This window comes from Nerophis ophidion, linkage group LG03, assembly GCF_033978795.1.
Source record: "Nerophis ophidion isolate RoL-2023_Sa linkage group LG03, RoL_Noph_v1.0, whole genome shotgun sequence".
In the NCBI taxonomy this organism is placed as follows: domain Eukaryota; kingdom Metazoa; phylum Chordata; class Actinopteri; order Syngnathiformes; family Syngnathidae; genus Nerophis; species Nerophis ophidion.
In genome coordinates this window covers 50802685-50946863 of record NC_084613.1, presented here as the reverse complement: position 1 = coordinate 50946863, position 144179 = coordinate 50802685, and the positions used below count along the sequence as shown (strand labels likewise).

The 144179-nt window shown below is 40.3% G+C and overlaps 2 protein-coding genes across 7 annotated transcripts in view; both read left to right on the top strand.

Moving 5' to 3' along the window:
- The window catches only part of LOC133549769 (cell cycle control protein 50A-like), an 18794-nt gene extending 9592 nt beyond the window's left edge, over window positions 1–9202 (top strand). Inside the window, exons 2-7 of the mRNA XM_061895530.1 lie at window positions 2812–2934; window positions 4393–4500; window positions 5084–5171; window positions 5305–5448; window positions 5738–5947; window positions 8655–9202. Of these exons, the coding sequence (XP_061751514.1) occupies window positions 2812–2934; window positions 4393–4500; window positions 5084–5171; window positions 5305–5448; window positions 5738–5947; window positions 8655–8848 (867 nt within the window). The 3' untranslated portion in view covers window positions 8849–9202. The remainder of the gene's footprint in view (window positions 1–2811; window positions 2935–4392; window positions 4501–5083; window positions 5172–5304; window positions 5449–5737; window positions 5948–8654) is intronic.
- Window positions 9203–39272: 30070 nt separating this feature from the next.
- On the top strand, window positions 39273–109927 carry LOC133549768 (collagen alpha-1(XII) chain-like). 6 transcript variants are annotated; one of them, XM_061895528.1, is made up of 67 exons: window positions 39273–39562; window positions 40489–40594; window positions 43311–43427; window positions 43512–43655; window positions 45196–45249; window positions 46874–47137; window positions 47223–47387; window positions 47523–47696; window positions 47807–48097; window positions 48194–48796; window positions 51407–51685; window positions 51822–52097; window positions 52183–52455; window positions 57635–57904; window positions 58592–58858; window positions 60156–60348; window positions 60438–60562; window positions 61549–61698; window positions 61778–61897; window positions 61982–62146; window positions 62224–62370; window positions 63192–63331; window positions 65152–65281; window positions 66219–66364; window positions 68942–69071; window positions 70492–70628; window positions 71240–71369; window positions 71464–71603; window positions 72210–72342; window positions 72502–72522; window positions 73197–73336; window positions 76178–76307; window positions 76441–76580; window positions 77867–77996; window positions 78162–78185; window positions 82147–82289; window positions 83330–83459; window positions 83600–83742; window positions 85168–85297; window positions 85778–85897; window positions 85960–86106; window positions 86206–86322; window positions 86396–86548; window positions 86646–86720; window positions 86810–86949; window positions 87042–87165; window positions 87247–87390; window positions 88213–88377; window positions 88589–88627; window positions 88733–88871; window positions 90694–90836; window positions 91185–91294; window positions 97582–97737; window positions 97965–98042; window positions 99333–99419; window positions 99865–99918; window positions 100274–100369; window positions 100535–100588; window positions 102056–102109; window positions 102358–102411; window positions 102774–102845; window positions 102920–102955; window positions 103035–103101; window positions 104748–104930; window positions 105092–105169; window positions 106161–106331; window positions 107723–108909. In XM_061895528.1, the coding sequence occupies exons 2-67, from the start codon at window positions 40525–40527 to the stop codon at window positions 107725–107727; spliced, it is 9225 nt and encodes a 3074-aa protein (XP_061751512.1). In that variant the 5' UTR covers window positions 39273–39562; window positions 40489–40524; the 3' UTR covers window positions 107728–108909. The 6 variants fall into 6 exon arrangements, with proteins under 6 accessions (XP_061751512.1, XP_061751508.1, XP_061751509.1 ...); XM_061895524.1 differs by lacking the exon at window positions 107723–108909 and adding an exon at window positions 109150–109927 and having other exon boundaries at window positions 39274–39562; XM_061895525.1 differs by lacking the exons at window positions 72502–72522; window positions 107723–108909 and adding an exon at window positions 109150–109927 and having other exon boundaries at window positions 39274–39562.
- Window positions 109928–144179: the final 34252 nt, after the last annotated feature.

Sequence of the window (144179 nt, the reverse complement as noted above, 5' to 3'; positions counted from 1 at the left end):
CGAATGAGTTTTAAGATGGGACTTAAATGCTCCTACTAAAATAAGCAAGCTTCTACGTCAGCACGTAACACATTTGAGTTTGTAATGCACAACACTGGGATAGAACACCAATTTGTACTGATTGAAAAACATGAACACATACTACAATACCTGTAAAGTATTATCCCACATTTCATGTTTTGTTTGTACACAGCTAGCTCGACAGAGTATTAGTGTAAGGTGATGCGCTGCATGTATCATGATCAATAATAGTATAGCGACTTACTCGATGGAAAGTTGTCTGTTTGGTCCAACTGGCTGGGGATGTTTCCAGTTGATTTGGGTAAGCAATCCAGTAATTTGGCATAGCTTGGCTCAACGTTCCAGATTTGCAGCCTGACAATGACGCTCTCTCTCGAGTTCTGTCTGCTCCAATGCTTCAGCCTCTTCTTCCTGCTGGCTTCTTTAAGCAGCGGTTCATCCTCCGTATATTTAGTTTCAAAAAGAGAAAGTTGTGAATCCTCATTTGTCCAAAAATAGTCTTCTTCGTTCTCTATTACCAAGTCTACAATGATTAGAAAACACATTTGTGTTTGATTCCGGGGGTAGAAACAAATTTGTTGCATAAAGTCGGAAGTGCCTTGCTATGGAAACGAGATAAATGTGCCAAATAATTAGTTCCGGCTGTGCATAAAATGACCAAAATACGGTAAATATGGTACATATTACATATTGTTATGTTCTTGTCTGTTTCTACATTATATTTAGATTTGCAGCATATAAATACTGTAAAACGTGGATGGAGAGTTTTTAAGTTGTTTTAGAGGGCTTTGGCCACTAGGCCACCTATTCAGTGGTTAGTGTCCGCCCTGAGATCGGTAGGTTGTGAGTTCAAACCCCGGCCGAGTCATAACAAAGACTATAAAAATGGGACCCGTTACCTCCCTGCTTGGCACTCAGCATCAAGGGTTGGAATTAAAGGCCTACTGAAACCCACTACTACCGACCACGCAGTCTGATAGTTCATATATCAATGATGTAATCTTAACATTGCAACACATTCCAATACGGCCGGTTTAGTTTACTAAATTGCAATTTTAAATTTTGTGCGGAAGTATCCTGCTAAAACTTCGCGGTATGATTGCGCGTGACGTCACACGTGGTAGAGGACATTTTGTTCCAGCACCGTTCACAGCTATAAGTCGTCTGTTTTTATCGCATAATTCCACAGTATTATGTACTTCTGTGTTGCTGAATCTTTTGCAATTTGTTCAATGAATTATGGAGATGTCAAAGAAGAAAGCTGTTGGTGGGAAGCGGTGTATTGCGGCCGCTTTTAGCAACACAAACACAGACAGTGTTTCATTGTTTACATTCCCGAAAGATGACGATGAAGCTTTACTATGGAACAAAGCGGTCAAGCAAACACGGTTCACTACCACATGTCAACCGGCAAGTTTCGGTGGGAAAATGGTGGTAATAAGTCGGCTATTACCGTAGACATGAGCGGAGAGCTTGCGTCATTCTTCCTGCACCTGTCAAAGAGGCAGAGGCGGACACTCTTGCCTCCTCCCACCGGCCGCCCCCGACCGTCAGATGATTCCACCGTGGAGGAGGGGGGCAAAAAATAAAATCTCAGCCCGGCCCCACCGGCAGCCTTCGCCTCGTCGAGAAACGTGGCTTTCCTCGGAGACACTGGCGGTCACCACACCCGTGGCCACACCCCTCCGGCTTTTTTTTCCCCAGCTGTGCCAAATTCCGTTGACTAAAGTGCCAGGTTTACGCCACTTTCTTGCCGCACACTATTGCTATTGGATTGGACCACACACACAAAGTACAGTGTATTATGCAGCGATCATTTCGAAAGATTGTGTTTTGAAGAGGGTCCCTTGCGAAGGGCAGAGATGGGCATCGCCAGCAGCCATCAACTGGTGCTGAAGAACGGTGCGGGGCCGACCTTCAGGTTGTACAGGTACGACCATATAATCTCACTAAAACAGTAGTAACACAATAAGCAGATAAGGGATTTTCCAGAATTATCCTAGTAAATTTGTCTAATAACATCTGAATCGCTCCCACTGTATAGTCTTTTTTTATTTTTCCCTAGTCCTTCACTCTCACTTTTCTCATCCACAAATCTTTCATCCTTGCTCAAAATAATGGGTAAATCGTCGCTTTCTTTTTCCGAATCACTCTCGTTGGTGGTGGCCATGATTGTAAACAATGTTCAGATGTGAGGAGCTCCTCAACCCGTGACGTCACGCGCACATCCTCTGCTACTTCCGGTACAGGCAAGGCTTTTTTATTAGCGACCAAAAGTTGCGAACTTTATCTTCGATGTTCTCTACTAAATCCTTTCGGCAAAAATATGGCAATATCGCAAAATGATCAAGTATGAAACATAGAATGGACCTGCTATCCCCGTTTAAATAAGAAAATCTCATTTCAGTAGGCCTTTAAATCACCAGAAATGATTCCCGGGCGCGGCACCTCGGCTGCCCACTGCTCCCCTCACCTCCCAGGGGGTGAACAAGAGGATGGGTCAAATGCAGAGGACAAATTTCACCACACCTAGTGTGTGTGACAATCATTGGTACTCTAACATTAACTTTTAACTTAGTGGTGACTCCCATTAGCTGAATCTTGCAAGCGTTTTTTTATCATCTTTAAAATTTAAAAAAAATAACGTGTTATAAATATTGTCTTTCATAACGATTGTGAACAATAGGCAAAATTCCCAAAAAAGTACCGTTCTCCTTTAAGTTGGGGGACTCTTAAGTTGAGGTACCACTTTATATACTTATTGTGATTTTTATTTTCTTCTGTTACCAGGTTGATTACACTGGTGTGGACATGTCAAGCCCATGCTACACCTGTGCCAAAAACTACAGCTGGAACAGTACTGCGGCACCCTGTGTCTGTTCTGTCAACTTTACTTTGGAGCAGCCCTTCGAGGTGAGTCCAATTCCTTTACCAGTCCTTCACTCTACATGCACCCTATGAATTATAAATGTCTCAGTTTTAGTATTGATAGCATTTTTTGTCCGGCAATCAAAGTGGAGTAAAAGCCGTGTGGACAGGAAATATCCATTAACCTGCAATTTTAGAGCGAAATAAAACGGGATACTCAAGGTTTACCATTGATTTTTCTACTTTTAAAAGATGTGTCCTTCCCTGAAGGTTATCTGTTGTTTACTTGAATAACCCTGATGTGGTGTTTATTCTTAACATTATTTGCCTTTCTAGCACAATATACTTACTGAATTGCTGTCACCTTAGAAACAAGCACATGGAGGTCAAACACAGCGTATTCATAGCAAGAAGTACGTAATAAACAGTGATGAGCAAGCTACTTGGAAAATGTAGTAAGCTAAGCTACACGTTACTCTCAATTAAATGTAGCTTAGCTACAGGGGAAGCTATCACCGGAAAATTGTAGCAGGTTACACTACAAGCTACGTGGCAAAAGTAGTTTGCTACATCAAAGCTACATTTAATGGCATTTATATTTGGGGAGGCGGGGTTTGGTGGTAGCGGGGGTGTATATTGTAGCCCGGAAGAGTTAGGGCTGCATGAGATTCTGGGTATTTGTTCTGTTGTGTTTATGTTACAATGCAGATGTTTTCCCGAAATGTGTTTGTCATTCTTGCATATTTGTAACAGTGTTAAAGTTCTTTAAACAGCCGTTGATCAAGTATGTCTTGCAGTCACTTACGTATGTGTTCAAAAGCCAGAAACAACTAATGACTGTGCCGGCACGCTCTTTGTACAGATTTTAGAGGTTGCTAAATGCAGTGCCATTATGGCACCCCCTGAACTTTGTTGATTGGGTGAAAATCAACAGAAATTCGAGAGAATGATTGCCCTGGACTTTAGGAGTCTCCCGGAAAAATCGGGAGGGTTGGCAAGTATGACGCTGTCAAGTGCCATTCATATAAATCTCATGGGTCGCACTTACATTAAATTTTCATATCAAGGTACGGGCCGCAAAATGACGTCTCGCGTGCTGCGTGTGTGACACCCCTGCTTTAGAGGCACATATCGTTCAGGTCTGGCGGCCCCTGTAGTTCAGTTAACGTCCATTTTGTTTTGTGAACTTGCGGCATATCTGTCATTCGCGAGTTTTTGGCGGAGTTGTGTGTGCTTTTGGCATTTGTTTGTAGAAATCTGCTTTAGCTTTTTTTATTTTAAGTGTGCATGTGATTGTGGTAATTGCTCTTGTCCGATTTAGTCTATTCATACTTTGGATGTGATGCTAATCTTATCCATGCAATAAGGTAGATTACGATTAGAAACGTTTTATAACACAGTAGTTTAAGTTTGGTTAAAGAATGTGCTGCTTTTCCAAAATCCTTTCAGAACTATAAATAACATAGCTTTTATTGTCAATAACATTGTGTTCTCCTAATCCAGAGCAATGTCTTCATGTACTACGGCTTATCCAACTTCTATCAGAACCACAGACGCTATGTGAAATCCAGGGATGACAGCCAGCTCAATGGCGACCGTGTGGCTTTAAAGGTATACATTAAATAATTTTTCTAAGAATCTGTGATATGACTAAAGGCGTTGTTGTTCTCAAACTGTAGTACATGTACCGCTAGTGGTACATGGGCTCTTATTTAGTGGTACGCCAAAAATGCACGTAATACAGTACAATGCTTTATTTTCCGAAATTCAAACTGTGTGTAATGTGGCTAAAATATAAAAAATATTTGTTTTAATGAATACTTGAGCCTACTACGCTATTGTATTTTGATATTCAGTTCAGTTTATTTCAAACATGCATACGATACAATGTAATGCATCAATTATCTTGAGTTGTTTCATTACAGTACACCCGGAAAGGAGTAGGAAGAAGCAAAGCTCATTTAATCCTACTCCTTTTCATAACATAGCAATTTTATCCAATATTCTTGTTCTCTGTTTGTAGCAGAACAGTGAATAAATAAATAATGTACCATCGTAAGTAAACAAATATTAAATACATAAATATAATGTGGGTCATCATGGGAGTACTCTGAAGAGCCAAGTTTTTTCTGAGGTAGTACATTGTGAAAAAAGAGAACCACTGCTTTAATGCAACTCTGTTTGACACTCACAGAGTCCCAGCAAGGAATGTGAGCCATACCATATCAGCGAGGGCCAGCCCATTGCTCCTTGCGGTGCCATTGCAAACAGCCTCTTTAATGGTGAGAAGTGTGGAACACATATTTACCTTCAATAAGTATGACTACTAATTTGCAACTCATGTCCATGTTATTAGTGCAGAGCAGCACTGATGATGCAAGACTTAAAAAAAATTTTTTTTTAAATCTTTTGCAGACTCTCTGGTTCTTTATCATATCGAGTCTAACGGTACTCGAATCCAAATCCCTTTGGTAAAGAAGGGCATCGCCTGGTGGACAGACAAGCACGTCAAGTTCAGGAATCCTGGTGGAAACAGCAACCTGACTATCGCTTTTCAAGGTGATTCTACCCAACTGTGTGTTTTTGTTGTTCAGGCATAATTTATTCACTGCTTATCCCGTGTGGAATTTGCATGTTATGTCTGTGCTTGTGTGGGTGTACTGCAGGTAATCCAGTTTCTTCCCACTTTCCAAAACATGCATTTCAGGTTAAGTGGAGACTATTGTCTATTGGACTGAATGTGCGCGTACTCCTTTGGTTTGTGTATCAGTAACCTGTGACCTGGGGAAGGCTTCCCCTGTTCACCTGTGACCTTGCTAAATACGTTTTACATGTTGTTCATTCTCAGGTACTTCCAAACCAATGAATTGGAGGAAGCCTGTGTTTGAGCTAGATACAGATGACGACGACAACAATGGGTTTATCAATGAGGACTTCATAGTGTGGATGCGCACAGCTGCTTTACCCACTTTCCGCAAGCTTTATAGGATCATCCAAAAAAAGCCAAACACAGCCCCAACCCTTGCTAGCGGCAGATACGTCTTGGACATCACCTACAGTATCCTTTTCAGTCACAGCCAGCACATTTGCAAACAGGCGCCAACTTGGGTTTAAGTATTGTATTTTTTGATTTATATGCGGTATTTTTTGGACTATAAAGCACACTTAAAATCCTGTAATATCTCAACACTCGACAATGCCCCTTAAAACCCAGTGCTCCTTGTGTATGTAATAATTCTGGTTGTGCTTACTGACTGATTTTATGTCATACAGGGAGTAATATTGAGTGTGACCAGTAGATGGCAGTCACACATACTTGTGATACTTATGGAGTGCAGGTCAATAAAGGACACTAGCAAGTACGGTATGCAAGCAACACCAAAACTTCGATGTTTCATTAAGAATATACAACATTACACGTGAAAATGTTTAGTACGTCTTTGGTAAGCTAAAAAGCCGCACTGCTTGATGGATTGTCTGCACATTAAGGCTACCGTAGTCAGACGTACTGTCCTTCAACATACGGGTATTATTATGGCTTCTGTATAAGGACCACAAAATGGTACTTATTGCTTGGGTTAAAAATTACGGCTCACGTCCCACCCTATAAATATTAGGGGTGTAACGGTACGCAAACATTTCGGTTCGGTACGTACCTCGGTTTAGAGGTCACGGTTCAGTTCATTTTCGGTACTGTAAGAAAACAACAAATTTACCAAATTTGTAAACAATGGCATAACATACATATACACACAGGGTCCATTGCCAAGGTTACTGTGGTCAACATATATAAAATAAAAACTAAATAGGATAAGGCTCAGAATGGTTTCGTAACAAAACCTTTCTACATATACAGTAAAGTGCTTTTTTTGATTGAGACTTGTATTAGTAGATCGCACAGTACAGTACATATTCCGTACAATTGACCACTGAATGCAAACACCCCAATAAGTTTTTCAACTTATTTAAGTCGGGGTCCACGTTCATCCCCCCCCTCCCCCAGCCTGGCTAACTTGGCTGCTATAAAAACATTTGTTATTGCTTCACCCTTGCCTGACTCGCCGAGCATGTTTGACGTGATTGCAGAAGCATACCCTACTGCTGCTGAACAATGTTGGCAAACCTCCGTCCTCCATTGTTGTATCGCGCAGCCAAAATGTTCCCAAACGGGAGATCTTATCGAGGCAGGAGGGTCTTCTAGCTCTGGCTTTTACATGTTGTCCTAGCCCGGTCGCTGCTAGCCTGCCTCGCTCTGCATTGTTTACACAACGTGCGGTGCGCTACCTAATATGTCCGTGTGGAAACTTGTTCGATACACCTCCGGACCGAACCGAAACCCCCGTACCGAAACGGTTCAATAGAAATACACGTACCGTTACACCCCTAAAAAATATGCGTGGTTGTCAAGCCAGCGTCTGTTCTTAATGGGTTCTGAGGCTCATTTAGCCTTATTCGAAGAAAAATGCTCTATGCTTGCGTTGTTTTCTGCTGTACAAACCGTTTGATTCACAAAAAGGACAAACCTTTCTTCAGAGTTGAAGTGTGAAGTGAATTATATTTTTATAGCGCTTTTCTGTAGTGACTCAAAACGCTTTACATTGTGAAACCCAATATCTAAGTTACATTTTTAAACCAGTGTGGGTGGCATTGGGAGTGGGTGGGTGAAGTCTTGCCCAAGGACACAATGTCAGTGACTAGGATTTGAGAAGCGGGGATCGAACCTGGAACCCTCAAGTTGCTGGCACGAGCAATACCGACCTAACGAGAGTTGCTGGTAAGGTCATCAAGAATGTCGAAAAAGTGCAAGATCATAATGAAAAAAGACAACAAAAGTACTGCACACTCCAATACAAGGGAGCAGAGCCGAAGAATGTATGAGTTTGTAGTGACCACGCCGTTAAAGCCAGTCACACATAAGAAAAAATTATGGACTGCAGGTCAGTAAAGGACACTAGCAAGTACTGTAGGCAAGCAACACCAAAACTTCGATGTTTTATTAAGAATATACAACATTACATGTCAAAATGTTTTAGTACCACTTTGGTAAGCTACATAGTCGCACTGCTTGATAGATTGTTGGCACATTACGGCTGACGTACTGTGCTTCAACATACGGGTATTATTATGGTGTCCGTATAAGGACCACAAAATGGTACTTATTGCTGGGATTAAAGATGACGTCACGTCCAGCTCACGTCCAACTCATTAAATATGCGTGGCAGTCAAGCCAACGTCTGTTCTCAATACTGTAGGTACTAAGGGTCATTTGGCCTTACTTAAAGAAAAAGGCCCTATGTTTGCATTGTTTTTGGCTGTACGAGCCGTTTAAATCGCGAAAAGGATAAACATCTCTTCAGAGTTGCTCGTGAGGTAATCAAGAATGGCGAAAGAGTGCAAGATTTTAATGAAAAAACACGTTTTTAAATGGCTCTATTACTATTTACATACCAAATAATATATAGGGATGTATTGCAGGAGGCTGCAATTAATATTGTTATGTAGCCCCTACCTTAAGCCTATTACTTTCCACAACACAAGGTACACTCTTAGCTTCACTCTTACTCTGTAGCTAAATGTACCCAAATATAAGTTCTTAGTATATCTCAGTGTAGATCTACAAATAATGTAATTTCTAATTATTACCATTACATTTGTAAAGGCAGACTTGTTCTCATATTAGGTATTTCTAAAATGTGCACAATATGAGTACATGATGGCTTTATTATCTAAGCTGTGGTCATATTCCTTCAACGTTTTGAAATCAGATTACCCTGTCCTCAGCTTTGATGGACGCAAGCGAATGATCTTGAGCACCATCTCCTGGATGGGCGGCAAGAACCCTTTCCTGGGGATCGCATACATCACTGTGGGCTCTATCTGCTTCTTCCTGGGTGTGGTTCTGCTCATCATTCACCATAAATATGACTCCCGCAACAACAGCGCTGACATTCCAAACTAACTCCTGCCTGCAGAGTGTCCCTTCTGGACTGCCTGACGGTTTTAGCTTGAATACACTGTAAATATATGTTGTATGTTTATGCAAGAAATGTCTTGTTTGCCATCTAAAGCTGTGTTTGAAGGTAAAAGTTAACGCCTGAGTCTTGACTGCTTCAAGTTGGCTGCTGCAAATGTTTTTATTTTTACAAGGGTCTATTTATCTAAAGTATACGTGTTCTATGTTAGCACAGGGCTTTGCAAATGGCTTGATTATCGAAGGATGTATGTATTATATCCCAGGTTTTGTCCCATGTTCCTGTACTGTAAGATGTACTCCTGATGAATGTACTAATATATTACATTGACTTACCTCTCACTTTCAGATTGTCTTTTTTTGTCAAGTTGTCTGTCTTTGTATGCATTAATGTAAGTAGGAAGTATGCCCTTATAATGACTAATTACAGGACCTTATAAGTGTGATTGCTGACCTTTTATATCATCCTGGTATTGTAGACAATCATATACTTGTGTTTATTCATATAAAAAACTGACAGTAAAATGCTCATGCAACTGGGATACCAGTCTGAATAAGAGTATTTTTTTTTTTAATTACAAGGTATTGCTTAAAAATAAATGAGCAAGAAGTTGCTGGTGAAGTAGTCCAACCTTCCCTGCCAGCAGGATATGTGTTTTTTAGTGAGGAATAAGAGCGGGAGCTGGAAGAATATATAATAATAGTCTTGAATATTTATTTTGGCCTTTCTCCCATCAAAATTCGCAAACCGGCATACAGTTTTGCAGTGCACAATAACTTTTCTTTCCGCACCAACTGGGCAGAGAAGAAAATGACAGGGGTGGACTGGTTTTCTGGGTTTTTGAAGAAACACCCATCTCTTTTCATCAGAATGCCGGAAGCTACGAGCATAGCACATGCTTTTAATAAGAACAGCGTGGACAGTTTCTTTACCAACTTGGAGGAGGTGATGGCTAAATACAAGCTGCAGTCCCATTCGATATGTAATATGGAAGAAACAGGTATCGCCACCTGCCCACAAGCCGAACAAGGTGGTAGGAGAGGCCACAAACGAGTTGGATCTTTGACCTATTCAGAGAGCTTGGAGACACTCCCGAGACATCTCTGCCTCTGGGAATACCATCCTCAGTTTTTCCATCTTCCCTCAGTTGTATTTCCGTAACCTCTTTTTACTTTCTACCCCCATGGGACGTTCCAGAGCGGCGAATCCAAATGGTTGGATGGAAAGGAGCATTTTGTAGCCCATACAAGATGCAGCAGAAAGATGCCACATCTTCTCATTGACGACCACAACTCATATGTATTTGTAGGTGGGCTGAAGTATGTCAAGGAGAGTGGTATTGTGCTGTTGTCCTTCCCTCCCCATTGCTTACACCGTTTAAGAGGCATGTCAACAATGCCTACTGCCTAGATCAGTGGTTCTTAACCTGGGTTCGATCGAACCCTAGGTGTTTGGTGAGTCGGCCTCAGGGGTTCGGCGGAGGTTAGGACACACCCGACTCATCATGTAAATACAAACGTCTCCTTATCGGCGTATTATGGATACCCCCAAACAACGGTCCCTCTAATTTTCCATCTGATTTGCAGGTAGGTGTGTAATTTGTTGTGAGTTCATGCACTGTGTTCGTTTTGTTTTTTTGCACAATGTGATGTTAATGCACGGTTCATTTTGTGCACCAGTAAAAACAACAGATAACTCGGTCTCGAATTTGAAAAAAAAAAAATAATAATAATTTCACTAAAGAAGGGTTCGGGGAATGCCCGTACGAAAGTGGTGGGGATTGGTACCTCCAAAAAGGTTAAGAACCACTGGCCTACAGTTGTGATCAAAATTATTCAACCCCCACACCATTTTGGTGTTTTAGCAAGTTGGACATTTATTCCGTATTTTGTTTATAGTCATATCAAATAAAGATGCATTAAATAGACAAATGCAACTTGAATTACAACATATTTTGTAACATACCAAACAATGTCATTTCTCTTAATATCTCATTGACAAAATTATTCACCCCCTTGAAAATCTTAACTCTTAAGAACAGAATTTGAATAAGGTCTTTTCAATCAGGTGTTGAAAACACCTGTAGATGTGATTAGAACCATAACGAGCAACAATTAAACTGATTGAAAAAGACTGTGATGCTCAGCTTCTTGTAGATGGTCAATGGTGTATTTGCAACATGGTGAAGTCCAGGGAGTTGTCAAAGAAGTCAAGAGAGGAGGTAATTTATCTTCATAAGAAAGGATATGGATATAGGAAAATAGCAAAGAGATTACATATTCCAAGAGACAGAGTTGGGAGCATAATTCGCAAGTTTAAAGCTAAAGGCACAGTGGAAACACTACCTGGGCGTGGAAGAAAGAGGATGCTGTCCGGTATTTGAAGCGTACAGTGGTGAAAAACCCCCGGGTAACAGCTGAGGAACTACAACAGGACATTGCAGAGGGGGGAATGCAGGTTTCGTTCCAGACAATAAGGCGCGCACTACGAGATGAAGGCCTCCATGCCAGAACTCCCAGGCGCCCCCCACTTCTGACTACCAGGCACAGGGAAAATAGACTCCAGTATGCCAGCAATCATCTGGACAAACCCCAAAGGTTTTGGGAAACTGTTCTATGGAGTGATGAGACAACACTAGAACTCTTTGGACCTATGAATCAACGTTATGTCTGGAGGAGAAAAAATGAAGCTTACAAAGAGAAGAGCACCTTGCCTACTGTTAAGCATGGTGGGGGGTCAACCATGGTCTGGGGCTGTTTCTCTGCCTCAGGTGCCGGGAATCTCCAGCGCGTTCAAGGCATTATGAATTCTATTTCCTACCAGGATATATTAGCTGCAAATGTCATGAAGTCAGTGACAAAGCTGAGGCTTGGGAGACGTTGGACCTTTCAACAGGACAACGATCCCAAGCATACCTCCAAATCAACATCAGAGTGGTTGCAGAAGAAGGGCTGGAAGACTCTGGAGTGGCCTTTACTGTCGCCAGAACTAAATCCTATAGAAAACCTGTGGTGGGACTTGAAGAAGGCAGTTGCAGCACGCAAGCCCAAGAATATAAATGAACTGGAGGCCTTTGCCCAAGAGGAATGGGCTAAAATACCTGTAGATCGTTGCAAGAAGCTTGTGTCCGGTTATTTATCACGTTTGTAGGATGTAATTACTGCCAAAGGGTGTTCTACTAAGTACTAAAGATGCATGTAACCAGGGGGTTGAATAATTTTGTCCATGAGATATTAAGAAAAATGTCCTTTTTTTGGTATTTTGTAAAATACAGTGTTACAATTTAAGTTGCATTTGTCTATTTGACAAATCTTTATTTGATATGACTATAAACAAAATACGGAATAAATGTCCAACTTGCTAAAACACCAAAATTGTGTGGGGGTTGAATAATTTTGATCAGAACTGGAGATGCTGAACAACCCTGGGAAAACCATGACAATATATGACATCCCCAAAGTAGTGGCTACGGCCTTCACTCTTGCATTTACCCCAGAAAACATTCAAGCAGGTGTCCGGGCGAGTGGAATATATCCCTTCAACAGTCAGGTAGCCATGGAAATGTTCTCCAACAGCTGTTCAGGGCGGGTAAGAAAAAGTGTTGGATGTGCATCAACTGGACACACACTTCGCATAGTTGGAGGGAACATACCCTACCTTTGCTATCACTAACTCAGACAGTGAATGTAGTCTAGTAAAGAATGCCTAAGCTATTTTTATGTTGTTATAGCCAGTAGCTTAGGTTAAAATACTGCAATAGTCTGTTGTGCAGTTAACATGCATTAGGTAATGTAGACTATTTGTCAAAATGTCAATCTAATTACAATAAAAAAATTGAGTTCTGTCTTTTTCCTTTTTTAAGAACATTTTTCTCATTTAAATAATATCGTGACAACCCCACAATCATGGGACAATCCCAGTAATAGGGTTGCATCATTTGGATGTGTGTTTACTGGTGGTGCAACAAAACTTTGTCATGGTTCAATATTTTTGTTGTAGTTTATTGAAATAACTAACAATTGTTTTACCTCAAAAGTGCAGTTTTTAGATTAAAATACATGAAATTAATTGATTCACATCTGAATCATGATTCTTAAATTATTGTAGTTCTTAAGAATACATTTTTAATAATACTTATTTTCGGCTGTCTCCGATTTACGAGCTGCATGTGTACGTCATGTCATCAGCCATGAGGAACTTTTGTAGCCAGCAGAGGTGGGTAGAGTAGCCAGAAATTGTACTCAAGTAAGAGTACTGTTACTTTAGAGATTTATTACTCAAGTAAAAGTAAGGAGTAGTCAGCCAAATATTTACTTGAGTAAAAGTAAAAAGTATGTTATGAAAAAACTACTCAAGTGCTGAGTAACTGATGAGTAACCTGTTTGTTAAATGATTACGGCAACAAATAATACACACAAATATAAAAATAGCAGAGCCAGGAATATCTCTTAAGCAACTAAAACAATAACATATACTAAATAATAGTACATTAAAATAAAGTAAAAATAAGGCACATTGATCCACAATAACTTAACAGCACCACAGGCTCAGTAGGCATTGATTGATTGATTGATTGATTGGTTGAAACTTGTATTAGTAGATCCCACAGTACAGTACATATTCCCTACAATTGACCACTAAATGGTAACACCCCATTAGGTTTTTCAACGTTAATCAATTACTTAATAAATGACCAAGTCGAGGTGATCTACCTCATATATACATTTATACACACACATATCACATATGTATATATGTGTGTATATATATATATATATATATATATATATATATGATTGTAGCTGAGATAGGCGCCAGCGCCCCCCGCAACCCCGAAAGGGAATAAGCGGTAGAAAATGGATGGATGGATGGATATATATATATATGTATATATATATATATATATATGTATGTATATATATATGTATCCATCCATCCATCCATCCATCCATTTTCTACCGCTTATTCCCTTTTGGGGTCGCGGGGGGCGCTGGCGCCTATCTCAGCTACAATCGGGCGGAAGGCGGGGTACACCCTGGACAAGTCGCCACTTCATCGCAGGGCCAACACAGATAGACAGACAACTTTCACACTCACATTCACACACTAGGGCCAATTTTTAATGTTGCCAATCAACCTATCCCCAGGTGCATGTCTTTGGAGGTGGGAGGAAGCCGGAGTACCCGGAGGGAACCCACGCATTCACGGGGAGAACATGCAAACTCCACACAGAAAGATCCCGAGCCTGGATTTGAACCCAGGACTGCAGGAACTTCGTATTGTGAGGCAGACGCACTAACCCCTCTGCCACATATATATGTATGTATATATATATATATATATGTATGTATATATATATATATATATATATACATTTATATTCACAGTATATAATTTATATTTATTTATAATGCTGTTTTTGTTCGCATGTTAAAGGTGTTTTAATGAATATACATGCATGTTTAACACATAGATTCCTATCTTTCATGAAGACAAGTGGGTGTATTACCTGATTTTGATGACTTGCATTGATTGGAATCAGACAGTAGTGTTGATAATGTCCACGTTTTCAAATGGAGGAGAAAAAAAAGTTCCTCCTTTCTGTCTAATACCACAAGAAAGTCGTTGGTTTTTGGCATTTATTTGTCCAGCTTCGATATTCGTTTTTATACACTTTACAAGAAATACATTGGCGGCTAAATTGGCCCTAGTGTGTGAATGTGAGTGTGAATGTTGTCTGTCTATCTGTGTTGGCCCTGCGATGAGGTGGCGACTTGTCCAGGGTGTACCCCGCCTTCCGCCCGATTGTAGCTGAGATAGGCGCCAGCGCCCCCCGCGACCCCGAAAGGGAATAAGCGGTAGAAAATGGATGGATGGATGGACATTGGCGGCAAACTCCGTAGTTTGCTAGCTTGTTTGCGCTGGCTTTCGGAGACTTTTATTTTGTTAGCGCAGGCGCGATGGAGCAGCACTCTTATTGTGAAGACAGGAACTGTGCGATCAGTCTTTAGGCTTTTGACGGGAAGTACGGTTGAAATAAAAAGTGTCTTTTTTCCTTTACACTGTTGATTGATTGATTGAAACTTTTATTAGTAGATTGCACAGTACAGTACATATTCCGTACAATTGACCACTAAATGGTAACACCCGAATAAGTTTTTCAACTTGTTTAAGTCGGGTATTACGTGTGACGGTCATGTGACCACCATGCTCTGTTTGATTGGTCTAACGTCATCAGTGACTGCATGTGATTGGTGAAACACGGGCATGCGTAGATCCTACATTGAAAAACCAAAACAAATATTAATAGATCGATTAAAAAAGTAGCGAGTAGCGAGCTGAATGGAGATAAATAGAGCGAAGTAAAAGTAGCGTCTCTATAAATATACCCAAGTAAAAGTAAAAGTATGTTGCATAAAAACTACTTTTAGAAGTACTATGTATCCCAAAAGTTACTCAAGTAGATGTAACGGAGTAAATGTAGCGCGTTACTACCCACCTCTGGTAACCAGTAACCTGTTTTGAAAAGGGTTCATCAAAACCTTTTTATCAAATATTTCGTATTGTGTTATTGATCAGCCACTGATCAGTGTCGGCCAAATTTTTTGAAAACATCGCCATTGCCCATTAATGCCTTCAATGCCGATCACAAACTCCGATCCCCTCTGGCTAACATTGTATTTATAGTCCCTGGCTGACAAGCTAATAGCTAATTGTGTATCTCTATACACTGTGTCGTTGCTCTTCTGAATTGACAGTATTCACCTCCATTACAGGAAATAAGCAGCATTTCTCAGCATCTTAAGTATCATTACCAAGTATTAGGACAGTGCTAAACATGTTACATACCAGGCTCATGTAGGAGCGAGCGTGCTAATAACTAAACCCGCCGCTTAGATAGCTAGAAACAACAGAAGAAATAAGTGTTAAGTAAAGTTGAAAAAGTGTAAATGGAACCAGGTTACAGCAGAAAGTGAACAGCTATTTACAGTTGTACATTAACAAGGAGATTAATAGGAGTGTAGAAAAAGATAATATAACAACTGTGTCAGCATTGTCAAGTCAGTACACAACATGTAAGGGAAGGCCAGATCGATATAAATTTTGGTGTATCACTATATATTCCATAATAGAGTGATTAAATTGATATTTTTATTTTCTCAAAATCATGTTTTAAAAAAAAAATGTTTGTTGATGTGTACAGTGGAGGAGTTCAAGGATCTTAGGAGCTGAGCCAGAATGTGAAACTCTCGATTTACCGTTCAGTCTACGTTCCTACCCTCACCTATGGTCACGAGCTTTGGGTAATACTGATACTTAAAATTTGCAAAATCATGGAACTTGTTTGCCTTTAAGTTCTTCTGTGTCCAGGAACTTATATCCTGAGTTTACAATACAAAAACGACAAACAATTTCTTAAAAAAAGTTTAACGGCATGATCATTACAAACTCATACGTTCTTCGGCTCTGCTCCCTTGTATTGGAGTGCGCAGTACTTTTGTTGTCTTTTTTCATTATGATCTTGCACTCTTTCGACAATCTTGATGACCTTACGTTACGTAATAGCAGCTCTCGTTAGGTCGGTGTAGCTCGGTTAGTAGGGTGGCCGTGCCAGCAACTTGAGGGTTCCAGGTTCGATTCCCGCCTCTGCCATCCTAGTCACTGCCATTGTGTCCTTGGGCAAGACACTTTACCCACCCGCTCCCAGTGCCACCCTCACTGGTTTAAAAATGTAACTTAGATATTGGGTTTCACAATGTAAAGCGCTGTGAGTCAAGACAGAAAAGCGCTATAAAAATATAATTCACTTCACACTTCAACTCTTAAGAAATGTTTATCCTTTTCGCGATTTAAACGGTTCGTACAGCCGAAAACAGCACAAGCATAGAGCATTTTTCTTCAAAGAAGGCTAAATGAGCCGATCAGTACTAATTAAGAACAGACGCTGGCTTGACAACCATGCATATTTAATGGTTGGGACGTGAGCCGGACGTGACATAATTTTTGATCCAAGCAATAAGCACCATTTTGTGGTCCTTATACAGGCGCCATAATAATACCCGTATGTTGAAGCACAGTACGTCTGACTACGGTAGCCGTAATGTGCCGACAATCCATCAAGCAATGCGGCTATATAGCTTACCAAAGTCATACTAAACATTTTGAAGCTGGATTTAAATGGAAGACGCGAGCCTGCTAGTCTGGGTGAGGAGTCAGTTAAGTTAGAACAAGTTTTTTCTGCTATGACTGCGTCAGAGTTGGACATGCGTTCTACTGAGGTGGCGAATTATGATGCGTTCAGTTTATCGCTGCACCAAGCAAACAATCGGAAAATTCCCGTCATATCAATTCCTAGATATGGTCGTAATTATTTTAAGTGCACTACGCATAATAAACGCAACATTATTAATATTGCTTCAACGGATAATTTGATCAAAAATCCTTAAAACAGCCCACTACCTATATGGGCTTTTTAAACATAAGGTCATTGTCTCCCAAAACGTTATTAGTTAATGAGGTCATTAGAGACAACAATCTTAACGTCATCGGTCTCAGCGAAACCTGGCTTAAACCAGACAACTTTTTTGCACTAAATGAGGCTTCTGCTCCTAACTATACGAATGCGCATATTGCCCGTCCCCTTAAAAGGGGGGGGGGGGGGGGGGGGTGTCGCACTAATATACAACGAAAACTTGAACCTTAGTCCTAACCTAAATAATAAACATAAATCGTTTGAGGTGCTTACTATGAGGTCTGTCACACCGCTGCCGCTATACCTAGCTGTTATCTACCGCCCCAAGGACCCTATTCGGACTTTATCAATGATATCTCAGAGTTCGTTGCTGATCTAGTGACGCACGCCGATAGTATAATTATAGTGTGGGACTTTAATATCCATATGAATACCCCATCGGACCCACCATGCGTGGCGCTCCAGACTATAATTGATATCTGTGGTCTTACACAAATAATAAATGAACCCACGCATCGCAACGGTAATACGATATACCTAGTGCTTGTCAGGGGTATCACCGTTTCCAAAGTTATGATACTCCCATGTACTAAAGTAATGTCCGATCATTACCTTATAAAATTTGAGGTTCAGACTCATGTTCGGCACGCTAATAATAATAATAACTGCTATAGCAGCCGCAACATTAATGCTGCCACAACAACAACTCTTGCTGACCTCCTGCCCTCGGTAATGGCACCATTCCCAAATGAATGTGGGCTCCATTGATAACCTCACTAACAACTTTAACTACACCCTGCGCGAAACCATTGATGGTATAGCACCGCTGAAGTTAAAAAAGGCACCAAAATGGCATACCCCATGGTTTACAGAAGAAACTAGTGCTCAGAAATTATGTAGAAAGCTGGAACGCAAAAGGCGCGCGACTAAACTTGAGGTTTACCATCAAGCATGGAATGATGGTTTAATACCTTATAAACGCATGCTTACCTTAGCTAAAGCTAAATATTAGTCAAATCTCATCCGCCTTAATAAAAACGATCCTAAATTTTTGTTTAGTACGGTAGCATCGCTAACCCAACAAGGGACTCCTTCCAGTAGCTCCACCCACTCGGCAGATGACTTTATGAAATTCTTTAATAAGAAAATTTAACTCATTTGAAGGGACATTAAAAACAATGCGTCCCAGCTACAACTGGGTTCTATTAACATAGATACGACTGTATATATGGCGGATACTGCCCTCCAAAATATTTTCTCTCGTTTTGATGAAATAACATTAGAAGAATTGTTACAACGTGTAAATGGAATAAAACAAACAACATGTTTACTTATCAAGGAGCTCTTTGTAGTATTAAGTCCATCAGTGCTGAATATTATGAACTTATCACTTTCCTCTGGCACTGTTCCCCTAGCATTCAAAAAAGCAAGCGGTTATTCATCCTCTCCTGAAAAGACCTAACCTTGATCCTGACCTCATGGTAAACTACCGGCCGGTGTCTCACCTTCCCTTTATTTCAAAAATCCTCGAAAAAATTGTTGCGGAGCAGCTAAATGAACACTTAGCGTCCAAACAATCTATGTGAAACCTTTCAATCCGGTATTATCTTCGACCCAACTCTCTCGTTTGAATCACACATTAAGAATGTTACTAAAACGGCCTTCTTTCATCTCCGTAATACCGCAAAAATTCGCTCCATTTTGTTCAATAGTGACGCCGAGATCATTATCCATGCGTTTGTTACGTCTCGTCTCGATTACTGTAACGTATTATTTTCGGGTCTTCCCATGTCTAGCATTAAAAGATTACAGTTGGTACAAAATGCGGCTGCTAGACTTTTGACAAGAACAAGAAAGTTTGATCAAATCACGCCTATACTGGCTCACCTGCACTGCCTTCTTGTGCACTTAATATTTGACTTTAAGGTTTTACTTCTTACGTATAAAATACTACACGGTCTAGCTCCAGCCTATCTTACCGATTGTATTGTACCATATGTCCCGGCAAGAAATCTGCGTTCAAAGGACTCCGGCTAATTAGTGATTCCCAGAGCCCAGAAAAAGTCTGCGGGCTATAGAGCGTTTTCCGTTTGGGCTCCAGTACTCTGGAATGCCCTCCTGGTAACAGTTCGAGATGCTACCTCAGTAGAAGCATTTATGTTTCACCTTAAAACTAATTTGTATACTCTAGCCTTTAAATAGACCCCCTTTTTAGACCAGTTGATTTGCCGTTTCGTTTCTTTTTCTCCTCTTTCCCAGTCTCCCTTGTAGAGGGGGTCCGGTCCGGTGGCCATGGATGAAGTACTGGCTGTCCAGAGTCGGGACCCAGGATGGACCGTTCGTCCAGAGTCGGGACCCAGGATGGACCGCTCGCCTGTGTTTTGGCTGGGCACCTCTCTGCGCTGCTGATCCGCCTCCGCTTGGGATGGTTTCCTGTTGGCTCCACTACAGACGGGACTCTTGCTACTGTGTTGGATCCACTTTGGACTGGACTCTCACGGTTGTGTTGGATCCACTATGGATTGAACTTTCACAGCATCATGTTAGACCCGCTCGACATCCATTGCTTTCGGTCCCCTGGGGGGAGGGGGGTTGCCCACATATGCGGTCCTCTCCAAGGTTTTTCATAGTCATCATTGTCACTGTCACCGACATCCCACTGGGGTGAGTTTTCCTTGCCATTAGGTGAGCTCTACCGAGGATGTCGTTGTGGTTTGTGTTGTGGTTTGTGCAGCCCTTTGGGACACTGGTAATTTAGGGCTATATATATAAACATTGATTGATTGATATTCTTAATGAAACATAAAAGTTTTGGTGTTTTTTGCCTACCGTACTTGCTAGCGTCCTCTTTTAACCAGCAGTCCACAAGTATCTCTTATGTGTGACTACCATCTACTGGTCACACTTACTATTACTCCTTGTATCACATAAAATTAGTCAGTAAGCACAACCAGAATTATTACATACACAAGGAGCACCGGGTTATGAGGCGCACTGTCGAGTTTTGAGAAATGAAAGGATTTGGTCGCAAATACAAGCGGCAAAAATTAGTTTCCACCGCAGGATGTCTGGGATCACCCTCAGAGATAGGACGAGGAGCTCAGTCATCTTGGAGAGACTCAGAGTAGAGCTGCTGCTCCTTCACTTCGAGAGGAACCAGTTGAGATGGCTTGGATGTCGACTACGGATGCCTCTTGGCGCCTCCCTGGTGAGGAGTTTCGGGCATGTCCAGCCGGAAGAAGGCCTCGGGGCAGACATAGGACACGTAGAAGGGACTTAATGTCTCACAACTGGCATAAGAACTTCTCGGTTTTCCTACTGTGGAACTATAGGAGGTAGACAGGGAAGTCTGGGCATCTCTGCTTAGACTGCTGCCCCCGCGACCCGGGCTTGGATATGCGGCGGTAAATGGATGGATGGATGGGTGTTGACAAATTCAGAGAATAAGTCCCTGGACACAAGAAGACTTGGAGGATTTCTATGAGTAATATAATAATTTCTGATTTTGTTTAGTTATTGACTACTATTGACTTTGTTTTGCTCAAACAATTGTACGTAATGAAAATGAAAGGGGAACTAGTTAGAAATATTGCTTTTATATTGTTTTATGGTCAATAGCACTCACCATAAAAACATTTAATAATGTACAGTGATCGGTATTGGTATCGACTGATATCACTCATAGATGATCAACATTGGCAGGACATAACCGTGATTGCAACATCCCTACAAATAATATATAAAGAGAATCGGTTTGGTTTGAGAATCGTGTTATACAGTATCATCAACCCAAAAATCTGTATCGTTTCGAATCGTGAGTTGTTGTAAGATTTATCTCCCTAAATGAAATGTATGGAGTTTTATCTATACCTGGGTCATTTTCTTCCGTGCATATTAAGATGTTAGAACCATCTAAAACAAACCCAGCACCTGCTAAAAATAAGAACACAATAAATGTATGATTAAATCACCCATCTTCTGTGGTGCAATCTTAGCAGCAATGTGTTGACCTATTTGTTGTCATTCCACCGATGTAATTTAGCATTGTGTGACACTTGCGACATAGTTTTGTACTTTTGTTCAAAACGCACTTGCCGTTGGGGTCATACTGAATACAAGAACTAGAGTAGTTTCACTAGCCGGATCTTGATGATGCACAGTGTTTTTAAAGCATTATTAATGTTGCAACAGCACGGTAGGAGAGGGGTTAGTGCATCTGCCTCACAATATGAAGGTCCTGAGCAGTCTTGGGTTCAATCCCAGGCTCTGGATCTTTCTGTGTAGAGTTTGCTTGTTCTCCCCGTGACTGCGTGGGTTCCCTCCGGGTACTCCGGCTTCCTCCCACTTCCCAAGACATGCACCTGGGGATAGGTTGATTGGCAACACTAAATTGGCCCCTGTGTGTGAATGTGAGTGTGGGTGTTGTCTGTCTATCTGTGTTGGCTCTGGCGACTTGTCCAGGGTGTACCCCGCCTTCCGCCCAAATGCAGCTGAGATAGGCTCCAGCAACCCCCTGCGATCCCAAAAGGGACAAGCGGTAGGAAATGGATGGGTGGATAATGTTGCAACAAGCTCGCTATGTAGTGTCTGTGTTAGCATCTTGTGGATGGCACAGCTTAGTGCAGTGGTTCTCAAACGGGGGGTACGCGTACCCCTGGGGGTACTTGAAGGTATGCCAAGGGGAACGTGAGATTTTTAAAAATTATTCTAAAAATAGCAATAATTCAAAAATCCTTTATAAATATATTTATTGAATAATACTTCAACAAAATATGAATTTAAGTTAATAAACTGTGAAAAAAATACAACAATGCAATATTCAGTGTTGACAGCTAGATTTTTTATGGACAAGTTCCATAAATATTGATGTTAAAGATTTCTTTTTTTGTGAAGAAATGTTTAGAATTAAGTTCATGAATCCAGATGGATCTCTATTACAATCCCCAAAGAGGGCACTTTAAGTTGATGATTACTTCTATGTGTAGAAATCTTTATTTATAATTGAATCACCTGTTTATTTTTCAACAAGTTTTTAGTTATTTCGATATCTTTTTTCCCAAATAGTTCAAGAAAGACCACTACAAAGGAGCAATATTTTGCACTGTTATACAATTTAATGAATGAATGAATGAATGAATGAATGGTTTATTTTGAGCCATGCAAACAAAACAAGATCCATCCATCCATCCATTTTCTACCGCTTATTCCCTTTTGGGGTCGCGGGGGGCGCTGGCGCCTATCTCAGCTAGTCGGGCGGAAGGCGGGGTACACCCTGGACAAGTCGCCACCTCATCGCAGGGCCAACACAGATAAACAGACAACATTCACACTCACATTCACACACTAGGGCCAATTTAGTGTTGCCAATCAACTTATCCCCAGGTGCATGTCTTTGGAGGTGGGAAGAAGCCGGAGTACCCGGAGGGAACCCACGCATTCACAGGGAGAACATGCAAACTCCACACAGAAAGATCCCGAGCCTGGATTTGAACCCAGGACTGCAGGACCTTCGTATTGTGAGGCAGACGCACTAACCCCTCTGCCACCGTGAAGCCACAAAACAAGAGAATGACATAAAATACAAAAGAAATATATAGATACATTATTTTTACACCTACATTGAAAACATTGCATGTGTCTAATCTTTTGTAGATGTCAAGATTGGCTCAAAAGGGAGTGGCAAGAAGTAAACGTATTAGGTCCAACTCCTATACATATACAATATACATATACACAATATATAATACAATAATATAAAATAATTCAGTTCAGTGGTTGCTGCTATATATTGTCTATATAGAATACATTTAAATTCACACACACTTACATATATACATATGTACACACACATATGTACACAACACACACATATATACACACACACACATATATACAACTTATATATATATATACATATATATAAAAAAAAATAATAATATATATATATATATATATGTATGTGTATATATATATATATATATATATATATATATATATATATATATATATATATATATATATACACACATACATACATATACACACATAATCACATACATACACACATGCATATACCCAAAATACACACATATCCATCTCACACACACACACACACGCACACACACACACACACACACACACACACACACACACACACACACACACACACACACACACACACACACACACACACACACACACACACACACACACACACACACACACACACACCTATATAAATACTATAAATATGATAGTATATATAATATACACTTTTGTCAAAACATTATTAACAGTTTATGGTGCCTATGGGAACAAGCTTTCATTTTGACTGTGATATTAGTGGTTAATAGTGGATCTGTGGCTGTGGAGCTACTGCCCCTGATCAACAGGACCTAAGGACCACTCTTGCTATGTGTCCTATGCTGTGCATTGAAAGAGATGAGGGGAGCCCCCTGCCAGAGGAGTTATCCACGAACATAAGATCCCCCACTCGCCTGCCCTGTACTCCAGCTAGTGTACCCAAATCCCTTTTCTTAGTTTCCATCGGCACCAATTCTTTAGTCAGAATTCATATTTGTTTTTACATTTGCAGAAAATTAGTATCACTCAAATTGCATATAGGATTGTTTGTGTGCACACACACGCACATAAAAACACACACACACACACACACACACACACACACACACACACACACACACACACACGCACACACACACAATTCAATGTGTTACTCTTATTGATACTAATTCATATGGTTTAAATAGTTGGGTGATGTCATAGAAGTAATAATAATAATGATAATATCAACAATGACTAAACAATAATAATATCGATAATGATAACAATAATTAATTACAATATGAACAATAGCAATAGCAATGACAATAAATGATGACAATAATACATATAAAATAATGAAGATGATGATGACGATGATAATAACAACAACAATAATAATAATAATAATAATCATTATTAGCCAGTGATGGAGTTTAACACTTAGGCATCCATGTTCACATTCATATACATTGCCCATACCATTTTTTTGTATCTTGTTTTGAACTGATGGACATTTGGACATTGCATAAATCAGAAACTGATGACATAGTGCTGAATTTTACTTCTTTCTCTTTTTTTCAACCAAAAATGCTTTGCTCTGATTAGGGGTACTTGAATTAAAAACATTTTCACAGGGGGTACATCACTGAAAAAAGGTTGAGAACCACTGGCTTAGTGTATCTGCCTCAACAATGGCAGAGTATTGGAGCGCACATCCTCACTGTAAGAAGTTGATCAAATACATTAAAAATTGTGTGTTGTTTGATTCAAAGTTGTATGGTACCGAGACAACGTATTGTTGCACCCCTATTATTTACGTATTTGTTATTATGAGTTGAAAAATGAGAAATATACACATTTAAAGCCAACATTCAGTTTTAATGTCATGTAGGAATGACAACCCTATGTCCTATCTGCAATACTATGTATTGACCAGAAGATGTCGCTGTTCTACTTGTAATAGATACCTTGAAAACACTTCTGTTCTAAAGATACTTGCGTCATCAACTCCTTATACTTAGTAATTCATAACATGTTGGTTCCCATGATGACACTGCACTTACCGATTTAATTAAATGACAACACCCAAGATATAAATAAATCTTCACTACGAAGGTCAAGACCATTCAAATAAACCTTTCACGTCTCTGTTTGTAGTGTTATTGGTGGTTACAGTTGCAGGGTAGATAGGACAAGATCGAACAGTTAGGAAAATTAGTCATTCAAGCGTTTTGTCTTTGGCTATCTTTTATACACACATAGAAAACAAGCTGTTTCTGTCTGGAGGCTGCAAAGAGTGAAGACATGAGCCAACTGCTTTTTTTTTTTGTGTGTCTGCGGGCACATTTTTGGATGATGATGCTTATTCGTACCCATCAGCTCTGGTTTGTAAACATAGATTCACACATTCACTTGTTCCTAGGAGCATGTCAAACGTAATTGGTGTATTATTCGTAGATTGTGAAACACAAACCTTTTTAAAGTATATTGTAAGATGCATTTATACTTCCCGCTATAATATGCAGGACCAGAAGGTGTAATCAGATTACTTTTAGAACAGCTGGTGTAAATGGCTGAATTTATATCTGACTCATTCTCAGAATGGAACAACAAACAAATAGGTGCACAGAACAAATCCATGTCTCAAACTCAATCTATCTTTGGGCTGCAGGAGGTATTGTCTAGGTCAGTGTTTTTCAACCACTGTGCCGCGGCACACTAGTGTGACGTGAGATCCAGTCTGGCTTGCCGTGGGAGACTATGTTATTTCACCTATTTGGGGTAAAAATATTTTTTGCAAACCAGTAATTATTGTTTGCAAATGATGTGTTGTTGAGTGTCAGTGCTGTCTAAAGATCGGCAGAGTAACAATGTATACTCTTCAATCAATCAATCAATCAATCAATCAATCAATCAATGTTTACTTATATAGCCCTAGATCACGAGTGTCTCAAAGGGCTGCAAAAGCCACAACAACATCCCGACTCAGATCCCACACCAGGGCTCAAGAAAAAAACTCATCAATACTCTTCAATATCAGTAGGTGGCAGCAGGTAGATAATTGTTTTGTAGATGTCGGAACATGGTTTGTCGTGATCCCAATCTGCAGATGACAGTGGGAGGCAGGTTGCAGGTAAAAAGCTATCTAATGCTAAAACCAAAAATAAACAAAAGGTTAGTGCCCCTAAGAAAAGGCATTGAAGCTTAGGGAACAAAACAAAAACTGAACTGGCTACAAAGTAAACAAAAACAGAATGCCGGACGACAGCAAAGACTTACAGCGTGTTGAGCAAAGATGGTGTCCACAAAGTACATCTGAACATGACATGACCACCAACAATGTCCCCACAAAGAAGGATAGTAACATCTTGAATATTTTTGATTGCTAAATCCAAGTAGATGAGGGGAATAGCGCTCAAGGAAGACATGAAAATGCTACAGGAAAATACCAACGAAACAGAAGAAGTCCCCAAAATAGAAGCGCAAGACAACAACTAAAACACTACACACAGGAAATCAGCAAAATAATGTCCAAATAAGTCAGGGTGTGATGTGACAGGTGGTGACAGTACACCTACTTTGAGACAAGAGCTATAATGATGCATGCTTGGTTATGCTTTAAAGTCATATCCAACAATTGTGACAACGACTTTTTGCTGTCAACTGAGTTTCATTTTTTAATGGTTTCTGGAGGTGGTGTGCCTCCGGATTATTTCAATGAAAAAAATGTGCTTTGGCTCAAAAAAGGGTGAAAAACACTGGTCTAGGTGAGGTTGGGCTGCGAGATGTATTCATTTCAGAATTACATTTTATCCACGCGACTAGATTTGGAAACAGGTTCTAACAGTAGCCTTCAACTATGGTAGATCTTGCAGTACAGTAATTATACAGTAAATGTAAAATTGAAGGTTAAAATTATATATTTTTACACTGTTGAGTTCCCCAGGAGATGATCAGTGACAATTCGGCTTGTTTAACGGGAGTTGCTCTTTATGTTGCCCAATAGATATTGGGCAACATATTGGCTTGTTGTGCTGCTATTATTGTGTTTGCAACCTTGTTTGAGGGACCCCGAGAAACCTAGACAACGAAGTAACCATTTTTCTTACTTTCCTTCAGGGTCCAATCACTCAGTACAACTTGTGCAAGTCAAGTGTCAAGGGTACAAAAGCAGAACCTTTGAGTATACCACCCCAGTGACACACCCAACTGTACTTTCTGGTGTACTTTTTACTCCCTAAATTTAAGTAACTCTACAGTCTATGCAATGGAAACTGCAATGGGGAAAAACAGTTAATAGGAATATTGGCAAGGTTAAAGCATTCAACTCTTTCATCCTGTTTGAACAGGACTGGGATAGTTAGTCATTTGAAGTGTGGATCGCATGTCTGATACACACAATCACTGAGACTTGGTGGGCCAAACCTAGTCCCAAAATACCTTCAGAATAAAACACGTTCTTACCTGGACAAATGCTGTAGTAAAATTTGTTATAATTTTTAATGTCTCAAACATTGTGCTTACACATTGATCACTTCATATTTATTGTCCCAAAAAGGTAAAAGACTTTACGGTGTACAGAAAATCCACTACAGTATGACATTTGTTCTCCTTTTTTTCAAATTCACACATTCAACTGTTTAAAGTACCAGTAGAGTGGAAAAACAAGTTGCCTCTATATTGAAGCTATTAGCATATATATCTGATGTATGACACCGAACGACTTACAAAGTTTCGCAAGTAAATAGATATGATCAACCCTAACCCAAGTCATTTTGAGACATAATGAGCTCGCCAGTCTCGTGATTGCGTGACGTAGAGGTACGGACCACAGATCCCTTACCTATCAACAACAATGAAAATCATGCAGACTTTGTGAGAACCAACAACGATTACTTTGGGAAAATTATGATACAGAACCTTATATTGTTGATCCTGAATATAAGGAGGATGAGCTACAAGTTTTAGAAGCTCAACTAAACAGATCCAGCTTTAGCGAAACACTAAGCATCATGTAGCAGTATTGCTAAGTGCTAAACAAGAATAACAAATCATAAACATAATAAAACAATATCTTACTGTACAATGTTTGCTCGTACTTTGATGACGACTGATAGGATGTTCATTTCTTTCCGTTATTAATCATTATGCACACAAAGGGTTAGCAAGGGAAAGCTTCTCTGCAGACTCTGTCTTCTGTTGTGTGTTTGTCTCCATCTTTGGGTATGAATTGAATGTCACAGATGAACAACTTCTTGATTTATGGCCAAATCCTCCTAATATCCATATGAGAGGCATGATTTATAATCTCAAATAATTTCGACAAGCCGATACGCGATGATGCGGAAGCAGCAGGACATCGCTGCCGGCTCACAGTAAAGCGGCAGAGGTTACTTAGCTGTGTGTTAGCAATCCGCCACGGAAAAAATTGTTTGTCTGTGTTAGCGTTTGTAATAACAACATCGCTAATATTTGGGTAATATCCAGGTCACAATATGTATTGCTGAGTATTGTTGGCGGGTTTTGTGGGCGGAATAGAGAGCCCCCATTAAGTATTTGTGTATTTATTTATTTACAACTTGGAATACATACAAAAAAGAAAAGTTAATGTCTTATATAGGGAATAATAGACAGCACGTCTCTCTCTAATACTTGCATATTTTCAGTATGACTGTTCTAATAATATGGTCGGAGTGCAAAAGTCTTACTCGAGTGATGTTAATCCACGGAAATTACCGAAGTGACTGAATTTGTGGCATTTTGTGATGTTTAGCCAATATTTTCACATACTTTGCGGATTGTAAATATAAATGGATATGGTTAAATGGATACAATGAAACTAAGCATATTCAGTCAACCTGTTTTTACACTCTACTGGTACTTTAAAATGTTTCACTACCCTTTGCGCAACTTGGTCCTAATGGGAAACTTTACAACAGGTGTGTTATTCATGAATGGTTCAAAGTGTTGGGAAATTGTGTTAGATGTAAATATAAACGGAAATCAATGATTTGCAAATCGTTTTCAACCCATATTCAGTTGAATGCACTACAAAGACAACATATTTGAGGTTCAAACTGATAAACCCTTTTTTTTTTTGCAAATAGTCATTAACTTTAGAATTTGATGCCAGCAACACGTGACAAAGAAGTTGGGAAAGGTGGCAATAAATACTGATAATTTGAAGATTTCACATCAAACACTTATTTGGAACATCCCACAGGTGTGCAGGCTAATTGGGAACACGTGGGTGCCATGACTGGGTATAAAAGCAGCTTCCGCGAAATGTTCAGTCATTCACAAACAAGGATTGGGAAACGGCCACCACTTTGTGAACAAATGCGTGAGCAAATCGTCAAACAGTTTAAGAACAACATTTCTCGACGGGCTATTGCAAGAAATATAGGAATTTCACCATCTACGATCCGTAATACCATCAAAAGGTTCAGATAATCTGGAGAAATCACTACACGTAAGCGATGATATAACGGACCTTCGTTCCCTCAGGCGGTACTGCATCAAAAAGCGACATCAGTGTGTAAAGGATATCACCACATGGGCTCAGGAATACTTCAGAAAATCACTGTCAGTAACTACAGTTTGTCGCTACATCTGTAAGTGCAAGTTAAAACTACTATGCAAAGCCAAAGCCATTTATCAACAACACCCAGAAACGCCGCCGGCTTCGCTGGGCCTGAGCTCATCTAAGATGGACTCATGCAAAGTGTAAAAGTGTTCTGTGGTCTGACAAGTCCACATTTCAAAGAGGAAAAGAACCATCAGGATTGTTCTAGGTGCAAAGTTGAAAAGCCAGCATCTGTGATGGTATGGGGGTGCATCAGTGCCCAAGGCATGGGTAACTTACACGTCTGTGAAGGCACCATTAATGCTGAAAGGTACATACAGGTTTTGGAGCAACATATGTTGCCATCCAAGCAACGTTACCATGGACGCCCTTGCTTATTTTAGCAAGACAATGCCAAGTCACTTATTACAACAGCGTGGCTTCATAGTAAAAGAGTGCGGGTACTAGACTGGCTTGCCTGTAGTCCAGACCTGTCTCCCATTGAAAATGTATGGCGCATTATGACGCCTAAAATACCACAACAGAGACCCCGGACTGTTGAACAACTTAGGCTGTACATAAAACAAGAATGGGAAATAATTACACCTGAAAAGCTTAAAAAATGTGTCTCCTTAGTTCCCAAAGGTTTATTTAGTGTGGTTAAAAGAAAAGGTGATGAAACACAGTGGTGAACATGCCTTTTCCCAACTACTTTGGCACGTGTTGCAGCCATGAAATTCTAAGTTAATTATTATTTGCAAAAAAAAAAAAGTTTATGAGTTTGAACATCAAATATCCTGTCTTTGTAGTGCATTCTATTGAATATGGGTTGAAAAGGATTTGCAAATCGTTTTATTCGGTTTATATTTACATCTAACACAATTTCCCAACTCATATGGAAACAGGGTTTGTACTTAAAACGTTACATTCAGACACATGGTTATATTTGTAAAATTCAACATGTCTGAAAAGTAAAAGGAAGACTCAGAACTTATTTAATCCTACCTGTTTTCTATTTTCATTACCGATAATTCATTTACACCATAATGTTTACATGTTGACAATTCTTAGATTTTGTCAATTCAATTTTGTTCACTTCCTGTGTGAAAAGAAAGGAAGGTGTTTAAATGGGATATCAATAAGCTATTTGGAGTAAAAAAAAATCTACAGATTATAAGTAGAAATACAAGTAAGAATAAAACAACTGATAACATATGTAATTAAAAAAAATATCCATCCATCCATTTTCTACTGCTTATTCCCTTTGGGGTCGCGGGGGGCGCTGCAGCCTATCTCAGCTACAATCGGGCGGAAGGCGGCGTACACCCTGGACAAGTATATAGATAATAAATACAATTAGTGGAAGCTTGAAATAGAAACAAGTTAATCCGAATAAAAAACTATAGAGATATACCATAAAATGCATTGTATTGTAAGCATATACTTGGCAAAAGATGTTGTTACTGCAGTGTTATGTAGATTTTTGATGACTTCAGATGTGCCACGTCTTTGTGAGTTGTCTCTTTTTTCCTGATGTTATCTTCAGTATTTGTCCAGTTCCTTCATGTCGATTATTTCCGTTACGTCATTCTCAATACTTGTCCAATTCCTGATGTCTTTGACAACAAGTTTGGCTTTCTCTAGTCCCCTATCTAATAAATTATATTTTTTTAAATGTAGCAGTTAGCGCTCCAAGGTCTACTAATCTTGAGAGAAACGTATTCCTGATATCATCTTCAGTATTTGTCCCATGTCTTTTCTTTCCATAATGTCATCGTCAGTGTTTGTCCCGTTCCTTGGTGTCTTTGACAACAAGTACTTTGGCTTTTTCTAATTCTCCATTTAATTAATAATAATTAATACATTTTGCAGTTAGAGCTCCAAGGTCTACTAAACTTGAGAATAGCGTAATCCTTCATGTGTGTCAACATATTTGGACTGTCATAAATAATAGTAGTATCTTCTATCCAGCAATATCATTTTATAGCTGCTGGATATCTTAAAGGGTGTTTTGGAGCCAGCAGGCTTGTTGTTTCACGTAGCGTTCACATGTACTTGCGTCTGGAACATTCCTGCGCACCATCGCATTATTGCCAGTAAGTGCCAAAAGTCGGTTCCGTTGCATTGATATCCAGTGTTGGGTTAAAGGGGAACATTATCACAATTTCAGAAGGGTTAAAACCAATAAAAATCAGTTCCCAGTGGTTTATTTTATTTTTCGAAGTTTTTTTCAAAATTTTACCCATACCGGAATATCCCGAAAAAAAGCTTTAAAGTGCCTGGTTTTCGCTATCTGCGAAGCCACCGTCCATTTTCCTGTGACGTCATCCAGTGATGCCAATACAAACAACATGGCAGATAGCACAGCAAGATATAGCGACATTAGCTCGGATTCAGACTCGGATTTTAGCGGCTTAAGCGATTCAACAGATTTAGCGTGTATTGAAACAGATGGTTGGAGTATGGAGGCAGATAGGGAAAACGGAATCTAAGAAGAAACTGAAGCTATTGAGCGAATAGCTATTGACGCTATTCGGCCATGTCTGCCTTAGCATCGCCGGTAAAATGTGCAGACCAAACGATCGGGACTTTCGCATTGACACTGGAGCAACTTAAATCCGTCGATTGGTAAGTGTTAGATTGGCATTAAATGTAGGTGGAGGGAAACTCTGGATGCAAATACAGCTACAAATGTACATACAGCTAGCCTAAATAGCATGTTAGCATCAGTTAGCTGGCAGTCATACCGCGACCAAACATGTTTGATTAGCACATAAGTCAGTAACATCAACAAAACTCACCTTTGTGATTTCGTTGGCTTTATCGTTGGAAATGCATCTGCTTTGAGTGTCGCAGGGTATCCATACATCTCTGTGCCATGTCTGTCGTAGCATCGCCAGTAAAATGTGCGGACCAAACAAGGGACTTTCACTTCTCTTGACACTGGAGCAACTTAAATCTGTCGATTGGTAAGTGTTTGTTTGGCATTAAATGTGGATGGTGGTAAAGGCTGGATGCAAATATAGCTACAAATGAGGCATAACGATGCAATATGTACATACAGGTAGGCCAAATAGCATGTTAGCATCTATTAGCATTCTGTGCTAATCGATGCACATTCTACGTAAATCAACTTGAATCCGTCCCTGATCGTGTTGTTACACCCTCCGACAACACACCGACGAGGCATGATGTCTCCAAGGTACCGGAAAACAGTCGAAAAAACGGAAAATAACAGAGCTGATTTGACTTGCTGCGTGTAATGTGTTTGAGAATATGGCCTTGACTACCTGTCATGCCCCTGTCCTCATGTCTCACACCTGTTTGCACTCATCATAGCTATTATTTAAACCAGAAGTTGCCAGGAAGTCAGTCTGGCGACTTTAAATGTACACATACCTCCTTCATGCCATGCCATGCTGTTTATTCCCTCCTGCTCATGCCAAGTAAGTTTTTTTAAGTTTTGTCATGTCACAGTTGTTGAGTTTTGTTTTAGTCTATAGTCATGCCATAGTGCTAGTTTTGTTTTCTAGTCAAGTTAGTTCTCCGCCCTCGTGCTCGCCTTTTGTTTGCTTCCTTAGTTTGTAGTTTGTTAGTATAAATAAATATGTACTTACATTCACGTCTCGCTCGTGCCAATTTTCCTTTGCATTGGAAAAACAATCCAAGTCATAGTCCAAGTCCTGACAAAAGTCGCCAGCATAACAGTTTCTCCACAAGTTTGGACGAGCCAGACGAGTTGGACGAAGGAAAGTGGGAGGTCCTGCGCGCCATGGAAGCGGAAACGCTGCGTTATTCCTCCGGGGAGCGCAGAGATATGATGTGGGGGCCAGATGGAAGACTGGTGCCGGTTAGCTCCATGTGCACCGGGGACGGCGCAGCGTCACAGCAGTCCCGGAAGCACAGCTCCCGACGAAGGACGTCAGGGAAGGCTTCCACGAGCGGACAGGAAGCGTCGCTCCCGCAAGCTCCTTCCCCTCTGGGCGGAAATAGGCTCCAGCCTGCCCGGCTTCTCCAGGACATCGTCACGCCACCGTCAGCAGACGACACCACAGACCTGGATTTTTTTTTTCAATAATTTTTCTTTTGATCACCCGCCTCCAGCAGAAGACTCTAGCCTAATAACCTTAATAAAACATTATCAAAACATGATTTTGAAAATCAGGTCAAATCAGTCACAGACATCCAATTTTCATGCCCTGCCCCCCAGGACTCAAGCCCCGCCCACATCACAATTTTTTTTTTCTTCTTCACCCACTCAATGCAAGGTAAAAGAAAAAATACTTTTTGGACAATTTAAAGGGGATGATTCTGCACCCCTCCTCACCTCCCTCCACCCCCCCCAAAAGACTGTTCCAGATCGCGGTGAGCGCGTCTGGTATCCGCTCCTTGAGGAAGGGGCTAAGGCTAGGAGCTGTTCAGATGGTATCGCCCAGCGTCTTGCTAAGCCACAGCCGCCAGCTCGGCCGCCGTCACCTGTGTTTCGGCCTGCCAAGCCACAGCCGCCAGCGCGCCCGCCGCCACCGGTCTTTCGGCCTGCCAAGCCGCAACCCCCAGCTAGGCCACCTCCACCTACTCCACAGCTAGCACCTGTCGCTACTCCAAGGCTAGCATCACGACCTGCACCACGGCTAGCACCGGGTCCACGGCTAGCACCAAGTTTAAGTCCACCGCTAGCACCTGGTCCAAGTCCACGGCCAGCACCAAGTCCGCGGCCAGCACCAAGTCCAAGTCCACGGCTAGCTCCAAGTCCACGGCTAGCACCAAGTCCAAGTCCACACCAAGCTCCAGTGCCTGTACCACGCCGGGCCCCAGTGCCTGCACCATAACAGGTACCATTGCCTGCACCACAACAGGTACCATTGTCTGCACCACGCCAGCCTCCGTGCCTGCACCACACTAAGCTCTAGTGCCTGCACCACGCCGGGCCCTAGTGCCTGCACCACACCGGGCCTCAGTGCCTTCACCACAACAGGTACCATTGCCTGCACCACGACAAGCTCCAGTGCCCGGTCCACGCCAAGCTCCAGTGCCTGCACCATGCCAAGCTCCAGTGCCTGCACCACGCTGGGCCCCAGTGCCTGAACCACAACAGGTACCATTTCCTGCACCACGACAAGCTCCAGCGCTGCTAGTAGCAGCACCACGCCGCCAAGCTCCAGCGCCGCCAGTAGCAGCTCCACGCCGCCAAGCTCCGGCGCCGCCAGTAGCAGCTCCATGCCAAGACCTGCCACCTGACGCTCCACGCCAAGCTTCTCCGCCTGCCACGATGACGACGCGTCCGCCTCCTCGCCGGCCACATATGTGGCCATTACGTGGTCGTCCGCCACGTCAAGGGCGCCGACCTCCTCGTCGGCCACGGTTGTGGCTGTTACCTGGTTGTCCACCACGCCAGGTGCGCCGACCTTCTCATCGGCCGCGGATGTGGCCCTTCCCGGGTCGCCCGCCTCGTCAGGTACAGCGGGCCTCTACGCGTCGCCGCCACCTCACTGTGCCCCGGTGGATTCAGAGTCCCCCTCCCGCCCTCCCATGACTCTTGATCATAGTTTTTTTTTGGACATCTGGGATCTGTTCTTGACGGGGGGGCTTTGTCATGTCTGTGTGTTCCTGTTTTGTTTTAGTCATGTTCGGTTGTGTTTTTTGGACATTCAGTTCTTGTTCCTGCACTTACTTGTTTGTCTTATTACCATAGCAACTCATTAGTTTTCACCTTGTCCTTTACATATACAGATACCTCCTTCATTCCATGCCATGCTGTTTATTCCCTCCTGCTCATGCCAAGTACATTTTTGGTTTTGTTATGTCACAGTTGTTGAGTTTTGTTTTTGTCTATAGTCATGACATTGTGCTAGTTTTGTTTTCTAGTCAAGTTTGTTCTCCGCCCTTTTGCGTGCCTTTTGTTTGCTTCCTTTGTTTGTAGTTTGTTAGTATAAATAAATATGTACTTACATTCACGTCTCGCTCGTGCCAATTTTCCTTTGCATCGGAAAAACAATCCAAGTCATAGTCCAAGTCCTGACAGGATTATACAAAATAAGACTGATTGTAAAGGCAAAATTCCGGACCCTCGATCCTTAGATTTCTGAAAATGTGGCCCCCAAAACCAATTTAGTCTCTGACATAAACCAAATCATCAATCTTACACATTTACACATAATGAAGAGTTTACTGTTAAAGTGGCAATTGTAATTTGAGCAGGGAATTTATTGGTTTTCACTAGGGCTGTCTTTGACTAAGAATTTTCCGTAGTAAAATCTGATTCGTTAGATTTTACCCATAGTCGACAATCACTCGAGTTTATGGCATTTCTTTTCAAGAAAAATAAACAGATGATATATATTTAGTAGTATATGCTGACTGGTCACTACGTGTCAGTACCGTCACATGGACGTAGTTAAACACTTACAGCAGGGTACTCGAACATGCGGCCCGCGGGCGTTGTTTTGCGGCCCGCACTTTGATATGACAATTTTATGTATGTGTGGCCCGCGAACTTGACAGCGTCATACTTCCCAATGTTTCCAATTTTCACGGGAGTCCCCTTAGTATCAGGTTATCCATTCTCTGGTAATCCCTGCCGATTTTTACCCAATCAACAATACTCATGGGGTGCCGCTATGGCACTGTTCTTAACATCCTCTGAATTCTGTACGGACAGCGTGCAAGCCTATTTGATTGTTACATTTGGCTGAGCAGTACACATGTGTGATGTTGCAGGACATATTTGGTCAACAAGTCACACTGAGGGTGGCCGTAAAAAAAACTTTAACACTGTTACAAATATGTGCCAGATTGTGAACCCACACTAAATAAGAATGAGAAACACATTTCAGGAGAACATCCGCACCGTAATACAACATGAACTCAACAGAACAAATACCCAGAATCCCATGCAGGCCTGACTCTTCCGGGCTACAATACACACACCCACGCCACCACCAACCCCCACGCCCTCACTCTCCCTACTTGCGTCGGTTGAGGTTGTGTATATTGTAGCCCAGGGGAGTTTGGGCTGCAAGGTGTTCTGGGTATTTGTTCTCTTGTGTTTAAATTGTGTTAGGGTGCGGATATTATCCCAAAATGTGTTTGTCATTTTTGTTTGGTGTGGGTTCAAAGTGTGGCGCATATTTGTAACAGTGTCAAAGTCGTTTATATGGCCACCCTCAGTGTGACCCATATGGCTGTTGAATAAGTACATCTTGCAGCCACTGACGTTGTTCTGCACAAGTCTCGCACAACATGATTAGAGTTGTCACTTTAGTTGTGTAATGTGTGCAATGTTGAGTTGTAGGGTACTAGTTCTCTTATAAATGGTTCTCTACGTGAAGGTATGCCAAGGGTTAAGTGAGATTTATCAAACACATTCTAAAAAATAGCAGTTAGCCATAAATACTTAATAAATATATTTATTGGATAACACTTCAACAAAATATGAACGTAAGTACACACACTGTGAAAATAAATGCAACAATGCGATTTTTGTGGACATGTTCCATAAATATTGATGTTAAAGATTTATTTTTTTGTGAAGAAATGTTTAGAATGAAGTTGATGAATCCAGATGGATCTCTACTACAATCCCCAAAGATGGCACTTTAAGTTGATGATTACTTCTATGTGTAGAAATCTTTATTTATAATTGAATTACTTGTTTATTTTTCAACAAGTTATTTAGTTATTTTTGTATATTTTTTTCCAAATAGTTCAAGAAAGACCACCACAAATGAGCAATATTTTTGCACTGTTATACAATTTAATAAATCAGAAACTGATGACATAGTGCTGTATTTTACTTCTTTATCTCTTTTTTTCCAACCAAAATGCTTTGCTCTGATTAGGGGGTACTTTAATTAAAAAAATGTTCACAGGGAGTACATCACTAAAAAAAGGTTGAGAACCACTGTTTTACAGGACGTTATAGGCAGTGCAGTCACGGCAGCCCTTAATAATGTCGGCTGGGTGAAAATTGGGACAAATTCGGGAAAAAGGTTGCAATGGTAGATTGTCGGGAGGTGCACTGAAATTCAGGAGTCTCCCGGAAAAATTGTGAGGGTTGGCTTTCCTGCCCTAGCAATGCTAGGGTGGGAAAGCCATTCATAGAAGGTGAATTCATTAAAAAGTGCATGTTAGATTTTTTAAGAAATTTTTTCTTGCGGCCCAGCCTCACCCAGTTTCTGCATCCAGCGGCCCCCAGGTAAATTGAGTTTGCGACCTCTGACTTACAGTATCCATCCATCCATCCATCCATCCATCCATCCATCCATCCATCCATCCATATCCGTATACACGTGAATATTTCAAAGTTAAATAAAGGTTATTTTTCAAAGAAATACAGTCTTACATTAAAGTGAAGAAAACAAAGGTCTTGCTACTTTTTCCACCAAAAAAATGGATGTACTACAGCTTGTAAAGTTCTCCGTTCTAGCGCAACACCAAGAAGAAATCAAACTTGACTAAACAGAGGAAGCAAAAGTAAGTAAGTGAAAATTCAGTTTTTGTATGGGAACCAGCGACAGGACCACTATTTTTTTTTCAAGAGAATGGTAAATGGGTTGTACTTGTACAGCGCTTTTCTACCCCTTTTTAAGGAGCCCAAAGCGCTTTGACAGGATTTCCAGATTCACCCATTCACACACACATTCACACACCGTCGGCGGGAGCTGCTATGCAAGGCGCTCACCAGGACCCATCAGGAGCGAGGGTGAAGTGTCTTGCCCAAGGACACAACGGACGTCTAATTCCTGGTGATCAGTCCTACCGGGGCTGACGGTGGGATTTCAGCTGGCCATAGGCTCACGATGGTACAGCGAGCTCTCTGTCTGGCTTACCAGCGTCCCAACGAGCCTCCATCACGTCCCCATTGTAAAAACATCCTCCCAATACTATTAGTAAGATATTCTTGTGTGCAGTTTTTATATTATAAGAGGTGTAGGAGGCTAAAACACACTGACTGATCTTTGAGACAAGACGTCACACCAGGTAGCAGCAACCCGCTTTAAGAGAGTCTGAAGTTACAGCCAAAACTAAGAATCAGTTTCACCCTCTAAAAACGATTTGTCTTCACACAGGGAATATTTGCTAAAATTCAAAGAAAACTTAAGGAATGCAATTAAGTTTACTCTCCTAATACACCTGCTGTACGCAAGGCCTCAGCAGGTATTAACGGAATATCAATATCAGACGATTTGACCGAGGTTGATAGTCGAATCAGAATCCATCGAATCGTCAATTCTCCAACAATTTGAAAAAATCCCTTGTTAACAACTTTGTTGTTCAGCTCGGTGTGAGAGAACAGCAAAAATTGTGGGACAATTTTTTTACACATTGAACAGTTTGTGTAAATGTGCATTTAAAAGTTTGGATGACCACCAAAAGATGTTCCTTCAACAGCTGCAACGGTAGCCATATTCAGATGCAGGAGTAGCTTTTGAACGCTAGAGGACGCCAAAGAACAACTAATCATTTCGGTTTAACTCAGCAGTGAGCTTAGAAAGTTCCTGAACTCTAAACTAAACTGACATTTCCTAAGAATGAATAAAGCAACCTGAGATAATAAACACTATTCATTTGATCACACCAGTGTTCATGCCTAAGAGCATTTTGTGCATTCGGTGTACCAAATGAATCAGAAAAAGTGAGTGGTTTTCATTTCCCACTGCAAACATTGGGACTCATCCCTTGACACATGTCCAAATAAATTGTATTTTGTTGCTTGAAACACCCCCACCGTGTAGTCTGGCCAACTGCTGTGAGGTCACACTGGCGCTGGAAACTCATTAAAGCGCCAGACCGATGGAATTTGAAGGGAAAATGTCATTTTCATGGAACTACTCGGTCCCAGCAGGGGGGCTATGCATCAAGTAACAGGCGGGGTTTTCGTCACAGAGCAAAATGGTGGTAAATTGAGAGTTGTGAACTGCCCCCCCTATTAAGAAGCTACTGGTGGAAAGATTCTTCCCACTTGGAAGGAAGCTTTTCCTCCTTGGACATCTGCTTGTGGAGTCTGTAGGAATCAGAGAGGAGAGAAGGTGCAGAGGGGGAGGCTTCACACAGGATCACCAGAATTCACCATCACCATCTTTTTGGCTCTGAAATTAGGTGAGTTGTCCACAACTTTACTTAGTTTATTCATGAACATTCTATTTATTATTGAACACTATTATTTGTTGTTGTTTTCTGTAGGTTTTTGCAGATACATGTTTTGTTGTTTACAGAGAATACAGTGATTTAGATTTTCTTGTTTAAACATACTTTAACCAAATTAAACTTTTTTTTTTTTAATCCTCATATCACACCGCCACAAGCGGTAAGCTACAGTCCTAAATATTTTAGAACTGGCTTAGTTTTTTTTTTTTTTTCCAAATTGTTCATTTCTAGGAGTAAAACTCCTTGTGTGGATGAAAAATGGCCACAATTTTGTATAAATTCATGAAAATAACTACACGTACTCAGTGCATCTATAGTAGGCTATTTGAGGTGTAATCTAACCTAGAAGTTGACATTATTATCCCTGGTTATTAAATATGATATTGTAAGCTATGGTAAAATAATCACAAGTACATTTGTTTTAATCATAAAAAGGGCTAAGTATTGAAACTCCCCTGTCCTTAGATAGCTGCAACTTGTGTGGCCGTTTAGCTTCTGCTGACTCTGCAGATCTCAGCGGTATCCAAACCTTTTCCACCAAGGGCTGCAAACAGAATAATCGAATGATGCAATGGCAATTTTCATATTTGTATATTTTTCTGAATTCTGTAAAAATGCTAAAACAGCTTATTTATACACACACTTGTTATTTCTACTTTCAGTATCAACATTTCAGCTTTTTCTCTTTACATTGTGCTCAGTTTTCCCCCATTTTTTTAGTTTTAAAATGTTTTTTTGTTTAGTTGTATTCCGACTGAGACCCTACCGGCAATAACTGAGCTACAGTTACAATCGTTGCCTGCAATATTCACTTCAGACACATGTGCGGTGGTTTGCTTGACATATCGTGACCTTTTATCTTTTTGTCTGTTTTTCAGACTGATTGCAGCCCTGCTGACCCTTTAGGGCCAAACATGAAGACAGGGCTCTCTTTAGTCACGGCTGCCTTGCTTGCAGCTTTGATATCCTCCATCGATGCTCAAGGTAAGCAAAGCACACCCGTCAATCATGATAACTACACACACTTTCCTCCCTATTTCTGTCTCTTCATCTCCTCCCTCTCTCTTTTTAAAAGTTATCTCCATTTTATTGTGTTCAAGGAATTAGTCCTTTATTGTAATATTGCCAGTAATGATTATGTTAATAAAGTTGTACTTATTTATGTGTATGTTACATACATACATGCATTTGTGGTGTACTTTGTCAGATTCATATGTCAAGACCTATTATAAATGAGCATTTATGTTGTATGTTTTTTCACTATTTGTAAAAAATTGTAATAACCAAATAACTTTGCATTAGTTTACACTTCCAATTTCAAATGAAATTTCTTAAAGAAGACTTCAACAAATGTAATTTATTTTTTATTGTTTTGCTATTAAAAACCTTTGTTATTTCCCATGGGGACAGTTGCTAAATCCCAATTACTTGCACAATGGAAAGAATGATTAGACTTTTGTAAGTTATTATTACAGTGTGGAATCAGTGGTTTTAAGTCCTCACATTACCTATAATGATGCTTTCAAAAGTGGGAACACATCAGTATGATTTATGAAACATTCAGAATGTCAGTAGTAAAAAAAAGGAAAACTAAATAAATCACGGTTACATAAATCAGATGTACTCTTTTTGCCGTATGTGTCACTGTTTTGTTATATACATGTTAAAATGCTTTTGAGGGTAAAACGAAAAGTGACTTTATATACAAGAATCTAACCCAAAATCATATGAAATATGGTATGGAAACTTTGTCATTTCCCCCCAAATAATAGCTCTCTGGCAGCATGAGTGGAGTCTAAACTCTCCTCTCACATATCGCCACCGGAGGAATGGAAAGATGAAATTGGAGAATAGCAAAAGCTTTCTCAAAGAGCACAAAGACACACAAAGAGCCCTTCTAGGGGCTCCTTTGCGGGCATTTGCGAAAATCGCTGACTTGCAACACGTATGGAAAGTTACAATGCAGTAATGTTTAATGTCAGCACATGCGGAATGACTTTGGCATTTTTCCTGCCTCTCTGGGAGGGTCCATGTTCATCCCCTAGCCCCCTCTCCGTGGTCTCCCCTTCTGGCAGGAGCACAAACCAGGGTGGCTGTCTGCCTGGAGACTGAGGTTACTCAGAGAACAGTAGCCAGACGTAGAGCGGGTGTCTTTTATTAAGAACTGATGGGACATAACACCAACAGCCACAAGAGCCTAACAATATCAGGCAAGACCACCTTTAGTGTATTTTAACTCCAAGGACATAAACATGAACCAAATGTGGGAGGCAAAGTCTTGCCCGAATCATTTTCTCCAGTTTTATTTAGCCATCTTTTGAATCCCCACACACATATTCACACCTTCATACCATGGTTGGAGCAGTGCACTCGTGGAGAAATGAACGGGGACACGTTCCGTCGAGTATATAAGCCAGGTTGGTGATCCTCCAATCCTAGTTTTTTACGTTATTAATGGGCTCCTGTTCGTCATCTGCCTCTGCATTGCCAAGCTATGGCTTCCTTCCATCAAAAAGTATATTTTTCAATGATATTCATGGCAAACCTCTTATTACTGGCCAGCACGCAGCCTCTTGTAGAACCTCTATCCTCACATCTAATTAGCTGCATGCTTCCTTCCTATGTCAGGTTTTAGCAAAATACTTAAAGACAGAAACACTAACTAATTTAATGATTTCGCTTCATCAGTCATTAGAGACTCACACAATAATTAGGTAAGTTCATAAAGATAATAACACACACACTTTTATACATTCACTTCCTTCCGTTGGCATGGAACTACATTGTGGGCTGTTAGGCTGGCGGCTATAAGAAGGAATATCATTCTAAAATATGTTTGTCACCTGTCTGTGTGGTCCCAACTGTACATGGAGAAGCAAGTCCAACAAAGTTGTTAAGCCGAACAACTTTCACATGTACATGATGCATGACCCGAAAAATGTCTGTTCTTGTTCCAATCTATATGTTCTTTTTTTTAAAAAGAACTAGTTTGCCGTTGATTGTACATGTTCAAATTGTTTTGATGCTGTCAGTGGAAAAAGTGCACAAGAGTCTCCTGTGACGCATTGTGTAATCTTTTTAAACGGTTTGCAATGGATGTGTGCCACTGGCTCATATCAGGCCACTTGAACCTCATTAACAACATAGAATATGTTTATATACCGCGTGTATATAAAACATATGGAGTTCAATTGTGTCAAGGCTAGAATATGGCATCTTGGAGTCCATTGTATAATCAGTAACTTTCAGTGAAGTTGTGTTTTTTGTCATGCTGAGATCAACTTTGTGGTTAACGTGGTCGGGGCATGCATTGTAATGACTGCACCCAGCATGTTATTTGGATAGTTCACTCAATGTTTGCACTGTGGTCATGTTTTCGGTCGTGCACATGTTCTGTATGCCAGTGCTTGAGTTGTTGGCCACCGTGGTCGGGCAACTCAAACAAACGCCATTTTTGCTCCAAAATGGCTTTTTTTCCACTTTGTGTATTGTTACATATTCTTTACTCGTCATATCACACATGAACATCAAAGCTTTGTGTCTGTCCCCCAACAACGAAACAAGCCCACTTCAGTCATGAAGTGTTTGTCGTTGGGATTGACGTGAATGCTGTCTTCTTGTTGATCAAAAATATAATTTCAAACATACAATACTTTCCATTTATGTGTGATTTAAACACTACTTTATCTCTTGTTTACAGTGGAACCCCCCTCGGATTTGAACTTTAAAATTTTAAATGAGAACACAGTGGAAATGTCATGGGCAAGGCCCTCGTCAAGGATAGACGGCTTTAGAATACAAATCGTTTCAGAGGCTGGTCAGTAAGAACACAAGCATGCACCATTTACAAACATCCACATACTGCAACCTAACATTCTATTTATTGCTTATTTTCATCCAGATGAACCGACCAGAGACTTTGCTCTTAATCCGTACACCACAAGCACTTCACTCACTAACCTAACCCCTGATCTGGACTACTCTGTGTCCATCAACGCCTATTATGGATCAGAGGAGAGCATTCCCATTTTTGGTCAACTCACAAGTAAGTTTGAACTTCTTTTTTTGAAAAGTAAAATATGTGTGCAAATGTGGGAGGCCACCACATTGTTTTGTTGTTGTTCCTTTATTTATCTTTTTTCACAGCCGTCAGGTTAACATGGTGAAACAGTAAACAGTAGAACATATAAAGTAACAAAACCAACTGTTGTGAATGGGTTGGGCCTTAGCCAAAGAAGAACCAATCAAAGAATGGTGAAGATCAAGATAGAAGTGCTTATAGATACGGCAACTGTCCACCCCCCAGGAATCTTCATATCACTGCCCATCTGTTTGTTGTTGAAGCAGGAAGTAGTCTAATAATAAACCCAAACATTTTTTTTCACTTTTATCAGCACTTTGGCCTTGGTGGAGCTTTGCACTGTGCTGAATAAAATTCAAAAGGAAGCAGATGCGGCGTTAAGAATTTTAAAACAACAAAACCAACAATGGCCAAATACTTTTTAGAGCTTTGACCCCAGGGAACATGCTTTATCAGTATAATGCTGTATCATGCTTTAAACTCTGATTGGATAAGCTGTGTGCAACAAAACGATCCTGACTTCCTCATTTTGATGAATAAAAAAAAAAAATCACAAGTAATTTTGTTCATTCTTGTCTTGTCAATTAAAATGTTTTATACACTGCGCTCCTAAGTTATTGTTGCTGATAAATTACAACCATTATTACTATTATTTATCTAATTTTATTTCTCAGTATCAAAAGGTTCAAGTCAATCAAAAAAGTTTTCCAGTTTAAATAAGGATACATTTTTTTTTCTGAATTTCTGGCAAATTGATGCACTTTAAATATTTTCAGTTACAGAGTAAAAGTAAATGTTAATTAAGTTATTCTTTCTTGTAAGTTCATTTATATGTGTTTCTTTTTCTGTTTTATTTAATGTCAATATGAATACAATGTTATGCAGAGGTGTATTTATAACAATTTTATAGACAAATGATACTATTGATGGCGGCGGAGAATTTGTTTTCTTTTTCCTCGGGTGTGGCACGGAAAAAAACATTTTTGAGAAGCACTGGGTTCAGGTGAAGAAGCGGGTCCGCTCAAAATAAACTGCGTGATTAATCTGCAATTATACATGATTAATGCGATGATTTTTTTTTGTGATTAATCACACGAGTTAATACACTCATTTTTTGAGTTCGAGTTTAACACCATAAGATTTTGATACATACTACCTAATCAAGCATCCCTTTAGTGAATATTGCAAGATCAACAACCAAAGACCTTCTATAAATTTTGATTATGTCTTGTCCCAGCCTCTTTAAAATAAAATGTATCAAATATTTTCACGGAATATGGGTTACAGTATATATTTTAGGATGTCAGTGATGCCTTTTCCAGAGTGTACTACTTTTTATGCCTTACAGTATGCGTCAAACATACACTATCCGTCTGTTTGTAGCTGTTGACTATTTTTTTTTGCAACACACTGATTTTCTCACCTTCTCCTGCTGCAAAAATAACGCAGTAGGATCGGGGCAACAATGTTCACTGCTAAACATAGAGGTGTTCCTGTCTTTCAGTTCAGTCTGGTAACGCCACTGGACGAGTCAGGAGGCCACAGTCCCAAGACATCAGTGAGTATTTTTCGTCTTGTGCCAAACAAAATATTTTTGAGGCTTCTTTGCCATCTTATTTTTTAAATATCTTGTCATGCTGGCCCTGACAGAATATTTTTCCCTTGGAATAATTTGGTCATATTATCTTATGCTAGGTTGTCAAAGGTGAGCACACAACGTTCCTTACAGTGACTGGGAAAGCTAGCATGATTCCGTTAATTAAAAGCAGTCTCTAAAAAAGTAAACGGAGGCTTCAAGTCAAAACACAATGTTTCTTTTGTGTGTCATGAAGAGGAATAGAGCAGAAAGGGATGGGTTAACCAGCAAAGACACGTCTACTGCACCACATAGAGACAAGCACCATCTGACAAAATACATCATAAGGATTTAAACCATACTTGTCAGCCCTCTTGATTTTCCCGGGAGACTCTCGAATTTCAGAGCCCCTCCTGAAAATCTCCCGGGGCAACCATTCTCCCGAATTATTCCCTAATTCCACCTGGACAACAATATTGGGGGCGCGCCATAAAGGCGGTGCCTTTGGCGTCCTTCACAACCTGTCGTCGCGTCAGCTTTTCCTCCATACAAACAGCGCTCAGAACCAGAAAAGTTTTTATTGCCATTGTTTGAGAACGGGTTCACAAACTAGGAATTTTACCTGGCGCAATCATGCATCATAAAAGTCATATGACACAGAATAGAATAACATGAGCTGTAATTGAGCTATCAGATCTTGGTATTGTTCAAGTGTCTGATGGCCGAGGGGAAAAAACTGTTCAGGTGGCGGGAGGTGTGGGTCTGGATGGAAAAGGGGAGAATATTTTGTGTCCAGGGTGAGAAGAATACTATATATGCGGCTTTTACACACACTCTTAAGTAAATGCAAACCATACTTGATCAACAATCATACAGGTCACTCTGAGGGTAGTCATATAAACAACTTTAACACTGTTACAAATATGCGCCACACTGTGAACCCACACCAAACAAGAGTGACAAACACATTTCCGGCGTACATCTGCACCGTAACACAACATAAACACAAAAGAACAAATACCCAGAACCCCTTGCAGCACTAACTCTTCTGGGACACTACAATATACAGCCACCGTTACCACCACACCCCACACCCCCTTACCTGTGCATCTGACCAATCTTAAGTCTAAGGCTACATCTGACCAATCTAAGTCAATGAGCATGAACTGATGAAGCCAACAGGGATGAGAGGCAAGACATCTCCTAAGACAAACCAAACAGTCCAGTTGCGATCAATTGAATGCCCTGAGATAATCCTGTGGCAGCAATGTACTGTACATCCTTTGCACATTTGAAGATGATGAGCCTCACCTGTGCATAATAGGTCCCCACATATATCTTGGGGCAGTACATAAAACGCGCGGTCTACATGTAGGTAGCGACGGCCCTGTATTTAGTTTACAGAGTTGCTTCAAGGGTAGAATGACTTTACCAAACCAAAACTTTGGCCGGTAACCCCATTCTTTTTTTGGTATTAAAGCACACATTGAAAGAAAAGGTCATCATACAAGTATTTTTACACCCATCAAGCTCTAAGTTTAGGTCAATCAAAATTCTGCAACATGACATTATAAAACAGACTGAATTTTGCTCTTTGTCTCTGCAGAGTGTTCCGTTAGTGCAATCGCAGATTTGGTGTTTCTGGTGGACGGTTCATGGAGCGTGGGTAGAGAGAACTTTAAGCACATCCGTAGTTTTATCGCCGGTCTGGCCGGTGCCTTTGACATCGGCAAGGACAAAACTCAAGTGGCTGTGGTGCAATACAGCACAGACACTCGAACAGAGTTCCCCCTCACACGATACACCAGAAGAGGTGACCTGCTTCAAGCCATCAACACACTGCCATACAAGGGAGGAAATACCATGACAGGTATGGGTCTAATTGATCTTGTATATATTGTATTTGAACAAATTAAAGCAAATATATAAAATATCCTTTATGCCTCTGCTTTTAGGTGATGCTATTGATTACTTGCTGCAAAACATATTCACGGAGGAAGCTGGATCCAGGAAAGGTTTTCCAAAGATAGCTATGATTATCACTGATGGAAAATCCCAAGATCCAGTGGAGGAATATGCTAGAAGACTCAGGAATATTGGAGTGGAAATATTTGTCCTAGGTATGATTTTTCTCAAAGGTCCTATTGGAAACCTTTGGTCTTTCACTGATACTTTGTGATAAGATGCCTCATAAAAGCTACACTAAAACCAAGCATCTGAATAAACATTTTTGTACTTCTTATTTTCCATCTCAGGTATTAAAGGAGCAGATGAAGATGAGCTCAAAGAAATGGCCTCTACCCCATACAGCAAACATGTATACAATGTGCCCAACTTTGACAGGATCCAAGAGGTCCAGAAAAAGATTGTTTCAGAGGTGTGCTCAGGTGTGGATGAGCAGCTCAGCGTAATAGTCAGCGGTGAAGAAAGTAGGTCTATAATTATACTCCAATGGCTATTTATGGGCTTCAAAATCTTGTTTACTACACAGTTAGGAAATTTACAGCACTCTCTAAATTGTTGCATAATTTTCTTTCAGTGGTGGAGCCAGCATACAACTTGCAAGTCACGGAAATTGCCTCAAAGTCAATGAGAATTACGTGGGATCCATCCCTGGGGCAGATCACAGGCTATAAGCTCGTCCTTGTTCCCATGTTGCCCGGCATTAAGCGGCAAGAGTTGTACATCGGAGCTACACAGACATCTATCATTGTGCGTGACCTCTCGTCTGAAACGGAATACGAGATAAGCCTGTACGCCTTAAAGGGTCTGACACCTAGTGAGCCCATCATGGCTTTGGAGAAGACGCAACCTGTCAAAGTCAGAACAGGTGAGGGGATTTGTTGGTATGATTTGCTGTCATCATTGTCATCACCTTATGTTGATTTTGTGGTGTAACTTGTTTCTGTGTTTGCGCCCATTCTAGAATGCTCTCTCGGAGTGGATGTTCAGGCTGACGTGGTTCTACTGGTAGACGGCTCGTACAGTATTGGATTACAAAACTTTGCCAAAGTCCGTGCCTTCTTGGAGGTACTTGTGGATTCATTCGACATTGGACCCAACAAGGTCCAGATTAGCTTGGTCCAGTACAGTCGAGATCCGCACACTGAGTTCTCCCTAAGCACCCATCATGACATTAGTGCTGTTGTCAAAGCTGTACGCACCTTCCCTTACCGTGGAGGCTCCACCAACACTGGCAGGGCCATGGCATATGTCAAGGACAAAGTCTTTGTCAATTCCCGTGGAGCGAGAGACAATGTCCCCCGTGTTATGGTGTTGATCACCGACGGAAAGTCATCAGACTCTTTTCAGGATGCGGCAACCAACCTGAGGAATAGCGATGTGGAGATTTTCGCTGTTGGTGTGAAAGATGCAGTGAGGTCAGAGCTTGAAGCCATCGCCAATCAACCGTCAGATACTCATGTCTATGAGGTGGAGGACTTTGATGCCTTCCAGAGGATCTCCAAAGAGCTTACCCAGTCCATCTGTTTGAGGATCGAACAGGAGCTGCTCAAAATCAAAAAGAAGAGTAAGTAGGAGGACAGATTTTCTTAACAAACCAATTACGAGCAACTACATTCAGATTCAGACTAACTTTTTTTTTAATAATACTGGTTGTTACAACAAGATTAGGTAGGAGGTACCATGTGTACAGCACAGACAAAAACACACACGTTTAACACAAGACAAAAACATGGAAATGGCACTAAAAACAGAAACAAATGCAATACAAAATGTTATGAATAAATAATACTGAATGTGGGATGAGTATAAAAACTGAAGGGTATAGGAATAAATATAAAATATAAATACAGATGGTGCATTGGATATACATAAAGAGTGTGCAACAAAATGTGCAAGAGTTCAGGATGTGGTAGTTTGGGTTAATGTTTCGGGGTCGATTTATGTCTATTAGGAGAAGAAATTGTTTGCTAGCTTGCTGTTGCAGGATTTTATTAATCTGTAACATCTTCGAGAAGGCAACAGGTCAAACATACAGTAGAGTGAGCAGGGTCTTCTGTGTTGGCCGTGGTCCTCCTGAGGCAGCAGGATGAGGAGATGAGTTCCAGGGTGGGCAAGGGGCAGCCAATGATTTTTGGGCAGTGTTTATGACCCTTTGCATCGCCTTTTCGTCCTAAACTGTGGAGCCTGTTTACCCCACTCCCAGACTGTAGGTCAGGACGTTCTCCGCAGAGGAGTGATAGAAGGCCGACAGCAGCTTAGTGGCCAAGTTGTGCATCATGAGGACGCGCAGGAAGTACAGCCGCTGGTGGGTCTTCTTCACTGATGCCCGAACGTTTAAGGTCCAGAAGCAGTCGGAGGAGATGTGGGTGCCTAGAAACCTAAAGGTGGTCACTGTTTGCACCCGTTCTCCTTTTTTGAGGAGAGGGGTATGGTCCTTGCTGTTTTTCCCGATGTCCATAATTACTTTTTTAGTCTTTTGGCTGTTCAGTGCCAGGTTTTTGTCTGAGCACCAGAGAGACCATTTCTCTACCTCAGCGCTGTGTGCTGTCTCGTCCTCACCATAGATGAATCCAACCATGGTGGTATCGTCCCCATATTTAATAATGCGGTTGGTTGGGTGGGTCGGAGTACAGTCATGCGTGTACAGGGCGCACAGAAGGGCTCAAGACGCAGCCTCGGGGTGATCCGGTGCTGAGTGTGGGTTTGGAAGAGTGGTGGGGGCCGAGTCTCACCGAGAGGAAGTTTTTAATCCAGTTGCAGGTGGGGCATGGGATATCGAACTGCAGGAGTTTGTCTCTAAGGATAATGATTTCCACCCTGAGCTGTGGTCCACATATAGCGATGGCGTCTTCCGCAAACTCGTGGGAGTCGAAGGAGGGAGGGAGGCAGGCTCTGATGGGGCGGCATGGCGTAGTGGGTAGAGCGGCCGTGCCAGAAACCTGAGGGTTGCAGGTTCGCTTCCCACCTATTGACATCCAAATCACTGCCGTTGTGTCCTTGGGCAGGACACTTCACCCTTGCCCCCGGTGCCGCTCACACTGGTGAATGAATGATGAATGAATGATTGGTGGTGGTCGGAGGCGCAAACTGGCAGCCACGCTTCCGTCAGTCTACCCCAGGGCAGCTGTGGCTACAGATGTAGCTTACCACCACCAGGTGTGAATGAATGATGGGTTCCAACTTCTCTGTGAGCGCTTTGAGTATCTAACAATAGAAAAGCGCGATATAAATCTAATCCATTATTATTATTATTATTATGCTTGGAGACCGATCGCTCAAAACACTTCATGATTACAAATGTCAAAGCTATTGGTATGTAATAATTCAGGCTGCCTATGGCAGTTTTTTGGGGGAAGGGGATGATGGTGGAGGCCTTCAGACATGTGGGGACGGTGGCATGTGTCAGGAAGAGATTGAACAGTTTTGTGAGGTTCACGGCCAGTTGGTCTGCACATGCTTTGATCACCTTGCCCAGGATATTACCGAGACCAACAGCTTTCCTGATGTTCACTGCCTGTAGATTAGGGAGAGGGTTGAGGTGCTGGATTCAGGGGGAATAGTGTCAGTGGTTGTGTGGTGGTGGTTTCTAACCGGACAAAGAAGCTGTTTGAATTTCTATCGAAATAACAGCGCTTCTCACCCTATCTCTAAGGGAGAGCCCCGCCACCCAATGTAGGAAACTCCTTTCGGCTGCTTGGACCCTTGATATTTTCCTTTCCGTCATAACCCAAAGCTCATGACGATAGGTGAGGATAAGGATGTAGATCGACCGGTAAATTGAGAGCTTTGCCCTTCGGCTTAGCTCATTCTTCACTATGACGGTCCAATGCAGGGTGCACATCACTGCAAACGCTGCACCGATCCGCCTGTCGATCTCATGATCCACTCTTCCTCCTCTCGTGAACAAGACCCCAAGGTACTTGAACTCCTCCACTTGGAGCTCCACAAACCCAATAATTAAAGAATGCAGCCATGCTTGACGACTTAATTTTGTAAACCTTTCAAGCAAAGAACGAAGAACATAGAAAACGTTGTTCACTGCTCTCAGTAATTAAGGGTTATTTGGTAAATTGAACGAAGGCCCACAAAACATTGTACTGACAGTGTATCACAATCATGGCGCTATTACTTTCACGTGATTCAGACTTTAATATGCGATCATTTTATTTTGTAGGTCTGCTTCCACCCACGGATTTGGTATTCTCAGAAATTACCTCCCGCAGCTTCCGCACTACCTGGACTGCACCTGCGGCCTACATCTTGTCTTACCTTGTTCGATTCCGTAAGTCCGAAGATGTCACCGGAGACTACGTTACCCTGGCGGTACCCAGTGATACCACCACAGCTGTTCTGCCTCATCTGTACCCTCTTACGCCGTATGAGGTCAACGTCTTTGCTCAGTACGAGAAAGGAGACAGTTTTCCTTTGACTGGTGAAGAAACCACCCTCGAAGGTGAGATATTGTATTGACTGTATAAAATATTATGTTCAGTGTATTTTCAAATAAAAGCAAGTTAATTTTGTGGGTTTGGCAAGCTAGTCATACTCCAGCCAACTGAATTTATATTCTGCTTTGCCTTACTTTACAGAGAAAGGGAGAGTGCGGAACCTTCGAGTTACAGAGGAGACTACCAACAGTTTTAGGGTATCTTGGCAAGCTGCCCCAGGTTCGGTTATCCGATATCGTCTATCCTACATCCCACTTAGTGGTACTGGGGAAATACTGGAGGCCCAAACTATTGGGGATGAAACTACCATAGTCCTAGAGGAGCTTTTCCCTATCACCACCTATCGTGTATCGGTATCTGCCGAATACATCACTGGCATGGGGGATGAGATGCAAATAGATGGTACCACCAAGGAAGGTGAGACAATAAAACTACTCAAAGTTGATCTTAAATGTATCTTCCCCAAGGAATACTAATTATAGGTTGTTCTGTTTTCCCTCAGTCATTGGTTCACCACGTAACCTTCAGGTGTTTGATGAAACCATCAGTACTATGAGACTGACATGGGAAGCTGCTCCAGGAAATGTTCTCCAGTACAGCATTGCCTACAAACCTGTTGAAGGCGGTGAGAGGCGTGAGGTATTCATCAGGGGGGATACCACCCAGGCTTTGCTTCAGAACCTCCAACCTGATACTGAATACGAGCTATTTGTCAGTGCTCGCTATACTTCTGCTGTCGGCGATCCTCTTCTGGGCACAGGAACAACATTAGAAGGTAAGGAACATATTTACTTAAAAGGGTAGGGTAATTGTGATGTTTAAATGATGACCAAAACTACTTATATTCCCCCCACGATATGCGAATGAGTGCGTAATAATGTAAAAACTGATTCAGTAAGTAATTGTTACTGTGTACATATGTATTAACACATTTTGAGGAATGCATATAAACAGAGACAAAACATGCCTTGTAGTATTTGTGGTCTACTGTTATTTTTGGGGTGAAAAAAGTGTCCAATAATATATACAAAGGTCTTGTATCTCCTTATTTGCTATCTGCTGTATTAGATGCTTGTCAAATGACGGTAAATACGATTGAAGTTTGACATTTTAAGTTGTTAGAGCTGTGATTGTAATTTATAATAGAAGAGGAAAAACTTGGGAATGTGGCAATAGATGTAATTCTTTTCGCACAGACGGGAAATATATGGAAATTGGGGTGGGAGTGCTTCTAAGACTAAAAAGTTAATGGTTTGGAGTAGAGAGCCTGGGCAGTGATTCTATTACATCCGCCATCTGGTCATGTATTGTTATAATATATGTGTATTAACCTAATAGTGCAGTTCTATATCATTTTTGAAAAATGCAAGATAGAAGCACAACCTCAAGTTTCATTGTGCATCATTACCTAAGAATGGCAGTAGACTAGGGGTAATAACAAACAACAAGTAAGATATTGTGTAGAAGTAGTCAGGCTTTGAGTTTTAAGGCTATTCTGTGCTGACAGTTTGCTCTACTATTGCACCATTCAATGACACATGCAACCATGGCTTTAGTGTTAGAATAAAGTGGAAAGATTTGTACCCAGGTCTAATAATAAGGTGATCTCACAGACATTGAGATTTAGTGTGGTAAATATAACACTTCATGATTACAAATCATGATATCAGAATTAATTCATTCAATAAACCATTCCTGAACTAAAATTAGGCTTCAGCTATGATGAACAGCATAGTGTATGTCATCCCTTGACCAACCATTGCATCACTGATTATGTCATCCCTATTTCCCAGACATCACAATCATGCTGTTGCAACTCTACCCGAGCTTTGGGTGTGGTGTTTTTCTAACAAAAAAACTGTGAACATTTCAAAACAGGCTAAATTCATCTTTCGGCCTTCCTTTTTAACTTACTCCGGTTAAAATTAAACAATATATTTTTTTATTGAGTTAACTTCAACAAGTACAGAATCTGCTGTCGTCGGCTGCTCCATAGAAAAAGACATAGATGACAAAACACTTTGTTTGGTTGGCTCTAATAAATCATCATGATGTCAGCACTATATGAACACTGATCTTGTTGTCTTTGAGGGTCACTAAATTTGAGTGATCCTCGCCTATGAAGTTTGTGTAGGTGGGTTACACAAAGCCATTCCTTGTGGCTATACGCGCATGGAATAGTAGCCAACACACAAGCCATGAGGTAGACAGAAATGTTACAATGAAAAGTCTAAAAGGGTACACTCACCAGGTGCACATGAAACTGCTTTGATGAACTGTGCATGATATGAACAAACACATTATTATTTACTCATGAATAGGGAGTCCTGTTCTTCTTGGAAGATGTTACCTTAGGGAACCTTAGATGGTGCCGGAGCTGTCTCATGGGTGGGGCAAAGGACTTGCAAGGTCCTGTGAGAGTGACGATGAATAGAAAAGCATATTTGGAAAATGCTTCAGGGTGTCTTGGAGTATTGAGGGCCCAGCCTGTTTTTTGAAAGGCCATATACAGTGGGGCAAAAAAGTATTTAGTCAGCCACCGATTGTGCAAGTTCTCCCACTTAAAATGATGACAGAGGTCTGTAATTTTTATCAGAGGTACACTTCAACTGTGAGAGACAAAATGTGAAAAAAAATCCTGGAATTCACATTGTAGGAATTTTAAATAATTGATTTGTAAATTATGGTGGAAAATAAGTATTTGGTCAACCATTCAAAGCTCTCACTGATGGAAGGAGGTTTTGGCTCAAAATCTCATGATACATGGCTCCATTAATTCTTCTTTCCTTAAGATGGATCAATCGTCCTGTCCCCTTAGCAGAAAAACAGCCCTTCTTCCTCCGAACACGACGAGTTGAGTTTATACCAAAAAGTTCTATTTTGGTTTCATATGACCACATTACATTCTCCCAATCCTCTGCTGTATCATCCATGTATCCATTTTGGTATAAACTCAACTTGTCGTGTTTGGAGGAAGAAGAATACTGAGTTGCATCCCAAGAACACCACACCTACTGGGAAGCATGGGGGTGGAAACATCATGCTTTGGGGCTGTTTTTCTGCTAAGGGGACTGGACGATTGATCCGTGTTAAGGAAAGAATGCATGTGGCCATGTATCATTAGATTTTGAACCAAAACCTCCTTCCATCAGTGAGAGCTTTGAATGGTTGACCAAATACTTATTTTCCACCATAATTTACAAATACATTCTTTAAAATTCCTCCAATGTGAATTCCTGGATTTTTTTTTCACATTCTGTCTCTCACAGTTGAAGTGTACCTATGATGAAAATTACAGACCTCTGTCATCATTTTAAGTGGGAGAACTTGCACAATCGGTGGCTGACTAAATACTTTTTTGCCCCACTGTATTTGTGCCCTGAAGCCAAAAACGGACATGATCAAGTTGGCTGAAATGGATTGGGCTTTCAACCAAATTTAGAAACTATATTATATTGAGTCATGTAATGCAAACAAATACAACTATATCATCATTATTAATCTGATTAAAAATGTTAACTCAATTAACCTTTCTGCTTCACATTAAACAAAAACTAATACTAAACACCACGTTGACCCTCTCTATAACAAATACAACGATGGATCAGTCCACCGACATCAAGCAATATGCAGGAAGGGGTTTGTGTAACAGAACACATTATTATGGATACATGTTTATTTAAGGAAACAAAAAGTGCATATAAATTCCCTGCTTCATTGAGTCTTTTTGCTCCTGCAAAATGAAAAATGATAAATATAGATTAAAAATGAATATATATTTCCTAGTGATTATTGAAATTAATCTACAGCAACTCTGTGATTTATCTGATCGAATCTTTCAATTATACAAGTGATTTATAATAATTACACAAACAAGGAGGTTACGAATTTGTCAGAGTTTGTCTTTCAAGTAGTTAGCAACATAAGTTGTTGAAGTTTGGGGTCAGCCCAAAACCGCTTTAGCCCTCGGGGACCCCTATGGTTAAGTCAGCCCTGGTCACACTCCTGTTCAGCTTCCACCCACAGAGACAAATAGATTAGATGACTGACAAGAGGATTCACTTTAATGCAAAGAGTGAACTCTCTTGCAGCCTTTGTTGTAAGGGCCAGAGGAACAAAAGAAACATGCATGAACATAGCAATTTCATTTATCCTTTAATTATTTATCTCCACCAGAAGGTTATGTATTTGCTGGGGTTTGTTTGTCTGTTAGTTACTGTCCAAGTGCTTTTCCAGTTATTAATGCAGTGTTAGTTTCATTCTGTGGCACTGCTGGGTAGATGTTTTTGTCCACTGACAGTCCCACATTGAAAATCCGAAATAGAGTCAATGGTATAATGAAGATTGCCATTCATTGCTAAAGTGGCACTTTCTACTAAAATAAAGTGAAGACTGAACACGTCTGAACCTGTTGCTTGTGTTTAGCAGGCTAATGGTATTCAAAATAATGAAGGTAATTATCATTGCATGAGATGGTGCTGTTGCATTTTTGTGGATGCTGTTTTTTGTGTAATATGCTTTAAGCACCTGTGAAGGTTATGTCAGAACATGCCACTTTATTTGTGTGGTATCAACATGTATAATATGGGAAAGGTTTTAGTGTGAATTTGTGATCAGTGCATTGTTTTGATTTGAGAACATCAGTGTACAGTTACCGGCTTGGGGTTGAAGTCAGTAACATGTACGATATGGAAACACTTTTTGTGTGAATTGCAGTATAGATTAGATGGATAGAGGGATATTTGCAGTTCTCTTGAGGATTCACAGGATTTGGTTATGATAGTTTAGCTTGGAGGTGAAGTTTTTTTATATGTGGAGTGGAAAAAATCTGACTTTGCTTATGCTAAATCTGTGAACCATGTGTTTCATGCATGCATGCTTTACCTTTTGGAGTGGCCCCTTCACTTTTGTGCAAATGCTGAAAAGTGGGCCAGTGTCTGCAGAAGTCATCATGCTATGTTCCTTTCCTTTAGCCGTGGTTCACGCACAGCCGGAAAAAACAATCAAGTTCATCCTTTCCCTTTTACTTGGCAAAGGCATTATAGTTGAGGAAAATGTCTGGCCATAGTCTAGGCGACCTTGACTATTTTCACGGTTCTACAAACTCTGGAACTCCTCATCTCTGAACTCTACTCTCAAGGTGCAAATCATGCTGCTTGGCAGCAACATCTTCTGCTGTTATTCTGTTTGGATCAGTTTCCAGGCTCTCAGTAATGGATGGATGGGATGCTGAGAAAGAATCATAAATTAGACACAGTTGCCACTTCTGCTTCGAGACGCACATTTTTTTTGGGTCCTTATTGAACCTATTTTCCGTGGGTTTTGATGAGTGAGGTTCAAGAGACCACCCAGCTCAGCTGCTCTGTCATTAGGCTACTCCATGAAGAGGCAATAGCATTAGAAGACTTTTTATTGTTTATGGTTGTTTTCAAAATGTCCCAAAGGATGGCTGAAACACGTCAGTGCTTAATATCTATTCAGACATGCCGTAAATATTAAAGGCATTTTAACTGAATTAGAGGGTGCCTTGTTTTGTTGGGTTCATCTCTCTTGCAGATGATTGTTCATCAAAAAACACCACCAACAAATTCCCTGAGCTCTAAATAGAATGATGAAGTACTGCAACATCTGCAATTGTAGAAAACACACTTTTTCGTGTTACCTGTGTTTTCATGGAAAATTAAAGTGCTGCAGGGAGCGGTGGAGAGGATAAGTAATTTGTGATTAGTTTAGCAGAGTTTTCCAACAACATTTGATTATAAAAAGAGAAGATCACGGTGCAGGGCAGCTCCTGCAGGGTTAAAGTAAAGACAGATGAGTGATGGTATTCACACAGTATTTCAGTCAAGGCTGTCTACAGCACTTTTGTGTACTATAGCACTACATTTCAGGGAGTAAAAAAAACGCAAATATTTTGAATGACATATTAATATGATTTTCTAATTCACCCACAGAACTTGGTTCACCCAGAGACCTGGTAACAAAAGACCCCACAGATACCAGTTTTGTTGTGTATTGGGTTGCTGCTCCTGGTAAAGTGCGTCAGTACCGGATCACCTGGAGGTCCCTGTTAACCGGAGAGTCAGGAGAGAAGAGAATTCAGGGAGATCTCACATCCACTATTCTGGATGGTCTCACCCCAGAGACACGCTATGAGGTTTCTTTGTACGCTGTTTATGGCATTGGTGAAGGCCAGCCATTGGTTGGAGAGGAAACCACAGATAGTAAGTAGATTATTTTGCTTTTAGTTACTCCACTTCCTTTTGCTTGTTTCTGTTATTTCCTTTTGTGTACTTTATTCTGTGAATTTATCTCCTTTGTAAAAAGTAATGTATGTGAATGTAAGTCAAACCATCATTGGTGCACAACCACAAGACTACTTTTTAGATTTAATATTTCACTTTGTAAATTAATGTTGCTTGATATTGCTTGTATCCGTCGCTATCTTGTACTGACATAATTCCCTTGAATGTGACACTCTCCCATTCATTCAAGCACTGTTTCTGTAGAAGAATGCCCTGTATATTTTGGGCCTAAATTCATACCTACTCTCTTCTGTATGTCAGAAGACAAGTTACAATACATTATTTCCACACCCAACCAACTCAACGTAATCATATTAACTCAGGTTGGTTGATTGTGCATGTACGTCTCCAGATCTAATGTATTATTCACCCTGATGTGGGAACACAGCATGAGCAGAAACATGAAAAGACTAAAGGTGTTAGTATTTAGTTTAGTTAACATCAGAAGAGCCATGCCTGCTGCCTTTTTTCCAAAGGTGCATGGGAAACAAGTTGTTAACACATTTAGAAAAACTCATCTGAACATGGGCTACAGTTTCCATCAGACGATTCATTCATCTCTTTCCATCTTTTAACCGCAAACATTTTTATTTTTCTTCCTTGCAGTCTCGGCCGCTGGCAGAATGATCGCTGTCTCCGAGGAGACAGAGAAGAGCATGAAGGTGACATGGCAGCCTGCACCTGGAAATGTGGTCAACTACCGCATTACATATAAACCGCAGTCAGGAGGACGCCAGCTGGCCGCCAAGGCGCCCGGTGGCAATACCACCACCGTGCTTAGACGCCTCACACCCCTCACAACCTATGACATCATTGTTGTTCCAGTATACCGTTCTGGAGAGGGCAAAGCACGGCAAGGCGTGGGAACAACATGTACGTTAATGACAAGTTATCTATTATCAAATAGCCCTTTGCTATCTATCCAGTGGACAGTTGTTTTTTGTCTATTTGTTGGTCAGTTACACATTTCAAATTGAAAAAAAAGCTCTATTATGCAAATCACAAATGCCCGTTGCATAGGCCACTAGTTGTCAAGAGGTTATTATGGAATGGACCACTAGAATTCAAACCAACCCCCAGAATCCTAATAATACCCCCTGTCTGTTAGTCATCTTTCTTTAAAACCAAGAAGTGCTGTTTCTCTTGAAAGTGACCTATGATGACTTACATTTTAAATACTTCTTCTCTTGTCTAGATAGTTTGCATTGGATATGCTTTGGTGTAAACTTTGCTCCACAGTCACTCATCTGTCTCAAAGATGTTCGATTCTGGAAGTATTCCCAGTTTGCAAATGAAACCACATCCCACCCGCTGCAAAAAAATATCATAATTTAAGTATACATTTAAAAATGTATACTCTTAAATGTATATCTTGATGTTGTCGCTGTCACCCTCTTTTTTTTCTAGACATGGTCAAAAATAAAAATAAAACGTTCATAAACAATTATATAAATTCACCCTTCGACAAAGTTAGTATACCTGCACACTCGGTGAGCGATTTAGACTCTGCATAAAACAAGCTGCTTTTTGCACATTTGTGTTATAATGCTCATGCCAAGATTAGATTAAAAGAATACTCAAGCGGTAGAAAATAGATGGATGGATGGGTAATATTCTTTTCAAGCAAAAGGAGAGAGTCCCCCACATACCCCTAGACTTAATCTCCAAGTAAAAATGTCCACCTCGTTGTGACATCATAACATAGCCAGACTGCAAAACCCGAACAAAAGAAAAACATCTTGGACCTGATTAAAAAAGGACAACATCATACTCATCTTCTCAACCACAAAAAACATCCAGAAGCATCCACAACTGCGTGCGAGCTCCGGCCAATATGCATCAACATTATGATTTGACATTTTAGTATTGTTTAACATGAGTATCCAACATTGAAACAACATTTATAAGTCAGAAAAGACACAATTCATCATACGGCTATGATTAACAAACATATGGACAAACACTGCTTTTTGCAATGTTGTTTCTGCAATTAAGTGTTGATGGAGTTCTGCACTTTATTATGCAACATTCTAGTCATACTGTTTGTGATCCTTAGATTATTGAGAAAACAGCATATGCAGTATAATTGTGACCTACAACGTTTGCACCACCTTTTACAGTGCAAGAGTGAAAACGACTTATTAAATATTCATATTTTTCTTAATTCCAGTGACACCCTACAAATCTCCCAGGAATCTCCAGACCTCTGAGCCTACAAAAACCAGTTTTCGTGTAACTTGGGACCCTGCACCCGGTGAGGTTAAGGGTTACAAAGTCCTTTTCCATCCCGTGGAAGATGATATTGACCTGGGAGAGCTTCTCGTTGGCCCCTATGACAATACTGTAGTACTGGACGAGTTAAGGTACGTCTACTGTATAGTACAGTCAGCTTTTGAAGAGTTTTCATGTACATGTTATAGAACATAAAAATGCTGATTCTTTGTCTTTCTAGGGCTGATACTAAATACGCCGTAAATGTGTTTGGCATGTTTGAGGGAGGAGAGAGTATGCCATTGGCTGGAGAAGAGAAAACCACACTTACAAGTGGACCAGAGCCACTTCCTTTCGAAATACCAGGTAACGTTACCTAATATTTCAGTATATCATACAGTAGAAAAATAAAAACTAAATACAGTAAAAGCACATCCATTTGTCTCTGCAGTTAAGTCACACTGGGATTCCACTTTTCCCAGTGCAAGAGGAGACTAGATCTGTACATATTTCATTCTTGTCAGTTTAGAAATAATTTACTACCTTCTGAGTTAGAGTGCAGAAATAGATGAGGACAATTTTTGGAAAGAGTATGGAAGGTCAGGTTGACTGTGCCATTCCTTATATGGAGACTTAAAGAGCCCGCTTGAAAGATCATATTTGTCATTTTTGTGCGCCGAGAACAGATGTTTAGAAAATTTTCCCTCTTGCTATTTGACTGACATCGGTCTGTTCATTTATTTATTTTTTGGTTGGGGAGGGAATGACCCTGTTGTAAATCAAATGTGTAACCTGTGTTCAGTTGCAGACAGTGGCAGTTAGTGCAACATCTGCCCGTGCCAGTCGCACATCTGCAGCCTTCTTTTTTAGGATCCGAGGATTCCAACATTCAAATGTTACCTGGCTGCTAAGGAGGGCATGGGAGTTCCTCCTTCCTTTGATATGTCATGGGCCATTATGGCTTCATTCTCCTGTTCTGCCTCTGGGATGAACGCACAGATGCCAAAAACCGCAGCCGACAGAGACACTGCCCCAACATGCAACCAGACGAGAGGACAATAATTACAACACCTGGAAAATAAATGTTCCCTGATTAACAGTTCCTCAGGGAAGAATGGGAGAATATTCTGCACTATACTGCCTGCTTGTGGAGATATTTGTTAAGCATTTTAGGAATTTTTTTGATTTTGTACTCTCATTTCCTTCTTTTCTTTACCACTTCCAACCTTAAAGCACCTTTGACATAATAATCCTACCACACCCAACATTGGCAAAACATGGCACATGACCATGGCCCTGCATCTCACATCAACTGTCCTCCAATGAAGACACTGAACCCTTTGCTCTCTCAGATGTGACGTGTAAGACCAAAGCACAGGCTGATATTATACTACTGGTGGATGGTTCCTGGAGTATCGGACGTCTCAACTTCAAGACAATTCGTTCCTTCATTGGTCGCATGGTGGGAGTCTTTGACATCGGCCCCAGTAGGGTGCAGATTGGTGAGATAATTAAGAAAGTTAAACATAAATAAAGAGGGTTTGTGTGTAGTTGTCTTATAAAGGTTTGTGGTATATTCAGGTCTTGCTCAGTACAGTGGAGATCCAAAGACTGAATGGCATTTGAATGCTCATAAAACTCGGGATTCTCTCCTGGATGCCGTCGCTAACTTGCCTTACAAGGGGGGAAACACCTTGACTGGTAATTTTTTTTTAATGCAATAACTAATTTTTTATTCATGTGTTTCTTCATACAACCCTAAAACGTCCACTTTTTCCGTTGCAGGTCTAGCTTTAAACTACTTGCTCCAGAACAATTTCAAAGAAAATGTTGGCATGCGGCCTAACGCTCGCAAAATCGGTGTGTTGATCACTGATGGCAAGTCCCAAGATGATGTCATTGCCAACTCTCTGAGATTGCGCGAGGAGGGTATTGAGCTCTATGCCATCGGTAAGCAATATTTTTACTATTAAAACATAACGTTGGAGCAAAGGAAATTCTGCAGTGATCTCTAATTCAATATTCAGGTGTAAAGAATGCTGATGAGAATGAGCTGAGGTCCATTGCTACGGATCCAGATGATATTCACATGTATAATGTGGCAGACTTCTCCTTCCTACTGGACATTGTTGACAACTTAAGCGACAACCTTTGTAACAGTGTCAAGGGGCCAGGTGTGTATAAGATGTCTTCATCATTGTCACATTTTTGAATGGACTTAATAGATTTTTGTCTTTTTGGCATTTGTATCACCACGTTCAGCTTCTGTTGTCTACTGTTACTTACTGTTACTTGGTACAAATATTTAAAAAATCATGTCCAGTGACCTCTGACTACACAAAAGTTTGTGGGTGAACAGCAAACACTGCTTAACACAAACAGACGTACACACAAACATATCTAAAGTCTTCTCTGAAGTGGCTACAAACGTGGGGACCAATTCCATATTCGCATCCATTTTCAATACCAGTAAAACAGGACAATTAAACAAAAGGACCACATTTTTAGAAAGCTAAAGTCTGGGTGGCCCAACTTACAATGGTGTTTACTCTGATCCAACAGCATGCGAGTGTTTTCTGAATTTTTTTTGCAAAGATGCAAAGTTTTGAACTGAACTTGCAAGCCTTTTTGGAGGTTGCCAATTGAAAAGCCCAGCAGTAAATGTAAGCATGGATAGATCCTTACTTTAGTTCATGTTGTGAAATGGCTTAACATTAAGCACAAAATAGAAGCAGGACAAAGGCCAAATTAATAGAGATAAATCTGTATTTTGATGCCTTCAAATATATGTTTCTGCTTCCCTGGAATGGGGAAAACAACATACATTTCAATCAATTTAAGGAGTTGGAAATCTTCTCTCCTCTGGGCATGTAGTGGTTTTCCAGTTTTTGAGAATTTGCAGGTAGTAACACAAATATTGTAAACAACCTGGCATACATTTTTGTGCACGCATAATGCTGACCATGGTTTGTCTTGCACTTTCCGTCTGCTAAAGGAGGTTCGCCCGATGCGCCGACTAATCTGGTAACATCTGAGGTGACTCACCATACTTTCCGGGCCACATGGACTGCCCCTGAGGAACCAGTGGAAAGATTCCGTGTACAATATGTGTCTGAATCAGGAGTCCAACAAGAGGTAATTATACAACTATTTGAACAGCACAAACATCTGTCACAGAACACATTAATATGAATGTACTTAGTGTTGATGTATATTTAGTGAACATTGACCTCAAATATGTAATCGTACACTTTGTTAAGGTCTCTGCTAAAACTTCCAAGTTTGTCCTTTTATTAGTTTTGACCTTCCATCTGAATGGGTGTCAAATAACATTATCAACTGGCACAGGTCGAGGAAACGCAAACACACAATTTGACATTTGAAACATATCATGACCTCATAAGAAATCCTCAATATTGGCTTTTTGAGAGAATTCCAGATCGTGTAAACATGACCTAGCAAGCTTGTTGTTCCTTGTAGCGGGGCACAGTTTGATTAGGTCGTCACTATGTGCCAGTAAAGGTCACATGGCCACACCATACTTGAGCGAAATTCTGAATATAAGATTTCAATTTATTTAAGGAATTTGAATTTGAATTGAGTTTGCTCCACTCCACATGAAGCCAAAAAATAATTATAGGCATTTGAATTGAAGTGTTTGCGTTTCGGAAAAATTCCTTTGAGCCAAATAACAGGATGAGTTTGACTTAAATAATAACAAAGGGCTTTGGCTTAAATAATAATAAAACAAAAAAATACAGACACAAATTTCATCCATTTTGCCTACTTAGACAAAGTAAAGCATCCTAGAAAATTAAGTGTTTTGCCTCCATTGTCCATAATTAAAAATGTAAATGATCTGTTTTATAGAAGATACTTGTATTCTTAATTGTCAAGCCTGGGCCACACATACCCAGCAGTATCCATTCATTTTGGGCAAAATACAAGCAAAATCTTACGAATAGTTAACCTTTATTGTCTGTTAGAGAACAGAAATTCTTTATCAACAGGCACTAAGAAAACTTACAGGACAGAACAATAAGAAATACAAAACACAAACATAGAAATAAGTCAAAAACATTGACACAGAATATAAGGGATGCAGGATATACAGCTGATGATAAAAACAAATATATTCTTTATTTTGTGTTATCCAACAGAGAAAAACAATAAGAATGCAGTAAAATCCGATATCTCACTGACTCAGTCGGTTGCGGTTATTTGACATCCCTGTACAACACCCAAGGGAAAATAGAATTCATAAAAAAATTGTGCCACAAATAAACTCATTACACATGTACAATAATCTAAATTTTATAAGCATAACATAACTTCCTTCTCTCACAAGATCCAATATAAGAATCTTTAAAAATGAATACCTCATTATAATTGTCATGAATAGGTATTAATTTTGCAATAAAAAGTTTGCCATTGCTGTTTTAGTTCACAATAATAATATTTTCTATTACTTTATTTAACGGGATGGAAGAGATACACTATTAAAAAGCACTCGCAATATGATAGACTACAAACATTAAAACACATTTTGTTAATAGAGATTTTACAGCTTTAATTAAAAAGGATCAAAATTTAAACTATTTTCTTATGTATGTATTTATTAAGCACTATCGATATATGTTGCTGCCACTAAGTGCAGCTCTGGGTATTTTATTTTTACGTGTTAGACAACAAACACTGTCTGTCGAGTCTTTGTCCAAGGACAGTAAAGATATTTAATTTGCACTCTACCCATCTACTATATGTTAATTTATTTTCTATATTGTCTCTTGAGGAGATAGGAAATGGCTGCTAAAATGTGAGGGTGCAGTTACTTCTCTCAGATACTGCAATAGGCTCTGTCCTCACCAGTGACAACGCTTTGCAGTGAAAGAGCTGTGCCAAAAACATGGCATAACAAATGTAGACCCTCTTCTAACTCCTCTTTTTGTTATTAGGTGATTGTGGATGGCACCCAGAACACAGTGGTTCTCCAGCAGCTCAACCCTCTGACTGAGTACCTAGTCAACGTCTATTCTGTGGTGGGCGAGGAGAGCAGCGAACCTTTGAACGGAGTCGAGACCACATGTAGGTTTTATTTACTACTTGGCCTGAATCATTTGATTGAAGAGACTTTTTAGCATCCGTTTATGCTCTCAGTTTCCAGCTAGAATGTAAACTATGATCTCCAACTCATGTAAACAAAATTAAGTCTAAATAGGCTTTGATCACCCATGCTACAGTATGTGAAACAAAAACGAATTTAGACTTTCTCACGGTCCGCCAAAAGAGTTTTGAGGAAGGCTTCTGTTTACAGCTTATCCCTTTAATCCTATGAAGCATTCATTTTTGGGTCGGTCACCATGTAAATCTGTGAATCTGTTAGGTCGCTGCATGTCAGTAGTTGTCTTTGACCTGTGAGTCGTGTGTGGTTCCCATTAATCAAACGAATGAAGGAAATAAATATTGTGGTCTCATTTGGATTCCAATGACATCTTCATTAAATACAAAACCAGAGGGAATTTACTGTATAGTATAGCTTTGAATGTGGTTTGTGGCTCATTTGAACATCTTTCTTTGTTTCTTTTAAGTGATTGATTGAGGTTTTATAGGTAGTCTGTAGAATAGCAGCCACTACACTACAGCAGTAATTCTCAAACTGTAGTCGTTCGTGGGCTCCATCTCGTGGTACGCCAATGAATCACTTGATTAAAGTACAGTGTTTTGTATTCCTCTATTTAAAACACAATCTTCAAACTGTGTGCAATGTTACAGTGGCCAACAATATTAAATATACTTGTTAAATACAAACTTTGTTTTCTTTTAATGAATACATAGGCGTACTGCGCTACTTTATTTTAATTTTGGTCATTATGGTGGCACTTGGAGAGCCAAGTGTTTTCTGAGGTGGTATTTGGTGAAAACAGTTTGAGAACAACTGCACTGGAGTATATAAAACCCAGAAAATGGTACTGCAGGTACACAATTATATTTTTTAACTATTCATTTCTCACAAATTACCCAGTGCCATTGCCCGCTGTGAAAAAGATGGACGTCTATGATGAGCAGATAACCACCATGCGCGTGAGATGGGAGGCGGTACCAAGCGCGACAGGCTATATGCTGCGCTACAGCGCCATTAATGCCACCCAGCCTACGGTGGAGGAGGAGGTAAGCATTAGTCAGGCGTGCACGGACGAAAGTACTAACAGCCTGTCAGTTGTTGATATCACGCTATACTGAACAGACAAACACTCAATCTTGCAGTTGCAATTGCAAAGTATACACAAATGCAGTGCTTAACAGTCTTTGATGGAAGCTGGGCATATTAAAGTGACTTTTTACAAAACTATCAGCGTTGTTAAAAGTTAAAGTGCCAAGATTTTCACACACACACCAGGTTTGGTGAAATTATTCTCTGCATTTCACCCATCACCCTTGATCACCCCTGGGGGGTGAAGGGAGCAGTGGGCAGCAGCTGTGGCCACGCCCGGGAATCATTTTGATGTTTTAACCCCCAAGTCCAAACCTTGATGGTAAGTGTGTCAAGCAGGGAGGTAACGGGTCCCATTTTTATAGTCTTTGGCACGACTTCTCCTCATCTAAGAGACAAGGAACATACCAAGTAATATAGTTTCAAAAGGCTGGTGTAAGAGTGCACTTGCCGGTTGGATTCTCATCAGGGTACCACTCTGATACGGTGGTATCCTTGTTTTCGCTAGTCCAGTGGAACCTCGATTTACAAACTTAATTGTTTCTTGAACATGGTTTACAAACTGAAAATTCATATTGTGTTTATTAAGTCATGAAATATGACATTGGACACATGAGAACTTAAATTATGACCAATGTATGATCCTATAACTACTTAATATCGGATTGTTACCAAAATTTGTGATATCATCCAAACTGTAAATGTAATCCAAACAACAGAAGAATAAGTGATTATTAAATTCCAACACAAGTGTAGATGGAACATGTTAAAACAGAAAATAACCCGATATTAACAGTATTAATAAAACAATTTTGTACCACGTGTCCTTCATAATTTTGACAAAATAATAGAATGAAATATGACACAATATGTTACTGCATTCGTCAGCACCCAAATTAGGAACCTTTGTTTGCTTACTTACCAATAAAAGACAAGCTGTCTCGTATGTTAACTATTTTATTTAAGGACAAATTTGTTCTTGGTATGCAGTAACAAACATATGTTTAATGTTCCATAAGATTTTTTGTTAAAATAAAGGCAATAAGGCCATTTTTTGTGGTCCCCTTTATTTAGAAAAGTATCCAAATACATTTTTGTACCAGTACCAAAATATTGGTATAGGGACAACCCTAATATGAATATATGTGTACATATACATACACATATAGATATACTACACTCACACGCACGCACACAAACGAAGGGTTCTTAGATGTGTTCCGAAATGTTATCATCATGTTGTTACAAATCAAAAAAAGGAAAATCATTTAACCTTTGTGTCTGCAAATATTTGTGGCATTGTTGAACACTGTGGGGGTTTCGGAGTGATAAACAATCAGTGGCGTCATGTCGTCACCACTAGCGTTAGCACAAACTAGCAGTGTGAGGCGATGCTTCATCAGTGTCTTGGTAGCACCTTCTCCTTTACTGTAATAAAAGCCCAATGTGGCTTCTTTTTCAGTTTCATTAGAATAAAAGACATGCCATGAAACAAAAGCCCCTTTGCTGATAAAATCCTCAAACTGAAAGGGCTGCAAGCCTGAGGCTAAGTAGCTAAAAGCGGTTGTCTAGCAATCCGTAGCCATACAACAAGACTGTGAGATTTTGGACACATCTAAAGCGTTTCTAAACACACAACATGATCTCAAAACAGACTCACACAGCTCTGACCGGTGAAAAGGTATGCCAATTGTGTAAATAAATAAGTCAGAAGTGCAGCTTGCCGTCAAAGCTCTTCGATATGGCCATGCCTGAATGTACAGCATGTAACTGGGATGTAACGTAGGCGGCCCCGCTCTTCGAAATGTCACGTGTGTGCAGGAAGGGATGTCATCAAAATTGCAGCCCCTGTAGGCTTCAAGCGGCAGGTAAAATTAATGAAAGAATAAATGCATGAATTAAGCGTTTGTGCACTGTTTGGTGCGATGTAAAGATTCGTAAACAGAAAACGTTGCAAAAAGAAATGTTCATAAATTGAGGTTCGACTGTAATCCGTTCCAAAAGGTCATATTTGAGTAAATATAAGTCCATATTTTAGTAAGAGTTGAGTAAAAGTTTGTACACTTTGAACACAATACAAAGTGGTATACAGGGATGGGTCAACGTTGTGTTTAATAACAAAAGCCAAACAAAGCTAGCTGAAACCTCATCTTTTTGACTCGTCCTCGTCCTGTGGTGCACTCACAGTTCGAAATTACAAAAGTGCTTTAACAGCCAGGTCGCTGCAATCCACTTTACCTTTTCGGTTAATTTTCTCTGTGTTCAGTCGAAGAAAGTGGGATGGGGAAGGTTAGGGAGGTAGTGTTGACAACGCTGTGAATACTTCCCGAAGTTTCAAACCACACAGTGCTTGTCCATTGCTTTCTTTGGACTCATATTGAGCGAGCAAAAGTAGGAAAAAATGCTGTAAAAGGCGAAAAAAGACTTGAAAAGACACACTACGTAGCAATGACTGCAGTAACTAACGGTTAGCTAAGTTAGTTAGAACACCTGTAATGTATTTATTTTTCTCTAAAAGTGTGTTTTTCCCGCAGATCAGAGTGGGTAGCGATACAACTGATGTCCAGCTGGTGAAATTAATCCCCAACACAGCCTACTCCGTTTCCGTCTCTGCCCTGCATGGAGAGTCAATCAGCCAGGCACTGACCGATCAGGGTGTCACACGTATGTAGTGACTGACTTGCTTGAAACTCATATCTTTTGACCATCATCCTAAAATGTGTCTTTAACTAATTGTAGACCTTGACTCATTAAAGGGGAACATAATCACCAGACCTATGTAAGCGTCAATATATACCTTGATGGTGCAGAAAAAAAACCATTTATTTTTTTAACCGATTTCCGAACTCTAATTGGGTGAATTTTGGCGAATTAAACGCCTTTTACCATGAATTGATTAACGTGGACCCCGACTTAAACAAGTTGAAAAACTTTTTCGGGTGTTACCATTTAGTGGTCAATTGTACGGAATATGTACTGAACTGTGCAATCTACTAATACAAGTATCAATCAATTAATCCTTTCTGTTTATCGCGCTGGAGGCGATGACGTCAGAATGAGACGTCGCCGAGGTAACACACCCGGCATTTTCATTTTCAACACATTACAAACACCGGGTCACAGCTCTGTTATTTTCCGTTTTTTTGACAATTTTTTGGAAACTTGGAGACATCATGCCTCGTCGGTGTGTTGTCGGAGGGTGTAACAATACTAACAGGGAGGGATTCAAGTAGCACCACTGGCCCGAAGATGCGAACGTGGCAAAAAATCTTCCGCCAGACCCCCATTGAAAGTGCCGGAGTGTCTCCACATTTTAACGGCGATGCTAAGGCATACATGGCACAGAGATGTGTGGATAACCTGCAGATGCATTTGCAACGATAGTCAACGAAATCACAAAGGTGAGTTTTGTTGACGTTGACTGCAAGCTAATCGATGCTAACATGCTATGCTAATCGATGCTAACATGCTATTTACCGGCGGTGCTAAAGCAGACAAGGTACAGAGATGTATGGATAACCTGTAGATGCATTTGCAACGATATTATGTTTCCTTCCACCCACATTTAATGCGAAAAAAACACTTACCAATCGACGGATTTAAGTTGCTCCCGTGTCAAAAGATGCGAAAGTCCTGATCGTTTGGTCTGCACATTTTACCGGCGATGCTAACGCAGCTACTCGGCCGTGCTATGACTATGAATTCGCTCAATAGCTTCAGTTTCTTCTTCAATACTTTCATACTCCAACCATCTGTTTCAATACATGCGTAATCTGTTGAATCGCTTAAATCGCTGAAATCCGAGTTTGAATCCGAGCTAATGTCACTATATCTTGCTGTGGTATTCCCATTGTTTGTTTACATTGGCAGCACTGTATGACGTCACAGGGAAATGGCCAGCGTCTTCGCAGAGAGCGAAAATAAGGCACTTTAAAGCTTTATTTAGGGATATTCCGAGACCGGTAACATTTTGAAAAAAACTTCAAGAAATACAACAAGCCACTGGGAACTGATTTTTATTGTTTTTAACCCTTTTGAAATTGTGATAATGTTCCCCTTAAGTTGTGATTGGTCCCTTCTTCAGTGCCCCTGCCACCTGCGGGAAAACTAAGGGTTCGGGATGTGACTCATAGCTCCATGAGACTAATTTGGGATGCTGCTCCTGGTCCAGTCCGCAAGTACCTCATCACCTACAAACCTGAGGAAGGAGAAGCTAAGGAAGTAAGTGTGATCCAACTTCATTTGTTTGGTTTGGGGTATCAATAACACCAAGGAAAAACTCTCTGACTGATGTCTGCATCAGCCTAATGGAGATAGCATCTGGCTGTATGGACTTTCAAAATCTAGTGTGAATGAGTATAATAAAAGGGCTGAGACAATATGGTTTGACAAGGGTCAAAGATTGGTTATGGTGCCGTTGAAGGAATAAACACGACATGGTTGCTTTTTTTCTTTTGGGAAACTTCATGTTCTGGAAACACATATGTGGAAATGTCTTGTGGCCTGTCAAATTAATTGTGAAAAATGTACTGACGAGGGGAAAAAAGTGTTCTGGCCGGAAAATAACAACATTTTGGCGTTATGTATTATGGGGTTCTTATTCACTTATTGACAGGATGCCGTTGAAAACCCAGACAACAAGATAAAAGGCTTTCGTAGAGTTTTGTGTTCCAAATAAAGTCTGTTAAACTTGTTTCCGGAAATATCGCAAGACTTGTCAAAAAAATTGACAAAACAGGAAAAAAAAAATGAAATTCCATGTTACTTATAAAAATTAAGTTACAAATGTGAAATAATGTGATGCAACAATAATGTTAAACATTTTTCTACAGCTGGAAGTGAGTGGAACAATGACCAGCCACATACTGGATAACCTGATCTCACAGACTGAGTATACCCTGGCTGTTACTCCCATCTATGACGAGGGTCCTGGTCAGACAATGCTGGGTGAAGGCATAACCGGTAAGAGTGAAGATGGAGCACCAATACAATAGTTATCTGTTCCCTTGTTGCTGAAAGTTCTACCTAACTTCCTTCATAATCGTCAACATTGCAGATGTGGTTCCTGCCCCAAAGAACCTTCGATTCTCAGAGGTTGGACAGACCAGCTTCAGAGCTACCTGGGAACATGGCGCCCCTGATGTGGCTCTCTATCGCATTGGCTGGAACAAGAAGGGAGACACAAATTTCCAATATGTAAGCTGGATTTCGCATAAGCATCTTTATTCATCTTTTACCAAGCATGTTGGAGGAGGTCATTTTTATACTGAATGGTCTATTCTGCAAACATAAACATTTAAGTGAAATTCCAGATGCTGGATACAAAACAATATAAGTATGTACTATATTTTGTGCTGATAGTTTTAGATTAATATCAGCCAATACTCAAGGCTTCAATATCGACATCGTATCAAAAGTGAATAAGTTGCATCGGGACAGCCTTAGTTATTATTTTTGCTGTTTTTCGACTGAACATTTATGTTATTAACTGTATTTTTAGCAGGATATAGACCAACGTCTTTTGCATTTGATTTGGCAGTCCTAATAGAGACAATTATTTCAATTTCTGGTCAGAAAACACTGGTGATTGTAATAAACAACTGTCACAATGTGGTCGGACGCACAAGTGCGACTAGCCACAAATTATTCAATTGTGATGCTATTGTTCTAGTTTATCGCTGTGAAAATTCTCGCCACTAAATATCCTCCAAAAAACAGGTGACTATCTTGTTTCCAATAACTGTGCTCTTCTTTGCAATGTTCTTCGTCAGGCACTCTAACATTATGTGTTGCCCTCATCAGGCGATTCTGAACAATGATGAGACAACCCATGTGCTGGAGAACCTGGAGCCAGATACTCCCTATGACGTGTCTATCACTGCCATCTATCCAGATGAGTCAGAGAGCGAGGACCTGCTTGGCACTGAGAGGACATGTAAGATGAGGGCGCTGAATGCTATGTCATAATGGCTCAACACACACTTAACATTGCATAATCAAACTACTTCTTTGGTGAAAGGCTATATTATCAGAGATGATTACTCTTAGTGCAATTTATTCAGTGTAAGCGACCTCTGTATTTTTGCTTCTATAGTGCCCAGGGGAGAAACTGTTTGTAAGTATAAGCGTCAATAGGAAAATTATACTTTTCCTTGATGAAAGCATGATTTCATTTATTGGCCAATTTTTGCTGTTGTTGGTCATCATTATCATCATCATCATCATCATCATCATTATCATCATCACCATCATCATCATTTAGCAAGGCGCTTAACCCATGCTCAGCTCCAGTGGGTTCATGTTGCAGCTGCCACAGTTACTCTTAAGTGCTGTCCATCTTCCATCCATGTCTGTGTGCTTGTAAACCCATTAATGTTTTCAGTCAGTCATGTTAAGTGGCTGAAGTTGGACTTCGAGGGTGCATGTCATGCCACACTAGGTTGAGAATTCCCTCTTTTGTTGAGGACCATTTCGTCATTCATTTATCATGCCATCTTTTCATCCATCCATTGCACTGACTTGGCTATCTATTAATCTTTAATCTATCAATCGAAAGATTCCATCCCTGCTTCAGAAAAGATACAATCCCATGGATTGGTAATCTTTTCGTCTTTTAAAGCAGCTATTCTTGATATTCATACGATGCAAAGAAGCATGTCAATGTCAATAACTGGAATATCAAGGACTGCGTCTTTAAAAGCATTTTTAAGCAAATCGAAGGAGAAAACCTGAATTAACCAACCATAATTACAAGGTTGTAATTGTCATCTATGTTCATGTGGTCTCCAGCACCTAACGCTCCTCCCTCCAACCTGGTTGTGTTCAACGAAACAACCACATCCCTGAACGCAAGGTGGAATCCAGCTCCAGGTCGAGTCCAGAACTACAAAATCACCTATGTGCCCACTGCTGGAGGCAGGACCCAAACTGTAAGTCAGGCTTGAAGCACCAATTATAAAAAAACACAAAACTCAAACGCTAAGATATCTCAAAAGCAGCACTTGGCCATGTGAGAAATATTTAAAATGGACACTATGATTTTAAAACACTTCATTGTGGTCCAGGTAATGTACCAATTGAAGATATTGTTGTTAACTTTGTGTAAATTTAGCTCCACAGTCCCTTTTATAAACCGTTTCTCTAAGTCTGTCAGGTGAAATGTTTCCAGATTGCAAAGAAAACCATGCCCCACGCTCTCCAGAAGTATCGGAGTTTATCTTTTGAAAATGTACTCTGTTTAACTATATATCTTTAAGTCGTCTATTTTTTTTCCTGACATGGTAAAAAAAAACGTTATTACCAGTACCAAAATCAATTAGGATTTATAAAAATGCCAAGATTACATTGCATGTTGAGATTTAATGTTCCGGTCACTTGCAACCATACACAGACTTTACTTTTTAGCTTAAGTCTAACATGCACAGTCAGACGAACTAGGCCTATTCACTTTTTAACTCAATTTGATTTGTTCCGTCCTTCAGATGTCGACTTTCCTTCAAGCACAATTCCTGAATTGCTCAAACAGCACTCATTTTGTGTTAATTTAGTGTAGTCGAAGGCAAATCTCTTAGGCTGTTGTTTGGAAGGCAAACCATTGAGTTTTTTTCTTTCTTGTCAGTATTTCCCAACAGTACAGACTAAGTCCCACTGATTATGGACACTCTTCAAAGTTTGCCAGTATGATTTTAGTTTCTCTTGGTTGGTTGACATTGCTTCCAAATTTTAGGCTTAAAAGGAAGTTTGAATTGTGTTAATGCATGCACTCAAGCAGCATACTGACAATGCTCTGATCAACTTTGCCACCTAGCTTACATGAGAGTGTAGTTTTTATGACATTTACTGAACGGTTATTACGGAATATATTGAAGTAGCATACATTGTGCTTCCTTAATATAACAAATACGACCTAAAACATTAGTCTAACATCCATTTGTCTCTCTTACTGTATATGAATTACATTCTTATGCTGTGTGCAGCCTCACATGTTTTTACTTATACTTGTGGATTCTTTTGAATCCGATGAAATGTGGTTACTCCATGATCGGCTCCATGACATCAAACTGACAGATGGATGAGAAACGGAAAGTTAAAAAACTACTGTATTATCAGCCAAGTTAACCATATTGAAGATATCTTAGACAGTATTGTATTACTCTGTCTGGGACAAAATACACAAATGGTTTTAATTGCATAGAAAACAACATTTTTACTTTTAGTATGATTACATTTGACTTTGGTCTGTTGCTTGTTGTGAAAAGGGGCGCAGCACTGCTTGGTTTTTCCCACTTGACTTATGTCTGCTATTGAACACTTCAACCAAGATGTGTGCTTTAGGTGGAGTGACCATTTCCCAGTCAAATCTGGGCTTTTGCATATTCTTTCGTCGATTTTAGTAATTTTTTTGCGCCACAGAGACTGGAATGAGTCCAGTGCATTTGGGAGGTGAACGTTTGGATGCAGTGTACACCATATGTAATAAAATGAAACTAGACTGATCGCTTCAATCAGGACACCTGGAAACATCCATTTGGATGAGGATGAAATGAAAAATAATGCCACTATGAATTAACTATTTAAATACACATTGTTGTCTCCACAGCAGCAACCACAGCTAAGGGGACTGCCGTGTTTGAACATTCTAGTACTAACGGACCTTTGATGCATCTTGATCTATGTGACTATTTAATAGAAGTGTTTTAATAATTAAGTACACAGATTTTATTGACAGTTAATGTCCAATTGTCAGCTGTAGTTCTCCTACTTGTGCGTGCACACACACGCACACAGTAAATATATATGACTATCTATAATTTTCTATAAAAACATACAGTAAAAAAATGATTGTGTCAGCACTGGATTAAATGACTAACCATTGATGTGCTATTACTGATGCAAGCCCCTCTGACTCATTATAGCTTTACAAAGATTGGTATTACAGAACTTGCAAGATCACAAATAATATCACGGTGGATATAACCACTTCATTGGCCTTGTGGTTAGATTGTCCGCCCTGAAATCGGTAGGTTGTGAGTTCAAACCCCGGCTGAGTCATACTAAAGACTATAAAAATGGGACCCAATACCTCCCTGCTTGGCACTCAGCATCAAGGGTTGGAATTGGGGGTTAAATCACGAAAATAATTCCCGAGCGTGGCCAACGCTGCTGCTCACTGCTCCCCTCAGCTCCCAGGGGGTGGAACAAGTGGATGTGTCAAATGCAGAGGGTAATTTCACCACACCGAGTGCGTGCGACTATCAGTGGTACGATAACTTTATATGTAAAACAAGTTTCATCGTAGATTATTATTCACATCCAGACACACTACATCGCCATGACGACACACATAATGTAACAAGCACTGCCTGGATTGATGTTTTTCCTAATATCAAGTTTTATATTTCAATGACATTTGCAAGTGTCTGTAAAACTCCATGCGCCTATCATTTTCACGCAACCGACAAAAAGGCACCACGGCAAAGCCTGCCTCAATAGTAATGAGCCCGCCTTTATTCTAGATTTCAACACTTATGCTTGATTCACGTCAAGCCTGCGTAGAGCACGATTAAACAAACGTGGGTAACTTCAAGCCCGTAAATAAGACACAAGCACAAACAGGAGAATTGGGGCTATTATATGCAATTATTCTAAAATAATATTGGAAACAAATTGATCCAACCGATCACATTTATAGTATCAGTCATTGTACAGCATATGTTGGGATTCAAATCGAGAACGTGGGAGCCTTAAAAGGATTTCTACTTTACCACTAGGCCCAAGTTGGCGGGAAGAAGACCACTCTTTTCATGCCCAAGCTGACCCCTGACACCGAATACTCCATCAGTGTGGTGGCGGTCTACCCCCAAGGAGTCAGTGAGGAGCTGAATGGACTCGGCAAGACCAGTAAGATGTTTATACTTTAGAATGCTTCCAAATTCCAATTATCAGCAGAAGCCTCTTTAATTAATAGTTTTTGGTGAAAGAGGCATGCAGCCTGTGGTGTAATGATTGACTTTGAATATTTATTTTGTGTCAGAACCTCTTGGCGGTGTCAGGAACCTTCAAGTCACTGATCCAACTACCAACACCCTGAAAGTCCAATGGGAGCCTGCTGAGGGCAACGTGAGGCAGTATAGAATCTTTTATGTGCCTGCAGCTGGTGGCCGGGAGGACATGGTAAGCTGGGAAGTTACCACAAAAACATAATTTAGCCCAGGGGTAGGGAACCTATGGCTCTAGAGCCAGATGTGGCTCTTTTGATGACTACATATGGCTCTCATATAATTATATTTAAATAGCGCTTTTCTCTAGTGACTCAAAGCGCTTTACAAAGTGACACCCAATATCTAAGTTACATTTAAACCAGTGTGGGTGGCACTGGGGTCAGATGGGTAAAGTGTCTTGCCCAAGGACACAACGGCAGTGACTAGGATGGCGGAAGCGGGAATCGAACCTGGAACCCTCAGGTTGCTAGCAAGGCCACTCTACCAACCGAGCTATGCCAAGTAACCGCGTAATACTCTTCCATATCAGTAGGTGGCAGTCGGTAGCTAATTGCTTTGTAGATGTGGGAAACAGCGGGAGGCAGAGTGCAGGTAAAAAGGTGTCTAATGCTTAAACCAGGGGTAGGGAACCTATGGCTCTAGAGCCAGATGACTGCATATGGCTCTCAGATAAATCTTAGCTGACATTGCTTAACACGATAAGTAATTAATAATTCTGCTGGTAATCACAGTTTCAAAAATAACGTTCAAATTATAAAACATTCTCATGCATTTTAATCCAACCATCCGTTTTCTACCGCACCTGTTCAAGATGTCGCATTAATGGTAAGAAATATTACATGTGTTATTGGTTAACTTTTATAATAACAATGTTGTTAAAAAAAATAAGAGACTTATTATAATCTACAAATGTTGGTCATACTTAAAAATGCACAAATTTAGTTGTATTCAGTGTTGAAAAATGTTATATGGCTCTCATGGAAATACATTGTGAAATATTTGGCTTTCATGGCTCTCAGCCAAAAAGGTTCCCGACCCCTGATTTAGCCAAACGTGGGTCTTCACTTAAGTCAAACTTCAGTATCATGTTTGCGAATCCACTTTCTTATAATGAGCCAAATGGTGCAAATAAGCAAAGGTAAACCTTTTCCAATATTTAATTGGTTGTTCCTTGCTCATATCCTTGTTGCATTCATAACACAGAGAACACACACGCACACAGAAAATCGCGACGATAGATATTACTTCCGTGTGCGTGGCTAACTGATGAATTATTGTCTTATACTGGAGTCAGAAATACACCAACTTAGCCATAATTCAAAGCTGTAAGACACCCAGTGGGATCAAAGAGCAAATGTGTTCTCATGAAGTAGTTTAGTCGTTGGTAATGCTCGCTTGCTCCTTGCAGTCACAGTGAAACTTCCTCCACTGAGGTTATGTCTCTTGTCGAACCGTCAGGTCCAAGTACCAGGCAACACATACAACACCGTGCTGAAGAACCTTGACTCTGATACCATCTACACGGTCACTGTGGTTCCTGTCTACCCTGCCGGAGAGGGCAAACGTATGTCGGAAAACGGCAAAACACGTAAGTCCAGCCTATAGTGCACTTCATGTTCTTGAAAGACTAACAAAAACTTTTAAGGTTGACACGCTGCATGACAGCATTTTGTTGATGAAGGCGTTTAATTATGGATTAATGTATATTATGAAAGGTGCGTCCATTATACCTTTGTATTTTTTGCTTCTATAGTGGTGTCCAGCATTGGTGGTCCCTGTAAGTATATGTGTCAAAAGGAAAATTATGATTTTCCTTTTTATGTAATGAAAGCATGATTTAATATTCCGGCACTGTTCATTATCATCATCATCCTTATCATTCCTCATCATCATCATAATCAAGCAAGCCGTTTAACACATCCACAGCTGCAGTGGGGCCGTGGTGCAGCTGAAAAATCTGGTTACTTTTAGGGTCCCATATTGTAATATTTGTTTTTTTTATATTTCAAATACGTTTCAGAGGTCCCAAAATAGTGTATTGAATTGCAATGTCTAAAATCTTGAAGCTAGAATTTCTGTAGTTTTAATGCTCTTGCTTTATTGATAATGAACTGTTTGGCCACATCTCTTTTCTGACAACTCAAAGGAGCACAATTGTACTTCCTTCTACATGTGCTTGTATATTTTATTTTTATATTAGGGCTGTCAGAGTTAAACACTTTAACTCATGCAATTAATTACAAAGCATTATTGCATTAATCATGAATAAACGCAGAATAATCGCGCAATTAATTTGTTACCTGAAAGGCGCAGCAGGCTGCTTTATGGTCAGTGATCTGTTCAATGCATACATCAATGCAAATATGAGTGGGAATAGTCTTGACTACTGTGCTCGCTGGCAAATTTCACTACAAAATATACACCCTGCCGGTACAGATAAATAAAGTACACTTAGTAAAACATTTTAGAAAATTTCCATTTATAACATTTCGGCAATAAAATTGCATTTTTGTCAAAATAATGCGGTCTTTTTTTAAAGTTGATTATACATTTGGAAGCAGGTAATTTATTTCGTATAATAGCATTTAATCAATGCAAAAGTGTAATTAATTAAGCACTTATATACACACACACACACACACACACACACACATATATATATATATATATATATATATATGTATGTATATATATATATATATATATAAATATATATATATATATATATATATATGTGTGTGTGCTTGTGTGTAACAGACACTTGTACATAAGACATACAATATATCAGATAAAACAAAGTAGCATTAAGTAGTGTGGTACGATACAAACTTTAGCAACACTAGCATAGCAATATGAACTTTTTACATGCTAGGTTAGCCCATTTGCTGAAGAAAAACATAATTATAGAAATTACATCTCCCATATGTCGATAGTTAGCAGAGCTCCAGCTTTAATTTTCTTCTCCATTAAGATGTTTGGTGGTCATTAACAGGCTGTAATGACACATATTACAGATATAACATCAAATGTGCATAATAGGAGAACTTTATGTGCTATCCATCTTCCATCCATGCCTGTGTGCTTGGCACGCAATGCTGTTAAAGGAAATGTTTACGCTGTTGAAGAATTAAATATGCATGGCAAGCTGAAAATCAGCTGTCTTTGAAGCTCATTCCATCATCCATTCATTATCCATCTATTAATCATTTCACCTTTTCATCTATCCATTGCACTGAATTATCCATCCATTAATTCAAATATTCCAGCCCTGCTTTGGAATTGATAAAATCACTTGCATGGGTATTGTTTTCTCCTTAAAGGAAGCAGTTATTTATTATTTTTCATTCTACAAAAAGAAGCATGTCCAATAGGAACGTTATTTGTTAATGACTTGAAAATCAAGGTCTGCATCTTTAAAAGCTTTTTAAGCAAATTGGTTGAGAAATATATTTTGCTTTCTAAAATGAGCAGCCATACTGACAAGGATGTAATTGTCATGTATGTGCCTGTGTTTTCCAGCACCTAAGACTCCTGCCATTATTGAATTCAGGTGGTTAAAAGACTGAGGATGAGATTGGCACACTGCATGACTACACTAGATGAAGATGGAGTCTATTCATGTCTGGTTGGAATGAACTAAGTGGCCTTTGTTGCTGGCTTTTATTTCAGCGGCTCCGTTTCTAAATGATCACTTTCATAATATAAACTGATGGTGTACCATACATCTCCCATGAGATCAATCATTAAACAGGCTTAGCAGAGTCAGTAAAGTCTGGAGCTGCGGGTATAAACTTTCCAGTTCCTTCCACAGCTTTAAACCCCCAACCTCTGCTGGAAATGAGTCAGCATTTTGTGGTTTGATTGTATCGGAAGGAATTCCTCTGCTGGCGGCATTATAATGGTGTTTCCTCTTTCTTTACTGTAATATCTCAATTTGCAGGTTGGAATCAATGCTGATGGTCAGGATAATGGTCGTGCTGGGGTGCCAGGGGAAGGGGCGAATTGGCTAATTGACTCTATTTTAGGGGAAAAGAATCAGAACATACTGTAGAGCTTATATTATTTGAGGGTATTGTGTTTTTTGGTCTTCGACTCACTTGGATAAGGTCACACACTGTGTCTGCTACCATTTCCCTTGTTACTTTATTCCTTAATATTTAGAGTTTTTTCTTACCTTAACCATTTAATGCACTACAAATGCTGCAACAACGACCTTTGTGCTTTGCACTTTTGTTGACGTTTGATTACATTGTCAAGCTCAGCACTTTGTCTTCATCACATTTAACTTCAGGATCTTCTTTAACAAGTCACTGTTTACTGTTTTAAAAAAATTCAAAGCAGCTATAGGCAACTGGCGTCAGTTTGTGAAAGTACGGAAGCACTCTCTGCGTGTTTTACCCACTGTGCTCCCTCCCCTGCGTTTATGGGGTTATAATGGGGAAGCAGCACAAAAGCGCCAAACACCTGCTTTAGATTTTTAGAATGCGAGCGTCACACAGGCTGCACATACACTTTGTGTGTCCTTTTCAGTAACCTTTAAGGCACTGACAGGAACTTTCCTATTGATAGCAGTATTGTTAAACAATGCCTTAGACTTGTTACTGCTGGTTGCAGAGAAATGTTGTCCAGCTTTATTAAAACGTCAGTGTGTCACTCCGTGTGTGTCTACAGTAGGATTGCAGTGGCATTAAGGAAGACCCTCCCAAAGGTGACTGTTAGACACAAGTGAATTTATTCATCTTATGAACTTTGGCACTACACACCAGGGACTATTTCTACTTCCTAGGCAGCCAGGTTACCATTATGCCTTAGAGACACAGCATAGATAACCACCACCAGTTGATCGTTGTTGGAAAATATTTCGTACGTGTAATACATTTGACCATTCATGGCCAGAAATAACGAAAATAAAAATAAAGAACGCTCTTTTTTTCTATCTTGGCTCTGGACACTCTGCGATGGCGTGGCGACTTATCCAGGATGTACACCGCCTTCTGCCCAATTGTAGCTGAGATAGGCAGCAACCCTCCCCCCCGCAACCCAAAGGGAATACGCGGTAGGAAATGGATGGATGGATGGGCTCTGGACACTGCAGTATTATATCCCTACTCTGCTGCTGTTTTCAATAACATTTGATTGGGTGGAATCTAGTTTCTTTCGTTGTTGTTTTTTCGTTCCAACTGATGCATTTACTGTGATGGGGATTTCTTAGTTTCTCCCGCGATTTCGGGAATAGTAGTGTTTTGAAGTGCGATACCAAAGATCATATGAGGTTTTCAGTCAGATGTGTTTGATTGCTCTTCGGCGGTCTTCCGCGCTTTGTGCATCCGGGTGCAGTTGTCCTGAAACAGAAAAGGCCCTGAGAATTGTCCAAATTGTTTTGACATACGGTCAAATTAAAATTCAAACATAATAAAGGTTTGTGCCCAACCCATGATTTGTGCCAATTCCATACTTTTAAAAAAACATTAAAGTACATGTTAGTTGTCTTCAGATGACATCTGGAGATTCTTGCACCAGACCTAACCGAGTCTGTTTTATCTCATCTTTTCTCTCCTTACATCTTCTTAATCTGTGGAATCCACTTGCGCTGCTGCCTTTTAACCTTTCTCTCTTTACTCTCTGTCCAACCATCCTCTGATCATGTTGTACTTTCCTTCTAACCTTTTCTTGAACCTGACCTTTTTCTTCACTATCTTCCTCTCTATCTCCAATCTGTACCATTCCTTTTTCTGTAGTGGAGCGTCAACCTGCTAGGAACATCCAGGTTTACAACCCTACTACCAACACCCTGAATGTTCGTTGGGAGCCTGCCACAGGCCCAGTTCTGCAGTACAGGGTGATCTACTCTCCTGCTACTGGTGCCAAGCCTGCTGAATCGGTAAGTTTCCGGCCAGGAAATGGTTAATATGTGGTTTTAGGTCTGCAGCAGCTTATTTTCCTAAATTCCCATTATACCATTTTAAACACTAAATGATTTATTCTGAGAGTTTAATTAGAGCACACGCGGGTTTATATAGGAACACATGTGACCCAAGCCCCATCCCCACCTTTGACCAGAATTTACAGTACGATTACATATGCCACCAGGAATGTAATAGCCGCTTTGTGAGCTGTTACAAGCTAAACACTTGTCTGTTCACCAAATGGTGCTTTAGCATAAACTTCAAACCGAGACTGTGCTCATTAAAGGAGACATTTTTAAAAGCACAATCCTGTCTGTATTTGTCACCTGGAAGAAATGTCATAAGGAAAGAATTTCCATGAATATGCAACAACTTTTGAAGTTGTACTAGAGATGATGTCAGTGGTTTGCTGTGAAGTGAAAAATTCAGGCTCTGGCCTTTTCTGAGGTGCTTTAGATAAGCATCCACTTCAATATGGCCTGTTTTAGCTATGCAGCTGTTGTTTGTCTTGACAGCTTTACCTGTTGCTGGCTTTGATATTTTCCTGTAAATCAATTCTGACGCAAGAGTTTGTACAGTGTGCGAAATACGTGGCCTTCCCTGCTGTCAAACATATTCTTTAACTTCAAAGGAATAGCTGGCTCTTCCTTTCAGTCAGTGTTGACAGCAATGGGACTGATGAGTTAAAGGGAGACATTGTGTAGAATGTACAACACAAGTGTGTGTATCAAGGGAGAGGTGGAGAAAGTCTTGTGGGGGCAATTGGTGGGGGAATTAGTGTTGGCTCATTTATGTTTCGAGCATGAGTGTTTCAAGGCAGCTAAACACAGCTGGGGAGAACACAGGCGTATGTAACAAACCAGTTGGATCTGGCCTAAATTAACAATAGAAACATGGTAAAACTGTTCAAAAAGGTGTACTGTGAAATGTCAGGAGAGCGCATCACCACATTTGCGAGATAATAATCAACATTTAGAAGAGGATAAAAAAATACATTTATCTTTGGTGGATGCAGGTTTTGGTACCAGGGACCACCACCACAGCTTTTCTGGAGCAGCTGATCTCAGACACTGATTACAACATCGAAGTGGTTGCCATCTACAGCGATGGTGAAGGAGCAAGCATCAGTGACAGCGGAAAAACCCGTAAGAACTCTGTCCAGTCTAAATAAAACAAACCACAACTAAGTGATTTTTTTTTGCTACTTTACTGTTTGTAGGTTACTTATAATTAAAGCCATATTATAAAGAGATTACAACTATTTTTTTTAATTTTTCTCTCTCAGGTCCACGAGCTGGCCCTAGGAACATGCAAGTGTACGACCCAACCACCTCTACTCTCACCGTGAGCTGGGAGCATGCTGAAGGCCCTGTTACACAATACCGCATCACCTATGCCCCAACTACTGGAGATCCCATTGAGGAATATGTAAGAATATGTTGAATATTTGTTTTTAATGGTTGTAAGATGAACTAATGAATCAACAGAAACCATGGTTTATTTCAAAATCAATAGAAGCTACTTTTCAGTGTAATATCTGATGTTAAACTATTTCCTAACAGTTTCAAAAAGTGGAATATTTTATTCAAATCTCCTGATATTTCCACCTATTTAATTGTAGTTCCTAATGGTGCGACCATCGAGTATATGACATGACATATTGCATACGTTAAAGGGGCCCTTTTTTTACCTAATGGTACCTATTCATGTATTTGAAATCTTCATAAGTCCAAAAAATTAAAATCAAACCAGGGAGACATTGTAGAGATATTTATAAAACAATCTTGCCTTCCTTAGATTATTCACATATGGTAGACATTTACCCAAACATCCTTGCGTCGCTCAGCCAATTGAAACCTATGTACTGTAAAACCATCTGTTGTACATCATGAAGGGTTTCATCGTTGTTCGTTTGCTTTAACCAGCAAACGCCACAGCACAAAGCCTTATCGGAAGAAAAAAGTGTCTTACTTTAACTTTTATCATTTGTGGAAATGTGACTTCCACTGTGAGGAAGTAGCTTTGAGCATGTGCAAAGATTAACAACCACAGACCTTCACAAATATTTTCCTTAAATATCCTACTTTTAATGGCGGGCTCAGTGACTACAATTTATGGAAATGGAGGAGACAATGAAACATTAAGTAATGCTAGTTGGTCAGAACTGTGTGAATAGTATGTTAGCAATGTTGGCTTGATTTGTTGTGTAGCTAGCTTAGCCTTCTAATGGGAGACAATAACATCACTGTCCACCGGCAAATGGTCTTCCTAAAAACTACTTTTAATTTGATCACTCCCTACTGTGTTTGGCAATGGACCAGTTACTATTATAATCCGTTATCACAAATAATCATGTAGTCCGTAGCATAGCTAACTGTCGTAGCCAGCTTGATCGAGCCTCTATTGTTTACAAGGGTTTGAAGTAGCAGGGCAGTAAAAGTGTTAACATAATTTAGACTAGAAAAGCAGTTTAACATAATATAGTATAGAAAAGCAGTTTATTGTCAATATACACATGCAAATGTCTAGGAGCCAGCATTGGAGAGATAATGACTCGGTTGAAGTCGAACCTTAGCCAACATTTCGTAGGTACTTAAAATTTCCGACCCTTACCTTGTGTCTGCTCCCTGTGTACATATTATTTACAGTCTTAGCAAAACAAAACAATATGCAACTACTTTAGTAAACCAGGCTGCTGGTACGGGGAAAAAAGGATAGTCAGCGTGAGGGAACGTGGTAAGGAGTGCTTCATTTGCATGTAACTGCTCCGCGTCTCAAAACCAACTGTGTTTGAAGGAAGCCAAAATTTGGCTTTTTTGGTTATCTCTATGGTTTCTGTGATATGTCTTGCAGACTACAGTCCAAGGGAACAGAAACAATGTGGTCCTGCAGAACCTGGATTCAGACACTCCTTACAATATCAAAGTTACTGCCATCTATGCTGATGGGCCAGGAGGAGAGCTTGAAGGAAATGGTCGCACAGGTAACAGACTACTCAACCAATCTATGGTGTATGTGTCCTCCACCACATGTGACCATATTCAGCTGGGGACATTTTAAGTCCACAGTAAAAACACCCCACCAAGGGAATTCTCATCTGAAAATCTGAATGGACTTTCTACTTATTAAAATCCTGAATTACAGCAGACACAACATTCTTGACTCATCACCCTGGCCAAAATAGCCAAGGTTATTGCCAGAGGATTGCAAAATGGCAGTGCTCCAGCTAGGGAGGTCTGTTGCTTAGCATTCTGCCTATATTGGCCCTTAACAAAAACAAACCATTCTATCATTCCACAATCTGCCTTCTGAGGTTGTTTCATGTGGTTTCTCTATAATTGTTTACACCATCCTTCATTAGCACTAATCAGCATTTTTGGAAAACAACGGAATTTAAACTATCTACATCTTGTTGTGATGATCCAAACCCTGTATTTACTGGTTACTCTCATCTTTCCTACAGCTGCTATGATTGGACCCAGGAACCTACGAGTTTCTGATGAGTGGTACACCCGCTTCAAGGTCTCTTGGGATCCAGTTCCTTCAAGGGTTACTGGATACAAGCTCATCTACCAGCCTGATGGTATAATTATTTCATAATTAGAGTAGCAGACACTTTACAAAACATTCCCTGTTTCCTCTCAGGCTCTGACGAGTCCTCAGAGGTGTTTGTCGGAGATGTCACTTCCCACCAATTGAATAACCTGAAACCTGGGACCACTTACGACCTGAAGGTCCTGGCACAGTATAGCACAGGCTTAAGCGGACCTTTAATTGGCCAAGGCACCACATGTAAGTTAATAAACTGTTACCAAATTGTCAGTTGTAGCAAAATATTAGTTCTTGTCAAAGAAAAACATGTTTAATACTTTTTTTTGTTTTTTTGTTTAGTGTACCTGAATGTGACAGGCTTGACCACATACAATGTCGGCTATGACAGTTACTGTATCCGCTGGGCACCACACAGAGCAGCCACTTCCTATAGACTCAAAGTCCAACCTGTTGATCGTAAGTATCCTGGTGTAGCTCAGGTACATTTTCTCTGATTAGTTTCTTTAGCTGTAATCTTTGTGCCCTCTAGGATCCAAGAGCGGAGCTCAGGAGATCACGGTCAAAAGTCAGGAGACGAGTCACTGCTTTTACGGTTTGACCCCTGACACCCTGTACACTGCCACTGTGTACACCCAGACCCCCAGCATGGAGGGGCCTGGAGTCAGTATCAAGGAGAGAACACGTAAGATTGCATTCATTAGGCTAGTCTGTAACGTATATACCAAACCCGACCAAACTATTTTCACTACTATGTATGTCAATGTTGGTTTTGTTTTTAGTGGTCAAACCCACCGAAGTGCCAACCGAGCCCCCCACGCCTCCTTCTCCAGCAACAGTCCCACCAGCAATTGATGGTAGGGAGAGATTCCACACATACTGTAATATAATAATAATTGATAAATTGGCCGGGCTGCGATTGAACCATTGATGTGCTTGGCCGTAGTCTGCAAAGGCGCCAAGGCAGATGTGGTCTTCCTCATTGATGGCTCCTGGAGTATCGGAGACGAGAGCTTCCACAAGGTCATCCAGTTTGTCAAAAGCGTGACAAACGCATTCGATGTCATTAGCCCCAGTGGCATGCAGGTCAGAAGGAACTTTCTGATGCTTGGTTACTGTCCAATTTAATTTTAATGACCAGTTTGTATTTTAATGTGTTTATTGTCTCATTTGAACAGGTTGCGTTTGTGCAGTACAGTGATGACGCTAAGACAGAGTTCAAACTAAACACCTATCATGATAAAGGTGTCGTTGTATCAGCTTTGCAAAATGTCCGTTACCGAGGAGGAAACACTAAGACAGGTATTCATTTTGGAAGTGTGCATCTGCAAGATGAAATTAGCAAGTGTGAGAATTCTCCCGTCTCCCTGCTCATTCCTCCAGGCATTGCTCTGAAGCACGTACACCAGAAGGTCTTCACTTCCGACAGTGGAATGAGGAGGAATGTCCCCAAGGTGCTTGTGGTGGTCACAGATGGGCGCTCCCAGGATGAAGTCAAGAAAAATGCCCTCCAGTTGCAGCAGTCAGGTATATGTGGAACATAACAATATTTGTACAAATCATTGCTGTCTCCACTTTGATGATTTGACATTTTCACATGGTTCGATTTTCCGTGATTTGCTGCATGTCCTCTTAAATGCATGTAAAAAACAACCCGATTTATAAGAAACATCTTCATTCTCTTCCAGAATTTTCCTTCAAAACATATCTTTATACTTAGACCGAACTTTACCCATTCTTTTTATATTGGAAGAGTGACAGCATAGTGAGCAACTAATCTTGGATAAAAAACATAAAATTTTGAGCAGCTGACTGATAATAAAAGTCTATTTTTAGTGAACAAAATGTCAGTCAAAAATGAATTGCAATAAGACAAATACGCACATTTTCAATCTTGAAAGTAAATGCTTTGTTTTGTTTAAGCATGTTGTTTTATCATGCTCCACAAACACACAGAGGAACATACTGGCTTGTCATAGAGAGATGCTGATGCAAACAACATGAAAACAGTTTCCAAAGAACAATAACAATATATGCTGTACTGTATATATTGTGCGCATTTGTTCAAATGCACTTTTTCCTAAATTTTTTTTGCTGTGTTCAGATGTGTTTACCTTTGCCAAATTAATATATGGATGTAATGGAACTGCCCCACCCTGATCAAAATGTAACAGTCGGTCAGATCATATGACCTCTTCCTCAACTGTCAATACACAAACAGACAAACAAACATATTTTTTTCCACTTTTGGCAAAATGTTTGCCTATTTTACCTTGTAACCTCCGTGGATTTAATTTTTTTGTATAAGTTTAAACCATTGTCTTGTTTTGTCTTGTTTTCCGACTGCAGGCTACAGTGTATTTGTGATTGGCGTAGCTGACGTGGACATGGCAGAGTTGAGAAACATTGGAAGCAAGCCAAGTGAAAGGCACGTGTTTGTGGTTGATGACTATGATGCCTTCGCTAAGATCGAGGACAACCTGATCACGTTTATCTGTGAAACAGCAACTTCCAGTAAGATTTTCTTGTTTTCCTTGATTGTATACGTTTAATTGGTAAACATGAACTTTGTAATGTCAAAGATAGTTGACTGGAGAGTTTGCAGGAAGCGTTCCCATTGAGACAAATTTCTATTCATCCATTGCCAGAGGAAGTACATGTAAACAGGAATGAATTACATTTTTTCAGTCTTAATGTGCTTTTCCAACTTTTATGTTTGCTTTAGCTTGTCCTCTGATCTACATCAATGGATACACCACACCCGGTAAGAATCACACAGGCATACATTGACACAGCACATAACTAAAAAGCTTCTACGATGAGATAGTTTTCACTGCTTCACATGTTTATGTTGTTTACACATTTTCAGGATTCCGGATGCTGGAGGCTTTCAACATCACAGACAAGACATTCGCTGGCATCAATGGTGTGTCAATGGAGCCAGGCTCATTCAACAGCTACATTGCATACAGGCTGCATAAGAATGCCTTCCTAAATCAGCCCACCAAGTAAGCGCAATTGTTGTGTTTGATCCCTGAATGGCTTCTTCTCGTCTGTGCTCAAATGTTATCAAGTCCACAGTCATTAATCATAATGATGATATATTTCCCCTGTAGTCAAGCATATTAGCCCTACTGAGTCTTTTCCAATACTACTTAATTGTTGTAGAATATGAGGCATAAAATACATTTCTTAGAGGAGCACATCTTGCAATGTCTTATTCAATTAATTCTTACCTGGGTTAAAGCTTTTGTCTTTTTATGCATTCCCTTAAGGTAATGTCAAACAACTACAGAACTTCTCAAATATTGTATTTATGAGTGTAGAGCAGGGATATTCAAATAAATTGTTTTGGAGGCCACATCTCCACAAAGCTGGGTACCAGAGGACAAAGACTTTTCCTTTCATTATTATTCTTAATTTGAGAACCAGCATTCTCTGCGGTGGATATTTGTTTTGATCTATTTCTTTTTGCCAGGTATATACGTTTCAGAAAAAAAGCCCTGTTTTGCAAAATAAAATTGTTCACTGCAGTGGACGCAACCCTTCAGGATACAGGTGTCTAATTCACAAGCCGCGGGCCATATTTGGTCTACCACATCATTTTATGTAGCCCGCGAAAGCCTGGCAATAATATGCGTTTAAATATAAGTATTTTTTTTTTTACTAAATGTATTTGCTCTTTCCATTTGGACAGAAAAAATGAAATGTACTCAATACGATTGCATATAATTTAAAGTTTAATATTACCAAATAGCGCGAAAAAAAACCAAACTCATTGCAAAAACATTGTTTTTGTTCAAATAAAAATAAATACTTAAATATCTGCTTGACTTTTTTAGATTTCCATCAAACTGTACACAGTTAAAATTATGATAGATTTAACGATAGCAAAATGGAAGGTCAGTCACCGGAATTTTACAGTACAATACAACAATGCAACTATTTTTACATTTACAGTAATACACGGTAAAAACAATAACCACAGCTTTTACTGTAGAAAAAACAGTGGTACTATTTTTCCTGTTTCAGTGATGTGCTGTAAAAAAAAAAGTCATTTACAGATTTTATTTGTATGTACGTAATGCATCGGGTGAATCCTTATATATACTATTTTCCAGACCATAAGCCGCACCCACAACATTTTATTCATTAGCCGCACTGGACTTTAAGCAGCAGATATGTACCTGTGTTTACATAAAGGATTTTTACATACGGTAATTGTTTCAAAACGGTGCCTGTAATACTGCAGTAAAACGGCTGATCAAACAAAATATCGAAAAACAGAAAAGTCATGTCTTAATTCATCCTTATTAGATTTTCTCCTTTTAATTTAATAATGTTCAAGATGTTTATCAGGATTCTTCTTCTTTGTACTTTGTACACACTTTGATTTTTCCTAATGAGGATCATTTTAGTACATTGTTTGCTTTCTTAGTAGAATCCATTCCATTATTTAGCCGTTAGTGAAAAAAAATCCATGGAGTACCTTTGTAAAAGTTGCAGGGTTCAAAACTTGGAAAAAAAGTAGCAGAAAATATGGAACATATATTTATATTCATATATTATTCACTTTCACAAACAGCCGGTCTGGTTTCATTCACGGACCAGATTTGGCTCCCGGGCTGCCAATTGAATAGCCAAGGTGTAGCGTTATCAAATAACGCAATATTATACACACACATGAGACACGAAGGAGGAAATACTTTTAATATGTAAGCAATGTTTGCGGGAAACTGGTAATAACATTGCTTTTTACAGATTAGATGTTTGGGGCTGTTTTGAGGATTTAGGTTCTGATTACTAACAATATGTATTGAACACCAACAGGGAGATCCACCCAGATGGTCTTCCCCCTTCCTACACCATCGTCCTCCTCTTCCGACTCCTACCCGACACACCTTCAGAACCTTTTGATGTCTGGCAGATTGCTGACAAAAACAACAACCCGGAGGTCGGACTCACCATCAATCGTAAGGCTCTTCTTGTCATTTGGTGTCCAGCAGCAGCACCAAGATGCTGTCACAAATTACTTACGAACAAAAGAACAGTCACATGATATCCAGTCTCGACTGCTTGGAATTATTTTGAGTCAGCTGGCTTCCTTCTTTCTTTGAAATTTATTTTTAAAACAAGTGTATTTTACCACTGTGCAATTGCACATGTGGTAAATGCATGCAGATGATTAGGAGCACAAACTGAGTCCCCCGTCACCCTCCCGTTATGACCCCCATCTGCCTACCGCCATGTGTTCTCTATAGTACTGTCTGCTTTGCGTGCAGTTCCGTCGTAGCCTTCATCAAAGCCCCATCTCTTTCCAGCTTCAAGCAAAACAATCACATTCTACAACAAGAACACCCGAGGAGAGATCCAGAGAGCTTCGTTTAATGAGGAGCAAGTGAAGCGCATTTTCCATGGCAGCTTCCACAAGGTAAACACAACGCATCATCCCTGAAGACTTATAATTGTGGTCATTCTACATGAAAAAAAAATGCATGTGCTTAGTGTTTCAACTGGCTTTAAACAATTTGAAATATAACAGAACAACAGCTCATTCTTTTTTTCGAAGCAGTGTCAATGTAATCCATCTTGCAGCTCAGGTCTCACGTCCAGGTAGTATTTTGGCATTCAATTAAGTATGTGATTAATGACCTATGGAGTTTATAAATACAATTAAAAAGAAGTTCTTCAACTTCAGTGGTCCAATAACCACATGAAGACGGGAGACGTCGGCGAGTGATTGATTTCCAAACTAATCAGCTCTGCACACAGGAGGCTGGGTTGCTTTTGTGTTCTATTTTATTTGGATTGAACGTGAAACGGTCATGATGCATTCAGGAACTATATAAACACAGCTTTATTCGTTACTCCTTCAAGCTCAAATGATTGCAGCTGCCCAGATGAAGTACAATTCTGTGTGCTAGAAATTAAGTATTCCTTATTAAAAGAGTCGTTAAGAGAAGGTTGTACTTCTGACAATATGTCAAAACATCTCATCACTTGAGCTAACCGCCTGCAGGGACATTATTTTCTTTTTGTGAAATCTTTGTCTTCAGAGCTGTTGCCACTACATTGGGCCCACATGCTTGTATATCATCTCCTGGGAGGACAGCAATCAGATTGTGTCAAATCCAAATAAAACTACCAGCAACTGTAAAACATCCATGTTTTTACATAGCAGGGTGTAAGGTGCAAAACCATGAAGGATAGTATATTTTCTTACTTGTGGCTTGTCCCACATCTCTGGTTGTTTCAAGCCTAAATGTTTTTGCATTTCTCTCCAAAAACAGTCTCGGTCCATTTTCCTAAGATTTACAAAATGAGCCTGAATGAAGTATTTCCGATGTTGGTAAATCGGAAAGGTAAATAGTCTCGCTATAGCAGATGCTTGGAAGTTAATTTTTTCCTGAGGACTGTTTTCATTTAAATTTCCCCGTTGGATAGACAATAAAAGGACAAATATAAATCATAAAACATATTGATACTCTCTAGGTAATGTGTTAAATAACATTTTTACAGAAGAAAATCAAAGTGGAACTCGCAGCTTGAGTTTTGTTGGTCCGTAGCATTCTGTCAAAATGAAATCAAACAAAAAAAAAAAGCAGTAAAAATGTAAAGAAAAAATGCAAATGGTCATAATGTAATGAGGAGAAACCAAACGTTTGATACTACTAATATGTTTTGTCACCTGTAACAAAGATTAGATAGTTTTTTGTCTTTAAGTATATATAATGACTGTTTTTAGAAAAATAAAATATCAAAATGGCCCTGCATGCTGTGACTCTTCAGTATGCGGCCCTTGGTGGTGAAAAAGTTTGGACACATCCCAATTTAATCATGATAAGTTCCTTTCTTTGCATTTTGTCATCTCAATCTATTGTAGAAGGGTTTATATATATGAACAATACAGGATAACACTGAAAATACAAAATGAGGGGTCAGAAAGTGAGGTACGGCAAGTTCTCGTTTGACGGCGTTCCCTGTTTCGACGTTTCGTGGTTAAAAACATACTGCTATAAAATATTAATACTGTACAAAAAGGTAATAAAAACGAGTTAAGTGCGCGTTGCGGAATAATAAGTAGGAGGGGTACTAACTAGGTGGAGTAATACATAGTCGCGTAGTTTAACCTCTAATATGACTCACGAAGTGTGAAACATACACTTCTGATGGTGGTGCGTTGAAGAAAAGGAAAGTGAAATTAGACACCTTAAAACAGTCAGTGGAGAAATGAAGAATCTAAATTGGCGACAAGCCGTGTCCAAGCTGATCGAACACTGCAACCATCATCAAGGATAAAGATAGTAATGTTAAAACATATGAAAAGTAGCTTTTGCTAGCAAAGGGACAGTAATAACTAAGTAGTGTCGTGGCCCTATTACTGAAACTTGTGTTTTGGACCATCCTTTGTTGAACTTTTTGTTGCTCAGCTGTTTCTTTCTATCTGGAAATGGATATGAACAGTGTCTCAATTTTCTAAAAATCGTATTCTCATGGTCATTTTTTTGTTACCTCATAACTAATTGGAGGGGATTTCATGAATGAATTAGGCCCTGGAAAATGTAGGCGTATGATTCAATGACATTACCGCTGCTCTAGTTGGACAGCATAATTTGCATGTGTGAGCCCTCGGTGGCTGGCCATGTTGGTGACTGTTGTCCCAGCGTACACTGGGTGGCTAGTTTGTGGTGTGGCGGTCTACCCAGCTGCTTATTTACTGCTCTGTTGACTAAGGACCACTGCTTTTGTGGACCGTGTTGAAGTGTTTTTAGTGGTTTCTGACCTCATAGTGTGCAAGTCATGTGAATGTGTATTAAAACCTTAAATCCAAAGATAAGAGTAAACTATCCAAAAAATATGTAATCTATTTTTGTCAATGTGTTTTTTTAAGTATGAAATCTAGTCATAAGTATTAATATAAAAAATACATGTTATCAATACAAATGCTCGAGTCCAAACTCCATCCATCCATTTTCTACCGCTTATTCCCTTTTGGGGTCGCGGGGGGCGCTGGCGCCTATCTCAGCTACAATCGGGCGGAAGGCAGGGTACACCCTGGACAAGTCGCCACCTCATCGCAGCTCGAGTCCAAACTGTCTCTTGTAAAGGTCCAACATTTTGGAAGCAATTAAAAGCTCCAACTATAAAACATTACACTCAGCACCAGACATTATTATTTGAAGTGGGCTGACAAACTCAACATTGGGACTAAGAGGCAACCACAAATGTATTTTTTGGTAATGCAACTGTAGAGTGATCCTTGGTCTACTGAAGCTAATTCTGTACCAAACATGTAAATCAAAGGTTACTAACATCAACACTGCCCATTCTGCAGTAATGGGCAGTGTAAACATTATTAATCATAATAATAATGGTCTTATTTGACTAAGAACGCAAACATTATTGAAATCCAGCAATCCAGAATTCATCAGGTTTTTTTACCAACATAAAAAAATGTATAGAGTATGCAGGCTGTGCCACTCATTCTGCAAGAGCAGAGCTCCTTTGGTGTTAAAAATGAGTTTGGAACCTTAACTGTGACTGCTAACAGTCACACTGAGGAGGAAGGAAAATATAGTATGTATTTTATTTTGTTAAGTAGCACAAAGTTCCATTTATTTCCTAACAATCACTCCATTGTGACTTTATAAGATTTTTTTTTTTTTGTCAAGGATCACTGGCCTTTAATGTGGTTCAAAATCCACAGCACTGGGTCACAGAATTGCTTGCATTTGGCTTTCCCCTTCCAACTTGTAAATAAAGAGTAAGCCAGGCTTGAGAGGTCGTGGTCTACCGCTAGTCGAGCATGTGGGAAAGCTCTCAAAGATGACTTTTGCAGATGATAGCCTTGCTATAGCTCTTGGGAACTCCCTGACTCCCACACTTGAGGGGTATGAGTCCATTAAGAGGATGGTTCTTTTAATATGAGAATACTATTTTAGTTGGACTGTCATTGGTAGGAAATATCGGCCTCACTGGAGAGCACACTACCTTCCCGTATCAAGACATCCCTGAGGAGAATGGAGTAGCATGGTTTGTGTAATGACTGAGTATCCTGCAATGGACGCTGGGTCAGGAGGATATCGTGTAAGATGGGGGATAAAGCCCATTCAGTGAACACTTTTTAACCATATTCTTTGCAGTCGTCTCTTTTCAACCCTTTCATTTTTTGGCTTGTGCAAGTAAGCCTAATGACTCAAGAAACCACTCTATAAATACAGTAACTTTCTAGTGTTGTCACATGTGGAGAGATGAGACATGAGAAACTCCCCAGAGATCATTACCCCAAACAAGGCCTTCTTGGTTTGTTTAGTTTGCTTTGAAATGTCAATCTAATTGTGATTTTATACTGATTATATACACTAGAACTTTGAATTGGAATTTCTTTTTCTTTTGAAAATAATACTTGCTCGTCAGCTCATGCATTAATTAAAGCCTTATTGTTCTAAATGATTAGGACTGATGCAAGCCAAGTACAATAAAACCTAATCTGATTAGTAGAAGATGGCCTCGGTCTGGCATTTAAGCAGATGTGAAATTGATTGTTCGTAGTAGCCAAAGTTTGTTTCAGCATCAAAATCAGCTTAATTGGCCAGATTTGTTTAACACAAAAGGAATTTGACTCTGTAGACGGTGCTCTCTTTGTACAATGTAAAGAATAAATATACACATAACTCAAATATAAAAAAGTACTTGAACATATGTGCAAGGATACTAAGATGATAATACAGTGTTGAATAGAGCAAAAGGATGATGAAGTGAACATGAGGTAGTACATTCACACTGATGGGCTAGGTCCAAGTTTTATTTACAGCAACAGGTCTCACACTCTGTGACTGTTTAGCGTTCATCAGAGTGATAGCCTGGCGGATGAAGCCGTTCTTATGATTGGTAGTGTTGGTGTACAGTGATTTGTAACGCCTGCCGGAGGGGAGGAGTTTGAATAGTTTGTGAGCAGGGTGTGACAGGTTTGGAATGATGCCACCTGCTCGTTTCCTGACCCTGGACCAGTATAAGGTCAACACCAATGATCTTTCCTGCAGTCTAGAAATTGGAAACAGTCATTTTGTTTCATCATGATTGCGTATTTATTAAACACTTGCACTCATATATTTATTCATTTATTGCCACCCACTAGTGGAGGAACCATCACTAGAAAAATTACTTTCTTCAAATGTCAAATACCGTATGTACTTTTGTGTTTACATTTCATTGACTAATAATGCACTAGAATGCGTTAAATGTTTGTTCAGTACCAGCTGCTATCGTGACAGCTGATGCGTCTTTCTTCTCATTTATTTGGGGTAGCTTCACTGTGCATTAAAGTGTTGAAGCTGCACGTCCATTGACTTTAATGGAGGAGCAAAGAGTGGGTTGTTTCACTTCGGCCAAACTAGACAGTCATTTGATAAATGCTCGGCTTTGTCCCATTCAAGGTGGGCTAGGCCTTGGCTGACTATGACGCTGAGCTTGCGCATGATGATTGGATGACTGTCTGAGGCGGAATCCCTTTTTGATTGACAGAGAAATGAGTGAATCTGCAATCATGAAATATAAACCACTGCCAGAGCATTTTTAATGTTTAATTCCGTTTTGAGTTGATATGGAGAATTTTACAATCCTCCAATTGAAATGTTCTTTGTAAAAAACAGCATCTTTTATATGTTATTAGAGACTGTACTTGTGTTTGAAGATGAGCTGAAAATGAGCTTGCCCTACTTGAAATATCAGCAGCCGCCATTGCGACATATTACATACAATAAAGATGTGCAAGGTTTTTGTATCAAAATAAATAATATTTAAAATAGCTGTACAGTTTGGATAAAAAACATTTACGAACATTACAAAACAAAACTAACCTCAAATTAGTTATTTTTAATTATATTTTGCGGCACCTATCTTCACCTCGACTTCATGTAATTCCTGATTTTGTCGACTTTTAAACCTAAGGTCATATCCTCCAAAACAATACGAGTGATGTGTTGTAGCCGTGCATATTTACTAAGGCTCAGGTACCGAGGAAAAAACTGAAAGTGGTTTGTTTCCAAGAACCTTGTCCAAGTCTGTGGGAGTTATGTTGCTGGTTGTAACATAAAGAACGCCTGTCTAACAGTTAAAGAGAGGAAAATGTGAACTGGTAAAAGAAAAAGCTTTGTACGCCACAAATTATATACTTTCAGGATGTCAAACAGGGTTGTCTGGGCACAATGTGACACTTGAGTCATTCTGTGTTGTTATACAGCCTCTGTTCACAACTTCAGGACTGCTGGCTGCTGTCAACTGGTGTATATTTCTTTGCGTTATGGCCCATTCATCAGCAGTGGCATCAAACAAAAGTTGTGTACCGAATTCTTAACCACTGGATGGTGATATTGAAGTGGATAATCAACGCAGCTTTAGAACGCCAAAATAGTTTCCTCAAAGAAGCAATTATTAGTAGAATAGTCCCAGTGTCTTCAAAAATACTTCGGACAAAATGGTTAAGAAAGGTTCAGTGGGTTCTTCCCTTCCGTATGGACGCACTTTCTTCATTTCCTTCACTTTGAAAGGTCAATCAAACCCCATCCAAGTAGAAATGAAGGCCAAAGCCCATATTTTCAAAAGCCTAGAGTATTACCGAATAATTGCATAGCTGCAAGCTTGGCAGCTGCGAAGGTTTTGGGAAGATGAGATTGTTTTGTATAATAGTGCCCTTTGTTCATCACCTTCCTGCTGCAGCTCCACATCACCGTCTCTCCAGACAAAGTTAAGCTCAACCTGGACTGCCAAGAAGTGGCAGAGAAGCCTGTCAAGGAGGCCAGAAACATCACTCTGGAGGGCTACGAAGTGCTTGGCAAGATGGCCGGTTCTACTGGAAACAGGCAGACTGCAACAGTAAGTGAAAAGAACCCTCAAAAGACATGAACAAAAGCCTCCCACTACCATTTTACAACATGAACTGTTAAAAATCAATCCTTTGACGGAATTTCCATGTGCGCTCCTTCAAAAAGCAAAAAAAAAACAACCCCAATAAAGTCTGTTATTAACACTGTGCATTGTCACCATGTATGGAAACCATTTTATTTGACATCCTTCAATGTTTTTTGTCTTCCTCTGTTTAGTTCCAGATCCAGATGTTCGATATCATCTGCAGTTTGAGCTGGATCACAAGAGACAAATGCTGTGACCTGCCTTCCACAGTAAGTATTCATTTCCACATTAAAAAAAACAATAAACACAGACGCCATTTAGTAGTTTTATGTGGAAACATGCATTAATTATTTCAAGAAAAATACTAGCCTGACTGCTTCTGTATTAATGACATAAATGTCCAGATTAATCTAGAGGAAAAATTACTTTAAAAATGACTACTACAGTGAAACTTCTAAGGTCAACGTCTGATTTGTTCAGATTTCAAAACAAATTGTCCCAAAGGAAATAATGGCAACTAATATAATCTGTTCCAGCGTTAAACTGTCATCATCATTAAACATTCCATAACAATGTTTTAAGTAACATTTTAACATTCTTAATTGACACAGAGAACTAAATTGCATACATTTTAAGTCTAAAAAGAAGCAAATCACTGTGTATGCTTTTCATAACAGCCTTACTTGACATTCAGTACGGTATATATTCCCTATTCTTCTAACACTCAATATTTAAAGCTGCTGTACTGTAAGTCAAGTGCTTTTATACGAGCCGGAAAAGGACTATATATATATATATATATATATATATATATATATATATATATATATATATATATATATATATATATATATATATATATATATATATATATATATATGTATGTATATATATATATATATATGCATGTATATATATGTATGTATATATATATATGTATATATATATATATATATGTATGTACACATAACAAAACAAAACAACAACAACAACAACAACAAAAAAATATATATTTATACATTTATTTGTTACATCTGTTCACTTAAAACACTATTGGTAACATAAGCTAGCAGTTGGCTGAGTGAGAATGTCATTTAGAGCCGGTGACATACAGCAGCTGTAAGATTGGCCTTTATTTTGGAAAAAATTATACAAAAAAGACCAAATAAAAAGAATGAACCATTTTATCTTACATATTATGCTGACATTTCAGCGGTTTGGACTTTAAAGTTTTGGCGACCTTTGATTTTGGTGTATTTCACAAAATGACCTAAGTGGTTCTAGACTTCTGTTGAAGTAAACCGTAAAAACTTTGGGCATTAATCTTAAAGATGAGCACTTGCTCAGTTTTATTCGGACTGGCAGTAAAGCACATTTACTTTGATCCAGTTAGTAAATAACAAATGTCCTCAAATCCATAATTTTTCAGAAATGCTGATTTTTCCGACCAACCTCCTTTAACAATTTTGAAGGCACAATTGTGTATTTGTACCCTATTTACTTCTCTTATTACACATGTACTATTTATTCCCTTATAATCCTTTCTTTTTCTTTTGCAGCGCGATGAGGCAAAGTGCCCATCCCTCCCCCACTCCTGCACATGCACACAGGATAGCATTGGCCCCCCGGGGCCACCTGGTCCTTTGGTAAAGACACTACACATCCCACTTCCCTCTAACCTGTCTTCATCTCCGATACAGCCGATATAATGCTTTTTTCATATGGCAAACATGTTTTGAGGATGATGATAATTCCATATACATCCTCATAGATGCTGTACAGCAGTTTTGCCTGCGATACAGTTTGATCTCCAGACGTTTAGGATGTCCCCTCGCCTCAGGAGATATTTTGTTTTCCTTTAAGAAGCGCAGTTGAGGATGAGGCCATTGACATGCAATGAAATGTGGGCTTAGAGGGTAGTGTGAAAAGAGAAATGCCTGCTGATAAAAAGACACAAGTCTTGATAATGTGAGCTCGTAACCCCAGTCATCTCGTTCGAGGATCACTTGTATGAATATGGATTTTAGGACTTTTGGAATTTGGCCCTGTTGTTGCACTCACACTGTGTTTTTTGGCTACTCTCCTTTTTAGGGCGGCCCAGGTTCTAAGGGACCACGAGGAGATAGAGGCGATATGGGCAAACCTGTAAGTGAAACTTTGCTTGACTTTTAACATCTTATAGTGTTTTTCATTTGATCTCAAACTGTTTTTCGTTTGACTAGCAGTAGAATGTAACCGATAAAAAAGAAATCCCCAGATTAGGAATGCCGACTCATTGATTACCAGTATGCAACAGTATGTTCGCTCACACCAACAGAAGGAGCAACATCTGAATTTAGTTACCAAACACTTGTGCTTTGTATTCTCTTTTCACCGGTGCTAATTGGGGTCAAGTATCTTAAAGACTCTCAAGTCACAAACTGCTTAAGTCACTCGTCAAACGTCTGATTAAGATCGTCATCTTTGGCCACATTAGCATCTGTGTTGTTTCTACTGACAGGGTCCAGTGGGTCCACGTGGCGAGCCAGGAACTGTTGGCCCACTAGGACCACCAGGTCCTCAAGGTCCTAATGGATTGTCTCTACCTGGAGAACCTGTAAGTTCATGTACACTATAATGTTATACAATCATCACTATCAGACAGCAATGTGTAGCGTATGTAGAAGATTTTGGATGGCTGGAAAATATTTTCCCCTAAAACCATCAGTGCTCGGGATTTATCACAAAAGTCAAAAGAAGTAATTTTCTTCTCCACTGCCAGGGTCGGCCCGGACCAAAGGGGGATCGTGGAGACCAGGGCATAGTTGGTCTGCAAGTAAGTGCCCCCCCTTTTTTCTTGTGGTTTATGGACGGGAAACAAGAGCAAATCCATTGAGAGACTTGCTGCTCCTGCAGAGTTGACGCGGCAAAGATAGAAACCACAGTTGGGAGTAAAAGGATTACCCTCTATCCTCAGGAGGCACCTATTCACTCAAAACGGCGTGATGATTGACAAACGGTAGACCAGCGGTGCAGTTAAATTATTAAGTGTAGACTCAAGTTACTAAAAGAGAAAGTAGGGAATGGAACATGTTCATTCCCGGCCTTAACGTGACTGAAGATGATGAAAAGATAATTCAGAATGTCTATGATAACAGTTGTGCGTTACCAATCCAAATATTCTTACTTTAGGGGATTCCACACAAAATTGGTTACTTTTATCCTTAAAAACTTAGACTTTTGAAAACACCATTCAAAGTAAACATGTATATCTGATATATCACCATATTAATGAACAACAAGTGTTGGTTTCATTTTCAGCAGCGGCAGGTTTGCGCGTGTGTGTGTGTGTGTGTGTGTGTGTGTGTGTATGTTTCTTGTAACAAACACGATCGATTACAAAAACATTCATGATCTTTCTTGGGCATGTAAGTGCGCTGATTTTTATTCTTCATCTAATATATCTAGGGCCATCCCTGGCTAAATTAGACTTAGATTTAGACAAACAGGGCACTAAGCAGAGTTTTATTTGGAGCGCTCCCTTCTCCTATCACAAAATGTGTACACAATTCAACACAATGAAAATTCACAGTTACAAATGTTCCTGGCGCAACCCCAACAAGGATCCGAACCCAGTATGTCAAATAACAAAAACTGTACGCCACGGAAAACAACACAGATCTGTATGTAACCATTGCTCTTTTGCAAACTTTTTGGGGGTCAAAATATTGTTTGTATTTTGGCTTAAATTAAGCATTTTTTAAACATAAAATGGCTAAATTAACTAAAAATAACAGTATTAGCTACTAGGTGAGACCAAACCAATCAGAGCCCGCGGTTCAGTTTCGTGGCAACGGATTGGCTCAGCCTCAGCAGCATTACTATATTGGATTAAACTGGTGTAAAGGTGACTATGCGGGTGGTACTTCATGCATAGAGGGCTCTTATATTGTTAAAAACATATTTAAAAGGTCATAAAAAAATGTTTGTACTTTATAAAATACTCAATTTATAAATAATAATTCCCACTTGGTGGACATTTGTTTACACGGTGAGGCTTGAAACAATTCCCAGTGATAAACGAAGGATTATTGTAAATAAAAAGCCAAGCCATTGACATACTTAGTTAGTGGTTTTCTTCTAACATGATGAATGTCCATTTTCTTACGGATATGATCTGTCCACTGCTGCGAGTGTGAATTGTATATTATCTTTGACCTGATAAGTGGGGTTTAAGTAACTGCATGAGTGGGTTGTTCCTGATCATTGCACTTCGTTTGACTGTGTCTGCTGTTTCTCCCAGGGTCAACCTGGACCACGTGGCTCTATGGGCGCCGTCGGACCGAGCGGGCCACGGGTAAGGTCCACCTCCTAGACCTGTTGGATCCAAAATTCACTCACAATAAGTTGTATTTATCAACCATTTACTGAAGCATACGTGAGTGCTGTTGTACAGATTCTGAGCTTGCACTGCATTTTCTCACTCGTGTCAGCCATCAATTAGAACAAAAAGTAATTGAACAAGACAGACTCCCTGTTAAGTCATTGCACGGACGGGGTCCCCAGTGTGTCCAACATGTATGATTGTGTGTTGTACCTACATAGGGCCCACCAGGAAAGGATGGATCATCTGGGCCTCGAGGCCCACCAGGGCCAATGGTAATGTGCTTTTTATCCTAATGTGCAACCTCAGCTACTACAATGTTGCCGCATGCATCTTCTTATTTCCTTTTGCTGTGGTTTAGGGACATCTGGATCTATTTAAATCAAGTCCTTCTGCAAACGGGCATTATGCCATCATATAATCCACATTCATTATGTGCCATCATTAGTGCCATTAGCAGAGGATGTTTGTTTCCATCTCCGCTTTAGGGTCCTTGGCACAGTGTGGCCCCTCAACGCTAATGTTATAGTGTAGTTCCGACTTAAATAAACTTGTCATGCAATAGTAAAGACCACAAACTAATACTGCTACTGTGCCACGAACAAACTGTATTTATTTGTTGCTTTTTTGTCTTTAGGGAAGTCCAGGCACTCCAGGTGTACCAGGAATTACTGGAAAACCAGGAAAAATCGGGGATACAGGACACCCAGTATGTATTCATCTTACAGACATGTGAGTTCATCCACACACAGAGAAAGTAAATGATTGTTTTCCTATTAACAGGGACCTCTTGGCCCTAAAGGAGAAAAGGGAGAGAGGGTATGTATAGATACTGATGCTATATTCTCCTTTATCCCCATTACATATCAAATCGTTGAATGAGCCTTTATGATTTCAGGGAGACTTTGCATCCCAAAATATGATGCGTTCCATTGCCAGACAAGTTTGCGAACAGCTTGTAAACAGTAAGTAAAACATCTCTTAATCCTAATATTATTGACTTGATGATCGTAATCTCCATTTAAAAAGGTGATATTCTGAGTTTTTTCATACATTTAAAACACTTTCTTGTGGTCTACATAACATGTAATGGTGGTTCTTTTGTCAAAATGTTGCATGGATTTAGTTTTACAGACCATCTTCAAGCCGCTTTCTGACTGTCTCATCAAAATGCGCCGTTTTGTGGGCGGTCTTATTTTTGTGCCGAAGTCTTCCTCCAGGCAAAGCACCCTTCGACTGTGTTAGCCATGTTGTAGTCTTTAGCGCTTTCATATCGAGTCCACTGACAGATGTAGGTTAGAATTATGCACTTCTTTATATTCGAATTGGCAACAGCAGATGATTTTAGCATGCATGTGCAAGTGCGAGCCAGTCTGGCCCACAACAAGAGGGTAGAGAAAATTTAGGATGTTATTGCCTACAACTTTGGACTAAAACTGAATAAAATGGCGAACACTTTGGGTAAACCGCTACCAAACATGGAGAAATCCGGTGACGTAACTAAGGCATAATACTTCCCAATCGTCTAAAAAAAAACAATGTATGTATATATATATATATATATATATATATATATATATATATATATATATATATATATATATCTGCGATAAGGTGGCGATTTGTCCAGGGTGTATGCTGCCTTCCGCCGATATTAGCTAAGATAGGCACCAGATGGATATATATATATATATATATATATATATATATATATATATATATATATATATATATATATATGTATATATATATATATCCATACAGTATATCCGCCATACTTCCATGGTTTGATTTAAAATGTATGTGACTTATAGGGATAAATACGCACAAATAGGTACCAACAATTAAGAGAAGTTAGTTTTGCAAAATGGGACATCTTCAAGACACTTTCTTGTGGTCTAGATAATATGTATTGGATTTGCTTTGATGTCAATTTAGCGTAAATTTTGTCACTTTTATAAACCATGTTTTGATTCTGTTTGCAAGATGTTCGATTGTGGAGGCGTTCCCAGATTACACATGAAACCACGCCCCTCCCTCTCTAAAAGTATCATTACTTAACTTTTGAAATGTACTGTTTAAATGTATATCTTGAAGTCATCACCACTATTTTTATTTAGGCACAGTTGAAAATAAACTTCATGAACTTTGTATAGAGTCACCCGGTCTCAACATTGTGCACTTCCTGAACGATTTACTCTGCATAATTAAAACAAAGGGTTTTAGCAGCATTTGTTTCACTGCATGTTGCATGTCTGTGTTATTTTGGACATGCAAAGATTCGATGTGAATATTATTTTTTCCGAACTTTTTATGTGCTCCTTTCTGTTGCTCCTTCCCTTCTGGATAAAACTTGACTTAATGTCCAAATAAGTTTGTCCACCTCAGAGTGACATCACAATGTAGCCAGACTGCAAAACTCCACAAACACAGGCATCAGAACTGTGTACAAGCTCACACCAAAATGCATGGGACATATGATTTGATGTTTTGGCATTGTTTAAAAGGAGTAACCAACATTGTGACCGCATTTAGAAGTCAGAAAAAATTACATTCAGTAGGTCTCCTACAAATCATCCCCTCAAACTAATTTTTTCTCATTTGTTTTCAGGTCAGATGAGCAGAATTGACGGAATGCTCAACCAGATTCCTTCAGGATATCGTAGCAACAGTCCAGGACCAGCTGGTCCACCTGGCCCACCTGGCGATATGGGATCCCGTGGAGAACCTGGACAAGCCGGTCGCCCCGGCTTCCCAGGAAGCCCCGGTGTACCTGGAACTCCAGGAGAAAGAGGTACTTGAGCTGTAAAAGTTGAGTGTAAGGGCAAGGTAATTGTGACGGGATTACATAAGGAATGGTGTTAGGCTCCACATGGTTCAACTTATACCTTTCCAGATGTGAGCTTTGAATTCCAACTCATTGAGTGGTTTCGCTCCTGTCGCTTATTTGTGTAGGTTTGGTAGGTGAGAAGGGAGAGAGAGGATCTCCAGGTACTGGACAAAGAGGACCCAGAGGTGTTTCTGGACCACCAGGTAAGACAAAGCCTTCTTCTCTTCTTGGTCTGACAATGGCTGACTCTTCCATCCCCATGAGGCAAGCCAGAGGAGCATGTCAGTCCTCTGTTTATCATCGCTGTACTGTGGAGCTGCAGACAGGCCGCTGGTCTCCAATGTCATATTTACACTCAATCCCACTCGCACAGTGGCTACATTTTCCTTTTCACTGAGCTTATGAGAACACAGAGTTAAGTCCCCTCTGCCCAATTAAAATGGCATTCCAGAAGAGGTGAACATTTTCACCCCAAAAGTCTTTGCTGCAGGCACCTTCATTGGGGCAGCTGCATCACATAAAATCTTTGGAAAGATAACAAATATATTCTCAAACCTTTTTTAGGATTTATGTGCAAGAGGGCTTCTCCAAACAGTGTGCACATTTTGAAATATTACACACCATATCCCGCATTTATATTCAGCATTTTATTCCTCTGTATATTTTGACACTTTCCAGATGTCAGTCACGATATGAAAGCGGGTTTTTGTGTCGTTAAAATATATTTTATAAACAGCTGACCGCTTCTTTACAGAAGACGCTTGTCAGCCGCACAAAAAAGGGCTCTGTTGAGTTTGACCTCGCTACGGCAAAAGCTGAATCATGTCAGACACAACTAAAGACCTGTGGGAGGAAGTCCACTTTGATGACTCAATTCAGTGTGTATGAGAAGGAATCAGATCGTTGCACAACCAACTTTCTTCGGTGGCTTCATTGGACGACACATGGGTTCACTTAAGGCAGAGAAAGGAGCGAGGGGGAAAATTCCATGCTGAGTTCTCACTGTCTAGACAGATGGTGTTGGGGGAGGTTAGGAAGAGCGGTACCTCCACAAAGTTGTAATTTTTAATTGCAATTTTTTTTTTGAGGGCGGAGGTTTGGCTTCGTAATTGAGCAGTTGTGAAATTACAACAGTTACCACACAAGATTTATGAGTGATGTTATAAGAGATTGTGTGATCTGCCCTGATTGTAGGACTACAAGGAGAATCCAGAACAGGACCCCCAGGTCCTTCTGGCTCCGCCGGAGCTCGTGGCCCTCCAGGCCGTCAGGGTAATCCCGGGGTGAGGGGACCACCAGGCCCTCAGGGATACTGTGACTCCTCCCAGTGTGTAGGCATCCCTTACAACGGACAAGGATACACAGGTAAGCGCTCCACTGTTCCTCCGCGGCATGCAACTACGTTATTGCACACTAATGACTGTCTGTAACATTCAAAGACATGCATGTTCTGTGGTAGTAGTACCAGTCAAAACAAAATATATTAATCATCAAATGAAACTGACCATTCGCTAAACTCTATCCATGACCTCATTGGGGTCACAGGTACACTGGAGCCTATTACAGCTGACTTCGGGAGTGAGGTGAAGGCGAACTCAAATTCGAAAATGTTACTAATATTATTAATAATAATTAAAATAATACCTTTTATTAATAGAGCACTTTTCAAAAACAAGGATACAAACCAAAAACGGGTGTATAAAATGCTGCACCCATTAATTTTTGGACAAATTTTATTTTGTACTTACATTGGCCGCACAAGTGTACACTTTGAAAAATGAAATATTTACACAGACAGTAGCGTACATGTATCACGGACTGCAAGCGAAGCTTCAGGCAGGAACCCAAGATTCAGATACAGCAGGCTGTGTGCAAGTTAAAAGACAATTTAAGTGTAAATGAACACTTGCGCAGCTTGGAAGTGCACAAACAACTAACATCTGACCAGGTAGCGTAGCTATAAAGCAACGAAAGAGATAGGCTATAAGAGCTTGTGCAGCGAGGGAGTGCACAGCACAGAACAGGATAATGATCCAGCCCAGAGGACAGACAGACCGGACAAATAAAGCGTCCTGATTAACATTAGGAACAAGTATGTCCTGATTGTCAATCAAGGACAGGTGATAGAGGCGGAGGAAATGAAAGGACAAACAGGAAGTGGAAATCTAGAAAACAAGAGTGCTGAAACAGAAATAACTCCATGCAGAGGAAAAACAAGACAAGTTTAAAAACTGTCAGAGTCATGACAACCGTGAAAGTCATCGAGTGCTGTATTCCTCCTCATCGATTATATCAATTTTTTTTGCGGTTCCTATTTATTTCAACTATAAAATTGATTCTTAACTTTTAAACATTTATTAAAAAAATACATATCAATATTCATTTTTCATATCATATATACAAATACATAAATATAAATATATATTTATTTAATTGATTTTGGAAAATTATACTTGGTCTAAATAGGAATCATGATTCAGATGTGAATAAAAAATGTTCAGCAACCCTAGGCAATTGTTAAATATCATGAGGCCATTATAATTTGCCTTTATATGGTTATATATGCTCTGCATTTACATACCATCCTTTGAGGGCAGTGATAAAAAGGATTTTGACAACTCTGGTTTAGCGAGTGGTCAGTCACGACTCACCAATTTCCACCACTTGCATATGTATTTATAAACACGCATGTTCATCACTCTTATGATTCCTTGCATACTGGATTGTAACTCACCCCCTCTTTGACCTGTTTGCAGGTTAGGCATAGTAAACGCTCTGAGTCGACTGTGCAGCTTTACACTTTGAAGTCCTGTTTCTGAGATGTTTTGCCCGTGGACGTAATTAATGAACATTAAAACAAACATTACCAAAAAACAAAAACAAACCAAAAACCAGAATGGAAGTGGACTGGCACTAACATCATCTCACAGCTATAAGCTACCATTGATGGCAACCTGCTGGCCTGTTTGCATCTTGAACCACAAAAAGCGCTGGGAACAAAAACAAGCCCAAAGACATTTCTACCAAGGAAGGAGCATGTTCAAACACCAACCAACACAACTACTAACACAGAGGATCTCATAACCGTGTACATGTAGAGGTGAGACTGTAAATACAACTAATGTGGTGCTTTGTAAATGATGTATGAACTCGGACACTTCACTAAAATCCAAGTTAACGTCTGTACTGAGCTTGTGCCTTATAACACCCCGCTTACTTACACCAGCAATAACCTGTTTACAAAATCATTCAGACTGAAGCATGTTCCATTTGTACTAGTTTTAACCACCATGTTTTTTTTTTTTTCGTATTTTTATTTTATTTTATTTTATTTTATTTTGTGTGTATGTTGGACAAATTAGTGCTCAGTGGTGCTCTCTTCCTACTTCAGTATAATTGTTTTACTTGTTATTATGCAAGAACGTGAGTTAATAAGAATATTCCGAAAAAGCATTTGTATAAATACTAGATAAAGTCATATTTTTGGAAAAAAAAAAGGTGTAATCATACGAGAATAAAGTCGCTATCAATTAGCCACTATTTGTTTAAAACACTCAACAAAAAAATGTTGTGCTTGTACATTGTGTTCTTCATTGTCATAAGTTTTTTTTAGGGTACTTTTACAGAACCCAGTCCCCAATATCCCAAGATAAAAAAAAAAATGTGTCTTGAATTTAAATTTTTTTAATCTCCCAATAAAATCAGCTTATTCCTATAAAATTTTAGTTTTATGTTCACACATTTAAAGTATAAGTATTTTTGGTATATTACAAGTGTATACTTTATTCTCAAGTCCTATTGTTTTTTCCTAGTAATAAAATGTATTTATTGCAAGTAATTTACAACTTTAATCCTGTAAATTTGAAATTGTATTCTTGTAAAATGCCACTTTTTTAATATTATAAATTGATACTTCAATAAAATATCTACTTTATTCTCGTGAGATTACGGCTTTATTCTTTAAATTTTACAACAATTTTTCTTGTAAAATTACAACTTTGTTCTTGTAATATTTATACTTCTCGTAGTATCATTATTTTTTTTTTCTTGTCATTTTGGCCCCTAGTAGTCCTTTTGCATGAATGCAAAAGTGTAACACGGGTCATTTTAGAAAAAGTCCATTGTGCAATACGATTTGTGAAATTGTGCAAACCTTGATTGATTGGCCGCATATTTTCTATAGCCAACAACCAGCCTGAACCGGAAGTAGCGTCTTTACCTGTGGACCCCGCCGGAGAGTTTGAGACAGTAATTTCATCAGGTTACACGCAAAACCAACGAAGAAAGCGATCACTATCCAAAGACAATTTACAGAGACTAGCATCATAGTGAAAGTGTATTCTAGACTTTCTTCATCCACTTATGTGAGGTTAAAGAGCTATTCAGAACATTCATATATGGGTTTGATACTCATAGTTATATTGAACATATATTGTTTTTGACATGAGAATTTTAGCAATACAATGTCGCTCATCATGTTTAGTCTCCTTGTAATATCTGACTCCAATGATGAATGCACTAATTCCCGTGAAAGAAACAACAATGACAATTTCCAAACCATCAGGTCTTCTTTTAGTCCATGTTTATGTAAAGCTGTTGTCGAATTCCATTGGAGGAAAAAAACAGTCTTCAATTGTAGCCCCTGAAGGTTTGTTCAATGTTTTGTACGGCCTAAAAGAGCAAAAATTAGTCTGACTTTATCAAAAAATGCATTTTTTTGGTTGATTTGTTACCAGATGTGGAATTGCATGTTTGTGTTGTATAATTTACGGAGAATTTTTAAGTCAGAATATATTTGTTTTCTATCAATGCAGTTAGATTTGAACGCAAGACTATGGATATAGAATTGCTGATGTCATGTTTGAACTGCACATATGTTGTGAAATCCACACAGCCTTATTTTCTTATTTATTTCTGAACAAAAGAAGAGGCATTTTTCAATAAAACTACTGAAAATGTTCCATTTGTTTCAACTGTTTATTCATTTGTGGGAGATGGGCTCTTGTGCGGCTTTTATTATGATGGATGGATTTTGCGTGACAACCTGTCATTCATAGCCTGAAGTAATTTGGCTTTGAAGCTTACTTTTAGGGTGACAACTTAAATCATTTTAGAGAATCCTGAATTCATAAACGTAAAGGGCTGGTATCAGTATAAAAACAAAAAACAGGAGAAATATAATCCGAGAGAAAAAATGTAATTTTGATACAATTGTACGCACGTACAACACTTAAGACCTTCAGTGAGTTAGTATGTGGAATTAAATGATGGAATGGATTCACCTCGGACTCAAACTCAAACTCAATTTTGCGCCTTTTTTTTTCCCATGTATGATTGCTCTTTCTACAATGTCAAGAAAATGTCCAGGACAAAGAACAAAGAAGAAGAACCAAGATAAACATTCTGAATTGATCCAATCCATCCATTCATTTTCAAGATAATCTTACTTATCTCACCATATGAAATATAACTTACTTCACCAACTAATATATATATATATTTTTTAATTGTTATTACTTATGGAGTATATTGTGAATAAATTGAGAACAGGAAGTGAACAAAAGTTTTAGCAACTGCTATGTAAAGAAAAAGGGGTAGGATTAAATAAGCTCTGGTTCTTTCTACTCCTTTTCGAACATGTTGAAAAGATAAATTGGCAATTGGGATGTATCATGTTGTATGCATGTTTGAAATAAACTAAAACTCAATATTCACAACTTTATAGACTTGCTTCACAGTCTTTGGGGTTCCATTTTTTCTTCTTTGGGAAATGATGAAGTTATGCGAGGAAACCACGGAAATTGGATGGAACCAATACCAAACCTGGAAAACAACAACGACCCATATCCAACTGGAGGACTATGAGATACACGAAGAAAGAACTTTTGATGCCTTTTTATTAAGATGAAAGCAGAATGAGACTGAGGAGTGCAAATGCCAGAGATAAAGAGCGGGGGCGGGTATCAAGGTCAACATCAACACTCCAAAAACTCCAAATGGCTTGCCGTCATTTCCGTATGGGAACAGAAACCCCTAGTCTTTGTCCAAACATTAAACAGAAAGCGAGTTTCCCAGCTCAAATATCTCACAGGAGACAGTTGAACTTTAAGCTGCAATGTGAAAGTGGCCTATTAAAGGCCTACTGAAATGAGATTTTCTTATTTAAACGGGGATATCAGGTCCATTCTATGTGTCATACTTGATCATTTTGCGATATTGCCATATTTTTGCTGAAAGGATTTAGTGAAGAACATCCATGATAAAGTTCACAACTGGAGAAAAGTTCTGCGTCTACCGGAAGTCGCAGACGATGACGTCACATGTTGATGGCTCCTCACATATTGACATTGATTTTAATGGGAGCCTCCAACAAAAACAGCTATTCGGACCAAGAAAACGACAATTTCCCCATTAATTTGAGTGAGGATGAAAGATTCGTGTTTGAGGATATTGATAGCGACGGGCTAGAAAAAAAAAAAAAGTTAAAAAAAAAAACGCGATTGCATTGAAACGGATTCGGATGTTTTTAGAGACATTTACTAGGATAATTCTGGGAAATCCCTTATCTTTGTATTGTGTTGCTAGTGTTTTAGTGAGTTTAATATTACCTGATAGTCGCAGGGGTGTGTCCACGGGTGTGTTGACACGCAGTGTCTCAGTGAAGTCGACAGCAGCTGTACGGGAGGCACAAGCTCAGCTGATGTCCGGTAACAAGCAACTTTTTACCACAATTTTCTCACCAAAACCTGCTGGTTGACATTCGGTTGGGATCCATAGTAAAGTTTCAACTCCGTGAATTTCAAACAAGGAATCACCGTGTGTTTGTGTGGCTAAAGGCTAAAGCTTCCCAACTCCATCTTTCTACTGTGACTTCTCCAATATTAATTGAACAAATTGCAAAAGATTCAGCAACACAGTTCTCCAAAATACTGTGTAATTATGCGGTTAAATCAGACGACTTTTAGCTGTGTTTTTGCGCAGCGCTCATATTCCTAACAGCCCGTGATGACACGCGTACACGTCATCAGTACGCGACGTTTTCAAGAAAAAACTCCCGGGAAATTTAAAATTGCAATTTAGTAAACTAAATTGCAATACATTGCAATACATGCCGTATTGGCATGTGTTGCAATGTTAATATTTCATCATTGATACATAAACTATCAGACTGTGTGGTGGGTAGTAGTGGGTTTCAGTAGGCCTTTAACATTTGGTCTCTACTTGCTAGCGCAGCAGGCTGATGAACAGGTTTTCAATGTGGGCCGGTATGTCTCGGTTGGTAGAGCAGCCGTGCCAGCAACTTGAGGGTTCCAGGTTCAATCCCCACTTCCGCCATCCTAGTCACTCCTGTTGTGTCCTTGGGCAAGACACTTTACCCACCTGCTCCCAGTGCCACCCACACTGGTTTAAATGTAACTTAGATGTTGGGTTTCACTATGTAAAAGCGCTTTGAATGACTAGAGAAAATCCCTATATAAAAATACTTCACTTAAATAAAGATGCCAGTTGAGTTAATTCAGAGCTTTCACTTTCAAGCACCGTAAACGGAACCTACAGGAATAAAGCATGTCAATTAGAACTCACAGAAGATACACAATTGTTAAGTGAGCCAATCCATCCATACATATTCTACCGCTTGTCCCTTTCATCAAACAAAATTGAAATGTACTAGCTCGTTGCTAATTTACGATTAATATTTCATAGACACGCGATTGCATTAGTGACTTTACGTGGCAATTTCGAGCACTTTCAAATGTGACAATTAAATAGACAATTTAGATGTTCATCAATAAGCATTAACAGGGTATCTGCAGGTTTCAGCAAGTCAAATTTAAGACTTTTTAAGACCTTTTAAATGCCACCTTGAATGAAATTTAAGACCGAAAAAAAAAAATCTATAAATATAAGCGATGGTTGAGGATCCCACTGTACTACAACCTCAATGACAATCAGTCAAGTTTACTTTTTGTATGTTTATTAATAAAAAAAAATGATAAGCACTCTGCCAAACAACTTATCAAAAATCTTGAGAGATCCAAAAACTTTGACATCCAAAACAAACAAACCAACACCAACGCCAGTAAAAACATAATAACCGAGGTGAGGGCAAAAATAAATTACATTTCATTAACACATACCGAGTCCCATTGACTTGGTCGAAGAGCAGGTTTTGGATGTGAGGTGCTAATCCGTGTCTCGTAATATATGCTGTTTTATCCTTTCTGCAGGAAAATTTATTAGCAACCTGAGAATCAGGAAACATCACACGAAAAAGATCGCCAATCCCGTCATTTGAGGTGTACGATTGATGTTTCACCACAGTGTGCAAGATCCATAACACCTCGGATTTTAATGTTGCTGTCCCGCCAAAGATTGGTGTCAGGTCAGTGCTGCTAGCGGCAGTTGTTGCTAGCTGGGGGGGCGTTGGAACTACGCAGAACTGAGAGATGCCCGGTGTTTGTTTTTGGCTTTCTGCCGCGATTTCATGCTTACCGCACTGCATGTGCGATTTGACCGCTCTAATTCCCATGGTGCCAAGTTTGAAATCCCTCTTACAAAGTATGCACCTGGCCTCTTCGGGATTGGCAACAGGCTTAAGCCAGCTTTTAAACCGTCTGTCCTCCAGCCAACGCTCGCAAAACTAGCATTTCCCCATGCTGACTGAAAGGCGGGACGCGAGGAAGAAAGGAAGGAGTCTCCACACGACCCGACTATGCGCGCGACTCACACTGAAATCACACACTTTTACTCAGTGACGTGCCCCGAAAATAAAACAAAAAAAAACTGGCCCGACAATTTAAGACCATTGAGTACTGAATTTAAGACCATCTTAGGAATTACTAATACATTTAATACGTTTAAAGGCCTTAATTTTAGACACATGAATTTAAGACTTTTTAAGACTTTTTAAGGATCCGCGGATACCCTGTTTTTAAATAGAAATAGAGGTGGCGACTTGTCCAGGGTGTACCCCGCCTTCCGCCCGATTGTAGCTGAGATAGGCGCCAGTGCCCCCCGCGACCCCAAAAGGGAATAAGCGGTAGGAAATGGATGGATGGAAAGCATGAGAGGGGATAGAAAAAAAGAAACAAAAAAAAGATGAAGGGAGAATTGTGAGGGACAAGACAGAGAGACAACAACAACAGAACGACACCAGCCGATACAATATATACAAATATAATACCAAAATTTGTAAAAAAAAAATATATAATCATCAAATAAAGAACTATCGATGATATCAAAAGTAATCATAACAATTAGGTAACATTGCATACATTAATTTATTAATTGGATTATAGAATAAATGAGAAAAAGAGGAAGAAAGACTATATGGAGCTATACCTATACCAGGGGTATAGCTCGGTTGGTGCCAGCAACTTGAGGGTTGCAGGTTTGCTCCCCGCTTCCGCCATCCTAGTCACTGCCGTTGTGTCCTTGGGCAAGACACTTTACCCACCTGCTTCCAGTGAAACCCATCCTGGTAACCTAGATGTTGGGTTTTACAATGTGAAGCCCTTTAAATGACTTGAGAAAAGCGCTATATAAATATAATTCACTTCCCTTCACATATTGACACATGTACTGTATGTATCAATATGTGTTTGCTGGAGCGTATGCTTGTGTGTTTGTATGTACAGTCTTTACATACACTTGTAAAGAATATAATGTCATGGCTGTCTTGAGTTTCTAATAATTTCTACAACTCTTATTTTTGTGTGATAGAGTGATTAGAGCAGATACTTATTTGTCACAAAAAATATTCTTGAAGTTTGGTTCTTTTATGAATTTATTATGGGTTTACTGAAAATGTGATCAAATCTGCTGGGCCAAAAGTATACATCCACCAATGTTAATATGGTGTTCCTGGGATTAAAGGCTTCACCTTTTCTCCTCCAAACATATTGCTGGGTATTGTGGCCAACCACCTAAATTTTTGTTTCCATTTGACCACAGAACTTTCCTCCAGAAGGTCTTATCTTTGTCCATGTGATGTCAGATGAAACAAAAATTGAGCTGTTTGACCACAATACCCAGCAATATGTTTGGAGGAGAAAAGGTGAGGCCTTTAATTCCAGGAACACCACACCTACCGTCAAGCATGGTGGTGGTAGTAATATAATCTGGGCCTGTTTTGCTACCAGTGGAACTGGTGCTTTACAGAGAGTAAATGGGACAATGAAAAAAGAAGATTAACTCCAAATTCTTCAGGACAAACTAACATCATCAGCCTGGAGGTTGGGTCTTGGACGCACTTGGGTGTTCCAAGAGGACAATGACCCTAAACACACATCAAACGTGGTAAAAGAATGACTTAATCAGGCTAGAATTAAGATTTTAGAACGGCCTTCCCAAAGTCTTGACTTAAACGTGTGGACAATGCTGAAGAAACAAGTCCATGTCAGAAAATCCACAAATTTAACTAAACTGCATTCATTTTGTCAAGAGGAGTGGTCAAAAATTCAAGCAGAAGCTTGCCACAAGCTTGTGGATGGCTACCAAAAGCGCCTTATTGAAGTGAAACTTGCCAAAGGAAATTTAACCAAATATTAACATTACTTTATGTGTATTTACGACCCAGCAGATTTGGTCACATTTTCAGTAGACCCATAATAACATCATAAAAGAACCAAACTTCATGAATGTTTTTAGTGACAAACAAGTATGTGCTCCAATCACTCTATCACAAAAAAATAACAGTTTTAGAAATGATTGGAAACTCAAGACAGCCATGATTTTTACAAGTGTTTGTAAACTTTTGACCACGACTGTATGTGTGTATGCTTAAGTGCATGCTTTTATATATATATATATATATATATATATATATATATATATATATATATATATATATATATACATATATACCTCCACTCCCGGATGGGAACCTCCACAAGCTCAGTCTTTCAAAGGTTTCTATTTCCCGGTAGCTGGTATTACTTGCAGGTATAGCAGAGTACATCTGCTTCTTATTATACTTAACACAGGAGAGAGGGAAATCTGTGAAAACACTAGACATACAGAGAAGAGCTGACATGAAAATAGGAGAGTAGAAATGGACTGCTGTGGATTTGGAGTCTGATATCAATACTTAACTAAACATCCACAAAACCCAAACAGGCCTCCGGGGCAGACTATCGCTTTCTTTTACATCCACGGTGATGACAAACTGACAAATTGGAGACCAGACAGCAGACTACCGACACTAGTGCGTAATGTAGGTAATGTAGACGCTCAAATCTAGTGAGTTTTTTAATGAGGACTGAACTCTTACAGCACAATAAATACTAAACTCTACTTCCATTTCCTTTTGCCTGTCTGGGTCCAGGGCAGACATGGCCAGAATTCCTAGTCCACCTCTAGCTCCAGTTGGCCTCCATGGCCTCACCCGAGCAGAAACTATCACGAATCATGTCAGTATAACCACTTTAATCAATCATTAAATGCCGGTGGACAACTGAGATAAGAAACCACAGAAATCACTGGAAAATGTCCACGTTTTGAAATAGCTTCAGCTTCGCTTACAATTTGGTATTAATAACACATCTCTATTTACATGAATTGCCTAAAACCGTGCGTGTTACATCGGGATTGGTTGAGTGCATTTCAAGTCTCTAGTCTTAACATCCTTCCTGGCAAACCTGCTCTGCTTTAGCGGCGTGTCAAATGAATTATTGGAAAGTAACTTTGAAAGGCTGTGCAATATTAAGTTATTCTGTTTCCTGTTTTTTTGAAAAATGTAACATGTCTCGTCTATGAGAAAACCACTGACTCAGCACGCAGTCTTCAGCAGTCAGATGAGGGATTAAACTAAAAATAAACTACAGTACTGCAAATACATGGGGGCTTGGTCACTAAAGGTTTGGGTGTATTAAAACACGTTAAAACTTGATCGCGCACATAAAGCTGATCTACTAAGCTTATGCAGAGAGGTTTGTCTCTTAAGTGAATATAATAAGGAGCACAATCCATTTAGCATATTTGTACTGGGGGGAGGAGATGCAAATATTATCACTTAGCGCTCGTAATGTGATTTATGGAGACTGAAACTGTTCTGCCACCACTATTGCGTGTCTGTATTTAAGTAGCAAGTTTGAAATGTACGTGCAAACTGTCACAGTTCTGCACAAATGGCTGTGATAAGGAGGCGATAGCGCTGCAAAGGCATACGATTATGAGAGAGAATCCGACATGCTACCTGTTTGTGTGTCAACATATTTGGACCGTCAGAGATAAACATATGAGTCATATTTTCTATTCAGCAGTAATATATACAAACCCCGTTTCCATATGAGTTGGGAAATTGTGTTAGATCTAAATATAAACAGAATACAAAACATTTAAAAATCCTTTTCAACCCATAGTCAAAAGATATTTGATGTTCAAACTGATAAACTTTATTTTTTTTTGCAAATAATAATTAACTTAGAATCTCATGGCTGCAACACGTGCCAAAGTAGTTGGGAAAGGGCATGTTCACCACTGTGTTACATCACCTTTTCTTTAAACAAATCTCAATAAACGTTTGGGAACTGAGGAAATTAATTGTTGAAGCTTTGAAAGTGGAATTCTTTGCCATCCATCCATCCATCCATTTTCTACCGCTTATTCCCTTTTGGGGCCGCGGGGGGCGCTGGCGCCTATCTCAGCTACAGTCGGGCGGAAGGCGGTGTACACCCTGGACAAGTCACCACCTCATCGCAGGAATTCTTTCCCATTCTTTTTTAATGTACAGCTTCAGTCGTTCAACAGTCCGGGGTCTCCGCTGTCGTAGTTTACACTTCACAATGCGCCACACATTTCCGATGGGAGACAGGTCTGGACTGCAGGCGGGCCAGAAAAGTACCTGCACTCTTTTTTTACAAAACCACGCTGTTGTAACACGTGCTGAATGTGGCTTGGCATTGTCTTGCCGAAATAAGCAGGGGCGTCCATGAAAAAGACGGCACTTAGATGGCAGTATATGTTGTTGCAAAACCTGTATGTACCTTTCAGCATTAATGGTGCCTTCACAGATGTGTAAGTTACCCATGCCTTGGACACTAATGCACCCCCATACCATCACAGATGCTGGCTTTTGAACTTTGCGTTGATAACAGTCTGGATTGTTCGCTTCCCCTTTGATCCGGATGACACAATGTCGAATATTTCCAGAAACAATTTGAAATGTGGACTCTTCAGACCACAGAAAACTTTTCTACTTTGCATCAGTCCATCTTAGATGATCTCGGGCCCAGAGAAGCCGGCGGCGTTTCTGGATGTTGTTGATAAATGGCTTTCGCTTTACATAGTAGAGCTTTAACTTCCACTTACAGATGTAGCGACGAACTGTATTTAGTGACAGTGGTTTTCTTAAGTGTTCCTGAGCCCATGTGGTGATATCCTTTAGAGATTTATGTCGGTTTTTGAGGGATCGAAGGTCACGGTCATTCAATGTTGGTTTCCGGACATGCCGCTTACGTGGAGTAATTTCTCCAGATTCTCTGAACTTTTGATGATATTATGGACCGTAGATGTTGAAATCCCTAAATCTCTTGCAATTGCACTTTGAGAAACGTTGTTCTTAAACTGTTAGACTATTTGCTCAGGGAGTTGTGGACAAAGGGGTGTACCTCGACCCATCCTTTCTTGTGAAAGACTAAGCATTTTTTGGGAAGCTGTTTTTATACCCAATCATGGCACCCACCTGTTCCCAATTAGCCTGCACACCTGTAGGTTGTCCCAAATAAGTGTTTGATGAGCATACCTCAACTTTATCAGTATTCCACCTTTCCCAACTTTTTTGTCACGTGTTGCTGGCATCAAATTCTAAAGTTAATGATTATTTGCAAAAAAAAATAAGTTTATCAGTTTGAACATCAAATATGTTGTCTTTGTAGCAAATTCAACTGAATATGGGTTGAAACTGATTTGCAAGTCATTGTATTCCGTTTATATTTACATCTAACACTAGGGGTGTAACGGTACGTGTATTTGTATTGAACCGTTTCGGTATGGGGGTTTCGGTGCGGTTCGGAGGTGTACCGAGCGACACGGACATATAAGTAGCGCACCGCACGTTTTGTAAACAATGCACACCGAGACACTATGAATTGATTTACGTGGACCCCGACTTAAACAAGTTGAAAAACTTATTCGGGTGTTACCATTTAGTGCTCAATTGTACGGAATATGTACTGTACTGTGCAATCTACTAATGAAAGTTTCAATCAATCAAAAAAACAACAACACACAGCATGCTAGCAACGACTGATAGATAGACTGACCACACCTCCTCTTTTCACCGGATATGTCCTCTTTGCGGAGTTGTCCAGGTGGAGTTTCTTAAATGTCTCGAATGTCCGGCATTTTAAGTTGGGGTTGCGTGTATTTTCAATGTACGTTCAGGGTTAAGAAGGGGTTGAAAACAAAACAAAAAGTGCTGCACGAGTGCACGCAGCAGCATTGGTAAGGGAGGGGCAGAGACAGAGAGGGCGAGAGAGTTATGATACACGCACATGCGTCGCCAGGCTCTGCTTTTTACCAATATATTTATCTGATGTCATTTTTTATTATCTATAGCAGGGGTGTCAAAAGTGTGCCCCGGAAGCCATTTGCGGCCCACAGCTAATGTTTTAAAGGCCCACGGCACATTCTAAAAATACTATTAAAATAAACATAAACATAAACAAAAGTGAAATAAAAAAGCTTAAGGCTAAATGTAATTTAGAAAAAGTTGCAATGTTGACTAATAAAACAAAGCTGTTTTTTTTTTCTTTCAAACTGTCGTTGCTCAAAACATAATATTGAATCAAAATCAATGTTATTATGAATTATTTACCTATCCAAATTTCCGATTACTTCACATCAAATATTCCACTAAGAAAAATATCTTTGGTGGAAGATTCAGCAAATTTGTTAAATAAATGATCAAAAAATATATATTTTGTTGTTTCTTACTGTACCCGAAAATGAACCGAACCGTGACCTCTAAACCGAGGTATGTACCGAACCGAAAATTTTGTTTACCGTTACACCCCTATCCAACACAAATTACCAATTTATATGGAAACAGGGTTAATACAATTTTAAAAATACTAGATGACTTAAGGGGCAGATATAAAAAAAAAAAATCAATTTATTTGTTTTTGTGTTTGCTGGCATTTTCTTTTAAATGAAAAAACATTCTCGCAACTTGTACATTTATGCAATTTTGCATGTATTTCTGGATCGTTCTTGTTGGACTGTTGGAGCATTTGATGTCATGAACATGGAGGGAAATGAGTTTATCCATGGTGACAGCATTTATTGTTCACGCAACATTCTCATTTGAATACGTTTGTGCTGAAAATTGTAATTTCCCCTTGGGCATTAATAAAGTATTTCTGATTCTGATTTAAATGTTGAGGCCTGCACTACTTTTGCACTTGTTGTCAATTGTACACAAAGTTTTTGTAGATCACCCGCAACATGCCGAACAATAGTCAACGCAATGTTATTGTTTGCACTTGCTATTTAGCGCGTGTTATTTAGATCTTAGTAAATCAAGCTCTAAATGGTCAAAGCATGAGGACAACATTTTGGTCTGCAGCTTCAGCTTTAGTGGGAAGACAAACATTCTGGATTGTGTTTGTGGGAGGCACACATGCAGCCCCTGATTTATTGATGAATGATGTGTCTCTCATATCTACTTTGTCCCAGTGAACATTTATCAGTATTAACCAACTAGGTCCCCTTTTCATTTGATGAAGACAACGATAAAACATGTTATGATGACCAGCCATCCTTTTTTTGTATGGTTTGGCCTTGTTGGGGTCACGGGTAAGCTGGAGCTTACTTTCTGCGAGAGATGGGGTACATCCTGGTTGCCAGCCAATCACAAGGCAGCTGCACACTCACACACGCACACACACACACACACGCGCGCACACACACACACACACACACACACACACACACACACACACACACACACACACACACACACACACACACTCATATTCACACTTATGGACAATTTACGGTCTCTTCTAAAGGGACTCGATTAGGTAAAGCCAACTTTTCTCACAAAAATTGTAAATCGAACCATGGAGACACTGCGAGAAATTTTAAATAAAAAAATAAAAAAAATCTTGCCTTCCTTCTTACTTCCTCTGAATGAGTTGTTAGGATTTTGCTGTCTTTTTCCACACTTTACCCAAAGTGCTTTGCACGATTTCACCATCAAAGTCTGCGCTTTAATCAATAAGTTCCCCCTTTTTCCTTTTTCCTCTTGTTGTGGGGCAGACGTGCTTGCACATGCACATGCATCCTCCGTTGTTGCCATTTTTAATACAAAGTAGCGTATATTTCAAACTTATATTTGTCATTAGACTCGATATGGAAGCAGTAAATACTACAATATGGCTGACGGGGAGAAGACGCTGTCAAAGTGGAGGCACGTAAATAAAAACGCCCACAAAACAGCAGAAAGAAAGAAGACCCACCATTATATGTTATGTAGACCACAAGGAAGTATTTTAAATATAGAAAAAAAAATCACAATATGACTAATTTGAGCTAACATGCATGTTTTTGAGAAAACCAAAGCCTGCATTTGTTTTTTTTCTGCATCTAAATTTATAAGTGAAGTGATATCAGGCACTTATTTCAATTACTTCTGTTCAGATTTCTTCCAAGGGCCAAAAGTGTTTGGATATCACACATCTGGGAACAAACAGCATCCCCTGTGTAGCGACATAATACATGTCAGAATTATTTTGTATTTTCTGCTGGCAATGTACAAACCCTGTTTCCATATGACTTGGGAAATTGTGTTAGATGTAATTATAAACGGAATACAATAATTTGCAGATCCTTTTCAACCCATATTCAGTTGAATTTGCTACAAAGACAACATATTTGATGTTCAAATTGCTAAACTATTTTTTTTTTTGCAAATAATCATTAACATTAGAATTTGATGCCAGCAACACGTGACAAAGAAGTTGGGAAAGGTGGCAATAAATACTGATAACGTTGAGGAATGCTCATCAAACACTTATTTGGAACATCCCACAGGTGTGCAGGCTAATTGGGAACAGGTGGGTGCCATGATTGGGTATAAAAACAGCTTCCCAAAAAATGCTCAGTCTCTCACAAGAAAGGATGGGGCGAGGTACACCCCTTTGTCCACAACTGCCTGAGCAAATAATCAAACAGTTTAAGAACAACATTTCTCAAAGTCTAATTGGAAGAAATTTAGTGATTTAAACATCGGCGGTCCATAGTATCATCAAACAGTTCAGAGAATCTGTAGAAATCAATCCACAGAAGCGGCATGGCCGGAAACCAACATTAAATGACCGTGACCTTCAATCCCTCAGACGGCACTGTATCAACAACCGACATCAATCTCTAAAGGATATCACCAAATGGGCGCAGGAACACTTCAGAAAACCATTGTCACTAAATACAGTTCGTCTCTACATCTGTAAGTGCAAGTTAAAGCTTTACTATGCAAAGCGAAAGCCATTTATCAACAACATCCAGAAACGCCGCCAGCTTCTCTGGGCCTGAGATCATCTAAGATGGACTGATGCAAAGTGGAAAAGTGTTCTGTGGTCTGACGAGTCCACATTTCAAATTGTTTCTGGAAATATTCGACATCGTGTCATCCGGACCAAAGGGGAAGCGAACAATCCAGACTGTTATCGACGCAAAGTTCAAAAGCCAGCATCTGTGATGGTATGGGGGTGCATTAGTGCCCAAAGCATGGATAACTTACACATCAGTGAAGGCACCATTAATGCTGAAAGGCACATACAGGTTTTGGAACAACATATTCTGCCATCTAAGCGCCGTCTTTTTCATGGATGCCCCTGCTTATTTCAGCAAGACAATGCCAAGCCACATTCAGCACGTGTTACAACAGCGTGGCTTTGTAAAAAAAGAGTGCGGGTACTTTCCTGGCCCGCCTGCAGTCCAGACCTGTCTCCCATCGAAAATGTGTGGCGCATTATGAAGCATAAAATACGACAGCGGAGACCGCGGACTGTTGAACAACTGAAGCTCTACATAAAATAAGAATGGGAAATAATTCCACTTTCATACAAAGCTTCAACAATTAGTTTCCTCAGTTCCCAAACGTTTATTGAGTGTTGTTAAAAGAAAAGGTGAGGTAACACAGTGGTGAACATGCCCTTTCCCAACTACTTTGGCACATGTTGCAGCCATGAAATTCTAATTGAATTACTATTTGCAACAAAAAAAAAGAAAGTATATGAGTTTGAACATCAAACATCTTGTCTTTGTAGGGCATTCAATTAAATATGGGTTGAAAAGGATTTGCAAATTATTGTATTCCGTTTATATTTACATCTAACACAATATCTCAACTCACATGGAAACGGGGTTTGTAGTTAAAAACAGGTGCTGGTCTGATCTTTGTTACTTCTGCATGGGGAATGCTGTGTTCCATCACAGCCAATCACATAGTGTCTCCCTCGGAAAATAACTTTTAAAAAAAATCTTTATTGCTGCTGTCCTTTTGCTTATTTCTTTGTTTGTTTGGCAACTCAGCATGCATCTGCAATTACTTTGAGGGCTTCGCCATAGTCTGTGGTTGGAATTCCCTGTTTTATCTCCAGTTGTCCCCCCGAAAAGCTGACCACATGTCTTTTTCTCACCGCTGATGTCTGTTTAGTTTTAAGCAGTAATTCATTTGTGAAACAAAAGATTGCAGGGAAACATTTGACTTCAGAGCATCCTTTAAATGTCAGAGAAAATGGTGTGCTCATTTAAAGACCGGAATAACTGGTGCAGGTTTGTTTCTTCCATTCTGTGTTGTAACATATATTAGCCCAGATATGGGCAAACTACGGCCCGCGGGCCACATACAGCCCGTTAGGCTTTTTAATCCGGCTCGCCGAACTTGTCCAAATTATAGTAAAAACCTCCTTTTTTTCCCCTTTCCCTGCAATGCCCACGTTTCCCCAATAGATGGCGCACTCAAAACACATTGACCGTTGTTGGAGTGGCGCGTATTTCTCTTTATTTCACTTTAATTTTCACTTCGTTTCACGTCACTATTAAGCCCCTTCTGTAAAAATGAGCCGACCAAAGAGAAGGAAAGTGGACAGCGAATGCCGAGTGTTTAATAAGGAGTTGACAACAAAATACTTCTTCACTGAAGTCCGATCAACGGCTGTATGTCTGATATGCCAAGAAGCTGTTGCGGTTTTCAAAGAGTACAATATCAGCCGTCACTTTGTCACGAAGCATGCAAACTATGCTAGCAAGCAGTCAACACAAGAACAGGCGGCTACTGCTCAGAGGTTGGCTGCTAATTTACAGAGTCAACAGAACTTTTTTCACCGACAAACTGCAATTCAAGAGTCAAGTACCAAGGCAAGTTATTTGCTGGCATTCAAATTAGCAAAGGCTAGCAAGCCTTTTTCCGAAGGCGAGTTTTTGAAAGAGTGCATGGTAGAGACAGCAGGTCTCTTGTGTCCGGAGAGCAAAGCCAAGTTTGAAAAAATCAGTTTAGCACGCAGGACAGTGACTCGCCGCGTGGAACTGATTGACGAAGATATAGTCAGCGAGTTAAACAAAAAGGCGGAGTCCTTTAAGTTATATTCACTAGCACTGGATGAAAGTAACAACATAAAAGACACTGCTCAGCTCTTAATTTTTATTCGAGGGATAACGGAGGAGCTTTTGAGCATGGAATCACTGAAAGGGAAAACGCGAGGAGAGGACTTATATGAACAGGTGTCTGCTGTCATCGGGAGAATGAAGCTACCTTGGAGTAAACTTGCCAATGTCTCCACGGATGGATCGCCAAATTTAACTGGAAAAAACATCGGGCTGCTGAAAAGAATCCAGGATAAAGTGAAAGAAGAAAACCCTGACCAGGATGTTATTTTACTTCACTGCATCATTCATCAGGAGTCTCTATGTAAGTCTGTATTGCAGCTTAATCATGTTGTGGATCCAGTTGTAAAACTTGTTAACTTCATACGAGCAAGGGGACTTAATCATCGTCAGTTCATTACGTTCTTGGAAGAAACTAATGCGGATCACCAGGACCTACTCTACCACTCTCGCGTCCGCTGGTTAAGTTTGCGAAAAGTGTTTCAACGAGTCTGGGAGCTCAAAGACGAGATTCGCTCATTTTTTAATTAAATAGGGAAATCCGAAGAATTCCCCGAGCTGAGCGACACAAACTGGCTTTGTGACTTTGCGTTTGCTGTGGACATATTTTCACACATGAATGAGCTGAACGTGAAGCTACAGGGGAAAGATCAGTTTGCGCACGACATGTACACAAATGTGAGAGCCTTCAAATCCAAGCTGGTTTTATTCTCCAGGCAAATGTCAAACAAATCTTTCGCACATTTCCCCACATTAGCCGTGCAGAAAGAGGCCGCCCGAAATGCAAAGAAATACTGCAAATCACTAGACGATCTGCACAGAGAATTTTGCCGTCGGTTCTGTGATTTTGAAAAAATTGACAAGTCACTTCAACTGGTGTCCTGTCCCCTGTCACAAGACCCCGAATCAGCACCGCAGGAGCTGCAATTGGAACTGATCGATCTTCAGTCCGACTCCGTCTCAAAGGAGAAGTTCAAGTCTCTTAAACTGAATGACTTTTACGCTTCACTTAGCGAGACCGCGTTTCCAAACCTCCGGAGGACGGCGCAGAAGATGCTGGTGTTGTTTGGCTCGACCTACGTGTGTGAGCAGACGTTTAGCATCATGAAAATCAACAAAGCCCATCACAGATCCAAGTTAACTGACCAACACCTCAGATCTGTCCTGAGAATTGCCACAACAAAACTAACTCCAGACTTTGATGCACTGGCAAAAAAGGGAGACCAACAACACTGTTCCCACTGAAATGGTGAGTTTTTCTGCTATGTTATGAAAAAATGCATATGGAAAGTTTAAAAGTGCGTCTTTTAATTAAGAGCAATGCGCATTTACGCACAGCAGCGGTACAGTAGCTTAATTAACACGCCGCACATCGCTCTTAATTTAAATTTAAATTTTCAGCTGCAAGTAGGATATTTAATACAGCCTATGTCTGTGTGCTTGGCAACGATACACATGTACTGATTGCGCGTGAAGGCGAGGGCGTCCGTGGCGAGTTTGTAGAGCGCGCGGTCAGGACAATCCATCCATGATTTTGCGGGGTTTAACACAATTAGATATTATTGAGCTTGAGTATTTCGTTGTGTAATAATATGTTTTGAATGTTGAAAGTGATTCCATTTTTCAATAAATGTTGATTTCTTTAACTTTGCACCTTCGATTGAAACTTATTAAAAACAGACGCAATCTTAATAAATCACAGTGCGTATGTTATTTTAATCTATTTACATTTCCTCCTCAAAGTATCTGCGAAATAGTGTGTAAATGCCATATCTTGCATATTCCTTGAGACACATTTATTAACTGATAAGGGCTATTTTTCACATTTGAAAGACAGTTCATAAATTGGGTTGTAGTGTTCTTACTGTGCTATGAGGTTTGCACACACTACATTTAATGCTTTAGTATATCCGGCCCAAACACTCCCTCCAAATGCACCTGGCCCAGCCCCTCAGTCAAATTTTAAAACCCATTGTGGCCCGCGAGTCAAAAAGTTTGCCCACCCCTGTATTAGCCTGTTACACTGTTATTTGACAGGTATAAAAGAAAATGGGAGAGGTGTTTGCAGATTAAATGGAAAAAAGATACAACAGTGTTGTGTGTTTAAGTACTTTGCTAGAATTATTATTATGTTTGTGAAGTACAGTAAAAAGAGGGATGGGGTGAGGGGGTTATTAAATGGTGATTTTTTTTTAAATTTTGTTGTTGTTTTTTTTACCAGGTTTCAAGTTGCAGATATCAGCCCTTAAAACATGACATCAGTACTGGCATGTCTAAACATTGACCGAGCTTCAAAAGATGATCTGCAGCATTTAGATTTACTGTCGTGTTGTATCATAAAATCCCTGCAGGACATTTGATTTTGTATCACTGTTAAACTATTTATGATTCATAAAAACCTATAAACATGATTTAGTGGCTATTACAGGCGTGTTTAATACATTGAACCAGTTTGAACTAAAATAGTGGTGTGTTGAGTCACGTCAGACAAAGTTTAGCTGATGATCACAACAACGGGATAACATGGGAGTCCATTGTGGTGATTGGAGACACACTGGATATAGTGGAGGCCTTCTGGCTTGCACAAGGAAGTTGTTCTTTATTTTAAAGAGAACTATAGACAGCAACTTCCACGTAAACCTCACCATGTTTACGGTACAAAGACAGCAGAACTACCACTTAGCATTGGTAAATAATAGAGACTGAGCACTCACAAACACACGCTTAACCTATTGATACTATAACAATCGACAAGGTTTATATAGTTTGCTTCTCTTTCTCCCCCTTCATTTATCTGCTTTCTTTTGTATTTCAAGTTATAATTCAAACATGTATTGTTGCATTTGAACAATTGTATTGCTGATAATAGAGGAAATTATTATTATTATTCATTATCAATAGTGCTATTTCTATTGGTATTTGTATTGCTCCAGTTGTAGTGTAATAATGCTCGTTGTCATTTTAGTGTAATTATTTATTTCACTTCTTTGCTATCACTTTTACCATCGTATTTGTACATATCCTGTTTGCTGATGTTCTATTGTTGTTGTTATTGTTGTGTTTGTTGTTGTTGTTGTCTATGTGTCTTATCCCCCTCTTGTCCCCAAAATTTCCCCCTCTGTCCTCCTTTCTTTCTCTTTCTATCCCCTCCTGCTCCGGCCCGGCTGCACCAAATAATAATATAAATCCATTTAATAAAGTCAAACACCCCAAAAGGGACAAGCGGTAGAAAATGGATGGATGGAATACAAATAAGGCAACAAGAGAAGTATCCCACACTTCTCTTTTGTAAAGTAAATGTGTACAGCCGATATGGGCATCTACATCAACTATATGATTTGCCTGAGAAGCTGGACAGGACAAAACAAACAAAAAAACAAACAAACACGTGGACTCTAACTGAATTAATAACGTTCCTGCTAAGCATGATGCGTAAACCAGCAGCAATTCCCCCCATCGGTACACCGTGGATTACTATTTGCATTAAGTTTTATTTTTATATTGTTTAGGCAGTGGAGGAGGTGATCTCATGATCCGTGGCCCGGATCATGTTTTTGTTATGTTCTGTTATTTTTGGACTCCCTTAGTTCCTTTGTGTACCTGTGGGTTTGTTTTGGTTTCTATGGGGATTCATTTGATTCACCTGCCTCTGGTTAGTGGTTGGCACGCTCACCTGCAGTCGACCACTAATCAGAGAGCTATTTATTCACCTTTCTCGCCACACTCGTCCTGGCTTCTTTGTTTGCTTCATGCAACTCTTACGTTTGGATATTCCTGCTTCTACTTTCTACGTTTCCTGTGCTAAGTTTTTGCCTTAACTTCTGTGTGCGATCAGCAGGCATCCTTTTTGCATGATTTATGTTAAATAAATCAGCACCTACCTGCACGCTTTCGTCCAGAGTCGTCCGTTTGCATCCCGGGGAATGAACCTCGCAGCAAGCTGCGACCCCATCATGACAGGGGAAGACGAAGACAGCGCTCAATGACTCTTCCGGTAAACTACTGTATGCCGCCTCACAGGCACTATCTCTGGATAAATTTGTGAATGGGGACAGTTACTTGGGTAAATATTTAATCTTAAAATGTGTATGCTTATATGTTATAGACTTGTGTGGACAAAATAAAATGTGTCCAAAAATTAGGTGGGTGCAGCCTGAATTTAGGTGTGCTTTATAGCCGGGAAAGTACGGTAGTCAATGCACATAACAATGGGTATTTGAGAACAGGTTAAGGTTTTCAAATAAACAGTATACGATTTGATAGGACCAAAACAAAATATATTGGTTCCAATGCAAACCACTAATGAAATCTATTTTTGAACATATACTATAGGAGAGTGCGATATCCAGTGGGCTAGTATTCCGTCAGAATGCGGACGGTAGAGTAGGTTTCCATCCAGCTCGATGCCAAAAGCAACAGCAGAGCAGGATTCCCCTTTGAATTTGTCAGGAGAGCCAACAACTCCCCAGCTGACCTCGTAAAATAAAGAAAAAAAAAGAAAAAATGGGTGTGAATTTTCCCTCTGTGAAAAAGGACCAGTCAATGGTCGTAATCCAACACACCTTTGTACTGCTTTTTACAACTTAGTCCCATTCACAGGACGTGTGCGTGAGTACATGTGTTTGGGCTGAAAAAAAACATTTAGAGAATAATTTCCTTTAATTGGGACTGATCTACTCTTACGAGTAAATATGTCTGATTTTATAGATTTTTTTGTATGTGAGTTCAATTGTTTATACACAAATCTGGTTTTCTGGTCTAGACCAGAGCAGAAAATTGCACAGGCTGTGTTCACATTGTTTGTTATCTACTAAAAGTTTGGTCAATGAAAATCATATAGATGAAGTTGTAACCGAATAGGACATTAGCAGTGAAAGAGTTCACATAGCTGACTCTGGTTTGAGATCCCTTCACATGGATGGATGGCTGATGGATGAATGGTAACAGAATGGATGGATGGATATACAGCTGGTTGATGAAAGGAAAGCTCGATAGACGGACGGATGGCTAGATTGATGACTATAGTTGGATGGAAAGATTGATGGATAGACGGATTGATGGATAGATACAGAAACTAATGGACAGATGAATGGACGGCAGAATGGATGGATGAATGAATGAATGAATGGACAGTTGGAAGGACAGTCGTTTGGATGGATGGTTGGTTGACTAGATGGCTAAATGGATGGATAGCTGGTTGATTAGGTGGATGGATGGATGGATGGATGGACGGACGGACGGATGGATGGTGGAGTTCTTCCCAGCTATAACCTGACTAAATGTTTCTAAAAAGCCAGCAGAGGATCCTTCATTTCAGATAGCGAAATAGATATCTGCAATGCAGGAAACATCTCCTTGCGGAGATGTTTCCTTTTTTTAAATGTCCTTTGACATCATACAAGCTTCACTAATAAATACTCCAACTAGTTCTAATGGAGTCTTTGTCCACTTCAACGCAATTCAATTTTGCTCGACGTAAATAGACACAACCGAGGGCAAAGGGCTAGGACAAGTGTAAGGGGAGAATCTGGATTCAGCCTAAATCTATTGAACTTTTTTCGAACACAATGTCTTTTTACGTAATACAATTATTTTGTACCCAAAACATCTGACTTTTCAAGTTCGTAGAGTTATGTGTACTTTTTCCTTTACTTCTGTACTTTTTTACATTGAGAAAAAGAGCAAGCGCAACCTTGGAGTACCTACCTAGTAGAGATGCGTGGTTTGCGGTCTCATCCACGGAGTCCGCGGATAAACCGCGGGTCGGGCGGGTGACATGACAAAAAAATAGATTTTAAATAGATTCGGGCGGGTGGCGGTTGAACCATTTGGAAATAATGATATACATGGTTCAGAGATCGGTAACCTTTACCGTTCAAAGAGCCATTTTGGACCCGTGTCTCAAAGCGAAGAAAACATTAGTTGACGTAAACATTCTCAAGAATGTCTGCCAGCAGTCAACCAGTTGATAAGTATTAGGGCGTGCTATGAAGCCTTTGCCTTGGATGCCTTCTACAACATGCATAATTTACTTGCAAGTCCAGCAATATGTTGCGTGTGGCTTCCACTGACACACGCACACGACTGCAAGGCATACTGGGTCATACAGTGTACACTAATGGTTGTGATATAAACAATTTCAACACTCTTACTAATATGCGCCACTCTGTGAAGCCACACCAAACAAGAATGACAAACACATTTCGGGAGAACATCCTCACAGTAACACAACATAAACGCAACACAACAAATACCCAGAATCCTTTGCATCCATGACTATTCCTGACTATATTATACACTCCACTAGCAGCAAACCACCCCCCCCCCGTGCGTCGGTAAGGTGGGCGGGGTTTGGGGCGCGGGGGTGTAAAGTATATTCAGGTGTGTCATGGATGCAAAAGATTCTGGGTATTTGTTGTGTTGCGTTTATGTTGTATTACTGTGAGGATGTTCTCCCGAAATGTGTTTGTCATTCTTGTTTGGTGTGGCTTCACAGTGTGTTGCATATTAGTAAGAGTGTTAAAATTGTTTATATCACAACCATTAGTATACTCTGTATCACCCAGTATACCCTTCAATCTTGTACGTGTGTTTGCGTAAGCTGCATACAGCATGTTGCTGGACTGGCAAACGGTTCGTACATGTTGTTGAAGGTGTCAAAGGCAATGGCTTCACAGCACGCCCTTATTCCCGTTATCTGATTGAACACCATAGAATATTTGCGTGAACGTTAGCGGCTCCCATTTCCTTCTTTACTTTGTGACCTGGGTCAAACTAGCTCTTTAAGTGGCGAAGGTCGCCGACTCCGGATATATAACAACGGGCGAGTGGCGGGCGGTTGCGGTTCTGATAAAATGTTGTTTCGGGTGGATGACGACTTTAGTGATGCGGTTGCGGATGATAAAATTGCCTATGTGCGCATCTCTACTACCTAGACTTTCTGTATTTAGGACAATTAGGGTATGTCCCCCTTTTGTCTATTGACCTGACCTTTGGCGTCATCTAGCTCTCTACTTCTTGGGTCGGATATCCTTTAAACATGTCTGATGTTTCTTAGTGGCTTCACTGCTTTGCCCTCTGCGACAGGAAGTATCGCATGACGAGCGCAGCTGTGGAAATTGTTGCTCACGGGCCAACAAGTGTTTGCTCTTTGGAGCCCACAACAGTGCTGAGTTTGCAAAATGTCTGACCTTTTGAGGGCGTCAGCTGGTATGGGGTATTTATTGTGATATGAGGGTGGTCTCAGATGCTTTGTTGTTAGCGCTGGAAGGTTCATGAGGTGAGGCCCACGTAAACATGAGACACTGAACATTAAGGGCAAGCATTAAAGCATGAAGCTCCTTCCTTTGTCTTCATGCTAAAGCTAGAAACATTTAACTTATGGGAACTTACAGACAACTTACAGACTTCTTCTCAGCCAGTCAACCATCTTACAAGCATATTCTTTCCCTTTGAGTGGAATTTAATCCCTCCCAGACTGTTGTGAAATATTTTCTCGGAAAAATATTTTCCATCTTTTGAAATGCTCCATTTGGTTCTACTAGAAGTCAATTACTTCAAAATCTTTTCCAGCGTTCTGGTATCAGTGTGTGTCTATCTAAAATGCTTTAACTTTTGTACTTGTACTACAAACCTAATATCAGCTTTTCTCTGTAGTATTCTGTATAACACACATACCATATTTCCTTGAATTGCCGCCGGGGCGCTAATTATTTTAAAATCTCTTCTAACCCCTGCGCTTACCAAAGGCATGCGGTAAAAGTAAGCATATACTAATTATTTTAAAACCTCTTCTCACTCCGGCACTTACCAAAGGCATGCAGTAAAAATTGAGTGTGATGTAAGGATACCATCATTTAAAGCACGTTTAATTAAAAAAAACATTATTATGGTCTTACCTTTACTTATAAATGAAGTCCATGCCAGCTCCTTCTGATCAAAAGCATCGATAACTTGTTTATAGAAGTCTTCCTTTTCTTTATTCAGTTTTAAATGTCTCTCTGTCTCAATGGAGATCTTCCTTTATTACCTCCTGCTTCGATTGAAAGTCCAGTTTAAAAAACTGCTATCAGACCGCTGCAATCAGTTAGCTCGGCTTCTCAAGTGCGGGCGATGACAGAATTATCCTCGGATAACTCCCCCTCCCGTTCTGCTCCGTGGGTGACCTTTTTATCCCACCGCTGCCACCAGGAGGTGTTATTGTATAAATCACACACTGGGTATTTAAGACTGGAAAATGCTTTATTTCAGTGAGGTTGTTTACATAGCTAGCATAGGAGTGTTACATCCTAAAAGGTCCGTCATATCCGTCCCAGCATCACGTCACTCATTTTCACTTCTTCTGCAGCCGAGTAGTCGCAAGAAGGATCACTAGCGCCCTCTACCACCAGGAGGCGGGAGTCATTTAATGACTCATATTTGACACACGCAGCTACGGTATTGTGACGGTCTTAAGCAGTCGTCTTGTGGGTTCCCAGGACCACCAAGAAAGGACATGACTTGAGCAGTTTGACTTTGTTTATTTTTAAATAAAACCTCAGTCCGGGTCGCTCTTCCGCTCCTCCTCTCCGCTCGCTCGCCGTTGCCGCCTCCTCGCCGCCATCTTGGGCCAGGCTCCAGTTTGCTCTGCCTGTCTGTCGGACTGTCTGCTCCACCTCTCCACAGGTATATTAATAAAACATAGTGAAGTGAATTATATTTATATAGCGCTTTTCTCTAGCGACTCAAAGCGCTTTACATAGTGAAACCCAATATCTAAGTTACATTTTTAAACCAGTGTGGGTGGCACTGGGAGCAGGTGGGTAAAGTGTCTTGCCCAAGGACACAACGGCAGTGACTAGGACGGCGATAGTGGGAATTGAACCTGCAACCCTCAAGTTGCTGACACGGCCGCTCTACCAACTGAGCTGCTTACTGTTCTTTTTAGCATACCGGTCGGTGTTCAATAGTTTGGACCTTAAATCCTGCTGCATAGCTCTTAATCTTCTTCCCTTTGTGCAATTTCAAACTACGGGTATTGAAATCAGCCTCCTCCATTTTGAAAATGATGACAGGGGAAGTGTCACTCGTGACGTCACGAGTTTGACCCGGCGGTAATACTAAGCATGCGCTGATTATTTTGCGATGCGAGTTTAACCCGGCAGTAATTCAAGGCAGGCGCATACCGAATGCCTGGCGGCAATTGAAGGAAATACGGCTGCAAAAGTACTGCATCAAAATAATTAATTTAGTCATCATTTCATAAGGAACCCAACAAAGTGGAGAAAGTGTGCACTTTACCCTTCAAAGTAATCCCCCTAAAGTCCAAAGATAGTTGATAAGATGAGATCTTATTTTGAAAAAATCCCCACGTCCGCCTATGCCTCAGACTATGCACTAAAGTGAGCCTCCTCCATGATGGCGTGCGGTTTGCAGTGAGATAGCAAAATGAGTTGCTGGGAAAGTGATTCAACATTTAAAACACTTCCTTGTGGTCTACATAACATAATGGTGGTTGAAATTTTGCATAGATTATGTTTCCAGTTCCAATTCCACTTTTCATTTTGTTTAACGATTAATTTCTTTATCAGTTTTCTTTTGGACTCCTATTTGGCAAAAAATAGAACAAACAGCTGGTTAGCACCAACTTTATTTAGTTTAGAGGAAACATGACCTTACAAAGCCAACAGTGAGATCTTAAGAGACACATAACATACAAAACCTGTTTCCATATGAGTTGGGAAATTGTGTAAGATGTAAATATAAACAGAATACAATGATTTCAACCCATATTCAGTTGAAAATGCTACAAAGACAACATATTTAATGTTCAAACTGATTAAAAAATGTGTTTTGCAAATAATCATTAACTTTAGAATTTGATGCCAGCAACACGTGACAAAGAAGTTTGGAAAGGTGGCAATAAATACTTATATGGAACATCCCACAGGTGTGCAGGCTAATGGGGAACAGGTGTGTGCCATGATTGGGTATAAAAGAAGCTTCCATGAAATGTTAAGTAATTCACAAACAAGGATGGGTTGAGGGTCACCACTTTGTAAGCAAATTGTCGAACAGTTTTAGAACAACATTTCTCAACAAGCTACTGCAAGGAATTTAGGGATTTTACCATCTACAGTCCGTAAAATCATCAAAAGGTTCAGAGAATCTGGAGAAATCACTGCACGTAAGCGATGATATCACGGACCTCTGATCCCTCAGGCGGTACTGCATCAAAAACCGACATCGGCGTGTAAAGGATATCACCACATTGGCTCAGGAGCACTTCATAAAACCACTGTCAGTAACTACAGTTGGTCGCTACATCTGTAAGTTAAAACTCTACTATGCAAAGCGAAAGCCCTTTATCAACCTAGGAACGCCGCCAGCTTCGCTGGGCGCGAGATCATCTAAGATGGACTGATGCAAAGTGGAAAAGTGTTCTGTGGTCTGACGAGTCCACATTTCAAATTATATTTGGAAACTGTGGACGTGGTGTCCTCCGGAACAAAGAGGAGAATAACTATCCGGATTGTTATAGGCGCAAAGTTCAAAAGCCAGCATCTGTGATGGTATGGGGGTGCATTAGTGCCCAAGGCATGGGTAACTTACACATCTGTGAAGGCACCATTAATGCTGAATGGTCCATACAGGTTTTGGAGCAACATATGTTGTCATCCAAGCAATGTTATCACGGACGCCCCTGCTTATTTCAGCAAAACAATGCCAAGCCACGTGTTAGAACAGCGTGGCTTCATAGTGAAAGAGTGAAGGTACTTTCCTGGCCCGCCTGCAGTCCAGACCTGTCTCCCATCAAAAATGTGTGGCGCATTAAAAAATCGTAAACACGACAGCGAAGACCCCGGACTGTTGAACGACTGAAGCTCTACATAAAACAAGAATGGGAAAGAATTCCACTTTCAAAGCTTCAACAATTAGTTTCGTCAGTTCACAAACGTTTTTTGAGTGTTGTTAAAAGAAAAGGTGATGTAACACAGTGGTGAACATGTCCTTTCCCAACTACTTTGGCACGTGTTGCAGCCATAAAAAAATTAAGTTAATTATTATTTGCAAAAAAAAAATAAAGTTAATGAGTTTAAAAATCAAATATCCTGTCTTTGTAGTGCATTCAATTGAATATGGGTTGAAAATTATTTGGAAATCATTGTATTCCGTTTATATTTACATCCAACACAATTTCCCAACTCATATGGACACAGGGTTTGTAGAAAAAATTTATCTTTTTTGAAAATAAATATACTAAATAGTCTTTAGAATTTAGGAAATTTAACAAAATAAAGCCTGTAAAAATTACACAGGAATGTAAAATTTAGTCACTTATTTCAATCAATCAATGTTTAATTATACAGCCCTAAATTACAAGTGTCTCAAAGGGCCGCACAAGCCACAACGACATTCTCGGTTCAGATCCCACATTTTCAAAACTTTTAAGCATCTTCGTCATCTCCCCATAAAATATACCGTTGAAACTCAAAAATGTTGAATATTGTGCATAGATTTGTTTATCCCAGCAAAAGATATAGGCTCAAAACATGCAACTCAAGTTATTTCTCAAGCCTTCCTTTGATATAATGTTTATGGCTTACAGCTTTTGAATGAAAACCGTGAGATGACACATTTTAGAACATTCTGAGTTTGCATGTTCTCCCCGTGAATGCGGGGGTTCCCTCCGGGTACTCCGGCTTCCTCCCACTTCCAAAGACATGCACCTGGGGATAGGTTGATTGACAACACTAAATTGGCCCCAGTGTGTAAATGTGAGTGTGAATGTTGTCTGTCTATCTGTGTTGGCCCTATGATGAATGGCGACTTGTCCAGGGTGTACGCCGCCTTCCGCCCGATTGTAGCTGAGATAGGCACCAGCGCCCCCCGTAACCGCTAAAGGGAATAAGCGGTAGGAAATGGATGGATGGATGGATGGGTCATTAAAGACTGTAAGCCATGATCATCAAAATTGAAACAAACAAAGGCTTGACATATCTCACTTTATATGTAATGAGTTTGTGTCACATATTAGTTTCACATTTGAAGTGGAATTGCTGACTTGAATTGAATTTTACACAATATCGTAATGTTATGAGTTTAACCTGTGTAATGGGAATGACTGAGAAAAAATCTGGTTGGAGGAAAACAAGCAACTTTTCTCTGACTACAAATGAACATTCACCTACCAAAGATCAGAAGCATCTACTAACGGGCGAAAGCCTTTTACCCCAAACTTAGTCACTGCTCAGTAACGTTAGTCTATCCTGTCCTGAGTCATTGTAGTCTTCCCAGCCAGAGTACAAGGAGGAGCCAGAGGCAGATGTGAACCGAAGACAGTTCTTCTAGCCGAGCAACCAATCAGAATCTGTCTTTGGTCATGCTCATCTAAATGAGGAGACAGTCATTTTAGGTATTAGCAGCTTTGACAAGTAGGTAAATGCCGATAACATGATCGGCGCAGTGGCGTGTCTAGATGGTGGCACGTGCCACCCCTAAAATTTGACAGACCACCCCACTCAGAGACCAAACGATTTAAAGAACTGTGGTACGTGCACCACTTGGGCTTCATCTAGTGCTACGCCAAAGATATGCTTATTTCAGGGGTCCCCAAAGTAAGCCCGAGTTTTTTCCCAAATGTACTTAAAAAAAAATAATTAAGAGTTCTGATTGCCACTCTGTCAGCAAGGTCAGCTACATGTACAGATCTCACAGTTCATACCGATGCTGAATCTGCACAGACTCATTATATAACTTTTAATTGGACAACCAAATCAACGTGTGGTCCAATTATTCAAAAACCAACACAGAACATTAGAATATGTGATACAAAAACACATGCCCACTTAGCTATGTGGACATTATAAAAAGTGTGTAATTGTACCACCCCAATTTAAAAATACACCCATTTAATCAATTTAGTAGACCTTATGGGTAATATATGCCCAAACACTCATCACTTGGAATTGTTTGACGTATTTTAGTTGCTTGAGGGACAGCAATAGAAAATGGATGGATGGCTAGATATTTCTGATGGATTACAAAACCTTTTAAGAGGTCACAGATAGGAATGGTTCACATACTTTTAATATTTAATGTTTTATTGATTTTACTCCAAATTGTAGTGGCGGGCAATCTAAAGCCTGGTGTATACATTCGTGTTACGTAACTTGCGTAAGAGATGCTGTCTTCCCCCCCCTGCAACGCGCACATAACCATGTGGCGGGCATTCTTTTTTGATTGATGATGACCGATGAGGAGCAGCCAAGTTCCAGATGTCTGTGGCCCTTCACTAAACCCAAGTAATTTTAGTTACACAATATTTTTTTACACAAGCGTGTTTTAAGTGCCTACCAACACAAAAACGGACAGATTCATCTGTTTTGAACGTTATTTCAGTCCAAGCATCTTTTGTTATTCCACTGTGATTCTAGTTCTACTCAGTCCGGGTCATTCATTTGTTGTGCATCTACTCTTAAAGGCACATTGTGTAATATTTCAAATTATTCTGTTGCCTGCAACGTAAAGAGTGGATTTGAATGAGGACAAAATTTGTTTATATTTAAATAAAGGTTTATGAATGTTACAACTTTACTTTATTAAAGTCCAAAGTGTTCCAAAGTCCGAAGAGGCAACGTGGGTCATCCCTCCAATGGGCTCACCACTCATAGGAGGGGCCATAGAGGTCAGGTGCATTGTGAGCTGGGCGGCAGCCGAAGGCAGGGCACTTGGCGGTCCGATCCTCGGCTACAGAAGCTAGCTCTTGGGACGTGGAACGTCACCTCACTGGGGGGGAAGGAGCCTGAGCTAGTGCGCGAGGTAGAGAAGTTCCGGCTGGATATAGTCGGACTCACCTCGACGCACAGCAAGGGCTCTGGAACCAGTTCTCTCGAGAGGGACTGGACCCTCTTCCACTCTGGCGTTGCCGGCAGTGAGAGGCGACGGGCTGGGGTGGCAATTCTCGTTGCCCCCCGGCTCAAAGCCTGCACGTTTGAGTTCAACCCAGTGGACGAGAGGGTAGCTTCCCTTCGCCTTCGGGTGGGGGGACGGGTCCTGACTGTTGTTTGTGCTTACGCACCAAACAGCAGTTCAGAATACCCACCCTTTTTGGGTACACTCGAGGGAGTACTGGAAAGTGCTCCTCCGGGTGATTCCCTTGTCCTACTGGGAGACTTCAACGCTCATGTTGGCAACGACAGTGAAACCTGGAGAGGCGTGATTGGGAAGAATGGTCGCCCGGATCTAAACCCGAGTGGTGTTTTGTTATTGGACTTTTGTGCTTGTCACGGATTGTCCATAACAAACACCATGTTCAAACATAAGGGTGTCCATATGTGCACTTGGCACCAGGACACCCTAGGCCGCAGTTCCATGATCGACTTTGTAGTTGTGTCATCGGATTTGCGCCCTTATGTTTTGGACACTCGGGTGAAGAGAGGGGCGGAGCTTTCTACCGATCACCACCTGGTGGTGAGTTGGCTGCGATGGTGGGGAAGGATGCCGGACAGACCTGGCAGGCCCAAGCGCATTGTGAGGGTCTGCTGGGAACGTCTGGCAGAGTCTCCTGTCAGAGAGAGTTTCAATTCACACCTCCGGGAGAACTTTGAACATGTCACGAGGGAGGTGCTGGACATTGAGTCCGAGTGGACCATGTTCCGAACCTCTATTGTTGGTGCCTGTCGTGGCGGTAATCCCAGAACCCGTTGGTGGACACCAGCAGTGAGGGATGCCATCAAGCTGAAGAAGGAGTCCTATCGGGTTCTTTTGGCTCATAGGACTCCGGAGGCAGTGGACGGGTACCGACGGGCCAAGCGGTGTGCAGCTTTAGCGGTCGCGGAGGCAAAAACTCGGGCATGGGAAGAGTTCGGGGAAGCCATGGAAAACGACTTACGGACGGCTTCGAAGCGATTCTGGACCACCATACGGCGCCTCAGGAAGGGAAGCAGTGCACTATCAACACCGTGTATGGTGCGGATGGTGTTCTGCTGACTTCGACTGCGGATGTTGTGGATCGGTGGAGGGAATACTTCGAAGACCTCCTCAATCCCACCAACACGTCTTTCTTTGAGGAAGCGGTGCCTGGGGAATCTGTAGTGGACTCTCCTATTTCTGGGGCTGAGGTCGCTGAGGTAGTTAAAAAGCTCCTCGGCGGCAAGGCCCCGGGGGTGGATGAGATCCGCCCGGAGTTCCTTAAGGCTCTGGATGCTGTGGGGCTGTCTTGGTTGACAAGACTCTGCAGCATCGCGTGGACATCGGGGGCGGTACCTCTGGATTGGCAGACCGGGGTGGTGGTCCCTCTCTTTAAGAAGGGGGACCGGAGGGTGTGTTCCAACTATCGTGGGATCACACTCCTCAGCCTTCCCAGTAAGGTTTATTCAGGTGTACTGGAGAGGAGGCTTCGCTGGATAGTCGAACCTCGGATTCAGGAGGAACAGTGTGGTTTTCGTCCTGGTCGTGGAACTGTGGACCAGCTCTATACTCTCGGCAGGGTTCTTGAGGGTGCATGGGAGTTTGCCCAACCAGTCTACATGTGCTTTGTGGACTTGGAGAAGGCATTCGACCGTGTCCCTCGGGAAGTCCTGTGGGGAGTGCTCAGAGAGTATGGGGTATCGGACTGTCTTATTGTGGCAGTCCGCTCCCTGTATGATCAGTGTCAGAGCTTGGTCCGCATTGCTGGCAGTAAGTCGGAGACGTTTCCAGTGAGGGTTGGACTCCGCCAAGGCTGTCCTTTGTCACCGATTCTGTTCATAACTTTTATGGACAGAATTTCTAGGCGCAGCCAAGGCGTTGAGGGGTTCCGGTTTGGTGGCCACGGGATTAGGTCTCTGCTTTATGCAGATGATGTAGTCCTGATGGCTTCATCTGGCCGGGATCTTCAGCTCTCACTGGATCGGTTCACAGCCGAGTGTGAAGCGACCGGAATGAGAATCAGCACCTCCAAGTCCGAGTCCATGGTTCTCGCCCGGAAAAGGGTGGAGTGCCATCTCCGGGTTGGGGAGGAGACCATGCCCCAAGTGGAGGAGTTCAAGTACCTAGGAGTCTTGTTCACGAGTGGGGGAAGAGTGGATCGTGAGATCGACAGGCGGGTCGGTGCGGCGTCTTCAGTAATGCGGACGTTGTATCGATCCGTTGTGGTGAAGAAGGAGCTGAGCCGGAAGGCAAAGCTCTCAATTTACCGGTCGATCTACGTTCCCATCCTCACCTCTGGTCATGAGCTTTGGGTCATGACCGAAAGGATAAGATCACGGGTACAAGCGGCCAAAATGAGTTTCCTCCGCCGTGTGGCGGGGCTCTCCCTTACAGATAGGGTGAGAAGCTCTGCCATCCGGGAGGAGCTCAACGTAAAGCCGCTGCTCCTCCACATCGAGAGGAGCCAGATGAAGTGGTTCGGGCATCTGGTCAGAATGCCACCCGAACGCCTCCCTAGGGATGTGTTTAGGGCACGTCCAGCTGGTAGGAGGCCACGGGGAAGACCCAGGACACGTTGGGAAGACTATGTCTCCCGGCTGGCCTGGGAACGCCTCGGGATCCCCCGGGAAGAGCTAGACGAAGTGGCTGGAGATAGGGAAGTCTGGGCTTCCCTGCTTAGGCTGCTACCCCCGCGACCCGACCTCGGATAATGGATGATGGATGGATGGATGGATGAAGTCCAAAGTGGGCACTTCAATTCCAGTCGTGCGGCCTTATTTTGCACATATTGAATATTTTTCCTCGGACCGCATGACCAAATCACGTTGGATCAATAATCGACGTAAGATACAATGACTGTGAAACTTGATTGATTGTAATATCAGTAATAAAATAGGCACATTTTCTAACAACAGAAACAGTCCTGTCCATTTTAGACACTATGTTGTTGATATGACAAGACCAATTCCACTGACTGTTTTATGAGTGCAACCCCTGCAGAACTAGGTTCCACCCCTGTGCATGCTCCAGTCCTAGTCGATCCTTGGAACTGCCTGGTTGTCTCCCAAACACCAACTCCGCTGCTGTCCGGATCCCCCGACCCAACATCAACAGGGCAGGGGTGCCGCTTGAGAAATTTTGAACCGTGGAACTGAAGCACTAGCGGAATATGTTAGTCCTGGTCCCGCTGATATGTGGCGGTGAGGATGGCAAGTTGCTTCTGCATGGTGCCGTTAAATCGCTTTAATAGTCCATCACTCTTTAGGTGCAAGGGGGTCGTGTGTGTCCTTTGAATATTCAGTCTTACGTACAGGGCAAGATACCAAGTGGGCATCCGTCCTTAGTTCAACGTCGAGGTGAGGTTGAAATTACGTTGCGACGTCACTCAACCATCCATCCATCCATTTTCTACCGCTTATTCCCTTTTGGGGTGGCGGGGGGGCGCTGGCGCCTATCTCAGCTACAATCGGGCGGAAGGCGGGGTACACCCTGGACAAGTCGCCACCTCATCGCAGGGCCAACACAGATAGACAGACAACATTCACTCTCACATTCACACACTAGGGCCAATTTAGTGTTGCCAATCAACCTATCCCCAGGTGCAGGAAGCCGGAGTACCCGGAGGGAACCCACGCATTCACGGGGAGAACATGCAAACTCCACACAGGAAGATCCTGAGGCTGGATTTGATCCCAGGACTGCAGGACCTTCGTATTGTGAGGCAGACGCACTAACCCCTCTGCCACCGTGAAGCCCTCACTCAACCATATCCCGACCAAATCACAACCAACTGACCCCACCACACCATATGTTGCAAATCTGGTTTGTTTTCATCATTGGGGGACATCGTCTTTTCAACGTCGTTTCAACGTGTACAATTCAACTTGCCAAACATTCTGCGCGCATCGGCCATTTGCGACAGTTTTCAACGAAACCGCTGCTTGATGGTAGCGTGAACTAAAAGCCAAGCTTGTGCGCATGCGTGCTGAAGTACTTCCTTTCCAGTCCAGCAAGCAAGACTGAGAGCGAAAATTTGAATTGGAAATTGAACTATTTCACTGCAGAGCAAACCATCGACGTCCATAAAAATTCAGGTTTGTACCTTGAGATAATACTGCTTATTTATATCGATATCATTTTGGCCCTTTCACAAGAGGGTTGCAGGAAAACGTTTATTTTGACTGTATAAACTGGACCTGAGCAAACTTTTTTTTTCTCCCCGAGCAGACAACAATTTTTTTCCCCACCTGCCCAAAAGCAAACAATTGTTTTTCCAGGCTAACACAAAACAAACAATGTTTTTTTTGGTTCTGTACCCATTGTCTTTTACAGCCGCGCCAGTCACTGTATTAATTTACTTCCTCTTGATTTTGATCTTCAAAACACCCGTCTGGAGGGCAGTTGGGTTTTTCTGGCTCATTTTAATGTTTATTTAAAATGTTGCCAGTTTATTTTAAGTACAGGTACTTTTTAATTAGTTTGACTTGTTAGCAAGGCTTTGTCTCAAAAGGCAAGTCCACGGGTCGCCCATAAAAGGATCCATGTAATATTAAATGCTATGATCTTTACTTATTTTTTTATTTTACTGATAAGGCCAGTACTGCTATTACAAGAGCTTTTGTCAAGTATTGAAACTTTCAAATGGTTTCACTATTGACCTGTTGGCCAACATGTATACTAAAATATATGACAATAAAATATCCAGACAGATTTTGTTGAAAGATGTTTTATGATTGACAATAAAAGACTACACGGAGCGCAGAAATTTTGGGGGGGTACAAAGTTTTTTCTCTGGCACAAGAAGGCGACCAACTTTTCTTTTTTTTATATATACGTCAGGAGAACAAACTATTTATTTTTCAGTTTTTGCTAAACAATCTCTTTTTTTTCCCCCGAAAAAACATACCCTCCCCCACGTTTCATCTGGTCCGCCCCTAAGTCTATGTACATGTACCACTATCGGTAATTGAAAAGCAGAACGTTAATGCAAGGCAATGTACCAATGATTTCAGTTTATGCATATGGAACGACACAGTACACTTGCTATGACACATATGATACCAAAAAGGATAATTTTTTCATAAAACTGTCCTTCCATGTGCAGAAATTGGAGACAGTGGAGGAACTACTCGACCTTGACGAGTTGATAAAAACTCAACCAAGCAAGAAAGATTTGCTGGTAAGTAATTATAACATTATAATTGTGTAGCGGTTTTTACATCGGAAATATTATTGTATTTAGATAGAAATTTCAGGTTATGAAATCGTGTAGATAAAACACGTGTAAATAAAACAGGCCATATACTTGAATATATATGTATGTGTTTGCCAGCCCCTTCCCCCAGTTTATGCTAAACACATTCTCTTGTATATTTGCAGACAGCCAGGCTCTCAAAGATTGGTGGATATGACTTAAAGAGCTGTTTAAGCACCATCATGGACAGGTATTTTCCTCTTTCTCTTTATATATATTAAAAATAGGCGATGTAAGACCCAATTTCTAATCTATGAGTGCTAGATCGGGAATTATAATAATGCAAAATTCCGTACTTTTTGGCCTGCATGTATGACTTGCGTGTTCAATTTCAGGCTCATGACAAATGAATTAATGTCCAATCTGAACATGAAGGGGAGAAGGGGAAAAAATAGCTTTGCCGAGACGAAGCTGCTCAATTTAGTCACAGGTGAGTTTGTGTGTGTTTAATAATTACA

What these genes read in the sequence shown, in the direction of transcription:
- LOC133549768 (XM_061895524.1), top strand. Translation starts at nt 40,525, where the DNA reads ATGAAGACAGGGCTCTCTTTAGTCACGGCTGCCTTGCTTGCAGCTTTG. An exon ending in TGGAGAGGAAACCACAGATA is followed by an intron (nt 57,905 to 58,591) that starts GTAAGTAGATTA and finishes TCTTCCTTGCAG; the next exon opens with TCTCGGCCGCTGGCAGAATG. An exon ending in TAACAGTGTCAAGGGGCCAG is followed by an intron (nt 62,371 to 63,191) that starts GTGTGTATAAGA and finishes CGTCTGCTAAAG; the next exon opens with GAGGTTCGCCCGATGCGCCG.